Source organism: Lathyrus oleraceus, chromosome 3, assembly GCF_024323335.1.
Source record: "Lathyrus oleraceus cultivar Zhongwan6 chromosome 3, CAAS_Psat_ZW6_1.0, whole genome shotgun sequence".
Taxonomy (NCBI): Eukaryota; Viridiplantae; Streptophyta; class Magnoliopsida; order Fabales; family Fabaceae; genus Lathyrus; species Lathyrus oleraceus.
Window position 1 is genome coordinate 509322869 of NC_066581.1, and position 144179 is coordinate 509467047.

At 37.0% G+C, this 144179-nt stretch overlaps 5 protein-coding genes and 1 non-coding gene across 6 annotated transcripts; 4 read left to right on the forward strand and 2 right to left on the reverse strand.

Moving 5' to 3' along the window:
* Window positions 1–14699: 14699 nt before the first annotated feature.
* Window positions 14700–18431, reverse strand: LOC127128471 (inositol transporter 1). The gene is made up of 6 exons (XM_051057815.1): window positions 18117–18431; window positions 17966–18036; window positions 17253–17588; window positions 16764–16871; window positions 16482–16667; window positions 14700–15602 (listed from the first exon to the last, which is right to left on the reverse strand). Exons 1-6 carry the CDS (start codon window positions 18268–18270, stop codon window positions 14955–14957), a joined length of 1503 nt encoding a protein of 500 aa, XP_050913772.1. The 5' UTR covers window positions 18271–18431; the 3' UTR covers window positions 14700–14954.
* A 59855-nt stretch (window positions 18432–78286) lies between these two features.
* Window positions 78287–78393, forward strand: LOC127133126 (small nucleolar RNA R71). The gene has a single exon (XR_007807119.1). It is a non-coding gene; the product is annotated as a small nucleolar RNA R71 (small nucleolar RNA).
* Window positions 78394–81624: 3231 nt separating this feature from the next.
* LOC127128472 (pirin-like protein 2) lies at window positions 81625–83336 on the forward strand. The gene is made up of 7 exons (XM_051057816.1): window positions 81625–81783; window positions 81873–81922; window positions 82035–82073; window positions 82160–82188; window positions 82277–82339; window positions 82432–82532; window positions 82600–83336. The coding sequence occupies exons 1-7, from the start codon at window positions 81686–81688 to the stop codon at window positions 83072–83074; spliced, it is 855 nt and encodes a 284-aa protein (XP_050913773.1). The 5' UTR covers window positions 81625–81685; the 3' UTR covers window positions 83075–83336.
* Window positions 83337–98875: 15539 nt separating this feature from the next.
* LOC127128474 (ras-related protein RABA5e) lies at window positions 98876–101378 on the reverse strand. Its single transcript, XM_051057819.1, has 2 exons — window positions 100805–101378; window positions 98876–99529 (listed from the first exon to the last, which is right to left on the reverse strand). The coding sequence occupies exons 1-2, from the start codon at window positions 101139–101141 to the stop codon at window positions 99210–99212; spliced, it is 657 nt and encodes a 218-aa protein (XP_050913776.1). The 5' UTR covers window positions 101142–101378; the 3' UTR covers window positions 98876–99209.
* Window positions 101379–106371: 4993 nt separating this feature from the next.
* On the forward strand, window positions 106372–118912 carry LOC127128473 (signal peptide peptidase-like 2). Its single transcript, XM_051057817.1, has 14 exons — window positions 106372–106734; window positions 106954–107112; window positions 107224–107335; window positions 107646–107762; window positions 108749–108906; window positions 111035–111214; window positions 111597–111631; window positions 111768–111924; window positions 112407–112460; window positions 112577–112669; window positions 115513–115655; window positions 116608–116678; window positions 118303–118386; window positions 118493–118912. Exons 1-14 carry the CDS (start codon window positions 106597–106599, stop codon window positions 118594–118596), a joined length of 1605 nt encoding a protein of 534 aa, XP_050913774.1. The 5' UTR covers window positions 106372–106596; the 3' UTR covers window positions 118597–118912.
* Window positions 118913–119450: 538 nt separating this feature from the next.
* On the forward strand, window positions 119451–120878 carry LOC127128475 (olee1-like protein). The gene is made up of 2 exons (XM_051057820.1): window positions 119451–119849; window positions 120066–120878. Exons 1-2 carry the CDS (start codon window positions 119681–119683, stop codon window positions 120419–120421), a joined length of 525 nt encoding a protein of 174 aa, XP_050913777.1. The 5' UTR covers window positions 119451–119680; the 3' UTR covers window positions 120422–120878.
* Window positions 120879–144179: the final 23301 nt, after the last annotated feature.

The following is a 144179-nucleotide window of genomic DNA, read 5'->3' on the forward strand; positions in this document are numbered from 1 at the left end:
GGAATGAGTGAAGATCTCTACGGAGGGAAACTTGGAGTGTTTTAGTTCTAGGAATATTTTTTGTCAATATCGAGTTAAGATCTTAAAGATTTGGAAGCTTGGTGAGTTGGTTACAACAAAAGATAAGATCAAAATTCAGATATGTGTTGTTGAAGTGATTTGCTATTAGTTTTCAGTATTGTTTGTGATCATCTGTTGCATCAAAAACATTATGTAAATTTTGTGAATATAGTGTAAGAAACCAAAAAAAATCAATGACTTGCCATTTGAGATTGTATTAAGTGTTAGTGAGGAAGAATGCATTGAATCATTATAAATATGGTGAGCAACTTCTCTTTCCACATCTCTTTTAATTTTTGTGTATAGTTTTGTATGTTTAGGTTTATTGTTTTTCTTAGAATCACATGTGGCTAGGTCATTATCTTGCTTATAGAGATTTGTTGTATATGCGTAGGTCTGTGATAGATTCATTCATCTAAACGTTCTTTCTACTTATTATATCTCTATAAACCTGTAGTGTTAGATTAAATTTATGATTAACTAGATTCAATTCAAACATCTCGTGTGAATTGAGTTCATTTAATAGATACATCATTAGATAGAAGTTTCATCTATTATACTTCATTTTATTTTTTATCATCCGAATAATGTCGTGCATTCTGTCCAAAACACAATATTTCAAACTTCGACACTTTTTCTTTATTCAAACTCTAATTTTAGAAAACAAATTTTGAAAATAGTTTTTTGAAAACGCTCTATTCAACCCTCATTTTAGACCGTTTTACACTCATATTCTACCCAACATGGATGAGCGTTAAAATGATGAAATAAAAGTGTATCAAAATCAAGAGCTTGAGATGGAAGATAATTGATTAAGAAAATAACAGTCGACAAAACTTCAACCCAAAATTTTGATGGAATAAAAGCTTGAAGTAGTAGTGTTCTTGTGACATCAATCAAGTGACGGTTCTTTCATTCGGCAATTCCATTTTTTTGAGAAGTATAAGGACAATAGTGTTGAAAAGTAATGTTTTTTTACTACAAGTACTCTTTAGAATCGTGAGAGGTATACTCACTTGTTGAGTCAATGCACAAAATTTTATTGTTGGTTTAAAATTGGCTCTTTAAATAGGCCATACAAATTTTAAGCATAGTGAAAACCTCAACTTTAGAGTGTGGAAAATCTAACCAAGTTAATCGACTATAGTCATTAATAAATGTCAAAAAATATTCATACTTAGCATGAGATAAAACAAGAGACATACTCCTAATAACATCAAAACATTTGGTAACATGGTGAACATGAGAGGGAAAAAGGAAGAGTTTTTCTTTTACAAGGTTTATAAAGATCACAAGGTGCAAAGAGTTATACATGGCTATTTTGTTTTCCAACAATCCATTTTTCATTAAATGAGACAATATTGCATAATTTGGGTCACCTGATTTTCTATGTTAATTCTCATATTGACGAGGAACATTATTACATGCAAAAGAGACATTACTAAAATTAAAATAGATAGGAAGCAGTCTACCCACTTTAGGCCCCACCGCGATCACCTTCTTGACACTTGATCTTGCACATAACAACCAACAAAAGAGAAATTAGCATCACAATTGTTATCCACCAAATATCCAACTAAAATTAAATTTGTAACAAGTCAATGGGATACAAACACATTCTGGAATGGAGAAATTAAACTCCAATATCACTAATAGAAATATTATTACCATTTACAATTTGAACGTCTTGGGTGCCATGGTATGTGTGAACATTGTGCAAATTTTCAAGGGATTTAGTCATGTGATAGAAAGCTTCGGGATCAACAACCAAGTTGAGGGATAATATTGGAATTATCTTGGATGTCTGAGGCAAAAAGGGCATAAATTATTATTTGTGGCATGCTTCTTAGTGTCAAGGAATTAACAACAACACTATTAGAGGTAGAATAGACAAAGGTCTGACCAAAGGAAGCAGTAATGGCATGAAAAACATGAACTCATTTCTTTGCTGGTTAGGTCGAGCATTTTTTATGATGTGACCATGTTGCTTATAAAAGCTTCAGAATTTATCATTGCATTTGTGAGCAATGTGGCCAAACTACTTGCATGAGAAACGTTGAACTTGTTTAATATCACATGTTTTCCTTTAACTTTGGGTAGAATATGCCAAAGAAGTAACATCCATAATAGTATTGTCATTTGACATGGCCCTTGAGTTAATATATGTTTCTCCTTCTGAAGTAGTTCTCAATACATTCATCCAAATAATGAGGTGGAGATTAATTTATTAGTGTGATACATACAACTTCAAATTCTAGTCAAAGTTTCATTATAAAATGATCTTGCTTGCTGACTTTATAGACAATATGAACATCAATTAGCAAGGCCCAAGAAAGACTAGCAAGTAAAATAGTTGAATATCCACCCCACATGAAGTTGAACGTTGTGAGAACTTTCATGAAGGCTAGCACGTTGGTAGTCAAAGCTTTTGATGGTTCGAAGAGAATGGTGATTGGAGAAGTCGATCTACAAATAATGGTGAGGCCGCATACGTATATGGTTAGCTTTCAAGTGATGGACATTAACCCATATTACAGTTTTCTTATAGGACGACCTTAGATCCATGATGCAGGGGTCGCAACTTCCACCCTTCACTAACTATTGAAATTCATAGTGGATGATAAACTGATAATTATTGAGGGCGGGGAGGACATGTTTATCAGCCACCTCTCATCGGTCAGATATATTGAAGCGGATGAAGAAACTCTGGAAATACCTTTCCAGGTTTTGAAAGTTGCAGCGGTCAGTCAAAATCAAGGCGCTCCAAAGAATGAGAAGTTAGTTTTCTCATATGGGAAGATTTCAAATCTGATTAAGTGTGGAGATACATCGGGTTAGGGCAAGCTGTTAGAGATACCTGAGAAGAAGGATCGGTTCGGACTGGGTTACAAACCGGTCAATGAAGAGGTTCAAAAGACCAATCGGAAGAAGATTTGCACCATCCAAGAAACTTTTCACAATGCTGGATACATAAGTGAAAATCAGGTGGCTGTAATCAAGGAAGAAAATGAAGAGATATCCAACTTGGTGTGTCACTGCTTACCGGATGCTACTTTCAACAATTGGAAGTCCGTCGAGATTCCTGAGATGATTTCTAGTTCAAAGTAATTTATTGTTTTTTAAATAATAATAAATCATTTGCTCTGCCCAAGGAAAATGGATAAGCTTTGTAGGTCCTCCTTTTGTTTCAATGACTTATTTATCAATAAATTGCATTTTGTTTTCAATTAAGATCCTTTTTCTTTCATTTCGAGTTTTTTCAAAATGGCCGAATTCTTTCATAACACACTCGTTCCTAGCACTTCATTATAACAACAAATAATAAGAAAAATATTCCTCATGCAGATTCATAAATGAACCTATTGAAAATAAAACTGCTATAATCCCTTACAACTTTGAATTCACGATTAACCAAGCAGAAGAAGACGATGAGGACGATTACGAGCTTCCTGAAGAATTAGTAAGATTGTTGAGACAAGAGGAAAAAGTAATTCAACCTCATCAAGAACTAGTGGGTGTGATCAATCTGGGAACTGGAGAAAACAAGAAAGAGGTTAAGGTCAGTGCTTCCTTAAATGATGAAATCAAGAAAAGATTGGTCTAGCTACTATGTGAGTATGCATACGTGTTTGCTTGGTCATACAAAGATATGTCAGGACTAGACACAAACATGTCCCTCAAAATCAGAATGCCCACCAGTAAAGCAGGAACTGAGAAGAACTAGACTCGACATGTCCCTCAAAATCAGAGAGGAAGTCAGAAAGCAGTTCGATACAAGATTCTTAACTGTGGAAAAATATACATAGTGGGTTACTAACATCGTGTAAGTATCGAAGAAAGATGGTAAAGCCAAAATGTATGTAGACTACTGAGATTTGAATAGAGTCGGCCCTAAAGATGACTTTCATCTATCTCACATCGATGTGTTGGTGGATAACCCTGCTCAATATTCGGTCTTCTCATTCATGGACGGGTTCTCTAGTTATAACCAGATAAAAATGGCTCCCGCAGACATGGAGAAAACCATGTTTATCCCTGGGCCACTTTCTATTACAAGATAATGCATTTCGGATTGAAGAACGTTGGGGAAACGTACCAAAGAGCAATGGCGACTCTCTTCCATGATATGATTCACAAAGAGATAGAGGTCTACATCGACGATATGATTGCCAAATCACAATCTGAAAAAGATCACATAGCCAACCTACAAAAGATATTTGATCATCTGAGGAAATCCAAGTTACGTATGAATCCCACAAAGTGCACTTTTGGAGTTAGATCAGGAAAGTTATTTGTAGTCAGCTAGATAGGAATTGAAGTTGATATAGACAAAGTAAAGGCCATCCAAGATATGCCAACTCTGATGACAAAAAAAGAGGTTCGTGGATTTCTGGGGTGATTGAAATACATTTCTAGGTTCATCTCGCACTTAACGACCACATGTGAATCAATCTTCAAGTTACTAAGGAAGGATCAATCCATCGAATGGAATGAAAGATGTCAAAAGGCCTTCGATAGAATCAAGGAATATCTGCAAGAGTCACCTATCTTGGTGCCACCAGTTCCAGGAAGACCACTTATAATGTACTTAACAGTACTTGAAGGTTCTATGGGATGTGTACTGGGGAAACAAAATGAGACCGGAACAAAGGAATATGCAATTTACTACCTGAGTAAGAAATTCACCAATTGTGAATCCTGATATTCTCTCTTGGAGAAAACATGTTACGCTTTAGTTTGGGTTGCTCGACGCCTGAGACAGTACATGGTGTGCCATACTACTTTGATGATATCTAGGATGGATCATATCAAATATGTTTTTGAAAATCCGACCGTATCTGGAAGAATAACCTGATGGAAGATGTTATAAATTGAGTACGACACCCAATATGTCAGACAAAAATCTATCAAAGGAAGTGTGCTAGGGGATCATCTTGCTCATCAACCAATGGAATATTATCAACCTATACAGTTTGATTTCCCCGATGAAGATGTGATGGTCATAAAGGATTATGAGACCCTGGGTCCAGAGGAAGGATCTGAACCAGGATCGCGGTGGACGCTCGTGTTCGATGGTGCTTCAAATGCACTAGGGCATGGAATTGGAGCTGTCATAACTTCTCCAACGGATTTTCATATTCCCTTCACAGCTAGGTTATGTTCCACTTGCACTAATAACATGGCCGAATATGAAGCGTGTATCCTAGGAATCGACAAAGCCACTGACCTAAGAATCAAGATCGTAGAAGTATACGGAGACTCCATTCTCGTAATTAATCAAATCAAAGGAGAGTGGAAGGCTCATACTTCTAAGCTAATCTGGTACCGAGACCATGTCTAGAAATTGATCACCTATTTTGATGAGATTACCTTCCATCATATTCCTAGAAAGAAGAATCAAATGTCGGCCGCCTAAGCCATGTTATCCTCCATGTTTATAGTCAAGTGGGCTAATGAAGCACCTTCTATAACCATTCAACACTTGGACGAGTCGGGATATTGTGTAGCAGTTGAAGCATAAGTAGATGATAAACCTTGGTTTTATATATCAAAGAATTCCTCCAAAAATAAGAGTACCCTGCAAAGGCTTCAAGTGGAGATAAGAAAACTCTCAGAAGATTGGCCTCTAATTTCTTCCTCAACGATGACGTACTCTACAAGATAAATCACGACATGGTCTTGCTCAGATGCCTGGATGGACATGAAACATATATGCTTATTAAGGAAATTCGTGAGGGATCCTTTAGGACCCATGCCAATGGGCATACCATGGCCAATAAAATCCTCAGAGCAGGGTATTACTGGTTGACTATGGAAATCGATTGCTTCAAATATGTCAAGAAGTGTCACAAGTGCCAGATCTATGCGGATAAAGTACATGTCCACCTACTCCCTTGAATGTTTTGACTTCTCCGTGGCCTTTATCCATGTGGGGTATAGATATAATTGGAATGACCGAGCCAAAAGCCGCAAACAAACACTGATTCATCTTGGTTGCTATCGATTACTTCACTAAATGGGTATAAGCTGCTTCCTACGCCAATGTGACAAGACAAGTGAGCGTCTGGTTCATCAAGAAAGAGATCATTTATCGCTACGACATTCCCAATAAGATTATCATTGATAATATGTTGAATCTGAACAACAAAGTGATAGACGAGTTGTGCGAGAGTTTTAAAATTGAACACCATAACTCGTCACCTTACCGATCAAAGATGAACGACATAGTAGAAGCGGCTAACAAGAATATAAAAAGATTATCCAAAAGATGGTAAAAACATACAAATATTGGCACGGGATGCTCCATTTCACATTACATGGCTATAGAACTTCAGTTCGACTTCGACAGGAGCAACCCCTTTCTCTCTGGTATACGACACCAAGGTAGTACTCCCTATTGAAGTTAAGATCCCATCACTAAGAGTCCTAAAGGAGACTAAAGTGGAAGAGGCATAATGCATACAAAAAAGATTTAAATAACTAAACCTCATAGAAGAGAAGTGTATGGCGGCAGTGTGTCACAGGCAATTATATCAACGAAGGCTCAAGAAATCATTCGACAAATAGGTTCGTCCTCGTCTGTTTGAAGAAGGCGACTTAATGTTAAGGAAAATATTACCCATCCACAAAGATCCCCACGGAAAATGGTCCCCAAACTACGAAGGGCCATACATCATGAAGAAGGCCTTCTATGGAGGAGCCTTGATCCTTACAACCATGGATGGAGCAGAGTTACCACGACCAGTGAACTTCGACACAGTCAAAAAATACTATACCTAGAAAAAGAGGATAAAATCCCGCTAAGTAGAAATCCCTAAAAGGGAATCTTAGGCAAAAATTACAGCGTTCTAGTGGATTGAAAACTCGAAAGAGAAATCCAGACAAAAATTAGGGACTTATAGAAAAAATAAAACCCAATAAGTTTAAACCTAAAAGCGAAGCTTAGGCAAAAAAGGGTGTATCATCCCGGTGGACTAAGACTCGAAAAGAGCGGTCCACGCAAAAATTATGGATTCCAAAAGGCATATGACTGCAGCACTTGAGTCATACTACAACAGGAGCTCAAACGGAAGCAATCAATCCAATCATCGTCTTCAGAAGTGAAGTATTGTGACCTCGAAGATCTAGGGATAGTAGCATGTGTTGGACTCAATAGGAACCTGAATAATTTGTTTCATTGTCATTTTTTCCTTTATTAGTTTATAGTAGTCTCCTTTTAGGGAAATTACTTCTTTATGTACCATCGCCTATTTACGGGTCAAACCATCAATAAATAAAGTTTTTTCGAGCCTTATTTCCTTGTTTTTCAAACTTTTCCGCTTAATTACAAAGTGTAAATTATTTTTTAATAATGCATTGAAACATCAGGTATAATAAAAAGATTTCAAAAACATATTTCCCTTTGATTTCGAAACATCGAAGGGACCATAATTTTCCAACACTGCATCCCAAGCAAGAGACAAGGTTTCTAATCAACAGCCATAACTTAATCATCACGAAAGTTTCTTCCTTTAAAATTATATGGCATGTTTCCAGATATCAAGAGCATTCCATGGACATACTAGAGTCCCAAAGGTCAGAGAGTCGGAATGTTTCAAAAAAAATACCGGTTCCCACAATTTCACCCATTAATTCTACATATCATAAAAGAGGTCTTAGCCCAAATAATGCATCATGCATAAAAAACATGCAACGATTCAAGATAGGCATCCATACGAACATGCATACATAACATAGGATTCGTGACTGCTCTTAGAAGTCCAACCCCTAGTTATATATGTACAATTAGCAAGTAGGATTGCTTATTGACCTTCCTTAGTAAGTAACATCTCCACAAAGCCTTTTCAATAAAGGATTTCCTCACAAGCTCACTCATGGTGATTCTTCAAGAGAATCTACCCAGTAGCAGGCCATCATGAATGATCATTACCAATCGGTGAGCAGGTTTTCACCTCTCACATCCTTAACTTAGCAACATATCCTTCATGCGGGATAACTTTTGTCAACTATCTAAGGGTTACACCAAGGGTTTCACTAGGGTTTTATCAAGGGGTTTCATCATAGCATTATCAACAGGGCTTCACCAGGGTTCTATCAAGAGGTTTCAGCAAAGTGTTATCAAAAGGGTTCCATAGAGGATTTCACCAGGGTTTCATCAAGGGTTCCACCAGGGTTTCATTAAGGGCTCCATCCAAGGTTTCATTAAGGGTTCCACCAGGATGTCATCAAAGGGTTCCACCAGGGTTTCATCAAATGGTTCTACTAGGGTTTCATTAGCAACGACAATAGGATTGTTAAAATCCTACCTAAGTTCCGTCAAGAATGATTAGAGGATCAGCATAATTATACGCAGGTTTCACCAAGAGGGGTTGAAACCTATTAAAGATTTGGGTTCCACTAAAGTGTTACATGGAGTCCCCAAGGAGTGGTCCAGATGTTGGAGTTCCACTAAGGGTATCACCCAAGTTCCACTAGATTGGTTATGTGAATTTCACATAGGTCCCACAAAAAGTTGGTTCGGATACCAAATGAGTACCAGAGTCAAAGTCCTTACTAATCCCCTGGGAATCTATTAACTCTGTGGATAAAATTAGGGTCCCTCTCTATATTTAATCATATTCCACCATGAGAGGATGAAGACTCGTCGTCATCATCATCTCAGTGTAAAGGTGATTAAATAGGGGCAACTGTCGTACCCCAAATTTTGACCATTATTTTTCCTGCCATCTGACTTAGAATAGAGGGTATTAACCTATCGGCAGTCCCATATAGATCGTCTCGTCAACCCCCAATGACCTAATAAGTCAAAGGGGGGCCATTTTGACCTTTTTACCTTCTCTTGAGAGTTGATCTCATCCTAAAGGTTTTAGTTGTTGGTTTTGGACTTTTTAGGGTATCATTTAAATTTTTAATTTAATATATAGTTTTTAGTTTTAGCTTAATTAATTAGAATGAGATCATTAGAAAATTAAGATTAAAAGTTATTTTTGATTATTAACTTACTAGAAAAATATTTTTAAAAATTAATTAGAATATGTCGTTATTTAAATAGATATTTGGGTATTTATTATTAAGGTTATTATTTAACTTATTTAGAACATTATTATTTAATATTTAGTAATTAGAATTTAATTGGTATTCTTAATATTATTGATATTATAGAGGTATAGATTTTATGAGTATTAGTCAAATAACTATTGTTGATATTATTTTTTGGTTATTATTATTAGTAATCTAATATTTCGCTAGTAAGACATTATTTATTTTTTTATATGATTAATTATTAGATTAAATAATTTATAGTCATATTTTTAATTAGATATTCAAAATAACTTATTTTGTAGAATATTTAGATTATTATTGTTATTAAGTACTATCTATGTTCTTTTATATAAGAGACAATTTACTTTTTAGGTTTATTGAATAATCAATGTATTTGGTTAGTTTATAGACTAGATACATTAATTATTCAATGAATCCAAAAAGTGAATTATCTCTTATGTTAATTAGTATTATAAGTTATTAGTTAGTTTTTAATTATCCAGATTATGATATTTTCGAACCTGGTCAAACTTGGTGACCGAGTTAAGTCAACAAATCCAGAAGGGGCTCAGAAACCCTAAAACATGCAAGATTGGAAATAGAAAAGGATTAATAAAACATTTAATAGAAAATATTATCAAATCTTTCTAAAAACAAGTACATATGCATTGAGAAACAAGTTTACAAAGGAATTTGAACCCAATACATTACGTCAAGTTGTTACAATTACAAATCCTAAAAGCCTAAAAATAAAATAACAATCAAATCCTAAGTTTCCTAATACATCAATCTAATTAAAATTCTAAACCTAATTTTAAACCCTAAGAACAAATCAGAATAGGGGGACGAAAAAAAGAATTTTAAAACCTAAGTTATTGCTACGAACCCCCACCAAACACCAAAGCTCTTGTCATATTGATACTTAGGTTTTTTCATGGAAACCCTAAGTCTCTTAAGCTCAACCTCCAAGCTTCACCTGCAAAAGAAGAAGAAGAAGAAAGGGAGACCAGAGGAAGAAAACAGAGGAACCAAATCAAGAAAAAATCAAGGAAGGGAAGGAATGCAGCTTAAGTGGACACGGTCAGAGAGGTAAGTGTCTTCTTTTGCATTCTTTGAAACCATGTGAACATACATGTCACTCTGTTTGATTGTTGTTGTTTAGGGTTTCGATTTCTGTTTATGATTTGGTTTGGGGCTTCTGAATTTTTTTGTTTGATTTGTTATTTTGATTCTTGGTTGAGGTTGGTTACGATCTAGGATTTATGGGTTGTTTGATGTGATTTTGGGTAGGTTTACGATGGTTCTGGGTTTAGGGTTGAAGGTAGGAGATAAAGATTCATCTTCATCATGACGAACATGACGAATATCTGGGATTCTAGGATAAAGAAGAGCGGTTAGGGTTCTTGATAGGGGTTAGGTTTCATCTAGTTTTAGGTTAGGGTTCGTGTTGTAAGGTTAGGGTTCTTCTGGGTGTGTTAGGGTTCATCCAAAAGTTGTTAGGATTCTTTAAGGTTGAAGGGTTTCTCGGGAAAATGATGAATGTTTGAAGTTCCCGATTGAAGATAAACGGGAAACATGGGGGTCAGGGTGGTTATGATGGTGGCTCTTGGGTTAAGAGGGTGGTCAAAGGTGGTGGTCAGAAGAAGAGAGGAAGGAAGGGTTTTAGAAAGCGTGAGAGAAAGGAGAGAATAAAATAGGGGAAAAGAAATGGATAACACAAGAAATGAAATTTATATCCCCTGGTCGCTGCCTGATGAGAGCCACGTGGAGCTCACTCAGCTTTGGAATTGTTGACTCTGACCAGTCCCTTTGTACACACGCCCACCATATGCCATGTTGGCTTTCAATATAAGTCATTCATGTCGTCTACCTTGGGCCATACAATATACCTATTTAATTATGGAAAGTTCTTGGAGATAAAGGTATTGAGTAGCTCACCAAACTCTGTAACAAGATTATGAGGTCAAAGCATATGTCAGATGAATGGAGGAGAAATACTTTAGTCATAATCTAAGATATGCATTAAGGGGTATCGATTATTGTGCAGACACTAGGTGGAGAGAATGGATAATTTCCCATTACAATAGGTTTGTACCAAGGTTCAACCCTAAGTTCCAACATTTTCACTTTAATTTTGGATGTACTTGTAGAGGACGTCCAAGAGATAGCACTGAAATGCATATATTTTTTTGTAGATGATATAGTCCTACTTGGAGAGTAGAATGATGATTTAAATGAGATATTAGAGACAGGCTTTAGAAACACAAGGTTTTTGCCTAAGAAGAAGTAAGACTGAATATATGGAATGTAAGTTCAAAAGAAGAAGTGTTTCTAACTTACAGGTGAAAGTTGGAGACCATATCATCCCATGAGTTACAAGGTTTAAATATCTTGGATCTGTAATACTAAACGATGAAGAAATAGAAGAAGATGTAAACCATCAAATTCAAGCTGGATGGTTGAAATGGAGGAGGGCTTCAAAAAATTTATGTGACTGAAAAGTACCACTCAAGTTGAAGGGGAAATTTATTGGACTATGGTAAGACATGTAATGTTGTATAGGATAGAATATTGGACGCTTGAGAATCAACACAAGACTCAAGTAAGTGTATCAAAGATAAGGATGTTATGTTGTATGTGTGGTAAGACTAGACAAAATAAGACTATAAATGATAATATTTATAAAAAAAGTGTTGAGGTAGCACCTACTATGGTGAAAAATAGACTTCGGTGGTTTGTGCATGTACAGAAAAGACCTGCAAATTATGTGGTAAGGAGAGTAAATCAGATGGAGAGGAGTCAAATAACTAGAGTTAATGGAAAACCTAGAAAAAATATAAGAGAAAAGAAATTATTAAAAAAGATTTTGAGATTAATAATTTGAATAAAAACATAGTTCTGGATAGAGTATTACAACATAAGTTGATCCATATAGTCAATCTCACTTAATGGGATAAGACTTAATCGTTATTGTAAAACGAATACACAAGAAAGTTCTCTTTTTCCACGAGAAAAAATAATATAAATACTACAAACAACAAGAACCATAATTGTGTCGATTGATCACGAGATTAAGCTGGACCAAGAACTATGAAGAATAAAAAATGAATTCTAAACTAGAAACCTAAGACCATAAACACTCTAACTATAGCAAGACGAAGTGACTGAAAAAAGATGGCACCCTACTAGTATGGGTGTGCAAATAAACCAGTTTTATGATTAAACCCATTTCCATATCCAAAACCATATTTAAAAAATTAAATTTATGTTAAATTGGTTTAAACCAATCCATTTAAATATATTTGGATTATATGAATTTTACAACCAGTTACACAGTCGTTATCCAAATCATATTCTTCGCCAAACACAGTGATCAAAGGATAACTTCATACTAAACTAAATAGATTTCCCTTGAGAAATGGAAAGGAAAAAGAAGAAGCTAAAGGGAATTTTATATTAAAAACAAATTAGTATTTTATGTTTATCCTTTAATGGATGTTGCACCGGCAAGGGAAGTTAATTGTGTTGGTGTAAGCCCTAGAGGCCAATACTTTTGGTACTTGTATCGAATTATTTATTAATAATAAAACACTTTTTCTTTATTATGTTTGTTTAATAAAGTCCCTAGAATAGCTAGTTTGTTTAATGTATCAAGTGTGACTTGATCATGAGATCACATTAAACATAAGGACACTATTCTTAAAGTATCCGTAGTCGAGCTTTATTGTGAAGTGGGATAACATTAAAGCATTAAGACTATTGTGTATATAGACTGATGATCACATCTCATGGATCATGGATAAGGAGTTATCAAGTCTTAAACATAGGTATGAATATTAAGAGTAATATTTATACTGGATTGATCCGCTATAAGAATACTATATAGAATGTTATGCAAAGTGTCATAAGTTATTCTCATGGTGATAATGGTGTATACCACCATTCGACCTGAAACCACTATGGACCCTAGATGTAGAGTCGAGTGCTTTATTGTTGATCAAACGTTGTCCGTAACTGGATAACCATAAAGACAGTTGATGGATACTCCACGAAGCATGCTGAGGGACATGAGTGACCTAGATGGAATTTGTCCATCCTGCATAACAGGATAAATGTCTATGGGCCCAATATTGAAATGGAAAAGGATGACACGGTCTATGCCTTGTGTTCAATATAGACATAAGGGCAAAAGAGTAATTATACACATAAGTATTATCACATAAGAATTTGTCAAATCACATAACATTTTCGTGTCTTTGGTAGCACTGATGTGTTGCTAGATACCGCTCACTGTTTATTATGTTAAATACGTGAGTTAATATAATTGTCAATGTCGCGAAAACCTACAGGGTTACACACAAATGACGGATTGATGAGAGATAGAGTAACTAAGGAACACCGTAAGGTACGGTGCACTTAAGTGAATTGTAGAATATCGTAAGGTACGGTGTACTTAAGTAGAATATGAAATATGGTAAGGTACCATGCGCTTAAGTGATTTTGGGCATATTATAAGATATGTGTCACATACACTTAAGTGGGCTTTTTAGCTTGAAGCCCACACAAGTGGTTCTATAAATAGAACCCTTGTGCAGAAGCATTCATTGCGGTTGCATTTTCGTTTTCTCTTTCTTTCTCTCACACTCAAAGCCTTCATTCATAGCAGCTAGCACTGAGATTAAAGGAATCCGTTTGTGTGGACTGAGTAGAGGCGTTGTCGTCGTTCAACGTTCGTGATCGCTCCGTAGATCTACATCAAAGGTTTCAATCGTCACAAGAGATAAATATTCTATCACTGATCATGCCGGTTCGTAAGGATCACTAAAGGAGAAAATTTTATTTTCCGCTGCGTTTTGGATCGCCGTTCTCCTTCAAATTGAACATACAACGACGACGACTGAACCTCTTTCAAATAGTCTTATTATTGTTTTGGTTAGTGTTGGAAACCAGATTTTATATTTTTAACCGGTTTTAAAATTGGTTTGACTTTTATATAACCGGTTTTGATTATTTGTTTTTAAATCCAAACCATTTTAACGGTTTCTATGTGGATGTGGATTGGATAACAATAAATCCAAACCATTAACTACTGGTGTGCAAGGAACAAAAAGAGTGACTCTGTTTTTTTTAAACAAGACCATAGGACACTGCTAAAAAAGAAAAAGATTATGGTTCAAGAGCTCTTTATACCATGTCAGTATGAATTCAAAGTTGATACCTTCTCTCATTCCCTATTCTTCACTAAATAATATGATCTCAATAACTATAAATAATTACAATAATATTTTAATTTGAACTCCAATTATATATAGTTCCTAATTTTAGGAAACTAATAATATCATATTCTCTTGTTGACAATTGACGTAACTTTAATACTATAGTACATTAACACTCGTTTGATATGTCATCTTCATTTATTTTATTTTCTCAGTTTTTAACTTGTCATGTTATTATAAGAGTTACATATATGCTTATTCATCATGAAATCATTCAAAGAATGGATAGTAATACATACATTACATAAAGCAATAGTTCACAACTGCTAAAAAAACACAATAGTTACAAACTTAAAAATATTTAATAGTTCACAACAAACAAAAACAAAAAAAATAATGTCATATTTGATATCAAAATTTTAATGTACACAAATCTGACATACCAATACATACATATACACATACATAAATATAACAATATATCAAACCAAGATGCATGTGCATATGGAATGAAGCAAATACTTAAATAAATGACCCTCTCTCCAGTCACTGTTATAACTAATGCATCTGATCTATATAGATCAAATACATTAATAGTGATAGGAGGGAATACAAGACATTTAATCATGTGAATACTTATGATTGACTTCCATGTTCAAGAAGGCTTTGTGTGATTGGGTTCTTGCCCCAAGCTCTCTCCTTCCATATTAACTCTACTTCATCAAATGTCAATCCTTGGGTTTCTGGAACATACAGAAATACAAACAAAAATGCCACCACAGCTATACCAGCAATAATCAAGAACGTTGGACCAACACCGATGCCGTCAGCAATTGAAAGAAAGCTCTCCGACACAATCAAGTTTGAAATCCAACACACGGTAGCTGCCATGCCCCCGCATATACCTCGATATTCTTCAGGATATATCTCAGAGTTCACAGTCCATGGCACCGGTCCCATTCCGGGCGAGAAAAAACCAATATAAAGGCCTAGAGCGATAACTGCGAGCCATCCATACACTACATTTGAAGATGATGACTGCTTATAAAATGCTAGGGACAAAAGTATAAGGGAAGCAATTACTCCTCCCAAACTGAAAAGGGCAAGTTTTTTCCGCCCTGTATTGTCAATAAGGTAAATGCCGAGAACTGTTCCGACAGCGTTCATGCCAGCAACAACGAGGGACAGAAGAAGAGCCAACTTATTGGCCTCGAAGCCAGCCATTTGAACAATTGTTGGACTGTAGTACATGACCGTGTTTATACCTGTAAACTGCTGAAAAGCCTGCACAACCATAGGATCGAAGTCATTTATATTCAAATAAAAAGCTTAATTCTGAAATGCATTCAACACTTAGTAACGAACAAAGTATGGTGAAACAAGAAAGCTAAGGGCTAGACTCGAATCTCGATTCAAAGCTGAAATGAAAAGACATAAGACAGAATTTTACTGTGATGGCGTTTATTTAATAAGGACAAAATGAAATTAAGCGACAAGTAGTGAAAATATTCATCAAATCTTAACAGACAAGATGCAGTAACGTGAATATAACTATGTCATAATGTGACACTCCCTATTATGCATCAACTTGAAAACCAGTTTATCTATAAATATCTCTAAATGATTTGACCTATAATTTATCTTGGTCTCCACTTTTGGCTGTTAAACTATACTGCATCTATTCAACTCTCTTTACCGATACTTCTCTGAGCCTTTTCCGCACATGTTCAAATCACTAAAAAATGAGATTCTATCATACTAAATGATACATTTACTATTCAATACAATTTCAGCTCCTAAAATTAAATGTTTCCAGCATTGTGGTTTTAATATTAAAGCTATTTTAACACAAGGTTATGTTCACTTTTTAAAGCTTATTACATATACAATCATTTATAATGATGTAATTAAGCCATTCTCCTTGAACATGGAGATTTCAAGTACATGCTTCTGTTTTAGAATGGTTTTAATATTAAAGCTATTTCAAGTACAAGCCTGTGATTTCTCATAAGTGGCACATTGATTCTGCAATGACTCATATTCATGTACATACATGTGTTTAATAAAGTAGAATGTTGACAGCAAAAAGCAACAGAGCTCATTAACTACGATCAAATTATATTCAACAAAAAAAGTTTCGTTGCGAACATTTTATTTTATTACCATTAGTCCTCCTCCAACAAGGAAAGCCAGTCTGGTTTCTTTTGATCTGAAAACATGCCAGAATTTGATAGTACTCCTTCTTTGGCGCTCTTGTTCGGATTGAGCAGTTAGGAAGTCAATTTCATCCTCTAAGCGAGACAAGTCATAGATCTTAGAAATTACATCGACAGCTTCGTTTTTCCTATTCTGAACACCAAGATAATAAAATTTTAAAATGACATTATATACAAGTTGCTTCTGAAGTACATTAGGATTCAATTATTGAGAAGAGCAAATTTGTACCTTTAAAAATAGCCATCTTGGGGATTCGGGGAGGAAGAGCATGAGAACAAACTGAATAATTGCAGGCACAGCTGAAATACCAAGCATCCATCGCCATGTCCCGGGAACCTGTTCAATTTAAGACACGTTAACTTTCTAACAACATTTTCAATTTCATATTTTTACACTGTATCTGAATGGTTGAAAATACATTTGGTTATTGATTTTTCCTTTTAATTGCAATAGAGAGAAGATGGAAGCTATCTCAAGAGAATGCATTTCTGGATACACCAAACACAATGTTTTGAAAATTTTACAAAATTTCCAAATATATTTGATCTAATGTTCTGTTTTATCGGTACAAAAAGAATCAAGAAACAATAAAAGTAAACGGTCACTAAGAATATGAAATGTGGTGAATGAAACCAAACTAAAAAGCAAGCATGTGGATGGAAAATGCACACATATCCATCTACAGAGAAGAAGAGTGTTGAAGACTAATGCACTAACCTCAGTGAAAGCAAGATTAACAAGATAGGAAATAAACTGTCCACCAGTAATCATGAGAACATTGGTGCTGACTAATGAACCTCTAATTTCAGAAGGTGCTGCCTCTGCAATATAGACAGGAGCAGTAACAGAAGCTATGCCAACACCCAAACCAACGAGAAGACGTCCGACAATGAGAACATAAGGATCAGGTGCGGCGGCCATGAGAATTGCTCCAAGAATGAAGATAACGTCAGCTAAGAGTGTGGCCATCTTTCTTCCATAAGTGTCGTTAATCCAACCACCAAATGCTGCACCAACAATTGCACCAGCAATTGCCATGCTAACAATTGTTTCCTGAGATTGAGAAACACATAATTGAGAATCAGAAAACAGAATGACTTATGATCTATTTTGATTGGCCTATCTACTAGCAATAAACACTTGCCAGACTATTTTCGGTGAAATAAAAGTAATTCTAAATAAAAGTAAGTTGAAGGTAAGGTGATTTATGTTTGAATAAATTTAATGTAAAAGCTAGTGTAACATTAAATTTCAATTTAAAAATCATTCAAACTCAAAAGCTATAAATTCTAACTTGAAATAGAATCAATTCTGGAGACAAAATCAATTCTACTTCTACTTTAGAAGAATCAAAACCTAAAAATCATTACAAAATCAATTCTACACCTCTATAATTTGTTTTTCCCTCTTCCAAAAGCCTAGTATGGTACCTGTAGAAAACTACTGTTTCTGACTTCTTCAAAATCATCTTTAATATACAAAAGAGCTCCAGATATAACACCTGTGAGAGAAAATGTAGACTATGATTACGAGTATGAATCGAAGGTTAATTGAAGTTAAAATCATGAAATGAAACTTAACCGGTATCGTAACCGAAGAGAAGACCACCGATTCCGGCGACGGCGGCAAGACCGAGAATGTAAGGATTCTTGAAAAAGGACATCTTACGGTCAGGATGCATATCCAAGTAACCTGAACTTCCCGGCGTGGACTGCATCGCTAACGGTACCGTCATCGGTAACTAACTCCGATTCCGATTCAGACTGTAACTGAATCTGAGTAACAGAATAATGATTCGAAGTTTACAATGGATTGAATAGAGCGCTAAAGTGCAAAATTCAGAGATATAAAAACCTTTATATTATTTATTTATACAGAGAGAGAGAAAACTGAAAATAAAATGGCCGGTAGTGAGGAGCCAGGTGGCAATTGTACAACCAATGATCCACGTGTCTTCAAATTCTTGATCTCTATCTACGAAATACTAATTTCTTTCTTTATCTCTTTTATTTTTTTCTCACGTCTTTATCGTGCTACCCCATCTTCATTTGTTTCTTTTCTTTGCCTTTCCTCATCTTTTGTGCTTATATTTTAATTATTTATATTTTATTACTTCCCTCAGTGTTTTTATTATATAAAATATTTATTTTTAATATATTAAATAATAAATATCTTTGAACTATGAATTAGAGTAACTAAAACGAGTTTTTTCTCAAGTTCTCTAGCTGGCAAACAGCTTTTCCATTTTGTGAGCCATTGGAGTTGGCCACAATTGCCAACGTTGCATTACCACCACACCAACATAAAAAAAAAATGGTAAAAATTTAAACTGTGGGCCATTTAAAGTTAAAATAACGTTGAAAATAAACAAAATATCTATTATTATTAATACCTACCAATTTTAATTATTTGTCCTAATTAAAATCAATATAATGAAATTTTTTATGTCTTTGGATATACTTTCGTATATATAATTATCATTATGACTCATTTAATTAAACACAAATACTTTCACACAATTAATTGTAATAATTATATTCACTCTCATTCTTTTTAGGTGTTATTTTTTTAAGAAAAAAAATATTATTTTTTAATTGTTATTTGTAAAGTTTAAGATAGTATATTTTACATTTTTGTCAAAATTATCCATCCTTAGATAATTATTAGAGAAAAAAAAAGTAAAATAAATCTAATAAATAATTAAATATATTATAAGTAAAATGAGAATTATTATTTGAAAAATAATTATAATGATTAGCTTTTCAAATATTTATCGGAGAATCTCCTAATAAATACAAATATACGTGTTTTTATATTTTTTTTAATAGTTTATTATTTTTCTTTACAACAACCTTTTCATTTATCGAGTGTAATAAATGATCATCGATAATGAGTGAGTATCTTGAAATCACTTTCTCTTACTAAAACTTTTTCCTCTCCAATAAACCCTACAATACACTTATAAACCTCTTTATTATTCCTCTCCAATAAACCTCCTCATTCTTCATGTTTGAATCTAAATAAAAATGCAGAAGAGAAGTGAGATATTTACGGTTGCGGATATAAAGCAAGTAGCGACGGCACACGGTGGTTCAAAGTGTGGTGTAATTTACAAAGTGTGTGATGCTCGCGTCGGGGAAGGTTTGTCGGCATTGCGAAATGTTCGTTGATTTGAGGAGTGGTGGAGATGTGATTTGAAAGTGGTTCGAGTGGGAAAGAGAGCGTTACGACATTTGTCGCAGTGGTCCGACGAGTTGCACTTCATTTTCATTTCTTATTTATTTATGATTTTTTTTGCTTTGATTTTTTCATTTTGCTATGGCTATTGAATGATGTTGTTGTTGTAGTATTTTGAAGTGGTGTTAATATTAAGGTTGAAGATGATTTGTTGAAGGAGAAGAGTTGTTTGATGATGTTGTTGGAAGATATTGGTTGTGGTTAATGTGTGATATGGATGCAAAGGTAACAATCTATTTTAGGTTCCAATCAAAGACAAGTTACACTTTGTGTTATTGCTAATGATATAGGTGAATATCATACCCCAAAATTTGCCCTATCTTTTTTCATTCTTCATCTGGCTCATGGCTCATTTCATCTACATACTCACATCCTAGCTACTCACTTGCAATATTTTAAATAAACATCATTGATTCGTGGGTCTTGTTAATTATGATATAAAACATTGGATTATGGAGGACTCATGAGCTAGGGTTTCATGATACACTTGTAATTCAAGTTTATAGTTCATTGTGATACATCATGGTCTATGACATTTGGATCATATTGTTTGTATCTTGGCATTATGATTGGAGGTCACTTTCAAGTTTGAACTTTGGTCAACAAAAGTCAACCATGGAAGGTTGACTTTTTGTTGACCATTCTCTATTAAGATTTTGCATATTAGTTTGTTTGGCTAGTTGTTTTAGATTCAAGGCTTAACATGGCAAGTTCACTTCCAGGATTAAGATTCAAATTCAAATACATTTTAAGCTTTCAAATTGTAATTTAAAGGGAAAGAACATGTCTTGGAAGACAAGTCATATATTACAAATCAAAGATCATTCTCATTACAAATCATTAAAACATTTTATTATAAAAGTGTCTAAATCAAATCTACATAGAATTTCACATATTTGACCTAGAGTTGATTTTGGTCAAACAGTTGATCAAAGTCAAAACGACTATCCTAATTCTACTTGTCTCCACATCTTCATGAATCCTCCATAGGTAAGCCTCCAAATCTAAAAAAACCTCTTCATGCACCTCCAAATCTAAAAAAACCTCTTCATGCACCTTAAGGCCATGCCATGTGAGCCATGCCATTATGATGCTATCCATGCCAACCCATGCAATTATACATCTTATTCCTGCAAGCAATTTTTAAAATATATGTATGTCAATTAAATCTATAAAAATATATATTTACTAACCTCATAAAATAAGAAAAATACTTGCATAAAAATAAACATAACAAGTAATTTTACAAACAACTAATAATAATTTTTTTATTAACTAGAAATAAAATTTCCCCTCTCATTTATCATCTAAATTTAAAATAAGTGTAATTTTTTTTCTTTCTAAGACTAGGCAAATGCTGCCACATGATAATGTCTTTTAAAAAAATAGTTTTATTATAATTTTGATATTATTATTATTATTATTATTATTATTATTATTATTATTATTATTATTATTATTATTATTATTATTATTATTATTATATATCTTATTTCAAAATCTGGATTTTCAATTTGTTTTTTAAATATTAATTCCCTTATAATTTATTTGAGCCATTTTTTTCCTGATAGATACTAAAACCGCGTATATGGTGCCCGCAAGTTTAGAGGTTAATTCTTCGAATTGAATAGGATTTTAATAGATGACAAAATTCTTCTTCAAAAGTATTTAATATTGTTGCGTGTTTAGAATTGAATTTGAATTTAGAATCTTTGATTAAATTAAAAAAATCTCTAACACCTCATTCAATTGCTCTTTGATTATTTGAAGTAGTGTTTAACACGACGTCATAATAATCTCAGTGCAATGTGATTAAATTTTTTTAATTATAAAAATAATTTTTTTTCAAGAATAATACAAAAATAATTACAATTTCAAAGTATTTAATAATATAACCATTTTTTTTAACAAAATGAATCAAGACGACATTTGTTATGACACCTACATGGATCAATTTGTACTCATGCGCCACTGTAATTGGCACATGCATGTAAAATGAAGGAGTATGTGTCAAACGCCAATTGCAATGACGCATGCATGTAAAATGTAGGAGCATGTGTCACTGCAATTGGCGCATGCATGTGGCTACACTTTATTTTTTATATGCATGCGTCAATTGCAGCATGCTCCTACATTTTACATGCATGCGCCAACTGCAGTGACACATGCTCTTACATTTGACATGTTTTTACATGCATGCGCCACTTGTAGTGACGCATGCTCTTATATTTTATATGCATGCGTCAATTGCAGCAATGTATACTTTAACATTTTATATGCAATGACACATGCTCTAGTTTAGTAAATAAATTAAAAATATTTTTAATATATAATTTGAAAAAATTGATTATTTCAAAAAAATAATCTTAAATTAACCTTAAATTGAGAGAGTTTAAATTCGAAAAATATATAAATCCTAATTCTAAAATGGGAAAAAATAAATACAAGAGGATCAAATTGTAATTAAGCTAAAAGTGTTATTGTTCAGTACTTTCCCCATGCGTGTATTCACAACGATTATAGACTTCATTTGAACCAATCAAGGATTGACAATTTAATCCAACGGTTACCATTTCATCACAGACTCATTCCTTCTCCTTTTCAAATCTTCATCCCCAATTCTCATCCAAAACCCTAATTTCATCATCATCTATACCCTTCCCTTCGCCACAGAAATGAAAGTCAACATCTTGCGTATCCTTTTTCATTATTCTTCACTTCCATTTTCATTTTTTTCTTTATAACACTTTATTGCATTTTACCTGTTTGTGCTATTGCTTCTCAGAGTTTTCATGTTTTCAAATGTTCATGCTTTAACTTTTAATCTTATTTTTCTGTCAATATATAAGATTTGTTTATTTGCAGAAAGAAATCATGTTTTTCTTGACTTAGCTCTCTCTTTTTTGGATATTTGCTGTTACAGAGTAAGTTGTCTTCTTTATCTGTAACTAGTTTGTTATACATTCATCAATGGATGGATTTGTTATGTTTAATTTGTTGAAACATTGTAATATGTTGTTTTTACATTGTCTGATGAAGGATTAAGATTAAAGTTTAGATACTGAAAGTTCTACACTTGCATCCCAATCATGTGATTTTGAAAATAGATTTGAAGATGTTTTAGGGATTGATATAACCAACTTGTATAACAATGACATGACATATGATTGGAACCTGGTTCTAAATTGCGGTTGCGGATGTGGTTGCAGTTGTGGGTATTGTGATTGTGGTTGTTGCAATGCGCATTGTGGCGTGAATTTTGATTGAGAAAAGTTTGGAATACACTGTTAAAAACACTTAATGTTAATATTTTTCAGAAGTAAATTGAGTTTTGGATTCTAAATTTTGAGTTTTGACGAAAATACTTAAAGAAACTTGGACGAAGTTGTCTTATGTGGTTCCTAATGTAGAAGGACATGTGATTTCAAATCACATCACAATTGCGGTCCGATGATATTGCCGAGACTACCACATTAGCGCAATTGTGGTTGTGGTCTGCAATTTAAAACCATGGATTGGATATTAAATGTGTACTTTTAATCAAAATTTGAGTGACTCTGGCTGTGTGTTGCACTTTTAATCAAAATTTGAGTTGTGCCTAGTGAAATCAAAATAATTTTTATTTCAAATTTTCAGCCTACCTAATATGTACCTAGTAGTTGTAAATTGTTGATAATTTTTCTAATTCTCTGATCTCAAATGAAGATGGCATGCTGTTGCTTCGTGGACTTGGGATGCACAGGATGAAACCTGTGGGATTTGTAGGATGGCCTTTGATGGATGTTGTCCTGATTGTAAACTTCCTGGAGATGACTGTCCACTTAGTAAGCTTACTTCTAATATCATCTTGGAACTTTCATAGTTGTCATTATATTTGCGTACAATTGTCTTTGGTTAATCACTTAATCTGATAATCTTTTTATACTGTGAGTTCCATGCTACTCAGAAAGTAGTAAAGCTCAACTGCATAGCTGATAATTGTTTGTGCTTTTGTTTTTCTCACTAGTGTGGAAACAGATACGTTAGTATCCGTCTATCTGTTTTTTTCTATTGTGTTTAATTGTGAAATGTCATTGAAATATGTTGGAATGAGAATGACATGCACTTTTTACTGTGATGACTTCAACAAAGAATGTGCTGAATATCTCGGAACATAGAATGCTAAGAAACTTGAAGGATTTCCATGATATATTGAGAAGAATGGAAGGGAGAATAGTTTATATGCTAACAAGAGAGAGGTCAAGATCTAGGACCAGTTCATGTGATGCGAACAATATAAATTCTGAATTAACCAAACACCATGAACAAGAGTTTTTGGTTCTGGCATGGCATACGAGGTGACTATTTATAAAGCTTTATGCTCAAGGAGTTGGAAACAATTCCTGCATAGTTGAGAATTTTTCAAGGGAGCAATAAGATGACAATTCTATTCTGAGCCATAAAATCACCTTGATATTGCATCAATATGTGGATAATTTATGTTTCTATGTTTCCAGATTTGCGTTCATTAAATCCCCGACAGATCAAATAACACGATTCTTTCATTATTCGTATTAGCGGTCTAACTCTTTTCTATTACTTGCAGTTTGGGGTGCATGCAATCACGCATTTCATCTGCACTGTATCTTGAAATGGGTGAATTCTCAAACATCACAAGCACATTGCCCGATGTGTCGTCGAGAATGGCAGTTTAAGGTTGAGAGCACATAGAGTAATGTAATTTTGGTTTTCAGGGCAAATTATAGTGTCTTTGAGGGTATTGTAATTTTCGTAAGCATCTGTTGAGACTAACTTTAACTTTATGAAGTAACTAAGATCTATTTTAGTGTCTATTGTTTCCAAGGGGTTGAATTGAGTTTCTAAAATGGCACACATGTTTGTTTTCTCCACAAAGGATGAATACCAAAAATTTGAGTCTTTCCTTGAATTTTGCATTTCTTGATGTAGTATGTAAAGAATGATAATAGTGTTAATATTTATACACATAAATGATTAAAACAGAAACCCCCTATGTTAGCTTAGCTATGCACTATCCGAATAAAAGAGAGAGTTGAGTTAGGCAGTTGACCGATAACTAAAACTCTGTTAAATCTATTGAATTGTGTTGAATCTATTGAATCTATATGACATGGATCATAAGTAAATCTCATTTAGTGGAATAATGCTTAGTGTATGTTTAGTTTGGCTTTTGAAAGAGTAATTATATTGTGATTTCAAGGATCATACGCAATCTCATAATTATAGATGTGTAAAATTGATTCTTGAGTGATTTTGAGATGTTCGATTTTTTTTACGGTAGAATTGATTTTTATAATTAATTATATTTGAGGCTAGAGTTTGTAGCATCTAAGTGTAAATGGGATTTCTATATTAAAATTTATTATTAAACTCACTTTTATAAAAAATGTATTTAAATATATCAATTTTACTAAATTCAATTATGTTAAAATCAATTATACCAAATTTAATTCTATCAAAATCAATTTTGTCTATAGAAGATAAAAGACTGAAATAATATCTTCAAGTCTAAAGAAGAAAGTTTTGCCAAAACTATGAATTAGATGAAGCTAACTAATCAAATAAGATCTTTTTGGTACAAAAGTGATAAGTGATTAATGAATTAAAATAATTTTTTTAATAAAATATAAATTAGAATTATTAAAAATAAAATAAAATATTTATTTACAAATATGACATAAAATTTAATTTTTATTTAAAGGAAAGGAACTAAAATCTATTTTTTTTAATAGTCTAAAAGACTCATTTGTTTTAACTTTACAACAATATATATTTTTCTTTATTTTTTTAAAAATAATTTTTATAAATTAAAAAACTAACTTTAACATCAAGTAACATAAATATATTTATATAAAGAGTTAAAATCCTTTGACACCATATGTTAAACTTAACATACTTATACTTCAATAACTATTTATAAAAATTAAATTAATTCAATCTAACCATTGAATTATCTAATAACTATTTATAAAAATTAAATTAAATCAATCTAACCATTGAGTAATCTAATACTATCAAGTAGATCATGTATATAAAATTTCAAACATTTAAAACAAATTCTAGTAGTTGATTATATATATTTTAAATAATATATTATATTTGAAATAAATTGATGTGGTGAATATCAAATAATTTATCAAATTCTATAAAATTTTAAAGATTTGAATTACGGGATGATATCCCTCGAATCAACCGTCATATTAATTAAATTCATTACTTACAAAAGAGTTATTGAGAGGTGTAAGCACGTTAAGATTAATTAAATTCATTATTTATGCATAGTTATTTGATAAGTGCTAAATTACGTAAAATATGTTCCGATATGGAATTATAATTGGTGTACATTAATAGTGAAGGATCCTAAATCAATGGTGTTGATCTCCGATGCGGTGGTGCAGGATGGATATGTAAGATTAACACTTAAACGTCCAAGTCAGTTAGAATTTAAGATGGGTGTATCGAGAAAATGGAGATCAGAAAAGTGTACATTGAATTTCACGCTAGTTAGCTTTTATATGACTGATTATTCGGGTTGGACTCGCATCAGGTTGGGCCTTAGCTCTGGGTTGACCCAAAACAATTACCTTTAAGACTTGTTGGTCGAAGATTAGCTGGAGAAGTCTTTGAAGTCGTGATCGGCATCTGGGAATGATGTTTGCCCTTGGATAGAAGTGGAGACGCCTTGGATCAGTTCCAAAAGTAATGGGGAACAAGCACATTAAATGCCTTATTATCATTGAAATATTTCGCTGATCTTTTCTGATGTGTGGTTTTATATGACAAGTTAGGGCATGACGCTTTCCTATAGTGCACTTGAGTTTGTTTACGTTCCTTAGGGAGAATTCAATCGTAGATCTTGTACCCTCTTGCTTCCGCTGATCTAGTTTGTTGCTTGTCTTCATAATATATAAGGGTTTTCGAGTGTTGAGGGAACTTTTTGCAATTATTAAGAGTAAAATTCTATTTGTTAGCGTATTTTTGCAACCATGAGTATTTTCTAGAGTGATTGTCTTCCCCTAACCAAACTTCTATTCTTTCCCCCAACTTTACTTTCTTGCCAACTTTTGCTTTACCAGTTACCCTCTATACCTCAAATTTTTCCTTATCTTCAACATTTCCTTCATCTTAGCCAATATGAGTGGCAATCTCATTAGTTTGTCTAGCAGTTATGGGAGTGATGAATCTCATGTAGTTAGATCGAGGGTATCTTTTGGTTCAAACTCTCTCCCCCTTTATCACGAGCCCATAGATCATATATATAACCAATGATTCTGATTTGAATGCCAACTCCTTTTCAGTGGACTTATGCTAAGGGTTACATAACACGGTTCTATAAGGTGTCACACCCTATCATGACACCAGATGCTCATGGAAGATCACCTAGACCAACTAACCAGGAGGTACTTGAGGCTCAGGATGACATCGAGGATGTGACGACGGTCTATCAGTGTGTTGTGGAGATGGGTAGAGCAGACATATAGGAAGGATCCTTTGAGGATTACAGTCTCCAATTGATCATCGTGGAGAACATGATTATAGAATGTCATGCGGGGGTGGGGGGTGGGGGGTGGGGGGGGGGGGGGGTGTTAGACATATCCAATAGGTTATGTTTGGATGTATTTTTTGTTGTTGTATTTTTAGACAAATGTTATATACGCTATTGACTTTTAATTAACGCATGACTATTTAATTTTGATTTGAGTTTGCTTTAAAATAACTTTGCTTAAAAAAATAGAATGTTGGGACAATGTTTCTACCTTAAAATCATTCAGCGGACATTTTAGAGATGCATATTCGAATATACCCAAATAATATACGAAGATGTATCTCAAAACAATTTTATTTGAAATAAAATGGATCTCAGAATAATACTTTATGGTATAATTTTAAATATATTCGAAGTTGCATTTTCAAATGCTTAAAAAACATATTTAAATTTTCAAAAGCGTGAAATGCTCACTTAAACGGAAACAAGATTCCCCAAAAATTAAACCATTTATATATGTGGTAGGGTTTTAAATTAAACTAGAGAATCACTTTCATTTAATCTATTTGGGTGTAACCGAAAATTATCAGGGTATAGATATATAAAAACAATAATTAAAACTTTTTTTTGGACAATCAATCATTAAACTATATATATTATTTGAGAAGAAAAAAAGGAAGAGTAAATCCTTATGCGGCGAAGAAGATGCAGCACAGAAATATGAGGTGCGTTGGTTTTTGTCAAAATTGATTCTCTTCTTCTCTGTTTTTACCATTTTACACATACTACCTATCTGCAATTCATTATTCACTACATAACCAAACCTTGTTTTCCCTATTAAACCCTAAACTCGTGACTGCTGATTTTCTGTAAAACCTAATACCTTCAATTTGAATCAATTTTTAGGGCTTAAATACATTATTCACCTTGCTGTGCGTGTAATATTCATTGTCAATTCTATATACTACAAGACTAACTGAATGCGAGGAAAACAACCACGATGACATATTCTCCATAATTATAAAGTGGAAACTGGCACATGGAACTTTTTTTAACAAATACAAAACGTTAGAATAAAGGTATGACTATGTCTTAGATGTCAATCTGCTCCTTAAACATTTATGTATGTGTTAAGGGGTAATGATGGTATTAAAGAATTTTGAGAGAGGTACATAAATCATGGTGCTTGATATATCTTCTTCTTCACCTTGTTATTGTCAATGCACATGGGTGAGAGAGATAATGAAAAGTAATTGGATTGAATTGTTAAAATTGAATTACAGTATATATACAAATATGTTATCTGTAACTCAAGTAACTAATCATAATAAATCAAATAACTTACTAAGGAAGGAATTAACTAACTTGGATTATATCATAACATACCCGTTGTAATCTAAGTTGTTAAACACAAGCGCATCAATATGAACTATTTCTAATTTCTTTCTCAAAGTTAGGAATCTGTCGATCTTTAGTTGTTTGGTGAAAATGTCGGTCAACTATGCTTCACTCGACAAATACTTCACTTTGAGTTCACCTTGATTTACCTTCTCCATTAGGAAGTGAAATCTGGCTTTAATGTGCTTACTCCTTCCATGCAGTATTGTATTTTTTGCAAGATTGAGGGCTAACTTATTCTCAATCTGGAACACCAAATATTTCTTACTTCGACCTCTATCTCATCCAACACAGATCTGATCCAGATTACTTTACAAACAACATAAGATCCTACTATATACTCAACCTTACACGATGATAATTCCACCACAGGTTGCTTTCTCGAGCACCATGATATTGGGGCACCAAATACTTGAAAAAAATAACTAGTTATGCTTCTTCAATCTTTCTTATATCCACATCAATCAACATCTGAATAACAATTAATCACAACTTCTTTGCTTTTAGAATCTCATGGAAACATGATTCCACAATTTATTGATCCTTTTAAGTATCTCAGGATTCTTCTTGCAGTCTTCTTGTGTGACATATTCGTTTCATCCTATATTTGCTTATCAATCCGACTGAGAAACCTTTATCAGGTCTACTATTGCACACATACCTCAGAGATCCTACAATTTGTTTGGACAAAGTGATGTTGACCTGGTCCTCCTCTCCATGCTTCTCTTGTTTCATAGTAGGTTTGACAGGCGAGGATCCAAGATTCGAACCATCCATCCTGAATCTCTTGAGTATTTCTTTGACATACTTCCTTTATGCAACACCATACCTTTCTTGATAATTTGATAATTTGGCATTTCAAATTTTCCCCTCATCAGCTCCTTGAACTTCAACAAGTTCTCCATGTTATTTCCAGTTACTAGCTAGTCATCGACATATAAGCAAATGATATTTATATCTTCTGTCATGACCTGTACATAGACACCATACTCAGACCTGCATTTGATGAATCCTAATTCGACTTAATATGAGTCGATTTTCTTGTTCCATGCCTTAGGTTCCTATTTGAGACCATAAAAGGGCTTTGTGCAACTTGTACACTTTCCTTGTTTCCTCCTGTATCACAAACCCAGGAGGTTGTGTGACATACACAACTTCATCTATGGGACCATTCAAAAATGCTGATTTCACATCTAAGTGAAGTGTTGGCCAATCTTGCTTGCATGCTACGACTACCACCAATCTGATAGTCTCCAATCTTACTACTGATGCATATACTTCAGAGTAGTCAAGTCCTGTTATCTGAAGAAATCCCCAAGCTACTAGTCTTGCCTTATGTCTTGTAATTGACCAATCAAGGTCGCGCTTCATCTTGAACACACACTTCACTTCGATGACTTTTGTGTGTGTTGGCACTTCGAAATAGCTCCCATGTATTGTTTCTTTCATTCACTTGTAACACTTCGACCATAGTCACCTTCCAGTGTAATGTTCTTACAAGTAAAGCAAAATGAACAAAATCTCTATCTGATGTGACTTCATCATCATCATCCACTTCACGATCTTGAAGCATTGCTGGGAGAACTCTTGTTCTTTGAGGTCTTTGGCTTGTGCTAGTCACACCCTCTCTATTGTCTGCTTCGACTTCGACTGTGACTGGAATGCCAATAACTGGAATTTCTTTGTGCTCACTACTTTCTTCATCAACGCCATAACTCATCAATGACTTGTTAGTAGCATCACATGAATTTCAATCCCAAACAGAATTCTCATTAATCACAATGTCTCGACTCATCACGATCTTATCATTAATTGGATTGAATAACTTGTATGCTCAAGTCTTATGATATCCTACCAGAATCATAGGTTCACTATAATCATCAAGTTTCCGTCTCCTAGCATCAAAAACATGCTTGTAGAAAATAGAATCAAACACCTTAAGATGACTCACTGATGGTCGTTTGCCACTACATACTTCTTCAAGAACCTTGTTCTTCAGTTTCTTGGTAGGGCACCTGTTTAGAATATAAACAACAATAGTAATTGTTTCACCCCATAAGGATTTTGGAAAGTTCTTTTGTTTTAACATGCATCTTGCCATTTTAAATATGGTCCAGTTTCTTCTTTCTTTTATTTCTTTATGTTAGCGCATGTAAGAAACAGTTACCTTATGATCAATACTATGTTCTGCACAAAACTCTTTAAATATATTGGATGTGTATTCACCACCTTCATCTGTTCGCAAAAACCTTGATATTCTTTTCACTTTGATTTTCGACATGCATTTTGAATCTCTTAAAGATTGAAAATACCTTGTCTTTTCGCCCGATCACATAGATCCAAAGCTTTCAACTGTACTCATCGACAAATGAGACAAAATACCTGTTTCCACCAATGGTATAATCCTCAAACAGGCTACATACATATGAATGTACTACTTCTAGTACGCAGGAGGATCTCGTTGGCATAGTCGAGACGAAAGACTTTATGGATTGCTTCCTTACTAAGAAACCTTCACAGAGTTTGTCGGGCATCACAAAACTCGAATACCAGTTACCATATCTTGAGTAATCAGTTGATTGAGTGACTTAAAGTTTAAATGGCCAAATTCAAATGCCACAACCAACTATACTTGTGGTGGACAATTGTCTTTAGGTATTATACCTCAGTTGAACTGGTCATGGTCTTAAATGTCCCATTCTTCAACAACAGAGATTTTAAGACTAAATTATTCGAAGTGTCGAACAATTTTAAGGCTCCATTTTTCATAACTACTGAGAAATCTTTTTTGACCAATTGTACAACATTTATCAAATTGCACTTCATGCCAAGTACATAAAGTACATATTTGATCATAGCTTTTGCTCCATTACTCCTTTGAATGACTATGTTGTCAGTATCTTCTTCTTGCAATGAGCTATTATATGCAAGTCTGACCTTGCTTTTCTTCGGCTCATTGAAATTTTCCAACCACACTCTTCGACCTGTCATGTGATTCGAGCAGCCTGTGTCGAGGAACCAGATCTTGGAGTCGACATACTCATCTGCAACTATAGCCATAAACATCATACCATCATAATTATCTGAATCTTGATGTGCAAGATTTTCTCCTTTATCATCCTTACCTTTTGTCACTCATTTGTCTTTCTTGTACAAAAAATTCTTGTGCCCGTGTCGTGTCTGTAATATTTCCAATAATGAGTTCTGTTGGATGATCTTTCTGAATTTTGAGATAAGGACCTTTGTTGACTTGATGGTTGTCTGGTTCAACGCCTCCTAGTTCACTTGCCGACTCAATAGCTCCCTCATTTTCAGAAGTGTCAATCTGCTTAAATGATGTCCCGACATCTTCATCAACATCAGTCCCTTTTTTCTGTTATATTATCATCCACTACAACGTTGATGGTTTCCATCATGACTTTGCATATGGAATTAAAAACTCTATAGGCTCTGTTGTTTGTAGAGTACCCCAGAAATATTCCTTCATCACTCTTGGGATCCATCTTTCTTATTTGTTCACGATCTGTTAAAATGTAGCATTTACTTCAAAATACATGAAAGTATTTGACAATAGGGTTTCTTCATTTCCATAGTTCATAAAGAGTAGTTGAAGTACCAGTTCTTAGAGTGACTCTACTATGAATATAACATTCAATATTCATTACTTCAGACCAAAAATGGTAGGGTAGTTGTTTGGCATGAAGCACAACTCTAACTGATTCTTGTAGAGTCTTGTTCTTGCGTTCAACAACTCCGTTTTGCTGAGGGATGATGGGAGAAGAGAACTCATGACCAATACCTTCAGAGGAGTAAAATTCAGTAAATTTCCTATTTTCAAATTCCTTCCCATGGTCACTTCTAATCCTGATAATTCCACATTCCTCCTCTCTTAGTAGCATTTGACATAAATCTTTGAAAACATCAAAGACATCTGATTTTTCCTTGATAAAGTTCACCCAAGTGAATATTGAAAAATCATCAACAACTACATGCATACCTTTTTCCACCAAGGCTCTCGACCTGCATATGCCCTATTAAGTCCATATGAATAAGTTCCAGAACTTTTGAAGTAGTCGGGTGTTGTAACTTAGGATGTGACATCTTGGGTTGCTTCCCAATTTGGCACTCACTACAGACTTTACCTTCTTCAATCTTGAGATTAGGTATATGATCGGTCACCATTTTACTTGATTTTCATCATGTTTTCGGTCCAAATTCATCAATGAGGTAACACTTTATTTTGAGTTTTAGTGTTTGATTTCTAAGTGTTTCATATTTGAGTAGTTGTATGCTTATTATGCTTTTGGTGTTAATTTAAGTTTTAAGATGCGTTTGATGTCGTTTCCGTGGTATTGTGCATGTTTCAGAGGTAGTTGAAGAGTCGGAAGTGCCAAGGCAATAATGGAAAAGGATGGAAAAGTTAAAGAAAAAAACAACAAAATCCTGAAGTCCAACACGGCCTGTGTCTCCTGACACGGCCCGTGCTGCAAGAATCAGCTCGCCCCATAGAAAAACCAGGGGGCTGACACGGCCGACCGTGTTGCCTGGCACGGCCCGTGTCAGCAAGTCTGAAGGAAAAATTAAAATTAAAATAATTGAAGAGCCAACACGGTCGGCCGTGTTGCCTGGCACGGCCCGTGTTGGCAGGTGCGCTGAATTTTCTGGTTTGATGTTTTCACCCATGTAAGTGATCCCAGAGGGAATTTTTGATTTTTTGGCTTGACTGTAATGTGTACTGCAATATTTAGACCTAATGAAAAGAAGGATTGAGGGGGGAGAAAAAAGAATCTTACGAAGAGAAGTAGAGCAATCAAGGTTTTTGGAGAACGGAGATCATCAAGCGCGGAAGCAATTGAAGATCGAAGTTATCCAATCTCTTGTAATGTTTAACCTTAAATTTGTACTTTCTTTGAATATTATGACGAGCTAAACCCCTCAATGCTAAGGGGGTGTCCCTGAATTGTAGTTGTAATGAACCTTCTTCCTACAATTTTATGAAAATTTATGTTTTTATGAATTCAATTTGTTATACACGGTCCTAATGCTTGCCTTATTGGAGAATTAGGTATTGATATGAGGGTAAAGGAGGTCGGACAAATCCCTTTATCGCTATGTGTATAATAACATCGCTAATTTCTCTTAGGAATAAGGATCTAATAGTGATGATGTGAAATTCTTGATATTCATATATGTGATTAATATTCTTTTGAATGGCTAAGGAATTAGGATTTAAAATTGAATATTAATAGTTTCTGGCTAAGGAATTAGGGGAAACTACTCTTGAGAATAATATTGAATCATTCTAACATAGATATTATAAAATAAGGATTAAGTTTATATCAAAGCAATTCATACACCCCGGACCTAGCATGCTTAACTGTATTGTGTTACAAATTCTCTACTTTTCCTTTATATTTTACAGAGCAATTTATTCTTAACTCAACCAACCAAAGGTTCTTTTGTTTAATTGAATCGTTATCAACACCGATAGTTCCTACGCAGTCCTTGAGATCAATACTCAGGATAATTCCTTTTCATTACTACATCGGTAAAAATAGTACACTTGCTATTTTCACGATCAAGTTTTTGGCCTGGCAAGTGTACTATTTTTATCGATGTAGTAATGAAAAGAAATTATCCTGAGTATCGATCTCAAGGACTGCATAGGAACTATCGGTGTTGATAACGAATCAATTAAACAAAAGAACCTTTGGTTGGTTGAGTTAAGAATAAATTGCTCTGTAAAATATAAAGAAAAAGTAGAGAATTTGTAACACAATACAGTTAAGCATGCTAGGTCCGGGGTGTATGAATTGCTTTGAAATAAACTTAATCCTTATTTTATAATCTCTATGTTAGAATGATTCAATATTATTCTCAAGAGTAGTTTCCCCTAATTCCTTAGCCAGAAACTATTAATATTCAATTTTAAATCCTAATTCCTTAGCCATTCAAAAGTATATTAATCACATATATGAATATCAAGAATTTCACATCATCACTATTAGATCCTTATTCCTAAGAGAAATTAGCAATGTTATTATACACATAGCGATAAAGGGATTTGTCCGGCCTCCTTTACCCTCATATCAATACCTAATTTTCCAATAAGGCAAGCATTAGGACCGTGTATAATAAATTGAATTCATAAAAACATAAAATTGTAGGAAGAAGGTTCATTACAACTGCAATTCAGGGACGCCCCCTAGCATTGGGGGGTTTAGCTCGTCATAATATTCACAGAAAGTACAAATTTAAGCTTAAACATTACAAGAGATTGGATAGCTTCGATCTTCAATTGCTTCCGCGCTTGATGATCTCCGTTCTCCAAAAACCTTGATTCCTCTACTTCTCTTCGTAGGATCCTTTTTTCTCCCCCCTTCAATCCTTCTTTTCATTAGGTCTAAATAGTGCAGTACACATTACAACCAAGCTAAAAAGTTAAAAATGCCCTCTGGGATCACTTACATGAGTGAAAACAACAAACCAGAAAATTCAGCGCACCTGCCAACACGGGTCGTGCCAGGCAACATGGCCGGCCGTGTTGGCTCTTCAATTATTTTAATTTTAATTTTTCCTTCAGACTTGCTGACACGAGTCGTGCCAGGCAACACGGCCGGCCGTGTCAGCCCCCTGGTTTTTCTATGGGCTAAGCTGATTCTTGCAGCACGGGCCGTGTCAGGAGACACAGGCCGTGTTGGACTTCAGGATTTTGTTGTTTTTTTCTTTAACTTTTCCATCCTCTTCCATTGTTGCCTTGGCACTTCCGACTCTTCAACTACCTCTGAAACATGCACAATACCACGGAAACGACATCAAACGAATCTAAAAACTTAAATTATCACCAAAAGCATAATAAGCATACAACTACTCAAATATGAAACACTTAAAACTCAAAATAAAGTGTTACCACATTGATGAATTTGGACCGAAAACATGATAAAAATCAAGTAAAATGGTGACCGATCACAACCCCAAACTTATCTCATTGCTTGTCCTCAAGTGATGCAAGAGACAACAAACAGATGTCACCCCATAATTCCTTTTCACCACTATACAGCCGATGTTATTCGCACCGAGTTTCCTACCTTCTTGTTCAAGATTTTGGCCACCCGATCCGATTATCCGCTACACCACACAATACAGTACCTCTTTACCTGCAAGCTTTTCATACTTCTCACACAATCTCTCAGGGTTAGCACTCAAGATTCAGCATATGCAATATCGACTCTTAGTTTTGAATAAATTCTACTTCTATTGCACAGACATATTTCACACACTTTAGGAGGACTTAGGGTTGTAACGGGGCTTAGGACAGGTGGGATAAATAACAAAACGGATACACAAGGGTTTTTGGGCTCGACATTCATGCTATTTTTCTTGTACGTATGCTTATTTTGATATAAAGGGGTTCGACATCGACTATTTAACTTTACTTAACTGATTGAGTATTTCAAATGTAATCAAGTCGTTTAATTGGGACAAGTGCGTTTTTATGAGTTCTATTTTTCTTTTCTCTTTTTTTTGCGGAGCATTCAAAAAGCCTCCAATTTATTTTTTTATTTTTTTTCTCTTTTCTTGTAACAATTTTTCGCACACTTGTCGCTTTTGTATTAGATTCACCACCCCAAACTTAGAATTGAACACAGTTTCAAAATCCACAACATTTATGTCGAGCAAGGGTAAAAGAGATTATTATTTTTTTTTCTTTTTCTGGCCATAGGGTAACATAAGCGGCTTAAAAACAAACAAAATGGCTAAAGGCTCAACAGGGGTTTGCAACGGATAAAACGTAACAAGGGTGGCTGGAAAGGCTCAAGGTTAACAACAAAAATATGCCTCAATATGTGTCATAATGCAGTGCTATGTCAGTAGAATGTATGCTAAATCAGAGTGATAGAGTCATACCTGGATTACCTCTCATGATGATATCTTTGTATTTGGCTTTTTGTAGTCTCACCATGTGGGGTAAACTCGTAGGTTCCAAAGCACTCTCTGTGTAATGTAGCTTCTTTTTAGTTCGGGTGTACCATAATTCTATCTCAATCCAGCTTTCATCACACTGCGTCCAACAATAGTTTTTCTTCGGCTGCATAAATTTCCAAGGTGCCTCGGGAGAGTACGTTCGGGTTGTGTCTTTCATCCACTAAACATCATCCCATCACTACTCCGGTTTTTATCCATCAATCTGTAACCCAACACACAAACAATTGAAAATAAAAGAAATCAAAGTTAACTTCAAAAATTGAAAAACCAAAACGGAAAATAACTAAAATTGAAACAATGAAACAATGAAAAGAACCCCCCCCCCTCACACACACACACACACACACACACACACACTTGAACTAAACATTGACCCCAATGTTTAAGCCCAAATGCAAGAGGGACTTACAGTGCCTATTGCGGTGGAGGAAGGTGCTGTGGAAATTGCAACATCATCTGCTGCATCATCCTTTGAATATCATCAATGGCAGCCCCTTGACGGAGTTGCTCTGTCACGATCCGATCAATCTCCGCCCCCTGGCGAACCTGCTCGACACGGAACTGATCCATGTCCATGGGTGTCCATCCAGCAGAGAAGGATCTCATACCTCGGTGGTGAGAGGTGTAAGGGTGAGGAACACCCATCTCCCTTGCCGGTACATCTTCCTCCATCGTTTCACCTGCACGAAAATCATCTTCTCCCGCCTCTTCGGGGTTAACAGAAGTATACAACCAATTCTCATTATTATCGATATTTGTTTTATCAGTGTTCGGTGATCGGAACAGCCTGCGTGACCGACTTACCAACACATAACCATGACGACTCTATTCGAGCATTCCCTGCGTGCACAGGGCATTGAGATAAAGTTTACTCAACGCTTGCATCGGGGTCTCTCCATCCAAAACCGGCCTACACCCACACCATTCAGCAATTTGTATGATCATACCGCCCACCGAAATGGCACCTGAGCTGGCACGCCCCATGGTACCCAAATGGTCGGCGGCGAATGCCGCCACATTCACGGGTTCCTCATTAACCATGGCATGCATCAAATATAACTCTCTTTTTGCCGCTACCCCTGTACTATCACCTCGTTCGAACAAGGTGAACGCCAACCCTTTTTGCGCATATCGGAAACACGGGTTTTGAATCCATGATGCCTTTGCACTCTGGGGTTCATACTGCGGTAAACCTGTAATCGAAGACCAAAAGGGACCTGTAGAAAACTCATTTGGCACTGCCCCTGGTCCTACCAATGGTAACCGAAGGCATTGCCCAAGCTGAATAACCGACATAGAATAATCTTCATTATAAAACCGGAAACTCATAATACCAAAATATTCATAAACATGACCAGTCCAATTCTTTTCCAATTTAAATTTTACAGTGCTTAGGAACTCTAGAGTGATGCGCTCATAGGAAGGCACATCAGCATGCATAAATTCAAAAATACCTAAATTATGAAACATTTGAGATACATCATCTAGAATTCCTAAAGCACTCATAGTATAATCACAAACATACTTAGTAGGTACAAGCTTCCTTTTAAGGTGAGTTTTGTACCTTTCAACATGGTCATCATCCTCAAAAATAATTTCGTGTGCATTTGGCATCCGCCGAGCCCTTTGTCTCGGCCTTGAGGGCTCGACCATCGCCTTTCCTCGCTCGGCTCTTTTGGGGGGGCATAATAGTCACCTGAAAAGTTAGCGGGAAAAACAGTGGGGATAGAGAAAAAGATTACCGTCACGGCGTAGAGTGCGAGAAACGGCCCAACTTTCGTGAAGGGACCTTGAAAAAAGATGGTTGGATGATGATGAAAGTTGAGGTTTAAAGGGAAGGTGGTTATAGAGTTTGGGGGATTTGAGAGGAAAATAGGGTTGGAGAAGATGAATTGGTTGAAAAGTAAGTGGGGGAGTGGTAAAAAAGAGTAAAAACGTGTGGGGCCCACTCCAACCTTTTTTAAAAAGTAAAAAAATTTCTGAGTTACGCACTGTAACACGGCCCGTGCTAGCCCACACAGCCGGTCGTGTTGCGCCTCTGGAAAATGTATGAGGACTTTGGCACATGAACAACCCGGGTCGTGCTGCCGCGCACGGGTGGCCGTGTTGTCTTGTTGTCATTAATTATAAATTTTTTTTCTTTTCATGCGTACGGCTGAATTCCTCAGTTGCTACCCCATTTGAATTTTCCACCTTCACTAGTAACACACTGCGACTACCTACAAACATTCACGCTCAAAAACAGAAAACACAGAAATGATTAGAAATAAAATGAAAACCCGTGGGTTGCCTCCCACGAAGCGCTTCGGTTAACGTCGCATGGCTCGACGGTTATTCATCTCACCCTGTGAGACGAACAACCTGTATTTGGCCACTCTCTTGCCCTTGGTAATACGGCTTTAACCTCTGACCATTGACTTTGAAGGTATCCCCGTTCGCTTGATTCTTTAATTCAATCGCTCCATGAGGGAAAACTTTGTGAACAACAAACGGTCCTGACCATTTGGATCTCAGCTTCCCAGGGAATAACTTTAATCGAGAATTATACAAAAGGACCAGTTGTCCTTCATAAAACTCTTTTCTCACTATCCTTTTATCATGCCATTTCTTCGTTTGGTCTTTATAGACCTTAGCATTCTCATAGGCACGATTCCGAAACTCTTCTAATTCGTGGAGTTGGAGGATCCGAGAACTTCATGCCTTGGATAAATCCATATTCATAAATTTTGAAGCCCAGAATGCCTTGTGTTCCAATTCAAGAGGTAAATGACACGCCTTGCCATAAATTAATTGGTACGACGACATACCAATTGGCATTTTGAAAGTTGTTCGGTAAGCAAGTTGGGCAAGCAAGTTGGATGATGCACTTTGGGCTTATCGAACAGCTTTCAAAACGCCAATTGGTATGTCGCTGTACCAATTAGTTTATGGCAAGGCGTGTCATTTACCTCTTGAATTGGAACACAAGGCATTCTGGGCTTCAAAATTTCTGAATATGGATTTATCAAAGGCAGGAAGTTCTCGGTTCCTTCAACTCCACGAATTAGAAGAGTTTCGGAATCGTGCCTATGAGAATGCTAAGGTCTATAAAGACCAAACGAAGAAATGGCATGATAAAAGGATAGTGAGAAAAGAGTTTTATGAAGGACAACTGGTCCTTTTGTATAATTCTCGATTAAAGTTATTCCCTGGGAAGCTGAGATCCAAATGGTCAGGACCGTTTGTTGTTCACAAAGTTTTCCCTCATGGAGCGATTGAATTAAAGAATCAAGCAAACAGGGATACCTTCAAAGTCAATGGTCAGAGGTTAAAGTCGTATTACCAAGGGCAAGAGAGTGGCCAAATACAGGTTGTTCGTCTCACAGGGTGAGATGAACAACCGTCGAGCCATGCGACGTTAAACGAAGCGCTTCGTGGAAGGCAACCCACGGGTTTTCATTTTATTTCTAATCATTTCTGTTTTTGAGCGTGAATGTTTGTAGGTAGTCGCAGTGTGTTACTAGAGAAGGTAAAAAATTCAAATGGGGTAGCAACTGAGGAATTCAGCCGTACGCATGAAAAGAAAAAAATATATATAATTAATGACAACACGGACACCCGTGCGCGGCAACACGGCCCGTGTTGTTCATGTGCCAAAGTCCTCATACATTTTCCAGAGGCGCAACACGGCCGACCGTGTGGGCTAGCATGGGTCGTGTTGTAGTGCGTAACTCAGAAAAAAAAATTTACTTTTTAAAAAAGGTTGGAGTGAGGCCCACACGTTTTTACTCATTTTTACCACTCCCCCACTCACTTTTCAGCCAATTCATCTTCTCCAACCCTATTTTCCTCTCAAATCCCCCAAACTCCATAACCACCTTCCCTTTAAACCCCAACTTTCATCATCATCCAACCATCTTTTTTCAAGGTCCCTTCACGAAAGTTGGGCCGTTTCTCGCACTCTACGTCGTGACGGTAATCTTTTTCTCTATCCCCACTGTTTTTTTCCGCTAACTTTTCAGGTGACCATTATGCCCCCCAAAAGAGCCGAGCGAGGAAAGGCGGTGGTCGAGCCCTCAAGGCCGAGACAAAGGGCTCGGCGGATGCCAAATGCACACGGAATTATTTTTGAGGATGATGACCATGTTGAAAGGTACAAAACTCACCTTAAAAGGAAGCTTGTATCTACTAGGTATGTTTGTGATTATACTATAAGTGCTTTAGGAATTCTAGATGATGTATCTCAAATGTTTCACAATTTAGGTATTTTTGAATTTATGCATGCTGATGTGCCTTCCTATGAGCGCATCACTCTAGAGTTCCTAAGCACTGTAAAATTTAAATTGGAAAAGAATTGGATTGGTCATGTTTATGAATATTTTGGTATTATGAGTTTCCGATTTTATAATGAAGATTATTCTATGTCGGTTATTCAGCTTGGGCAATGCCTCTGATTACCATTGGTAGGACCAGGGGCAGTGCCAAATGAGTTTTCTGCAGGTCCCTTTTGGTCTTCGATTACAGGTTTACCGCAGTATGAACCCCGGAGTGCAAAGGCATCATGGATTCAAAACCCGTGTTTCCGATATGCGCAAAAAGGGTTGGCGTTCACCTTGTTCGGACGAGGTGATAGTACAGGGGTAGCGGAAAAAAGAGAGTTATATTTTATGCATGCCATGGTTAATGAGGAACCCGTGAATGTGGCGGCATTCGCCGCCGACCATTTGGGTACCATGGGGCGTGCCATCTCAGGTGCCATTTCGGTGGGCGGTATGATCACACAAATTGCTGAATGGTGTGGGTTTTGGACGGAGAGACCCCGATGCAAGCGTTGAGTAAACTTGACCTCAATGCCCTGTGCACGCAGGGAATGCTCGAACAGAGTCGTCATGGTTATGTGTTGGTAAGTCGGACACGCAGGCTATTCCGATTACCGAACACTGATAAAACAAATGTCGATAATAATGAGAATTGGTTGTATACTTCTGCTAACCCCGAAGAGGCAGGAGAAGGTGATTTTCGTGCAGGTGAAACGATGGAGGAAGATGTACCGGCAAGGGAGAGGGGTGTTCCTCATCCTTACACCTCTCACCATCGAGGTATGGGATCCTCCTCTGCTGGATGGACACCCATGGACATGGATCACTTCCGTGTCGAGCAGGTTCGCCAGAGGGCGGAGATTGATCAGATCGTGACAGAGCAGCTCCGTCAGGGGGCTGCCATTGATGATATTCAAAGGATGATGCAGCAGATGATGTTGCAATTTCCACAGCACCCTCCTCCACCGCAGTAGGCACTGTAAGTCCCTCTTGCATTTGGGCTTAAACATTGGGGTCAATGTTTAGTTCAAGTGTGTGTGTGTGTGTGGGAGGGGGGGGGGGGGGTTCTTTACATTGTTTTAGTTTTTGTTTCATTGTTTCAGTTTTAGTTATTTTCCGTTTTGGTTTTTCAATTTTTGAAGTTAACTTTGATTTCTTTTATTTTCAATTGTTTGTGTGTTGGGTTACAGATTGATGGATAAAAATCGGAGCAGTGATGGGATGATATTTAGTGGATGAAAGACACAACCCGAACGTACTCTCCCGAGGCACCTTGGAAATTTATGCAGCCGAAGAAAAACTATTGTTGGACGCAGTGTGATGAAAGCTGGATTGAGATAGAATTATGGTACACCCGAACCAAAAAGAAGCTACATTACACAGAGAATGCTTTGGAACCTGCGAGTTTACCCCACATGGTGAGACTACAAAAAGCCAAATACAAAGATATCATCATGAGAGTTAATCCAGGTATGACTCTATCACTCTGATTTTGCGTACGTTCTACTGACATAGCACTGCATTATGACACACACTGAGGCACATTTTTGTTGTTAACCTTGAGCCTTTCTAGCCACCCTTGTTACGTTTTATCCATTGCAAACCCATGTTGAGCCTTTAGCCATTTTGTTTGTTTTTAAACAGCTTATGTTACCCTATGGCCAGAAAAAGAATATATATATATATATATATATATATATATATATATATATATATATATATATATATATATATATATATATATATATATATATATATATATATATATATATATATATATAATCTCTTTTACCCTTGCTCGGCATAAATGTTGTGGATTTTGAAACTGTGTTGAATTCTAAGTTTGGGGTGGTGAATCTAATAGAAAAGGGACAAGTGTGCGAAAAATTGTTACATGGAAAGAGAAAAGAAAAAAAAGAAAAATAAATTGGAGGCTTTTTGAATGCTCCGAAAAAAAAATAGAACTCATAAAAACGCACTTGTCCCAATTAAACGACTTGATTACATTTGAATTACTCAATCAGTTGAGTAAAGTTAAATAGTCGATGTCGAACCCCTTTATATCAAAATAAGCACAGGTACAAGAAAAATAGCATGAATGCCGAGCCCAAAAACCCTTGTGTATCCGTTTTGTTGTTTATCCCACTTGTCCTAATCCCCATTACAACCCTAAGTCCTCCTAAAGTGTGTGAAATATGTTTGTGCAATAGAAGTAGAATTTATTCAAAACTAAGAGTCGATATTACATATGCTGAATCTTGAGTGCTAACCCTGAGAGATTGTGTGAGAAGTATGAAAAGCTTGCAGGTAAAGTGGTAGTGTATTGTATGGTGTAGCGGATAATCGGATCGGGTGGCCGAAATCTTGACCAAGAAGGTAGGAAACTCGGTGCGAATAACATCGATTGTATAGTGGTGAAAAGGAATTCTGGAGTGACCTCTGTTTTGTTGTCTCTTGCATCACTTGAGGACAAGCAATAAGATAAGTTTGGGGTTGTGATCGGTCACCATTTTACTTGATTTTCATCATGTTTTCGGTCCAAATTCATCAATGTGGTAACACTTTATTTTGAGTTTTAAGTGTTTCATATTTCAATAGTTGTATGCTTATTATGCTTTTGGTGTTAATTTAAGTTTTTAGATGCGTTTGATGTCGTTTCCGTGGTATTGTGCATGTTCCAGAGGTAGTTGAAGAGTCGGAAGTGCCAAGGCAACAATGGAAGAGGATGGAAAAGTTAAAAAAAAACAACAAAATCCTGAAGTCCAACACGGCCCGTGTCTCCTGACACGGCTCGTGCTGCAAGAATCAGCTCGCCCCATAGAAAAACCAGGGGGCTGACACGGCCGACCGTGTTGCCTGACACGGCCGGCCGTGTTGCCTGGCACGGCCCGTGTCAGCAAGTCTGAAGGAAGATTAAAAATTAATATAATTGAAGAGCCAACACGGCCGGCCGTGTTGCCTTGCATGACCCGTGTTGGCAGGTGCGCTGAATTTTCTGGTTTGTTGTTTTCACTTATGTAAGTGATCCCATAGGGCATTTTTGACTTTTTGGCTTGGCTGTAATGTGTACTGCACTATTTAGACCTAATGAAAAGAAGGATTGAAGGGGGGAGAAAAAAGGATCCTACGAAGAGAAGTAGAGCAATCAAGGTTTTTGGAGAACAGAGATCATCAAGCGCGGAAGCAATTGAAGATCGAAGCTATCCAATCTCTTGTAATGTTTAACCTTAAATTTGTACTTTCTTTGAATATTATGACGAGCTAAACCCCCCAATGCTATGGGGGTGTCCCTGAATTGCAGTTGTAATGAACCTTCTTCCTACAACTTTATGAAAATTTATGTTTTTATGAATTCAATTTGTTATACACGGTCCTAATGCTTGCCTTATTGGAAAATTAGGTATTGATATGAGGGTGAAGGAGGTCAGACAAATCCCTTTATCGCTATGTGTATAATAACATCACTAATTTCTCTTAGGAATAAGGATCTAATAGTGATGATGTGAAATTCTTGATATCCATATATGTGATTAATACTCTTTTGAATGGCTAAGGAATTAGGATTTAAAATTGAATATTAATAGTTTCTGGCTAAGAAATTAGGGGAAACTACTCTTGAGAATAATATTGAATCATTCTAACATAGATATTATAAAATAAGGATTAAGTTTATTTCAAAGCAATTCATACACCCCGGACCTAGCATGCTTAACTGTATTGTGTTACAAATTCTCTACTTTTCCTTTATATTTTACAGAGCAATTTATTCTTAACTCAACCAACCAAAGGTTCTTTTGTTTAATTGAATCGTTATCAACACCGATAGTTCCTACGCAGTCCTTGAGATCGATACTCAGGATAATTTCTTTTCATTACTACATCGGTAAAAATAGTACACTTGCTATTTTCACGATCAATATACCTCTGATGACTTCTTTTGATACAATTTTTTTCATGCCTTTCATATGTAGATGTCCAAGTTTTTGGTGCCACGGGTTGACTTCATCTTCTTTGGATATCAAGCATGTGAAAGAACAGTTAATTTCTTGATATGTCCACAAGTAACAGTTGTTCTTAGACATGACTTCCCTCATCAGAACTTCATTTTTCTCATTAGTGACCAAACACTCGGATTTTGTGAAATTAACTTTAAGACCCTCATCACATAGTTGACTGATACTAATCAAATTAGCAGTCATACCTTTTACCAACATGACATTATCAAGACTCGGGGGTCTTGTACATGCTAGTCTTCCAACTTCTTTAATTTCACCTTTAGCCCCATCTCCAAAAGTGACATAATCGGTCGAGTATGACTTGATGTTCTCTAAGAACTTCTTGACACCTGTCATGTGTCTAGAACATCCACTGTCAAAATACCAGTCTTCTCAAGCTGAAGCTCTATGAGAGGTGTGAGCTATGAGACTATTATTGATAGGCTTGTGTATCCACTCCTTTCTAGTGTTAGTTACCTTTTTATTAGCCTTAGGTTGTGTTGGATACCAGGGATAGCCATACAGTTTGAAGTAGAAAGGCTTTATATGACCATATTTTCCAAAGTAATGACATCTCCAGCGCAATAACTTACCTCCAATTTAAGATCTATGATGTCTGGCACGATGTTGAGTCAAATGTTTAGACATTACAGGCTCAGGCTCCATTTTAGGAAGAACAAAGTTGGTCATAGAGCTTTCTCCTTGTTTGTCCAGAGATTGATAATTAAAGCCAATCCCCCTCAGATCTCCAACCACTTTTCCAACTTCCAAAACTTCATCTAACATATTAGATCCCTTGTTCAAAAATTTAACAATCTTTGTCATGTTATCAAGTTGGGAAGTCAAGAGTATCACCTCATCTTGAAGATCAGAGATGGTAGATTGATATCTTTCTTTTTCAGCCCGCATGCTAAGATATAATTTTCTTCTATTTTTCTACCAACTGACACACTTCTACACTTATAATGCACAATTCTCTGTAAGAGGCAGCCAGTTCCTCATAGGATACTTCTTCATCACATGAATCTTCATCAAATTCATATCTTTCAGTTAAAGCAGTTACATGTTTAGCAGCTTCATCCTCAGGTTCACTTTCAGGGTTATCATCATCAGACCAAGAGACAGACAACCCCTTTTTTTGTTTCTTGAGATATGTATGACATTTTGCTCTAATGTGTCAAAATCCTTCACACCCATGACACTAAATGCCTTTACCTTGATTGGATCTCTCTCCAGTTCTTGTTCTTTTCTGAAAGTCAGATATTAGCAGGAGTCCCAACCGATCAAGTGAATTACGCACAAGGAAATCCTTATTCGAATACCTACAACCTAGGTTGGAAAAACCATCCTAACTTTTCGTATAAGAATAACAACGCCCTGTATGCACCTGGCCAAGCACCCGCTGTTCCGCCTGGATATCAAAAGCCAGCTAATAATGCTCCTAACATGCCTAGGAAGTCAAACCTTGAACTAATGATGGAAAGCTTCATAGCTACCCAAGCTCAGACAAACAAAGACTTCTTGAACCAAAACATACATACTAACGAGCAACTTAAACAACTAGCGAGCAAAGTAGACGCCTTCGCCACCCACAACAAAATGCTTGAAACGCAGATTTCACAAGTGGCTCAACAACAAGCATCTACTGCCGCTCCCGCTGGAACATTTCCTGGACAACTGCAACCTAATCCAAAAGGACATGCAAATGCCGTTATACTGAGGAGTGCAAAAGAAATAGACGGACCCGTAGATCCAAGACTCCAAAATCCTGCCATGTACCAAAAACTAGACAAAACCACAACTGAGGAGGTAAGTGAACCGAAGGAGAAGGAAGATAATACCCGAGAGGCCGAAGAGAAAGAAAAACCTTATGTGCCTTCACCACCTTATAAACCACCTATTCCGTATCCTCAAAGACTCACAAATTCTAAAACTGCAGGGCAATTTAGGAAATTTGTTGAACTTCTGAAGCAACTAAACATTACAATTCTCTTTATAGAAGCCATCAGACAAATGCCCTCATATGCCAAATTTCTTAAGGAGATCCTATCCAACAAGAAAAAGATCGAGGATAACGAAACAGTTACACTTACTGCTGAGTGTAACACAATAATCCAAAATAACATGCCTCCCAAACTAAAAGACCTGTGTAGTTTCTCCATACCCTGTGTCATTGGAAAATTCGTCATAGACAAAGCTCTATGCGACCTAAGAGCCAGCATTAGTGTAATGCCCTTAACCATTTGTAAAAGGCTCAATATGGGAGAACTAAGACCAACCAAGATGTATGTTCAATTAGCTGACCGCTCAATCAAATATCTTATCGGTATACTAGAGAATGTCCTAGTACGTGTAGGACAATTCTACATTCCTACAACTTCATAATCATGGACATCAAATAAGATGCCAGTACACCTATTATATTAGGAAGGTCATTCTTAGCTACCGCCGGAGCCATAATAAACGTAAAGAGAGGTAAGCTAACATTCGAAGTTGGAGAGGAAAAGGTTGAATTCATCTTGACACAATTCTTACAAGCGCCAGCTATAGACGATACTTGTTATCTACTTAATGTCATAGACGAGTGCGTAAGAGAGATAGAGATGCAAGAAACCACATACTCTGATATAATGAAAATCCAAATCCCTCCAATCTTTGAAGACGATAATTGGCATGAACCATACCAAAGTGACAGTCTAAGCGAATGCTTAGCACTTACGCCCAACCACATGCCATGCCCAAAGAAACCAGACTTGGAATTAAAAGCACTACCAAAGAACCTAAGATATGAATTCCTAGACACTGAACTCAAAAGACCAGTAATAGTCAACGCTGACTTGGGACAGATGGAAACTGAAAAGTTACTAGATGTCTTAAGAAAATATCCAACTGCGTTAGGATACAACATCGCCGACCTAAAAGAGATAAGTCCTTCTATCTGTATGCATCGCATTATGCTGGAGGAAGATTGTAAAACCTCTAGAGAACACAAGAGAAGGATCAACCCAATCTTAAGTACGGTAGTCAAGGATGAAGTAAAGAAGTTACTAGATGCTGAAATCATATACCCGATCTCCAATAGTCAATGGGTTAGCCCCGTTCATGTAGTACCCAAGAAAGGGGGTGTTACAGTTGCTAAGAATGAGAAGGGTGAATCTATAGCACAAAGAGTTGTGACTCGGAAGTAGAATGTGCATCAATTAATGAAAGGCAGAGGAAAATGATCCTTCCGAGTGGCTTTATTCAGTTTCCATATGTCCCAAGTCAGCTTTGACTATTACTGGTCTTTTGAGTTCAGTGTCTAGGAATTCGTATCTTAGGTTCTTTGGTAGTGATTTTAATTCCAAGTCTGGTTTCTTTGGGCATGGCATGTGGTTGGGCGTAAATGCTAAGCATTCGCTTAGACTGTCATTTTGGTATGGTTCATGCCAATTATCGTCTTCAAAGATTGGAGGGATTTGGATTTTCATTATATCAGAGTATGTGGTTTCTTGCATCTCAATCTCTCTTACGCACTCGCCTATGACATCAAGTAGATAACATGTATCGTCTATAGCTGGCGCTTATAGGAATTGTGTCGAGATGAATTCAACCTTTTCCTCTCCAACTTCGAATGTTAACTTACCTCTCTTTACATTTATTATGGCTCCGGCGGTAGCTAAGAATAGCCTTCCTAATATAATAGGTGTACTGGCATCTTCTTTGATGTCCATGATTATGAAGCTGTAGGAATGTAGAATTGTCCTACACGTACTGGGACATTCTCTAGTATACCGACAAGATATTTGATTGAGCAGTCAGCTAATTGAACATACATCTTGGTTGGTCTTAGTTCTCCCATATTGAGCCTTTTATAGATGGTTAAGGGCATTACACTAATGCTGACTCCTAGGTCGCATAGAGCTTTGTCTATGACGAATTTTCCAATGACACAGGGTATGGAGAAACTACCTGGGTCTTTTAGTTTGGGAGGCATGTTATTTTGGATTATTGTGTTACACTCAGCAGTAAGTGTAACTGTTTCGTTATCCTCGATCTTTTTCTTATTGGATAGGATCTCCTTAAGAAATTTGGCATATGAGGGCATTTGTGTGATGGCTTCTGTAAAGGGAATTGTAATGTTTAGTTGCTTCAGAAGTTCAACAAATTTCCTAAATTGCCCTGCAGTTTTAGAATTTGCGAGTCTTTGAGGATACAGAATAGGTGGTTTATAAGGTGGTGGAGGCACATAAGGTTTTTCTTTCTCTTCGGCCTCTCGGGTATTATCTTCCTTCTCCTTCGGTTCACTTACCTCCTCAGTTGTGGTTTTGTCTGGTTTTTGGTACATAGCAGAATTTTGGAGTCTTGGATCTACGGGTCCGTCTATTTCTTTTGCACTCCTCAGTATAACGGCATTTGCACGTCCTTTTGGATTAGGTTGCGGCTGTCCAGGAAATGTTCCAGCGGGAGCGGCAGTAGATGCTTGTTGTTGAGCCACTTGTGAAATCTGCGTTTCAAGCATTTTGTTATGGGTGGCGAAGGCGTCTACTTTGCTCGCTAGTTGTTAAAGTTGCTCGCTAGTATGTATGTTTTGGTTCAAGAAGTCTTTGTTTGTCTGAGCTTGGGTAGCTATGAAGTTTTCCATCATTAGTTCAAGATTTGACTTCCTAGGCATGTTAGGAGCATTATTAACTGGCTTTTGATATCCAGGCGGAACAGCGGGTGCTTGGCCAGGTGCATACAGGGCGTTGTTATTCTTATACGAAAAGTTAGGATGGTTTTTCCAACCTGGGTTGTAGGTATTCGAATAAGGATTTCCTTATGCGTAATTCACTTGATCGGTTGGGACTCCTGCTAATATCTGACATTCTGGTGTAGTGTGTCCAAGGGTTCCACATAACTCATAGTTTGGAGTCACAGCAGCCACGGTGGCTGCGGGTGGTATGGTCAAGTTGTCTAACTTTTGAACAAGGGCATCTACCTTAGCATGGACATGGTCAAGGCTACTGATTTCGTACATTCCACTTTTTGTTTGGGACTTTTCTACTGAAGTTCTTTCACCTCCCCATTGGTGTAGCACCTCAAATTTGCACCTATCATTGCACATACCATTTCATATTAAGTCATAGCATATCATGATCCATTGCATAGCATTTGCATTGTCCCCAGTTGCCTCAAGAGCAAGCAAGCAAGAATTAGGTCAAACTGATCAGGAGATCAGTCAACCAATCAAGCAAGGGTGTTTCTCAAGGAATCAAGGCCCTAGGGTTTGTCCAACAAGTTCACATGACTTGGAGGTCCATCTGAAGTGTTCAAGTCAAGGGTTGGATGTTCAGAAGCCATCAGTGCATGCACAGCCAGGCAAAAACCCTAGACAGTCAACAATCAGTCAAAGCAGTGGATGATGGCCATTCTTGTGGAATTTGGGCACCATGATCAAAAATCAAGAGTCCATACAACTTGGGACATCATTGGAAGTCAAGGTCTCAAGGAATTAGGGTTTGAAATTCATCAGAAGTGGTTCAATCATCCAAAACCCTAGAAAAGTCAAACTTGGTCAACTGTGTTTGATTCTTTGGTTTTGATGGATGGAAATGGTTTGAGAGAGCTTATTCATGTCCCAATAGGCCTCATGTGTCATGGCAATCAACCTCATTGAAGAATTTGAAGCAAATCAGAAAATTTCCAAAAATAGAAACTGGACCTGTAATTTCAACTGCCAAAAATAGAAACTTCTTGATCCTCAACTTGCATCATGATACAAGCTTCAAATGGGTTTTTGCCCAACATGAAAGTTGAAGATCTTGTTCTCCCATTTTTAAAAAGTCCAAGAACATCAAAATCCCATGTGTGGTTGTCAAGATATGATCAATCCAATTTCAAAAATTTGTGAACTTCAAAGAGCCATATCTCATGAACCATAAAGCCAAATTTGGTGGGGTTTTTTCCTACAAACCACATTTTTCATCCTTTTTCCAAAAATATAAATTTCACCCTCCAAAACCTTGCCAATCAAAATGGCATTTTTTGACCTTTTCCATTTAAAAATCAAGTTTGACCAAACTTTGACTTTTTGATTCTTTGATTTTTTTTTACACTTTGGCCAATTGGAAATGCTTGGAAACATCATTTGTGATTTGTCTAGAGCTTAAAATCATGTTCATTCCACCATCATACTACAATTTTAGACCAAAGGCACAAACTTGGAAATTTTGCAATTTGGTTTCATTAAGTAAAATAAATTAACCATTCATTGTGCAGACTAAAAACAGATGGATTAAGGGTCAGTAGCAGCTTGGCTAAGGCCCATTTTCGTGCAAGAAACCACACCTCCACTCCCTTATGCCAACACTTAGCAATTTGCATTTTTGTTCATTAAGTTAAACTTGGTTTAGCATTTCATTAGTGGAGCTTAAACAGACAATATAAAGTGAATTTTATGCCATTTTCCAAACCCTAGTAGCAGCTGAAACCACACAAAAAACTTCCACTCTCACATCTTGCATTTTGGCTCAAAGGTGAATTTCTGCACAAACCATTCAAAGAACTCGAGTAACCTTCATTCCTTCATCATTCAAGCACCATTTGGAGTCTTGTTGCAGCCTCATTTACTAGCTGGAACCATCTCTCTCGTTCTGTTTTCTTCAAGAATCAACCATGGCAGTTAGAGCATTGAAGAATTCCAAGCAAGATTGAGCCATACAACCTCAAGGACCCTTCATTACCAAGCGTTATCCTCTTCTGTTTCAGCTTAAAATCACCAAAACGACACTGTACCATCGAGTTTCTTCAATTCAAGTAAGTTTTTCAACTTCCTTATTTGTCCAAATCATGCCATGTCTAATGAAGATCTTTGAATGCTGGTTCCATTAAACTATGCCTTGCTTGAAATGATTAAGAGACGTGTGAGAAATCTGCATTTACATCTTCATGTTCAAACTTGTTTCCATTGATTTCTTTTGTGTAAGCTTGCTTTAATGTGTTTGATTACTGGATATGCGATGCTTATTGTTGGTAGATGCTATTGCCATGTTTAATTTGGATTTCTGGGTGATTCGATTTTGCTCATGTTTGAATGATGGTGATGATGCTCTGCTGTTTGAACCTTCATATCTGCCCAGAATTCCCATGTTCGTGTTTGTTTTGTTGTTAGCTAATGTTGCTTAGTAACGATGTTGTTACATGGCCATGCTGTATGCTTGATGCTGCTGAATTTTATGTTGGATGATTGCATGATGATGATGTTCATGATGCCCAGCTGCATAAACCCTTGTGATAAACCCTAGTTGCCCAGAAATCTCGATTACTATTGGCTGTTGTTGCTTGTTTTACTGTTTCATTGAAGGCCAACCAATCAGGTTATTTCGTGTGGCCATTCAAAACGCGGGCGTTTTGATTAGTAATGCCCTGAATTACAATTATGCCATGCTGACTTCCTTGTTTGACCACTAGTTCATGTCATTTGTTCATGCTTACTCCAATTTATTCCTCATCTTGCACAATTCATTTCTCTTTCAATTTTCATCCAAAAATCATGAGATTTTTTCCATAATGTTCATGAATGTGTCTAGTATTTAACTGTGTTTTTTAATTAATTTTTCATTGGCTGGATTTTAATTGATAATTGGTTTCTTGACTTGTATGCCAAATTGATACATTGTGCCAAAACAATTGTGAAATACTCATGTTGCATCCTTTGACCTTGAAATTTTTTGTGGTAAAACTAGACACACTCACCTTCATTTTGATATAAAGTTTGTGGACTTCCCATTTGTGGTTTGCTGGATATGAATTTTTGAAGTTAGAGGTTACATTTGGTGTCACACCATGAATGTGCATTTTCCCAATTTTGGTTGACCTGCTTCCTTGCATCCAAATGACCCCAAATTTTGCATGATCCCTCCCTTACATGTCTAGTTCATGTGTGATTTTTCCTGGAATTAATTGTGCTGTTTTCCATTTATTTGATAATTTTCTTCCCTGCCTAGTCAAATGTTGACTTTTTGTGATACACATTGCCATATCCTTTAGGAAATTCTTATACCATATTGTATGATCATGAAATTTCATATGTGATAACTAGACATATTGAGCTTTGCATTGGTGTTAATCTCATTCATTTCTCATCTGTTTTCAATTTGATATGATTTTTTGAAGTTGACCCATGTTTGTTGACTTTCATTGTGCTTACTTGAAATTATGTTGACTTCATGATTTTCATTAACTGCCTTCCTCTCATCCAAATGCCATGAAATTTGACATGCTTGCCATGCTAGATGTTAGGATTGAATGTGATTTATTTGATGATTTTTGAGATTGTTTGGGTTGACTTTTGATGCAAGTCATTCTGTTGACTTTTTTGTGCTTTCATTTGCCTTACTTTGACTTCAAATGTTCATGAAATGATAATAATGCATGATTTGAATGTGGGCCCAATTGTGATAGCTTCTTAAATGTTTGACCTTGACTTTGGTTGACTTTTCTTTGCTGTTTTGACTTTTTCTTTCATCCTTGACCCTAGGCTAGTCCTAGTGGTCTTTTGAGCTTACAATTGAGTTCCTGTTTCAGGTTGAACATCAAGTGGCCATTGAGATCACTTTCATTTGTTTGAGCTTGCTTGTTTACATATGAGCTAACCTTTGTTTTGTAGGTTTGACTCATGTGTTTGAGTCTTGTGCCATGCACTTTGGTCCTTCTGTGGTTGACTGTTTGCCAATTTCTTTTGATTTAAACTTTTGAACTGTTTGCTGATTGTTTTGACTCTTTCAGGTACCCTTAGTTGCTTAAGTTCTCTGAACTTGCTTTGCTTTGCTTTTTAGCAACTTGCTTGAGGTATAATCTCTTTTACTTCATGTAGTCTGGAGACCCGGCCCGTTATTTGGCCGGGCAAATTGTCTGAAGTCCTCCTTAAGAGGCCATGCTTGTGTGTGTTTAAAATTGTCCCAAGCAGGAAAAGTCCTTCAAGTAAGGCAATTGGTGGAAGGTAGGGATATGCAATCTATCCCCCACTACTCTTGTTGTGTCATCCCTCTGCTCACACTGCTGTGTGTTGATGCATTGGGATACAAACCCAAGATCTTGTACAAAGTGTACAGTGTCAGAGTCTTCGAGTATAGAAGGGTTCCCACTTTCTGGACCCATGCTCATTTGTCTATTAGCTCTCCCTGGCCAGGGATAAGAGCTGTGAGGTCTCATCCTCACTTCATCCTTTCATCTGCTTCACCTTAGCCTCTCAATGGCAAGGTTAAGAGCACACTTACCCTATTCCAGTTGGCCCTAGTGCCTAACCCTTGTGTGAGCCTCTTGTATGCATATAGAGCGTGCTTCTTGTGATTGTGATTGCCTGTTTGCTTTGCCTCTTTAGGTGTAGCTTAGACTTGCCCTTGTGCAAGGTAGGTTGTGCTTGACTTGCTTCCTGTGCAAGTCAAGTCTGTGTGGCTTACTCCCTGTGTGAGCCATGCTTAGAGCTGTTCGGCCGAACTACGGCAACTCTGATTCTCATGTCCAGGTGAGATACGTAGGCACGAGACGCGATGTCTTGCCGAGTTTGACTAACGACTAACAGCTAATCCTTGCTTGCTTTCGCCCTCGTTGCGATCCTTTCTCTCGCCCTCGTTGCGATCGAGACTTTCCCTTTCTCTTGCCCTAGTTGCAATCGAGGTCCTTTATCCCTCCGTGGCCGAACTACGACAACTCTGATTCTCATGTCCAGATGAGATACGTAGGCACGAGACGCGATGTCTTGCCGAGTTTGACTAACCACTAACACTAATTCTTTTCTCTCGCCCTCGTTGCGATCGAGACCTCCCTTTTCTCTTGCCCTAGTTGCAATCGAGACCCTTGCTTCCTGTGCAAGCCTTGTCTAGGATAGGTTGGCCCATGTGCCATTTAGCTAGAAACCTTAACTTAGGGTTGATTTTGCATGACAACATCTAGGCTCGAGTCGTAGTCTCCATAGAGTTGTGTCTCCCTCTGTTATCTGGTTAGGCTAGATCCTTGTCCCTGCGTAGGGGAACTACATCGCCCTGATCTTCATACCAGATGAAGTATGTAGGCAGGAGATTGAGCTGATCTCTCCGGGCGCCTTTTCTTTTCTTTTGTGTGAGTTGTTTGACAGTTGCTAGGCTCGAGTGCTTGACTCCTTAGCAATTTGTCGCCCTTTTTCTTTTCCAACCCTTTGTGTCTTAACCACCCCTGTGTGTGTTCTGGTTGGAGTCCGACATAAGTCCAGCGATTGGCAGTTGGTTTTCTTTGCGTGTGTTTAGGTTCGGATGCTGACATAAGTCCAGTGATTGGCATTCAGGCTCCACGTTTGCCTTTGCCTGTGTTTGTTTGTGTGCGTGTCAGCCGAGCTACGAATGCTCTGATTCTTCTTCGTCCAAGAAGATACGTATGCATAGGATGCGACATCCTAGCGAGCATGTGTCGTCACCCCAGTCCGAACTACTTCGACTCTGATGTCTATGCCTGATAGACTAAGTAGGCCCAGGATGCGACATCCTGCCGAGTCAGTTTCAGTCAGTCTCTTTTGTCTCTTTCAGCCAGTGTGTGTGTGTTTGAGCAGTGTTTTAGCAACCAATATTCCTTCCTTTTGTGCGTGGATCCCGTAGAGTACTACGGATGCGTAGGGGGCCTAATACCTTCCCTTCGCATAACTGACTCCCGAACCCATCCTCTTTGGTCGCGAGACCATGTTCTTTCCTAGGTTTACTTCGAGCGTTTCCTTTCCCTCTTTTGGGATAAATAACGCACGGTGGCGGCTCTGTTGTTTCTTTCTTTTCCCGCCGGTTTTTCGCGTGATGCGACAGCTGGCGACTCTGCTGGGGACATAGAGAAGTTGACCTATGCTGGTCCATCTTCCCTGAGCGAGTCTCTCCTAGCGTTCTCTAGGATTAGGGTTTTGGTTGCTTTCTGCTTATTGTATTTTATTGCATTCATTGTATATATGTACATTTATTTGTTTGCATTGATTGTGCGCATTGATGTTTGCATTCATATTCATTATTCATTACTGGCTGGCTGTCTGTTTTTCTCTGTGTGGGGGGGGAGTCAGTTGAGGTAAAAGGTCCAATACCCAGACCATGAGTGAAAATCTAGGATGATTAGGAATAGAGTGATTCATGGGAAGCGGGTGGTATGGCGCCACTTAGCGGAACATTGATATCACGAGCAGTTCAGACCCTGGTGGGATATTATCGGTGCATACATCGGGTGTGCACAGGATGATATTCTGCGAAAGGTTATTTATGCTGCGTTTCTCTCAGCTTTACCCTGGCCTAGACTACACCCGTGAGTGGGGAAGGGTTCATTTTAACAGGTACAGTTGGTGACTCCTGGTACTGATGGTGACTACGAGTTATATTTCTGGACGCCGAAGGTTTGACCCTGGTTTTGATCAGAGGGTTCCGTTTATTTCGGATCCCTGGGCTGAATTTGAGGGTACTCGCTCAGATGGCGACTCAGTTCTCCAGACATGGGTTCAGATGCCAGTTGATCAGATTGACTTTGGGTTTCAGATGTTTGTGATCAGAGTTCAAGCCGAAGCTTCGACCCTGTGCCTTGAGACGCACAACCTGACCAGTCATGTTCACATCATTTGCATCATAGCATGTTTATTTTCAAAAAAATAATAATGCATGAAAAAAGAAAAAAAGTTAACTCGCATACGCATATCCTTTATCAGGATCATTCATGACAAAATAATACCCATATCATGCATAGCATGCACATATCATCCTTGCATTACATACATGCTTGGGAGAGACTTCTCACTTTGGTTCCTGACTGAGACAGGATTGTTGATCGTCGTCCGCACCGCTACTCAACCAGATTGAATCAACAGAGGATTATGGACCAGGTTCAAGCAGAATTGGCCGAGATGAGGGCAAACATGGCCCAGTTCATAACAACGATGCAAGGGGTTGTTCAGGGGCAAGAGGAGCTGCGTGCCTTAGCCCAGAGACTGGAAGCCGTGATTCCACCAGTCCACCATGCTTCACCAGTGGATGTACCCGTTCATGAGAATGCTGCTACCGCTATTCTCGTCAATGATTTTGCCGTGAGTGATGAATTGAGGAGGATCAGCATCAGTGAACAGCCTCTTGCTGCAGAGACTGTTAATATCAGAGCAACCCACGCTCCGGTTCGCCATCCTGGCTCTTCAAGTTCTTCCGGTTCTAAGAAGACATACTCTGGGGCGCCCAGAAGGGGAGAGGATGAAACAAATGCTGTGCACTGTCGAAGGAGTGCAAACAGGGGACCATATCGTCAGGTCGCCGCTGTGACTATTCTAGCCACTCAACCCCCAACAGCAGAGAAGACCAACTCAGCAGCATCAGCGTCCACAACGTCATCCTCAGCAGCAGGCTTACCAGCCTCCCATTGACAATCAAGCTGGTACAAGTAATGAGAGGAAGAAGATCATTTTTGATCCAATCCCCACGTCCTACGCCGAACTGTATCCCTCTCTGTTAGAGCGGAACTTGATTACTCCTAGAGACCCGCCGCCTATGCCCGTCAACCCTCGGTGGTGGTATAGGCCTGAACAGCATTGTGTGTATCATTCGGGTGCTCCTGGTCATGATGTGGACAGTTGCTTCCAGTTGAAGATGAAGGTTCAAGACCTTGTGAGGTCAGGTATTCTGATCTTGGAGGATTTAGGTCCCCGTGTTAATCAAGCCTGAAGACAACAAATCCCGGGCTGGCGCCGACTTTTCTTTAGAAGGGTTGTTCAGAAAACAGAAGCTGCTGATGCAAGAAATACTGACAGTTGTCATCCCCGGTGGGATCTATCACAATTGGGTCACTGTGGGCTTTCCTACAGTCTGTTCATAAGTCTTTGTAATAATCACTTTGTTTAAAAACCCTTCTCCCATGCCAAAAGGAGAAGTGATGACATTGTTGGCAACATTTTGTGCAATGATATTTTCATTCAAATAAATTCATGTTAAAACATTTGTTTTTCCAATTGTTTTCCCTTTTCGCTTTTTGCATGAAATTGGTGATCACAAAAAACCTTTAAAAAAACAAGAATAAAAGCAATCTTTTCATCTGCATAACAATTGTCTTGTTTGATTTTCAAAAAGCTTTTCATATCAAAATCATTATGCAGGTTGTTTCTCAAACCCATTGAACATAATGATCGGACGTCATCTCCCAATTTTGAATTCCCTGTATTCGAAGCGGAAGAAGATGATGTTGAAGGGATTCCTGACGAGATTTCCCAACTTCTTGAGCGAGAAAAGAAGATCACTCAGCTGCATCTCGAGAATCAGCAGAACAGCCAACTGGGGCATTTATCAAAAAAAGAGAAAAAGAAAAAAAAAAGAGGAGGGTGCAGAAATCAGAAGAAATCAAAAGAAATCAAAAGAAAGCAAAATCAAAAGCAAAATCAAAAGGAAAAAAAACAAAAGAAGATAGCACCCTCAAAGTCCCAAGTTGACTGATGCTGAATTCGATCGAAAAGAAGAGATCAACTGCCATGTGTCATGGTCAAGTTATATCAGCAGAGAGTGAAGAATGCATTCGACAAGAAGATCAAGCCTCGTGTGTTCCGAGGGACCCTGTGCTCAAGAAAGTCTTGTCTTTCGTGCCCGATTCTAGGGGCAAGTGAACTCCAAGCTATGAACGTGCATATGTTGTCAAAAGAGCCTCTTCAGGCAGTGTTCGACACTTACAACAATGGATGGAAGTTCACTCGTCCTGGGAACTCTGATGCAGTCAAGAAATACTTCGCCTAAAACAAAAAAGCAAAAAGCTCGATAAGTCGAACACCCCAAAGGGCGACTTAGGCAAAAAGGAGCGTCTCGGTGGATTGAAAACCCGAAAGGGCGATCCAGGCAAAAGTTAGAGACATTGAAAAAAGAATTTGCATCCCGCTAGATTGAACACCTCACACTGGGGCAATCTAGGCAAAAATTAGGGATTTGGCAAGTAACTGCATCTTGACAAGACTGTGCTGTATATCTATCATCCGTCAGGGATTCTCGATTCGTTGTCGACTGAAGCTTTGAATACATCGAAAATTCAGAATGGTAGAGGAAAGGTCATTATGTTCAATGTAGCCCTCTCCAATATATATCACCGATTTCAAACTTGTACAGATCCATGGAGTCTCGCCCTTTGCAGACTACCATTCCATCACACCAATTTGAGCTTTTATCCAACTGTTTGCACTCTTATTTGTTTCAACTCAACAAACGTTTTGCATGTTTTAATTGATAAAGTATCATTGTTTTCAAAATAAACAAATTTTTCAAAATTTTTGTTCTTAAACAAAGTGAACGTTCACGATGATGGAAGGATACTTAGGAGACCCGCAGTGCTCTCCCGAGGGTGGTATGATTACCAACAGGTAAGACAATTGTTCGTATCTCGAGCATGACTGTATCTTTGTCCTGCAGAACCTCGTATGGTTTCTCCTCAGCAAGGTTGCCCGATGCAGTGTTGTTTGAAGTTGTTCATCTTCACGTTCCCGGCAGTACAGATTCTTACTCCAAATCCCTGTTAGCTCTATTGTGGGGCATCCCCAGTAGAGTGCTGCTTGAGCCCTACCGTGGGGCATTCCCAGCAAGGTTGCTGTTGAAATACTTTTGTGGGGCAGTTCCCCCAAGCAGAGTGTTTACTGAAGACTTCAACTTTCCTCTCTCCAACAGGGTAGTCTTCCTCTCTCCCCCAACGTGGGTGTTTTTCTTTGAAGATTCAGTATTCGGTGGATTGACATCCCAGTACTATGTCATGCCCTCAGATGGATCCTCAGCGGAGTTGTTGGCATGATGAGCTTTACCAATGCTTATGTATCCTCATCAGAGATCTGGCTGCTTCTCGGTATCTCAGACTTTCATCACGAGTTGTTGTGGCGCATACGCCTGTATGTTGTAACTCTGTTCTCCGGTTGTGACCGACGATCCTTCCGGAAGCCTCTTGTGGCTCTTCCTCCCCTGCAGGATGAGGACTTTGGTTTTCTCTCCGGACGGTTGATTCCCGGACCTGTGTGCTGAGCATGTCTGTTTGTCAGCGTTCATCATACATTCATCATGCATAATGCATACATGCATAATCATAGCATTTGGATACTCATGTTGCAGCTGTTGCCGTGTATCTGTTGATGTTTGCCTCCTGCTATTTGTTGATACAGATCTCTCCAGTAGATTTTCTCCTAGCAAAGTTGGGTGTGTCTGATCTCTCCATGTAGAGCCAACCCCTTAAGCAGAAAGTGTCTATCCTTTCCTGCCATTTCCCCACTGAGATGCATCCTCGTGGATGACGGTTGCTTCCGTTCCCTCCCTACACGGGATGGGTTGTCCCTATTGAGTTCTTTCCTCATTAGGATGAGTCTTGTTTCAGTCTGCCTTTTTGGATCGATCCTAAATTGGCTTCCTGTTGGCTGTCTCTTGTACTTCCCTGGGGCATAAATGAATAGTCGCTCACTAACCGGCACTCATTCATCTTATCCTCAGCGGAATTTGCGGGCCTCTACCTACAAACCGGTAGTTGTAAGTCCTATCTTTGTGGTTTTCTACCCACAAGCTGGTAGTTGTAAAATCCCACATTCATCCCCTTGGTGGAGTTAACCCTTTGTGCTCATCCCGATGATGACTGGTTACTTTTCCATTGGCCTCTACCTACAAACCGGTAGTTGTAAGTCCTATCTTTATGGTTTTCTACCCACAAGCTGGTAGTTGTAAAATCCCACTTTCATCCCCTGGCGGATATTGTTTGTTGGCCTCTACCTACTAACCGGTAGCTGTAAGTCCTATCTTTGTGGTTTTCTACCCACTAGCCGGTAGTTGTAAAATCCCACTTTCATCCCCTGGCGGATATTGTTTGTCGGCCTCTACCTACGAACCGGTAGTTGTAAGTCCTATCGTCGTGGTTTTCTACCCACTAGCTGGTAGTTGTAAAATCCCACTTTCATCCCCTTGTTGGAGTTGACCGTTTGTGCTCATCCCGATGATGACTGGTTACTTTTCCGTGGTTTTCTGCCTACAAACCGGTAGATGTAATCCCCTCTTTGCAGTTATCAGTATTCGGTCTGTGATATTGATATTCTTTCCCCTCTGGATACTTGCCTTAATCAAGCAGTATTGTCCCCATTGGGTCTTTCCCTTCCTTTTGGATATTTGCTCCGAGTTAGCAACTTTATCCTCTTTTGATTGGTCATCTTTTGCATACCTGGTCCTGGTACCCTGATGCCTTTCTTTTCGGTCGTTTATCCATTTAACAACCTACAACCCGGTTATGGATAATCTTCCATGCGAGTGTATTATCTACGTTCTGACGGCTATAGATGATATATCTCATGCACTTTTTGGTCAATCTTTCGATTGTTATCTCCAGCAGAGTAAGATTCGTATTCCTTGTGGAATCGAATGTTCATCCTCTAACAAGACTGCTTTTTTAGCCCTCTTCAGGATGTGGAGTGTTTTGGAACACAAACCAATTCACGCTTTGGTCGGTCACCCGTTTCATACCTACAACCCGGTATCCATGGTGTACCTTCCTGTTTGCTCGCTGTCGTGACCTTGATCCCCGAGTGGAGCGGGTTTCATGAAATATTTCTCCAACAGAGTTCATCCCACCAGAGGATTGGACGAGTGTCCATAACAGACGGATATCCACATCCCCAGCTGAGTTTGATTATACTTGTGAACATTGTGGGTCGTCCCCGCGGAGTAACAGTTATTCCCTAAAGCTTAGTCTATCTTGTATTGGAGGTTTGTACGAGCCCTACCCCCAGAGAGTTGCCGGGTTTAGCTTCCCCAGCAGAGTTTTTTTATTTCCCCAAGCGGAATTTTTGTGGATTGATTGGGCTATTCCCCAGCAGTTTACCGTTGCTTTCCCCTAGCAGAGTTGCTTTTACTCCCCAGCGAGTTGCCTTGTCTTCCCCTAGTGGATTCGTATGGTTGGTTCCCCAGCAGTTGCCTTGTCCTACTCCCCCAGCGGATTTGTATTGAAGATTCCTCAACACAGTCGTCCTGTGTATTTCTCCCGCAGAGTTCTTATCATATTGCATTGCATATAGTAATCATTGCATCCTCAAACTGCGTAGCATTTCCATCCCATATGGAGCATTACGCCATAGAAAAATTCAAACATATGCATTCATGCGTTCGAAACCACATCAGGCAGTATCCCCGGCAGAGGCGGATCATCTTTATTCAACGTCAGCACAGCAAATCAGCTACAGTTGCTTCGACAGCATTCAGAATTGATTATCCCCACAGAGGTTTATTTCCTCACCCGATGGTGACAGAGTTTTATTTCCTCACCCGATGGTGACAGAAAGTTTGTTTCTCCCCAGTGAGACCCCCAGCAAGTGATCAGCCTTGCTTGGGCATATCTAAGATGTCGTTCTCGTGATACCAGTAAGTGTCATTTCAGCACCCGCGTGTGTCTGGTCTTTCTTTTTGGTGTCGGTAAACGCCATTGTTTCGGTGTCGGTAAACATCGAGTCCCACCCAGTCATCGGTAAATGTCTGGTCATTCTTTTTGATGTCGGTAAACATCATCCTTCGATGTCGGTAAACATCGAGTCTCACCCAGTCATCGGTAAATGTCTGGTCATTCTTTTTGGTGTCGGTAAACGCCATTGCTTCGGTGTCGGTAAACATCGAGTCCCACCCAGTCATCGGTAAATGTCTGGTCATTCTTTTTGGTGTCGGTAAACGCCATTGCTTCGGTGTCGGTAAACATCGAGTTCCACCCAGTCATCGGTAAATGTCTGGTCATTTTTGATGTCGGTAAACATCATCTTTCGATGTCGGTAAACATCGAGTTCCACCCAGTCATCGGTAAATGTCTGGTCAGTCTTTTTGATGTCGGTAAACATCGAGTTTCATCCCAGTCATCGGTAAATGTCTGGTCATTCTTTTTGATGTCGGTAAACATCATCTTTCGATGTCGGTAAACATCGAGTCTCATCCCAGTCATCGGTAAATGTCTGGTCATTCTTTGTTCTCTCGTCAATAAAATCAAAATCCCCAGAAGTCGTCGGTAAACGTCTTGTCTGGTATCACCACAAAGATTTTGTTCCTCCCCAAGCGGAGATGCCATCGGTAAATGGCCCATTTTTCTTCGATGTCGGTAAATATCGAATTCCCAGTTGCAGCAGCCATCGGTAAATGGCCCTGATATCGGTAAATATCAGGTTTGCTTTGAAGCCACCATCGGTAAATGGTCTTGCTTCCTTCCTACATCAAATTATTTTCCAGCAACCATCGGTAAATGGTCTTGCTGAAGTTGATATCGGTAAATATCAAGTTTTAACCATCGGTAAATGGTTCTGTTTTTCTCAATTTGTTTTCCCAGCAGCCATCGGTAAATGGTCTGGCTGAAGTTGATATCGGTAAATATCAAGTTTTTAACCATCGGTAAATGGTTCTGTTTTTCTCAAGATGTTTTCCCAGCAGCCATCGGTAAATGGTCTGGCTGAAGTTGATATCGGTAAATATCAAAGTTTTAACCATCGGTAAATGGTTTTGTTTTTCAGAAGTTGGTTTTCTCCAGCCGCCATCGGTAAATGGTCTCGCTGAAGTTGATATCGGTAAATATCAAGTTTCCAGTTCTCCAACCATCGGTAAATGGTTTTGCTTTTCTGAAGCTGTCATGCAGATTGTCATCGGTAAATGACGTGGTTCCTTTGTGTTATATCCAGTCGGTGCAAATTTCTACGGTTCTTTTGTATTCAATCCCTGTTTACCCTGAAAGTCTGACAGCCACTGCTATCATCCATTCGGGTTCCCAGCTGATTGAATAGGGGCAGCTGTAGCACCTCAAATTTGCACCTATCATTGCACATACCATTTCATATTAAGTCATAGCATATCATGATCCATTGCATAGCATTTGCATTGTCCCCAGTTGCCTCAAGAGCAAGCAAGCAAGAATTAGGTCAAACTGATCAGGAGATCAGTCAACCAATCAAGCAAGGGTGTTTCTCAAGGAATCAAGGCCCTAGGGTTTGTCCAACAAGTTCACATGACTTGGAGGTCCATCTGAAGTGTTCAAGTCAAGGGTTGGATGTTCAGAAGCCATCAGTGCATGCACAGCCAGGCAAAAACCCTAGACAGTCAACAATCAGTCAAAGCAGTGGATGATGGCCATTCTTGTGGAATTTGGGCACCATGATCAAAAATCAAGAGTCCATACAACTTGGGACATCATTGGAAGTCAAGGTCTCAAGGAATTAGGGTTTGAAATTCATCAGAAGTGGTTCAATCATCCAAAACCCTAGAAAAGTCAAACTTGGTCAACTGTGTTTGATTCTTTGGTTTTGATGGATGGAAATGGTTTGAGAGAGCTTATTCATGTCCCAATAGGCCTCATGTGTCATGGCAATCAACCTCATTGAAGAATTTGAAGCAAATCAGAAAATTTCCAAAAATAGAAACTGGACCTGTAATTTCAACTGCCAAAAATAGAAACTTCTTGATCCTCAACTTGCATCATGATACAAGCTTCAAATGGGTTTTTGCCCAACATGAAAGTTGAAGATCTTGTTCTCCCATTTTTAAAAAGTCTAAGAACATCAAAATCCCATGTGTGGTTGTCAAGATATGATCAATCCAATTTCAAAAATTTGTGAACTTCAAAGAGCCATATCTCATGAACCATAAAGCCAAATTTGGTGGGGTTTTTTCCTACAAACCACATTTTTCATCCTCTTTCCAAAAATATAAATTTCACCCTCCAAAACCTTGCCAATCAAAATGGCATTTTTTGACCTTTTCCATTTAAAAATCAAGTTTGACCAAACTTTGACTTTTTGATTCTTTGATTTTTTTTTACACTTTGGCCAATTGGAAATGCTTGGAAACATCATTTGTGATTTGTCTAGAGCTTAAAATCATGTTCATTCCACCATCATACTACAATTTTAGACCAAAGGCACAAACTTGGAAATTTTGCAATTTGGTTTCATTAAGTAAAATAAATTAACCATTCATTGTGCAGACTAAAAACAGATGGATTAAGGGTCAGTAGCAGCTTGGCTAAGGCCCATTTTCGTGCAAGAAACCACACCTCCACTCCCTTATGCCAACACTTAGCAATTTGCATTTTTGTTCATTAAGTTAAACTTGGTTTAGCATTTCATTAGTGGAGCTTAAACAGACAATATAAAGTGAATTTTATGCCATTTTCCAAACCCTAGTAGCAGCTGAAACCACACAAAAAACTTCCACTCTCACATCTTGCATTTTGGCTCAAAGGTGAATTTCTGCACAAACCATTCAAAGAACTCGAGTAACCTTCATTCCTTCATCATTCAAGCACCATTTGGAGTCTTGTTGCAGCCTCATTTACTAGCTGGAACCATCTCTCTCGTTCTGTTTTCTTCAAGAATCAACCATGGCAGTTAGAGCATTGAAGAATTCCAAGCAAGATTGAGCCATACAACCTCAAGGACCCTTCATTACCAAGCGTTATCCTCTTCTGTTTCAGCTTAAAATCACCAAAACGACACTGTACCATCGAGTTTCTTCAATTCAAGTAAGTTTTTCAACTTCCTTATTTGTCCAAATCATGCCATGTCTAATGAAGATCTTTGAATGCTGGTTCCATTAAACTATGCCTTGCTTGAAATGATTAAGAGACGTGTGAGAAATCTGCATTTACATCTTCATGTTCAAACTTGTTTCCATTGATTTCTTTTGTGTAAGCTTGCTTTAATGTGTTTGATTACTGGATATGCGATGCTTATTGTTGGTAGATGCTATTGCCATGTTTAATTTGGATTTCTGGGTGATTCGATTTTGCTCATGTTTGAATGATGGTGATGATGCTCTGCTGTTTGAACCTTCATATCTGCCCAGAATTCCCATGTTCGTGTTTGTTTTGTTGTTAGCTAATGTTGCTTAGTAACGATGTTGTTACATGGCCATGCTGTATGCTTGATGCTGCTGAATTTTATGTTGGATGATTGCATGATGATGATGTTCATGATGCCCAGCTGCATAAACCCTTGTGATAAACCCTAGTTGCCCAGAAATCTCGATTACTATTGGCTGTTGTTGCTTGTTTTACTGTTTCATTGAAGGCCAACCAATCAGGTTATTTCGTGTGGCCATTCAAAACGCGGGCGTTTTGATTAGTAATGCCCTGAATTACAATTATGCCATGCTGACTTCCTTGTTTGACCACTAGTTCATGTCATTTGTTCATGCTTACTCCAATTTATTCCTCATCTTGCACAATTCATTTCTCTTTCAATTTTCATCCAAAAATCATGAGATTTTTTCCATAATGTTCATGAATGTGTCTAGTATTTAACTGTGTTTTTTAATTAATTTTTCATTGGCTGGATTTTAATTGATAATTGGTTTCTTGACTTGTATGCCAAATTGATACATTGTGCCAAAACAATTGTGAAATACTCATGTTGCATCCTTTGACCTTGAAATTTTTTGTGGTAAAACTAGACACACTCACCTTCATTTTGATATAAAGTTTATGGACTTCCCATTTGTGGTTTGCTGGATATGAATTTTTGAAGTTAGAGGTTACATTTGGTGTCACACCATGAATGTGCATTTTCCCAATTTTGGTTGACCTGCTTCCTTGCATCCAAATGACCCCAAATTTTGCATGATCCCTCCCTTACATGTCTAGTTCATGTGTGATTTTTCCTGGAATTAATTGTGCTGTTTTCCATTTATTTGATAATTTTCTTCCCTGCCTAGTCAAATGTTGACTTTTTGTGATACACATTGCCATATCCTTTAGGAAATTCTTATACCATATTGTATGATCATGAAATTTCATATGTGATAACTAGACATATTGAGCTTTGCATTGGTGTTAATCTCATTCATTTCTCATCTGTTTTCAATTTGATATGATTTTTTGAAGTTGACCCATGTTTGTTGACTTTCATTGTGCTTACTTGAAATTATGTTGACTTCATGATTTTCATTAACTGCCTTCCTCTCATCCAAATGCCATGAAATTTGACATGCTTGCCATGCTAGATGTTAGGATTGAATGTGATTTATTTGATGATTTTTGAGATTGTTTGGGTTGACTTTTGATGCAAGTCATTCTGTTGACTTTTTTGTGCTTTCATTTGCCTTACTTTGACTTCAAATGTTCATGAAATGATAATAATGCATGATTTGAATGTGGGCCCAATTGTGATAGCTTCTTAAATGTTTGACCTTGACTTTGGTTGACTTTTCTTTGCTGTTTTGACTTTTTCTTTCATCCTTGACCCTAGGCTAGTCCTAGTGGTCTTTTGAGCTTACAATTGAGTTCCTGTTTCAGGTTGAACATCAAGTGGCCATTGAGATCACTTTCATTTGTTTGAGCTTGCTTGTTTACATATGAGCTAACCTTTGTTTTGTAGGTTTGACTCATGTGTTTGAGTCTTGTGCCATGCACTTTGGTCCTTCTGTGGTTGACTGTTTGCCAATTTCTTTTGATTTAAACTTTTGAACTGTTTGCTGATTGTTTTGACTCTTTCAGGTACCCTTAGTTGCTTAAGTTCTCTGAACTTGCTTTGCTTTGCTTTTTAGCAACTTGCTTGAGGTATAATCTCTTTTACTTCATGTAGTCTGGAGACCCGGCCCGTTATTTGGCCGGGCAAATTGTCTGAAGTCCTCCTTAAGAGGCCATGCTTGTGTGTGTTTAAAATTGTCCCAAGCAGGAAAAGTCCTTCAAGTAAGGCAATTGGTGGAAGGTAGGGATATGCAATCTATCCCCCACTACTCTTGTTGTGTCATCCCTCTGCTCACACTGCTGTGTGTTGATGCATTGGGATACAAACCCAAGATCTTGTACAAAGTGTACAGTGTCAGAGTCTTCGAGTATAGAAGGGTTCCCACTTTCTGGACCCATGCTCATTTGTCTATTAGCTCTCCCTGGCCAGGGATAAGAGCTGTGAGGTCTCATCCTCACTTTGTAACACCCCAATTAAACTAAGCTAATTATTTAATTTAAATTAATATTTTATTTATTAATTTAATTGAATAATTGGAAGTTTGGATTATTATTATTTTATTATTATTTTGGAATAATAATTATTGGAATAATATATAAGTTGGAATAATAAAAAGTCCCAATTTTTGGAAAAAGGTTTTCACGTGAAAGGGGAAAAGAGGCAGAAAGGGCAAAAAGAGAACCAGAGAACGAAGGTTGAAGGAAGGAGAAGCTTGGAGCTCAGAGGCTGCCGGATTAACTCAGGTAAGGGGGGTTTATCATCGATTAACGGGTATTATGGGATGATATGTACTGGGTAGTGATAGACCATTGTTTTTACCTCTGATTGGATGATATATATTGAATTTGTGAACTTTCGAGATGAACGAAAATTGGGATTATAATTGACGAAATTCGCAGGAATTAGAGGTAGAAAGGTTAGAAATTTGTGAAATCGAAAGAGTATGATTCGTGTTAGATGATATGAATGAATTGCGTGTGAAATTGGATTGTAGAAGGTTGAATTGGGTAGATCTCGTAGCAGAGAAAGCCATTGCAGATCTGAGAGCTCTGGTCTCTGGTCATACGCGTATGGCACTAGGCAATACGCGTATGAGATGTTGGTACGCGTATGGGGGGAAGCCTTACGCGTATGGGTGGAAAAGATGGCATTTTGAACGTGAATTGGCCTCTGTTGGTACGCATAATGGGAAGTTGTTACGCGTAGCGTACGCGTATGGGATAGGTGGTACGCGTATGAGTTGGGCGAGGAAATGCGCAATACGCGTAAGAGAGTAGGCATTACGCGTATGGAGTTGGCCAGGTTTGGGCAATACGCGTATGGCATGGACAGTACGCGTATGGGCAGAGTTGGGATTTTCCTGAACTGTTGTTGTGCAGTTTTTGGTTGTTTAGGCTGAGTGATGTACTTAGCTGAGATATGATGTTGTAGGGATCATTTCCCGTTGTTTTGAGTGGTATAGGTATTAGTAGAGCGGGCTAATACTGTGGTTGATTATGTGGCATGATATGATGTGCTTTTGTGATTAATTATGTTGATAATGTGTGATGGTATACATGATGATGTGAATGTATACGTTTGTGAATAGACTGTATTATGGCTTAGAGTGTGAGCATGTGTCTATTCTTGATTATTGTTGATGTTGCATTGCTAGGTGATTAGCATGCATGTTGTGGCCCATTTGGGGTGGTAGCTAATTCCCATGGTGAGGAATTAGTGAGTATATCATTTGATTGTTGTTGTTGATGTTTGCATGCTAGGTGATTAGCGTGCATTTCATGGCCCATTTGGGGTGGTAGCTAATTCCCATGGTGAGGAATTAGTGAGTGAGTCACTATGTCTCAAATGAGTGGGACTAGTGAGCTTGGTAGCCGTGCCTGGATTTGGACGGTGAGGTTGAACTATATGTTCACAAATAGTCGGTACCGCATGCATAGAGTCCCATTGCATAATGAATGTATGACATATAATATGAATGGATGTATTCCAGTATTATATGTGTATTGTGTGTTGTGTTATTGATGTTGAATATGGCTGAGAATCTACTGTTGAGTATGATATTTGAACGAATATTGTTGTTGCTGACTGCGTAGTCTGATTAGGGTGAATTAATGTGTTAATTACTTGGCATTACATATTGTTCTATAATGCTTATTATATTGATTGAGGAACTCACCCTTACGCCTATTTTTCAGGTAACGAGAAATGAGTTGAGTAGAAGCTAATGCTTGGAGTCTAGAGTAGTTTCTTATGGGTCATGCTCTGATAGATGTAACATCGGGAGGGGATGTTTTAATTAATTTGATTCCTGTTGTTGAATGATTGACATGTATTGTGTTACATGTTTTACATTGATGTTGAATTGATTCCGCTGCGATTTATGCAAAGAATCTTATTTTGATTAAAGAAATGAGCATGACAGGATATTTTGATAATTGTTGTGAAATGATTGTGTGACACCCTTCGGGGCATAATTACTCTGATGAATATATATGTGTATTTTAATTATAATAATTTGGGGTATTTAGAAGGGTGTTACATTAGTGGTATCAGAGCATAGTCGGTCGTGTCGAGTCGTAGTTATTCTGTTTCCCCTGTACGGGATAGGTGTTGTGTAACCCTATCAGTACTTATTTGTTTTAGTTTGTTGGGTTTTCAGAATAGAATGGCTGGAAGAGGTAGGGATGATGCTGCAATTGCTGAGGCTCTGGGTATGCTAGCTGGAGTACTTGGAGGAAATCCGAATGTTATGGGAATGGGAGCTGCTCGTCAGTTGAGTGAGTTCCAGAAGAACAATCCTCCAATGTTCAAGGGAGCATACGATCCAGATGGTGCTCAGAAGTGGTTGAAGGAGATAGAGAGGATCTTCAGAGTAACTGAGTGTGCTGATAACCAGAAGGTCAGGTTCGGTACACATATGCTGTCAGAAGAAGCTGATGATTGGTGGGTTGCTACCCGCACTGAGTTGGAAGCTGCTGGAGATGCTGAGATTACTTGGGCTGTATTCAGAGAGAGATTTCTGAGGAAGTATTTTCCCGAAGATGTCAGAGGAAAGAAAGAGATAGAGTTCTTGGAATTGAAGCAGGGTAACCGGTCTGTTACGGAGTATGCTGCTAAGTTCACAGAGTTGTCTAAGTATTATACTCCCTATGCTGAGGCTGCTGGGGAATTTTCCAAGTGTGTGAAGTTTGAGAACGGGTTGCGTCCCGAGATCAAGCAGGCGATTGGATATCAGAGGATTAGAGTGTTTTCTGATTTGGTTGACTGTTGCAGGATTTTCGAACAGGATTCCAAGGCAAGGGCTGAGAGCTATCAGCAGAGAGTTGATAGGAGAGGCAAGAATCAGATGGATCGTGGAAAACCGTATGCAGCTGGCAAAGGTTTTCAGAGGCAGAGTGGGACGAAGAGGACTAGTGGGGGAGATTCTAGTGCTCCTGTTAAGTGTTACAGATGTGGTCAGGCTGGACATCGTATCCATGAGTGTACCAGTAATGAGAAGAAGTGTTTCAAATGTGGAAAAGGTGGTCATTTGGCTGCAGATTGCCGGTTGAAGACTGTGACTTGCTTCAATTGTGGAGAGGTGGGTCATATCAGTCCGCAGTGTCCTAAACCAAAGAAAGAGAATCAGTCAGGAGGCAAGGTTTTCGCTTTATCAGGTTCTGAGACTTTTGCAGATGATCGTTTGATCCGAGGTACGTGTTATATTAATGGCTTTCCTCTTATAGCTATTATTGACACAGGTGCTACTCATTCTTTTATATCTGTGGATTGTGCTGTGAAGCTTAAGTTAGAGATGTCTGAGATGCGTGGAAGTATGGTGATTGATACTCCTGCAAAGGGTTCAGTGACTACTACTTCGGTTTGTTTGAGTTGTCCTTTGAATATTTTTGGTAGAGATTTTGGGATGGACCTTGTGTGTCTTCCATTAGTGCAGATTGATGTTATCTTGGGTATGAACTGGTTGGTGTTTAACCGGGTTTCTATCAACTGTTTTGATAAGACTGTGATATTTCCTGAGATTGAGGAAGGAAAGAGTTTGTTTCTATCAGCAAGGCAAGTGAATGAGGAAGTAGCTGATGGGGCAGAGTTGTTTATGCTGTTAGCAACTTTGGAGGCTAAAGATAAACTGGTGATTTGCGATCTAGCTGTGGTGTGTGATTTTCCTGATGTGTTTCCGGAAGAGGTGAATGAATTGCCGCCAGAGCGTGAAGTTGAGTTCTCGATTGATTTGGTTCCTGGTACTAGACCGATATCGATGGCTCCGTACCGTATGTCTGCTGTTGAGTTAACTGAATTGAAGAGTCAGTTGGAAGATTTGTTGGATAAGAAGTTTATTCGTCCGAGTGTGTCACCGTGGGGTGCACCAGTGTTGTTGGTTAAGAAGAAAGAAGGTACTATGAGGTTGTGTGTGGACTACAGGCAACTGAATAAAGTGACGATCAAGAATCGGTATCCTTTGCCGAGGATTGATGATTTGATGGATCAGTTGGTTGGTGCGAGTGTGTTCAGCAAGATAGACTTGAGATCTGGGTATCATCAGATACGTGTGAAAACTGAAGATATTCAGAAGACTGCTTTCAGAACAAGGTATGGACATTATGAGTATTCTGTGATGCCTTTTGGTGTGACTAATGCACCTGGAGTATTTATGGAGTATATGAATAGGATTTTTCATCCGTACCTAGATCAGTTTGTTGTGGTGTTTATTGATGACATTTTGGTGTATTCGAAATCTGGAGAAGAGCATGCTGAGCATTTGAGAGTGGTTTTAGAAGTTCTCCGAGAAAAGAAGTTATTTGCTAAACTGTCGAAGTGTGAATTTTGGTTAGAAGAAGTTAGTTTTCTTGGCCATGTGATTTCCAGAGGTGGTGTTGCTGTTGATCCTTCTAAGATAGAAGCGGTGTCTAAGTGGGAAGCTCCGAAGTCTGTTGCTGAGATTCGAAGTTTTCTTGGTTTGGCGGGTTATTATAGGAAGTTCATTGAGGGATTTTCTAAGTTGGCGTTACCGTTGACAATGTTGACTAGAAAGGGGCAAGCGTTTGTTTGGGATTCAAAATGTGAAGAAGGTTTCCAAGAGTTAAAGAGAAGGTTAACTACTGCTCCTATTCTGATATTACCGAGTTCGTCGGAATTATTTGAGGTTTATTGTGATGCTTCATTGTTGGGTTTAGGTGGTGTGTTGATGCAGAATAAGCAGGTTATAGCTTATGCTTCGAGACAGCTAAGGGTTCATGAGAGGAACTATCCGACACACGATTTAGAGTTGGCAGCTGTGGTATTTGTTCTGAAGTTGTGGAGGCATTATTTGTATGGATCAAGATTTGAGGTTTTCAGTGACCATAAGAGTTTAAAGTATTTGTTTGATCAGAAAGAGCTGAATATGAGACAGAGGAGATGGTTAGAATTTCTGAAAGATTATGATTTTGGTTTGAATTACCATCCGGGTAAAGCAAACGTGGTGGCTGATGCATTGAGTCGGAAATCATTGCATATGTCTATGTTAATGGTTAAGGAATTGGATTTAATTGAACAGTTTAGAGACTTGAGTTTGGTGTGTGAGAGTACTCACAATAGTGTTAAATTGGGAATGCTGAAGTTAACAAGTGGTATTCTGGATGAGATCAGAGAGGGTCAGAAATCCGATATGCTTTTGGTTGATAAGTTGACTTTGGTGAACTCAGGTCAGGGTGGTGAATTCCGAGTTGATGAGAATGGTGTTTTGAGATTTGGTAGTCGGGTGTGTATTCCGGATGTTACTGAGCTTAAGAAGAGTATTCTTGAAGAAGGACATCGTAGTGGTTTGAGTATTCATCCTGGAGCTACGAAGATGTATCATGATTTGAAAAGGTTATTTTGGTGGCCGGGAATGAAAAGAGAAATTGCAAGTTTTGTTTATTCCTGTTTGACTTGTCAGAAGTCGAAGATTGAGCATCAGAAGCCGTCTGGGCTAATGCAACCGTTGGCTATTCCTGAGTGGAAGTGGGATAGTATCAGTATGGATTTTGTTTCTGGGTTGCCGAGGACAAATAAGAATTTTGAAGCCATTTGGGTGATTGTTGACAGATTGACAAAGTCGGCTCATTTCATTCCGATCAGAATGGATTATCCGTTAGAGAGGTTAGCTGAGTTGTATATTGAGAAGATTGTAAGTTTGCATGGTATTCCGTCGAGTATTGTTTCGGACAGAGATCCTAGATTTACATCGAAGTTTTGGGAAGGGTTGCAGAGAGCTTTGGGAACTAAGCTGAGATTGAGTTCTGCATATCATCCGCAGACTGATGGTCAGACTGAGAGGACGATTCAGTCATTAGAGGATCTTTTGAGAGCTTGTGTTTTGGAAAAAAGAGGTGCTTGGGATTGTTATTTGCCTTTGATTGAGTTCACCTACAACAATAGTTTTCATTCGAGCATCGGTATGGCACCGTTTGAAGCTTTGTATGGTAGGAGATGTCGGACACCTTTATGTTGGTATGAGTCCGGTGAGGGTGCTGTGGTTGGACCGGAAATTGTTCAACAAACTACAGAAAAGATTAAGATGATTCAGGAGAAGATGAGAATTGCTCAGAGTCGTCAGAAGAGTTATCATGATAAGAGGAGGAAGTCACTTGAGTTCCAAGAGGGAGATCATGTGTTTCTTCGTGTTACTCCGATAACTGGTGTTGGTCGAGCTTTGAAGTCGAAGAAGTTGACATCTCGATTTATTGGTCCCTATCAGATTTTGGAGAGGATAGGAGAGGTAGCCTATCGTATCGCCTTACCACCGTCGCTTGCGAATTTGCATGATGTTTTTCATGTGTCTCAGTTGAGGAGATACATTCATGATCCGTCGCATGTTGTCCAAGTAGATGATGTACAGGTGAGAGATAACCTGACTGTTGAAACATCACCTATGAGGATTGAGGATCGAGAGTTGAAGCAGTTGCGGGGTAAAGAGATTGCCTTGGTGAAGGTAGCTTGGGGAGGACCAGCAGGTGGCAATGTGACTTGGGAACTGGAGAGCCAGATGAAGGAGGCTTATCCGGAGTTGTTCGATTGAGGTATGTTTTCGAGGACGAAAACTCTTTTAGTAGGGGAGAGTTGTAACACCCCAATTAAACTAAGCTAATTATTTAATTTAAATTAATATTTTATTTATTAATTTAATTGAATAATTGGAAGTTTGGATTATTATTATTTTATTATTATTTTGGAATAATAATTATTGGAATAATATATAAGTTGGAATAATAAAAAGTCCCAATTTTTGGAAAAAGGTTTTCACGTGAAAGGGGAAAAGAGGCAGAAAGGGCAAAAAGAGAACCAGAGAACGAAGGTTGAAGGAAGGAGAAGCTTGGAGCTCAGAGGCTGCCGGATTAACTCAGGTAAGGGGGGTTTATCATCGATTAACGGGTATTATGGGATGATATGTACTGGGTAGTGATAGACCATTGTTTTTACCTCTGATTGGATGATATATATTGAATTTGTGAACTTTCGAGATGAACGAAAATTGGGATTATAATTGACGAAATTCGCAGGAATTAGAGGTAGAAAGGTTAGAAATTTGTGAAATCGAAAGAGTATGATTCGTGTTAGATGATATGAATGAATTGCGTGTGAAATTGGATTGTAGAAGGTTGAATTGGGTAGATCTCGTAGCAGAGAAAGCCATTGCAGATCTGAGAGCTCTGGTCTCTGGTCATACGCGTATGGCACTAGGCAATACGCGTATGAGATGTTGGTACGCGTATGGGGGGAAGCCTTACGCGTATGGGTGGAAAAGATGGCATTTTGAACGTGAATTGGCCTCTGTTGGTACGCATAATGGGAAGTTGTTACGCGTAGCGTACGCGTATGGGATAGGTGGTACGCGTATGAGTTGGGCGAGGAAATGCGCAATACGCGTAAGAGAGTAGGCATTACGCGTATGGAGTTGGCCAGGTTTGGGCAATACGCGTATGGCATGGACAGTACGCGTATGGGCAGAGTTGGGATTTTCCTGAACTGTTGTTGTGCAGTTTTTGGTTGTTTAGGCTGAGTGATGTACTTAGCTGAGATATGATGTTGTAGGGATCATTTCCCGTTGTTTTGAGTGGTATAGGTATTAGTAGAGCGGGCTAATACTGTGGTTGATTATGTGGCATGATATGATGTGCTTTTGTGATTAATTATGTTGATAATGTGTGATGGTATACATGATGATGTGAATGTATACGTTTGTGAATAGACTGTATTATGGCTTAGAGTGTGAGCATGTGTCTATTCTTGATTATTGTTGATGTTGCATTGCTAGGTGATTAGCATGCATGTTGTGGCCCATTTGGGGTGGTAGCTAATTCCCATGGTGAGGAATTAGTGAGTATATCATTTGATTGTTGTTGTTGATGTTTGCATGCTAGGTGATTAGCGTGCATTTCATGGCCCATTTGGGGTGGTAGCTAATTCCCATGGTGAGGAATTAGTGAGTGAGTCACTATGTCTCAAATGAGTGGGACTAGTGAGCTTGGTAGCCGTGCCTGGATTTGGACGGTGAGGTTGAACTATATGTTCACAAATAGTCGGTACCGCATGCATAGAGTCCCATTGCATAATGAATGTATGGCATATAATATGAATGGATGTATTCCAGTATTATATGTGTATTGTGTGTTGTGTTATTGATGTTGAATATGGCTGAGAATCTACTGTTGAGTATGATATTTGAACGAATATTGCTGTTGCTGACTGCGTAGTCTGATTAGGGTGAATTAATGTGTTAATTACTTGGCATTACATATTGTTCTATAATGCTTATTATATTGATTGAGGAACTCACCCTTACGCCTATTTTTCAGGTAACGAGAAATGAGTTGAGTAGAAGCTAATGCTTGGAGTCTAGAGTAGTTTCTTATGGGTCATGCTCTGATAGATGTAACATCGGGAGGGGATGTTTTAATTAATTTGATTCCTGTTGTTGAATGATTGACATGTATTGTGTTACATGTTTTACATTGATGTTGAATTGATTCCGCTGCGATTTATGCAAAGAATCTTATTTTGATTAAAGAAATGAGCATGACAGGATATTTTGATAATTGTTGTGAAATGATTGTGTGACACCCTTCGGGGCATAATTACTCTGATGAATATATATGTGTATTTTAATTATAATAATTTGGGGTATTTAGAAGGGTGTTACACACTTCATCCTTTCATCTGCTTCACCTTAGCCTCTCAATGGCAAGGTTAAGAGCACACTTACCCTATTCCAGTTGGCCCTAGTGCGTAACCCTTGTGTGAGCCTCTTGTATGCATATAGAGCGTGCTTCTTGTGATTGTGATTGCCTGTTTGCTTTGCCTCTTTAGGTGTAGCTTAGACTTGCCCTTGTGCAAGGTAGGTTGTGCTTGACTTGCTTCCTGTGCAAGTCAAGTCTGTGTGGCTTACTCCCTGTGTGAGCCATGCTTAGAGCTGTTCGGCCGAACTACGGCAACTCTGATTCTCATGTCCAGGTGAGATACGTAGGCACGAGACGCGATGTCTTGCCGAGTTTGACTAACGACTAACAGCTAATCCTTGCTTGCTTTCGCCCTCGTTGCGATCCTTTCTCTCGCCCTCGTTGCGATCGAGACTTTCCCTTTCTCTTGCCCTAGTTGCAATCGAGGTCCTTTATCCCTCCGTGGCCGAACTACGGCAACTCTGATTCTCATGTCCAGATGAGATACGTAGGCACGAGACGCGATGTCTTGCCGAGTTTGACTAACCACTAACACTAATTCTTTTCTCTCGCCCTCGTTGCGATCGAGACCTCCCTTTTCTCTTGCCCTAGTTGCAATCGAGACCCTTGCTTCCTGTGCAAGCCTTGTCTAGGATAGGTTGGCCCATGTGCCATTTAGCTAGAAACCTTAACTTAGGGTTGATTTTGCATGACAACATCTAGGCTCGAGTCGTAGTCTCCCTAGAGTTGTGTCTCCCTCTGTTATCTGGTTAGGCTAGATCCTTGTCCCTGCGTAGGGGAACTACATCGCCCTGATCTTCATACCAGATGAAGTATGTAGGCAGGAGATTGAGCTGATCTCTCCGGGCGCCTTTTCTTTTCTTTTGTGTGAGTTGTTTGACAGTTGCTAGGCTCGAGTGCTTGACTCCTTAGCAATTTGTCGCCCTTTTTCTTTTCCAACCCTTTGTGTCTTAACCACCCCTGTGTGTGTTCTGGTTGGAGTCCGACATAAGTCCAGCGATTGGCAGTTGGTTTTCTTTGCGTGTGTTTAGGTTCGGATGCTGACATAAGTCCAGTGATTGGCATTCAGGCTCCACGTTTGCCTTTGCCTGTGTTTGTTTGTGTGCGTGTCAGCCGAGCTACGAATGCTCTGATTCTTCTTCGTCCAAGAAGATACGTATGCATAGGATGCGACATCCTAGCGAGCATGTGTCGTCACCCCAGTCCGAACTACTTCGACTCTGATGTCTATGCCTGATAGACTAAGTAGGCCCAGGATGCGACATCCTGCCGAGTCAGTTTCAGTCAGTCTCTTTTGTCTCTTTCAGCCAGTGTGTGTGTGTTTGAGCAGTGTTTTAGCAACCAATATTCCTTCCTTTTGTGCGTGGATCCCGTAGAGTACTACGGATGCGTAGGGGGCCTAATACCTTCCCTTCGCATAACTGACTCCCGAACCCATCCTCTTTGGTCGCGAGACCATGTTCTTTCCTAGGTTTACTTCGAGCGTTTCCTTTCCCTCTTTTGGGATAAATAACGCACGGTGGCGGCTCTGTTGTTTCTTTCTTTTCCCGCCGGTTTTTCGCGTGATGCGACAATTGGCAATGGTTTTGGGCCATGTTTTCAATGAGTTGATAGGTTTTGTTGTATGGCTTGTCCATAAGTGCACCGCCTACGACAGCATCTACTGTCAGTCTTGTGTTATACAGAAGCCCATTGTAAAATGTGTGAATGATCACCCAGTCTTCGAGACCGTGATGTGGACATATCCTCATCATGTCTTTGTATCTCTCCCACGCATCGTAAAGAGATTCTACATCTTTCTGTCGAAATCCGTTGATTTGAGCTCTCAGCATAGCAGTTTTGCTCGGCGGAAAATATCGGGATAAGAAAACGTTCTTCAGTTCTTCCCATGTTGTAACTAAGTTGGATGGCAAGGATTGCAACCAAGCCCAAGCTTTGTCTCTTAGTGAGAAAGGAAAGAGGCGTAGTCTTATCGCATCTTGAGATACATCATTCGCCTTCACAGTGTCTGCGTACTGCACAAACTTGGTCAAATGTTCATTAGGGTCGTCCGTAGGATTTTTAGCAAATTGATGTTGTTGGACGACTGATAGTAATGAGGGTTTCAGCTCGAAAGGGGCAGCAATGCTGCTGTGAGGCTCTTGTTGGGACGGGGTAGCGTAGAACTTAAGAGGACGATTCAATGGTCCTACTGCAGCCATGGTTGATTTTTCGACTGGTTCAACAGTAGGAAAGAAGATATCGGGAATATTGTACCTTTGTTGGTACTCTAATATTCGGCGTCTTATATATAAGAAACGCTCTAATTCAGCGATTGGCGGTGCTAAGTTATCACCTTGTGAGCGAGTACTTGGCATACAATCGGGGGAAATAAGGGAAAGGAGATTAGTTTTTTTTCTTAGTCTATACCGTGCAACGAGAGAATCGCACTATTTGACTAAATCAGATCCCCCGCAACGGCGCCAAAAACTTGATACGTCTCGTGACTGTATATAGAATATAGTCTATCGGGTACTTGACTGCAAGTGCACAGTCCAGTCGTTTTAGTTTTAAAAGATATCGAACCTACAGGGACCGATGGTCAAACTAATGCTACTGACATTATTATGTTTAGCTAAGGGAATGATTTTTAGAAGTTTGGTTGAAGAAAATTAAATCTAAGGGAAGTTGAGTTTTAAGAAAATATTAATAGGAGGATATCAGTATGCAACGCATTAATTGTCAGGGATTCAATAAGTCATCGGTATATAATTTAAATATCAAATATCTTTTAGTAGAAAATACTTATTTAAAAGGCTTTATCTCACACTCTCATGATTGTTGATTCGGACTATACCTGTAAGTCAGAATGTACGCTCTCGCTGTCCCATTTGAAGTTACAAATACTTTTTGAAAATAGATAAGTTCTAATTGCTTTTAAAGTGCTCTCGTTGTTTTTAAAATCAATGCCTAGTTTTTACTATCCAGTTCGACCCTCACGCTCTCGCGATTGTCGGTTCTCACCTTAGTTAATTTCCCACTCCCGTGGAAAAATCGTATTAAATAGCTTCTCACTCTTGTGACAAAGTTAATTAAATTTAAATTAAAAACCACAGGCAAAAAGATTGTTTGAGACAAGAAGTTTTTCACCGATTATTATTAAATCCCGTCTAATTAAATTGTTACATACCGATACTGGTAGTTTAGCCAGACATGTTAAACAACGCAACCACATACGAACATAAACAGATCAACAATAATATAGACATGATTACAATAATAATAAAGCAATAACAATTGAATAAAAATCTGGAAATTGGATTAATAGAATACACCGAATCTTGAAGTACTTGAGCAGTCCTCCACAGGTCGGTAGGATGCTGCCTCTTCGAAGTAATTGTTTAAACTAAATTAAATAAATTGCAGTAGTTCCCCAGTGTTGGAAACTACTACTTTGGCTAAATGAAAAACGGAAAGGGAAAGGGAAAATGGAAACTCTAAACGGAACGGTAACTAAATTGCGGTAGAGGAAACAATGTTGCTGAAGAAAAATAATACTAGAAAGCAGAATTGCTGTAGAAAATAAAATGCAGAGAAAAATTAAGCGTCCCCGTAGGTTTCCAACTTCTGTCTTTTTATATCCGTCATTAGGTCATGGCAGTTGAGAGAAACAAGGATGACTTGGTTGAGTGAAGAATTCACGGGAAAGTGGTTGTGGAACGAGGATTTAGGCATGTTGGCTCACTTCTGTTGACTGTTTCAAGGCGCTGATTTTGGTCGCGTGACGTTCGTGATGGGCCTGTGACGGTCGTCACAGGCTGGGCGTGTCGGTCGTTACATGCTTTATGACGGTCGTCACATCCACAATTTTTGTGTCCCCTGTCTTTCTGTTTCTCTGCTGCTTTCTCTTCTGTTTCTTCTTCTTTTCCTTCCTTTTCTATACTTTGCTCATTTAAGATGGGGATTGAAATACCTGTAAAAATAACTCGAACACTTGCGGAATAATCGGAATATAAATGAAAGTGTTACGATTTTTTAGTGTAAATCAAGGCAAATATACGATGTATTTTCCCGTTATCATATATGTGATTGATACGTCTCGTGACTGTATATAGAATATCTTTGGGTGGAAACATAGAATATCTTTGGGTAGAAACGAATGATTCAGTTGCTCAGAATATTCACATTTACTCATATAATTAATTTATTTTTACATTTGTAATTATCATATTGTAATATTTAATATTATATTTCAATTTTAATTTATTTTCAATGTCTAATTAAATTAAATTTTATTAAAATTATGATTTTTTTCATTATTAAATTTATTGTTTTTAATTAATTTTTTAATTTAATTTAATTTTGTATTAATTATCATATTTTAAAATTAAAAAAAAAAGGTGGCAACCCTGGAGATGACATGTGTTCTTTAATTAAAAAAATATCAAAAGTAGTATATTGGAAACATTATTTTTAAAAAAATTTAATATATAAAACAAATTATACCCGAAAGATTTAAAATAATATTCTAAAAATAATTATGTAAACTAATTTTTTAGTTAAATTAGAAAAATTCAAAATTTTGCCACTAAATATATACAATGCTATAAAAAATATTTTATAAAAAAACAACGAACTCGTTATTATAATAAAAAATATAAATTAATTAAAAAAACAATTTCCCAAAAGGTTAAATTAATCTAAAGAGAAATTTCTTAAATAGACTAATTTAAGAAAAATTCAAATAGTAGAAATTTTGGTGTAAAAGCAAAACTTTATATATGTAAAAAGTAGATTTCCATATTCCATACTAATAAATATGGCAGGATATATAAATGCATTCATATTGATATAACATGAAAAACATATTTGATACACCTTATAATAATAATAATTTAAAATAAAGTTGATAAAAAAGAAATTAACATCATGATGACAAGATATTGATGTCATTAGAATGAGAAAGTGGGTCCCACTCACCACAGAAAAATGTCAAATGTGAGACCCAACCAACTGAAACGCAAAAACAAGTTGTTTTCTGCGCGTTCACCGCCACATTTTTAACAGTATATATACACATGTCTCTTTATTCTTCTGTTTAAACCAAATCAATTTCAAGATTCGTCTCTTTCTATTCATACATCCATGTCTGCTTTCAACACCCCTAGGTTGGTTCTTAACAAGTTCTTGGCTAAATCTCAACGTGAAGGTCAAGGTGCTATTGTTAGAAGAGGCATTGGAAGGTATATACATTTTTATATTATATATATCTATATACTATTTCTCTTCTCTCTTTTTTTTTCATTCATTTCATATGTATATATATTCTCAGAGCTGAGTTGAAGAACTTTGATCCTTTTCTATTGCTTGATCATTTCTCAGGTACAATATTATATTCAAATTCATCTCTTTGTTTTATACTAAGGCTTTGTTTGTTTCTTTTGTTTTGTTGTGTTAATTAAGATCTGTTTTGTTTTTTTGTTTGACTTTCTAGTGTCTCCTCCCGGAGGATTTCCTGATCATCCACACAGAGGTTTTTTTTTTTTATATATATATATTATTTTTATTTTATTTTTATATTTGTTTAATAATATTTTGATTTGCATATCTTATTTATAGGTTTTGAGACAGTCACCTACGTGCTAGAGGTATGTGTAAATATGTCTGTATATAATTATATATATAAATGTCATGTGTGTCTGATGTCTGATGTGTTGTTTTCGATATTATTTTTAGGGAGGGATTACTCATGAAGATAATGCTGGTCACAAGGGTACAATAAGAAGTGGTGATATTCAGGTACATATACAAAAACATAGCAATAGGATTCAAATAATGAAATTGTATAGTTCTAATCTTATATATATAACTTTTCTTCATTTTTTGTGTAGTGGATGACTGCAGGTAGGGGAATTATTCACTCTGAAATGCCGGCGGAACAAAACAACAATGGATTGCAACTTTGGATCAACTTAGCGGCCAACGAAAAAATGTAATTTGATCATTTTTAATAGAAATGTCATTTTAACGTATTACTAATTTATTTATTTTTTATTTAGGATTGCGCCAAACTATCAAGAAATTCTAAGTGAGGACATTCCATCCGGCGAAAAAGATGGTGTTGAAGTGCGAGTAATAGCCGGAGAATCCATGGGAATAAAGTCACCGGTCTACACAAGAACACCAACCATGTACCTAGATTTCACCATGAATCCCGGAGCTCAGATGAATCAAACCATTCCCGAATCATGGAATTCTTTGGCATACATAATTGAAGGTGAAGGTGTTTTTGGATCACCAAATTCATCACCAATTTTGGCTCATAATGTCATTGTTTTCACACAAGGGGATGGAGTTAGTGTTTGGAACAAGAACTCTTCGAAGCCTTTGAGGTTTTTGCTGATTGGAGGACAACCTTTGAATGAACCTGTGGCTCAATATGGTCCTTTTGTCATGAATACTCAATCTGAGATTGAGAAAACTATTGAAGATTATCATCATGGTAGAAATGGCTTTGAGATTAAGCTAAATTAAATACCTCAATAGTTAGTTTTATATTACTTAGCTCGATTTAGCTAAGCATTATTTCATTTTAGGATTTAATTTATATACTTCGTCAGCGTAAAAAAATTACATTTTCAATTTTCAATCGATCACAGTCGTTTGATTTTTAAAATCTCACTTGTGATTGATTTACGGTTATGCTGGTTACGTGACGGAGTATCAAAATTAAACTCTTTTATTATATTTATATGAAATAAAAATAAAAAGAATAAGAAGGTTTTGTTTTCTATCATTTTCAATGTGGTTTGTCCCATAATAAGCATAGCTATCAAGGTAGTAGGAGGTGAAAAGATATCTATGGTTATTTATTTGTTTTTTTATGTACTTTAAAAGTTTCTAGAAGATTTAAATTGGTGCATGTGGAGTGCAACTATAATTTGTCTCTAAAGTCATCATGGGTCAGCTTATTATCAACTTTTTCTTTGTTTCATGACCACTTTCTCTCCTAATAATTAGCTCATTTTCAATGGATTATTTCTATTCTTCTAATTTTTGTTTATTTTGGATAATTGCAATTGAAAATAGAAAATAATTTTTTTACATAATAATCCTTTTATTACTTTCAAAATTTATTAAATAATAATATCTTATTGATTATTGATTATTCAACAAAGTAAAATTTTTATTGACAAATTGATTCTATGATCATTTAGATTAAAAATTTTGTTTTTTTTCCATCTATTTTATAGTTACAAATAGATTGAAAATTTTGTTTATTATCATTGATTTGACCCATTTAAAGGGTAAGTTTAATATTAATAAAAATTGAAATTTTAAAGATTTTATTGGTAAGAAAAAAGTTTATGGTAATGGATGTGAATGGAGAAGTGTGAGAGGGATGGGTGGGTGTGAATAACGCCCCACCATCTTAGAGTTTTAAGATTTTGTTATCAAAATTGTTGAGTTGAATCCAACTATGGCTTATTTTGACAAATTTAAGCACATTGTTTACTAGAACTTTTTATGTATGGAGTATAAAAATGGTTATTTAATTTTCACAATATCATAAGGATGAGTAGTGAATACAAATTTTCCCTTGTTTTATGGTAAAGTGGGCAATCTATGTGATGATAAACATTGATCTTGTGGTGAAGTCTTCTATAGTGGGATTAAAGGATGTGGTTTGTTTTGGGGATGAACAAATATGCTCTCTCTCAATTCCCTTTTGGAGATGTTGACTTAGTTTCCACCTTCTTTCTTGGTTCATGGTGTGATCCTTAAATATATGCCACTATATAATAAAACCGCATTTTAAACTTAGAATAATTGAATATATATATATATATATATATATATATATATATATATATATATATATATATATATATATATATATATATATATATATATATATTGTTAATATAATCAAGTTAGTTAGCCCAAACTCAAAATTTAATTAGAGTTAAACATGTATATAAAGAGAAATAGTTTGTAATTCAATTGTGTACTATTATGCTCATTCAATAATAATAATAATCATATTTTATCTATTCTTTTTTCTCTCTTTTTCGACAAAAAGCACTCTCTCACACAAATCTCATGCACTAACAAATTGATATCTAGAGTTTCGGTTTTCTTGATCGTGTTTTCAAGAATCACACATTGGTGGTCGTGTTTCCGGGATTGTGAATCGTTAATTGGTTGTTGCAAAGATGAACGACAATAATGGTGGTATTCCAAACTCTCTTCCGGTTCTTGATGGCAAGAATTGGATTTAGTGGAATAAACAAATACAATCGTTGTTTGGATTCCATGAAACCCTTGAAGTGGTTACTAACGACGTTCTTGTGCTTGCTGCAAATGCAACTGATGCTCAGAGAGTCAGCCACAAGAATGCTAAGAAGAAAGATTGCAAGGCGTTGTTCTGCATTCAATCGATGGTGGACTCGGTGAATTTTGATCGGATTTCTCATGCTGAATCAGCAAAGGAGACATGGGATGTTCTGGTGAAGTATTACGAAGGCAGTGAGAAGGTTAAAGGCGTCATGCTGCAGGCGCTTCGATTGTAGTACAAATTACTACAAATGGAAGAAGACAACAAAATTGCAAGTTATGTTGCTAAGGTGCAAAATCTTGTTCATCTCACGAAAGGTTGTGGTGAAACCATAATTGATAAGATGATAGTTGAGAAGGTAATATGTACGTTAATCTCTCACTTTGATCACGTTATCGTTGCTATTCAAGAATCCAACAATCTTGAAACACTGAAGTTAGAAGATTTGACTGGTTCATTGGAGGCGCATGATTTGAGAATTATTGAAAGAAAGGGTGTTCAAGATTTCTCTCTACTTCATGAACAAGTCATGTTTGAATGCTTTCTTAGCCCGCTTTGCTTTGCAGCATTCCTCACACATCTGACTTGGTTCTTTCACTTGAGGCAAGCCATACAACATCTTCTTCTGGTTAAGCATACTTAGACCTCTGAAGTTTAGGTGCCCATATTTATGATGCCATAACCAGTTCTTGTCTTCGACAAAAGTTAAAGAAAGACACTGATGATCAACCATGTTGATCTCAATCTTGGAGGTTTTATTATCTACCAATGGTGCTTCCAAGATCATCCTTCCTTCACCATTATACACCTTCATCAGATTTTATTTCAACTTCATGTTATACCCTTTGGCAAGTAATTTACTTATGCTTATCAAGTTACTTGTCATCGAAGGTACATACAATACGCCAATTATGCTGGTCCTCTGGCCATTTCTTCTCACCACAACTACGTTTCCTCTTCCCTATGATGTGACATGCCTTTCATCTGCAAACTTGATCACTTTCTTTACTGATTCATCTAACTTGGTAAACCAGTTTTTGTTACCATTCATGTGGTTGTTATATCCTGAATCCAGATATCACATATTGGCTTGTTCATTATTCGACTTAGTATTTGCCATGAGTAGCTTATCATCAGAGTCATTATCTCTAGCATGTGCATATTATACTTTGTCATCATCTTTTGCTCTTGACTCCTTCCTTCTTCAACAATCTCGAGCATAAGGACCAAATGCTTGACAGTTGTAACATTACACCTCCTTCATGTCAACTTTCTTCCCCGAATACTTGTTGCCCATGACTTTCTTGGTTGAATTAGAGTAATTATTTAAATTCTTGCTTGACTTATCATCATTAGCAAGATTATTTCTCTACTTTGTCTTTTCTTTTTCAGACTTATTAATGAAACTTGCTTGTAGCGATTGTTCTGCCACTTTCTCCATTTCTGAGTTCCTTTGCTTCAGCCTCATCTCATGAGTCTCTAAAGAAGCTTGAAGTTCTTCTAACTTCACCTCAATTAGGTTCTTGGACTCTTCAATAGACACTACAATGTAATCAACTCAATTCACCACACGTTTTCATCTGGTTTCATGAGTAACAGTAATCTTGAGAATAAATCATAAATCATGTAACACCTGTAACACCCTTCTAAATACCCCAAAATATTTAATTTAATATAATAACCTATCAATCAGAGTAATTATGCCCCGAAGGGTGTCACACAATCATTTCACAACATTTATCAAAACATCCTGTCATGCTCATTTATTTATCAAATAAAACAGTTGCATAATACGCAGCGGAATAGAATTCAACATCAGCATGAGACATGTAACACCATACATGTAAACTAATTCGACAATTTCCAACAATACAACGAAAAGGTTCCCTCCCGATGTTACATCTACCAGAGCATGACCCATAGGACACTACTATAGACTCCAAGCGTTAGCTTCTATTCAATTCATTTCTCGTTACCTGAAAAATGGGTTGTAAGGGTGAGTTCCTCAATCAATATAATAAGCATTATAGAACAACATGTAATGCTAAGTAAATCACACATCAATTCACCCTAACCAGACTACGCATCCAGCAACGGCAATATCCGTCTAAACATCATATTCAACAATAATATATATCATATGTATAATCCTCAAACCATATTCAACACCAACAACACAACACAACGATTTACTCACTAATTCCTCACAATGGGAATTAGCTACCGCCCCACAGGCTATGCCATGCATTCATTATGCAATGAGACTCCATGAAATGCGGTACCGACTCTTCTCGAACATATAGTTCAAGCTCACCGATCCCTCCAGATACGGCTACTGAGCTCACTAGTCCCACTCATTGAGATCTAATGCCTCACTCACTAATTCCTCACCATGGGAATTAGCTACAGCCCCAAAGGCTAGACTATGCACACTACTCATCTAGTATGCAAACATCAACAACAAATCCACAATGGTTCACTCACTAATTCCTCACTATGGGAATTAGCTACAGCCCCGAAGGCTATGCCATGCATGCTAATCATCTAGCAATGCAACACCAACAACAATTCATAACGGACACAAGCTCATACTCTAAGCCATACCACAGTCCATTCACACATGCATGCATAATATATATATTCACAGCATCATGCACATCATTATACATCATCAATATTTCATCACATAAGCATGTCAGACTATGCCAAACAACAACCACAATATTAGTACATTCCACTAATCCATGTACTGCTCAAAACAGCGGGAATTAATCCCTATTTCACCATAGGCCAACATAGACCAACCCTCAGATAGGTACACAACATTTAAATAACAATTTTTCCATTCTGCTACAGCGTTAACCGGTTAACGCCCTGGGTTAACCGGTTAACGCAGCACAACACGCCTTCTGTCTCAATTTTTAACAGTGTTAACCGGTTAACGCCCTGGGTTAACCGGTTAACGCAGCACAAACAGCCAAATATCAGAAATGACAACAGTGTTAACCGGTTAACACCCTGGGTTAACCGGTTAACGCAGACAAAACAGCACATATTCATAATCCAACACAGTGTTAACCGGTTAACACCCTGGGTTAACCGGTTAACGCAAGACAGAAGCTGTTCCTGCGCTAACTCAAGGCAGAATGCAGAATTCTCCGCATTTTCCGCCATTGGAGGACTTCCGGACCTCCGAATCCGATTCCGTAAAAAGCTATACGATCGGAAAATTACAACAGACTCAATTACCGATTTAATTTCAACTTCTCACACGGTTCATCCAACAAATTTTCAGCATTCACAATTCCCAATTAGGGTCAAATTAACAGCTTATTACTACCCATCACATATTCTCCCATAATACCCATTAATCGAGATAAACCCCCCTTACCTTGACAATCCGGCAGAATCTTTGAGCTTCAAGCTTTCGTTCTCCAACCTTTGCTCTTCAGCTCCTCTTCTCTGCCCTTTTTCCTTTTTCTCTCACGATGCTTCTCTGTTCTGTTTTCACGTGAAATGCTTTTCCAAATGAGAACTTTTCCTTATTCCAACATATATATATTTTCCCAAAATAATAATAATCCAAAAATAATAATAATAAAATTTCTAATTATTCAATTAAATTAATAATTACATTATTAACTCAATTTAAATAATTATTTTATTATTATCGGGGTGTTACAACTCTCCCCCACTAAAAGAGTTTTCGTCCTCGAAAACATACCTCAAGCGAACAACTCTGGATAAGACTCCTTCATCTTACTCTCCAGTTCCCAAGTCACGTTGCCACCTGCTGGTCCTCCCCAAGCTACCTTCACCAAGGCAATCTCTTTACCCCGCAACTGCTTCAACTCTCGATCCTCTATCCTCATAGGTGATGTTTCAACAGTCAGGTTATCTCTCACCTGTACATCATCTACTTGGACTATATGCGACGGATCATGAATGTATCTCCTCAACTGAGACACATGAAAAACCTCATGCAAATTCGCAAGCGACGGCGGTAAAGCGATACGATAGGCTACCTCTCCTATCCTCTCCAAAATCTGATAAGGACCAATGAATCGAGGTGTCAACTTCTTCGACTTCAAGGCTCGACCAACACCAGTTATCGGAGTAACACGAAGAAACACATGGTCTCCCTCTTGGAACTCAAGTGACTTCCTCCTCTTGTCATGATAACTCTTCTGACGACTCTGAGCAATTCTCATCTTATCCTGAATCATCTTAATCTTTTCCGTAGTTTGTTGAACAATCTCCGGTCCAACCACAGCACTCTCACCGGACTCATACCAACATAAAGGTGTCCGACATCTCCTACCATACAAAGCTTCAAACGGTGCCATACCAATGCTCGAATGAAAACTATTGTTGTAGGTAAACTCAATCAAAGGCAAATAACAATCCCAAGCACCTCCTTTTTCCAAAACACAAGCTCTCAAAAGATCTTCTAATGACTGAATCGTCCTCTCAGTCTGACCATCAGTCTGCGGATGATATGCAGAACTCAATCTCAGCTTAGTTCCCAAAGCCCTCTGCAAACCTTCCCAGAACTTCGATGTAAATCTAGGATCTCTGTCCGAAACAATACTGGACGGAATACCATGCAAACTTACAATCTTCTCAATATACAACTCAGCTAATCTCTCTAACGGATAATCCATTCTAATCGGAATGAAATGAGCCGACTTCGTCAATCTATCAACAATCACCCAAATGGCTTCAAAATTCTTATTTGTCCTCGGCAAACCAGAAACAAAATCCATACTGATACTATCCCACTTCCACTCTGGAATAGCCAACGGTTGCATTAGCCCAGACGGCTTCTGATGCTCAATCTTCGACTTCTGACAAGTCAAACAGGAATACACAAAACTTGCAATTTCTCTTTTCATTCCCGGCCACCAAAATAACTTCTTCAAATCATGATACATCTTCGTAGCTCCAGGATGGATACTCAAACCACTACGATGTCCTTCTTCAAGAATACTCTTCTTAAGTTCTGTAACATTCGGAATACACACCCGATCACCAAATCTCAAAACACCATTCTCATCAACTCTGAATTCACCACCTTGGCCTTGATTCACTAAAGTCAGCTTATCAACCAAAAGCATATCAGATTTCTGACCCTCTCTGATCTCCTCCAGAATACCACTTGTTAATTTCAACATTCCCAATTTAACACTATTGTGAGTACTCTCACACACTAAACTCAAGTCTCTAAACTGCTCAATCAAATCCAATTCCCTAACCATTAACATAGACATATGTAATGATTTCCGACTCAATGCATCAGCCACTACATTTGCTTTACCCGGATGGTAATTCAAACCAAAGTCATAATCCTTCAGAAACTCTAACCATCTCCTTTGTCTCATATTCAGCTCTTTCTGATCAAACAAATACTTTAAACTCTTATGGTCACTGAAAACCTCAAATCTTGATCCATACAAATAATGCCTCCACAACTTCAGAACAAATACCACAGCTGCCAACTCTAAATCGTGAGTAGGATAGTTCCTCTCATGAACCCTCAGCTGTCTCGAAGCATAAGCTACAACCTGCTTATTCTGCATCAACACACCACCTAAACCCAACAATGAAGCATCACAATAAACCTCAAATAATTCCGACGAACTCGGTAATATCAAAATAGGAGCAGTAGTCAACCTTCTCTTTAACTCTTGGAAACCTTCTTCACATTTTGAATCCCAAACAAACGCTTGCCCCTTTCTAGTCAACATCGTCAATGGTAACGCCAACTTAGAAAATCCCTCAATGAACTTCCTATAATAACCAGCCAAACCAAGGAAACTTCGAATTTCAGCAACAGACTTCGGAGCTTCCCACTTAGATACCGCTTCTATCTTAGAAGGATCAACAGCAACACCACCTCTTGAAATCACATGACCAAGAAAACTAACCTCTTCTAACCAAAATTCACACTTTGACAGTTTAGCAAATAACTGCTTTTCTCGCAGCACTCCTAAAACCACTCTCAAATGCTCAGCATGCTCTTCTTCAGATTTCGAATACACCAAAATGTCATCAATAAACACCACGACAAACTGATCTAAGTACGGATGGAAAATCCTATTCATGTACTCCATAAATACTCCAGGCGCATTAGTCACACCAAAAGGCATTACAGAATACTCATAATGTCCATACCTCGTTCTGAAAGCAGTCTTCTGAATATCCTCAGTTTTCACACGTATCTGATGATACCCAGATCTCAAATCTATCTTGCTGAACACACTCGCACCAACCAATTGATCCATCAAATCATCAATCCTCGGCAAAGGATACCGATTCTTGATCGTCACTTTATTCAGTTGCCTGTAGTCCACACACAACCTCATAGTACCTTCCTTCTTCTTAACCAACAACACTGGTGCACCCCACGGTGACACACTTGGACGAATAAACTTCTTATCCAACAAATCTTCCAACTGACTCTTCAATTCAGCTAACTCCACAGCCGACATACGGTACGGAGCCATCGATATCGGTCTAGTACCAGGTACCAATTCAATCGAGAACTCAACTTCACGTTCTGGCGGTAACTCATTCACTTCTTCCGGAAACACATCAGGAAAGTCACACACCACTGCTAGATCACGAATCACCAGTTTATCTTTAGCCTCTAAAGTTGCCAACAGCATAAACAACTCTGCCCCATCTGCCACTTCCTCATTCACCTGCCTGGCTGATAGAAACAGACTCTTTTCTTCCTCCATATCAGGAAAGACCACAGTCTTATCAAAACAATTGATATAGACTCGGTTAAACACCAACCAGTTCATACCCAAGATAACGTCAATCTGCACTAATGGAAGACACACAAGGTCTATCCCAAAATCTCTACCAAAAATATTCAAAGGACAACTCAAACAAACCGAAGTAGTAGTCACTGAACCCTTTGCAGGAGTATCAATCACCATACTTCCACGCATCTCAGATATCTCTAACTTAAGCTTCACAGCACAATCCACAGATATAAAAGAATGAGTAGCACCTGTGTCAATAATAGCTATAAGAGGAAAGCCATTAATATAACACGTACCTCTGATCAAACGATCATCTGCCGAAGTCTCAGAACCTGATAGAGCAAAAACCTTGCCTCCCGACTGATTCTCCTTCTTCGGCTTAGGACACTGGGGACTGATATGACCCAACTTTCCACAGTTGAAACAAGTTACAGTCTTCAATCGGCACTCTGCAGCCAAGTGACCACCTTTCCCACACTTGAAACACTTCATCTCAGCACTGGTACACTCGTGAACACGATGTCCAGCCCGACCACATCTATAACACTTAACAGGAGCACTAGAGTCTCCCCCACTAGGCCTCTTCGTCCCACTCTGCTTCTAAAAACCTTTGCCAGCTGCATACGGTTTTCCACGATCCATCTGATTCTTACCCTTCCTATCAACCCTCTGCTGATAGCTCTCTGCTCTAGCCTTGGAATCCTGTTCAAAAATTCTGCAACAGTCAACCAAATCAGAAAACACTCTAATCCTCTGATATCCAATCGCCTGCTTGATCTCGGGACGCAACCCGTTCTCAAACTTCACACACTTCGAAAATTCTCCAGCAGCCTCATTATAGGGAGTATAGTACTTTGACAGCTCTGTGAACTTCGCAGCATACTCAGTAACAGTCCTGTTACCCTGTTTCAATTCCAAGAATTCTATTTCTTTCTTCCCTCTGACATCCTCTGGAAAATACTTCCTCAGAAATCTCTCCCTGAACACAGCCCAAGTAATCTCAGCATTCCCAGCAGATTCCAACTCAGTGCGGGTAGCAACCCACCAATCATCAGCTTCTTCTGACAGCATATGTGTACCGAACCTGACCTTCTGGTTATCAGCACACTCAGTTACTCTGAAGATTCTCTCAATCTCCTTCAACCACTTCTGAGCACCATCTGGATCGTATGCTCCTTTGAACATTGGAGGATTGTTCTTCTGGAACTCACTCAGTTGACGAGCAGCTCCCATTCCCATAACATTCTGATTTCCTCCAAGCACTCCAGCTAGCATACCCAGAGCCTCAGCAATTGCAGCATCATCTCTACCTCTTCCAGCCATCTCTATTCTGAAAACCCAACAAACCAAAACAATAAGTACTGATAGGGTTACACAACACCTATCCCGTACAGGGGAAACAGAATAATTACGACTCGACACGACCGACTATGCTCTGATACCACTAATGTAACACCCTTCTAAATACCCCAAAATATTTAATTTAATATAATAACCTATCAATCAGAGTAATTATGCCCCGAAGGGTGTCACACAATCATTTCACAACATTTATCAAAACATCCTGTCATGCTCATTTATTTATCAAATAAAATAGTTGCATAATACGCAGCGGAATAGAATTCAACATCAGCATGAGACATGTAACACCATACATGTAAACTAATTCGACAATTTCCAACAATACAACGAAAAGGTTCCCTCCCGATGTTACATCTACCAGAGCATGACCCATAGGACACTACTATAGACTCCAAGCGTTAGCTTCTATTCAATTCATTTCTCGTTACCTGAAAAATGGGTTGTAAGGGTGAGTTCCTCAATCAATATAATAAGCATTATAGAACAACATGTAATGCTAAGTAAATCACACATCAATTCACCCTAACCAGACTACGCATCCAGCAACGGCAATATCCGTCTAAACATCATATTCAACAATAATATATATCATATGTATAATCCTCAAACCATATTCAACACCAACAACACAACACAACGATTTACTCACTAATTCCTCACAATGGGAATTAGCTACCGCCCCACAGGCTATGCCATGCATTCATTATGCAATGAGACTCCATGAAATGCGGTACCGACTCTTCTCGAACATATAGTTCAAGCTCACCGATCCCTCCAGATACGGCTACTGAGCTCACTAGTCCCACTCATTGAGATCTAATGCCTCACTCACTAATTCCTCACCATGGGAATTAGCTACAGCCCCAAAGGCTAGACTATGCACACTACTCATCTAGTATGCAAACATCAACAACAAATCCACAATGGTTCACTCACTAATTCCTCACTATGGGAATTAGCTACAGCCCCGAAGGCTATGCCATGCATGCTAATCATCTAGCAATGCAACACCAACAACAATTCATAACGGACACAAGCTCATACTCTAAGCCATACCACAGTCCATTCACACATGCATGCATAATATATATATTCACAGCATCATGCACATCATTATACATCATCAATATTTCATCACATAAGCATGTCAGACTATGCCAAACAACAACCACAATATTAGTACATTCCACTAATCCATGTACTGCTCAAAACAGCGGGAATTAATCCCTATTTCACCATAGGCCAACATAGACCAACCCTCAGATAGGTACACAACATTTAAATAACAATTTTTCCATTCTGCTACAGCGTTAACCGGTTAACGCCCTGGGTTAACCGGTTAACGCAGCACAACACGCCTTCTGTCTCAATTTTTAACAGTGTTAACCGGTTAACGCCCTGGGTTAACCGGTTAACGCAGCACAAACAGCCAAATATCAGAAATGACAACAGTGTTAACCGGTTAACACCCTGGGTTAACCGGTTAACGCAGACAAAACAGCACATATTCATAATCCAACACAGTGTTAACCGGTTAACACCCTGGGTTAACCGGTTAACGCAAGACAGAAGCTGTTCCTGCGCTAACTCAAGGCAGAATGCAGAATTCTCCGCATTTTCCGCCATTGGAGGACTTCCGGACCTCCGAATCCGATTCCGTAAAAAGCTATACGATCGGAAAATTACAACAGACTCAATTACCGATTTAATTTCAACTTCTCACACGGTTCATCCAACAAATTTTCAGCATTCACAATTCCCAATTAGGGTCAAATTAACAGCTTATTACTACCCATCACATATTCTCCCATAATACCCATTAATCGAGATAAACCCCCCTTACCTTGACAATCCGGCAGAATCTTTGAGCTTCAAGCTTTCGTTCTCCAACCTTTGCTCTTCAGCTCCTCTTCTCTGCCCTTTTTCCTTTTTCTCTCACGATGCTTCTCTGTTCTGTTTTCACGTGAAATGCTTTTCCAAATGAGAACTTTTCCTTATTCCAACATATATATATTTTCCCAAAATAATAATAATCCAAAAATAATAATAATAAAATTTCTAATTATTCAATTAAATTAATAATTACATTATTAACTCAATTTAAATAATTATTTTATTATTATCGGGGTGTTACAACACCCATATATAATACATGTCTAGAATACATATTATACATAGTGTAAAACTGGTACTGAAATAGATAAGCGCCTAGCAGCACAGTCTACATATACAAATACATGCCCAAAATAAATACAACATGACACAAAATGTACACATAAGTGCCCAAAATAAAACTACTGATCTAGATCATTAGACAGTGATCCCAAAAATATATACACAGCGGAAAGAAAAGCCATCAATCATTAGGTAAACAAGATATCACTCGATCTTGCCCTTACCCTTTTCCTGCTCAGAACCACCTAAAAAAATAATCAACAACATGGGGTGAGATGATAATCTCAGTAGGTTCCCTATCTTATGGGTCCACTCGGCTCTACAGGGTTTTTTAATCAATATTCAACTCATATCCAACTCAAGTCAATAAGGTAACGAGGACTTGAGTGATAGGGAAACTATCTCGCAATTGTATGGCAACATGCATCTGAGTTCTCGCAACTCAAACAAGATCATTATTCAGATCACGAAACATCAATTCCCGAACGGACTTACGTCTAAGTCGGGCCCGGTTCATGCATGTTCATATGATTCGACTTTCACGGTGGATATCAGGTTCCCCTATAGGACTTAAACCCACTATTAAGAACCATCACTCGTATGGGACTCAACCCACTTTAAGTCTCTTTCACCATATGGGCCACATCCCACTTAGGTGTCCACCTCTCCCCCATGTTCGCCATGGTTGGGGCTCAAACCCAATTGAGGATCGAATCATTGGTCCCACATCCCAATGCTTACACGTCTAAGCATACCAATAGAGATGTGTACCATCACAGAAAATACACATTCTGAATACATGATCGGTTCCACAATCATCGGTTTCATGAACCATAATAAAATTCCTCAATCATAGGTGACTTCATTCACCATAATACACAACAATAACATGGCATGTTCCATACAATGCGTCTCGTTCTCAATCATGGCAACAATTCGTCCACGACCTCCACATAAGCGTCGTACGAATGAATACCGTATTCTCGTATTATCTAGATTATGAACCTCACTCATGACCTAATTTCAATCCTAGGTTAACTCACTAGATTCATCATGTAATTTTCACCATTAACATGTATTCAACATAAGCATGGCATCACAATTGATTAATGGATGGAAGAACGCATTTAGAAACACTTAAGAAATGGATTTTGAAGTTTTTAGCTTAAGTCAATCGATTGGTTGGGAAAACCCAATCGATTGGTTCCTCTCACATTTCTGTTTTTCAAAGTTTGCTGAGTGTCAATTGATTGATCCTGAGTGTCAATCGATTGGTCCTGCTAAAAATTTCCATTATTCACATACAACAAGTTTGTGCAATCGATTGACATGCAATGTCAATCGATTGGTTTTGTAAATATTTCATTTTTCTGCAAAACCAAAGGTTGTCAATCGATTGATGACAGGGACCAATCGATTGGTCCACTCACATTTTCATTTTTCCACTTCACACACACCATTTTCCTCTGTCATTTCATTTCTAACACACCATCCATTTCTTCTTCCAACAAAACTCATCATATTACATGTTCATATGCACATGTATAACACAACATCATAAACACAATCATAACAAATCATGCAATCACAACAATCATGAAGAGCATATCAAACACATGTTCATAAAAACAACAACATCAAGAGAAATATTCATCACATAGCATGTATTATTCATGATTTATCTATGATTCTACAACCCTAATCTTCTAGAACATAGGGTTTCTAACTAGAACCCAACTCAAGAAACTGAAGAGGAGAAGTTATGGAAGATGAGAAGAGGATGAGGATGATGGTGTTGGTTCCAAGTTTTCCTTCTTCTTCTTCTCCACTAGCCTTGCTTTTCCTTCTTCTCTTAAGTTTCCTCTTTCTTTCTATGCCTTCTGATACATAGAAACAAAATGGCTTATGGTAGGTAACAATAAGGTAGTAACATGTGGACCACAAGCCTTGTAGCATATGTGTGGTTAGAAAGTGGTGGAGCAAATATCTTAAGTGGCACCAACCACAATATTTGTTCTACCAGAGCTATTGACCCATTATTAGTGTTACCAAAATGTCCTAATTAATATTAATTAAGTCAACCTGAACTCACTATTTACTCTATTTATCTCAATCGGCAACTTTTATAGCACATAGGAACTCAATTGACCTCAATTAATATAAATTTAGGTGTTTAAGGAAATACGGGGTATTACAAATCAATTCATCTTCTTTCATTTGTGTTATCTTAAACTGTTTTCTCAACGTCTGCAACTTCACCCTCTTCAGTTTTTCATCTTCGTCGTACAAGTTCCTCAACTTATCCCACGCTCCTTGGGACGTTTCTTCTTCAATAATATTTTCTGACACGTTTGGATCCACATATTGATGAATCAAGAACAAAGCTTTTCCATATTTCTTTCTTTGTTCCTTGTCTGCAGCCTTCTGAACATCATTTGCATTCGTTTCCAATGCAGATACTCCATCACTCACGATTTCAACCACGTCTTAAAATATGAAGATGACTTTCATTTGCACAACCCGCCATGTAGTTCTCACCTTTGAAAATCGGTAAATTAGCTAGAAGTTGTGTTGATGTTGTTCCGTTTACCATTATAAATTCTCTCTAAATCGCAATCGAGCATGTTGATACTAATTTGTTGAAACTAATGAAACAATTAAGGTTTCAAGTAAAATGAGAGAGAGATGTAATTTTGTAAAAGAATGTTTATTAATTTAAATTTACATATTTACAATATAACATGTCAATATATAAGCCACCAATGTCTAAGTCTAAAAGAATACAAAATTACACTTCGATTTAACAAGAGTTATATGTTATATTCGATTCTATCGAACTAATATGACTCTATAGTTACTTTAACTATGTTACACAACCTTGTCGAACACAATATTAATGAAATCATAAATTACATCTTCTTCTAACACAGCTAATTACAAATCAGAACACCACATAATGATTCAATGAACCAAATATAAATAACAACACCACCAAAAACAAGAAAGCTTTATCCCTCTAAGAAAATTGGTCAGCTATGTAAGAATGTCAACAAAATACAACATCACATTATTCAATCTCGCCAGAGAATCTCAAAAATTAAAAGAGGAATGTGGCCATTTTTTTTCTAGGTTTAGTTTGTCGAAGAAGATAATGAATCTGGCTGAGAAAAAGATGAATACAGTTTTCTTTAATTTTGATTTAAAAAATATATAAATTTATGAATTTGATTTGTTGAAGAATATGATAAATTTGGGTTTCAAATCTTAGTTTTTGATGGTGTGTGAACGCGTAGGTGATGACAGAAGTAAGATGCTTATCAATTTTTCAGCTTTTAATTAATTTTATTAATTGTTTAAAATTAATTAATTCTACTTATTGTTTAAAATTAATTAATTTCATTAATTATTAGTAAATATTAAAAAAAATCAATTAAAACGCTGATGTAGAGTCACAAATATGACATAGATCCAAATCACCTCTGCCACATCATAGTCACATCCTATAAAGGAACAAAAATTTGACTTTTAAAACGGAGACTAATATATTATTAAATGTAAATTTAAGCTAAAACTAGGTATAAGCTATAAACTTTAGCCTAAAAACTGGTACACAAAAGACACTTTTTTATAGGTGTAGTTGAGGAGTCTATCTAGACACGAGTATCCGTCAAAATCAAAAGAAACTCGTGAACAAAAGGCAACTTCTGGTTGACCAAGTAAAGAAACAAATATCTCACTACATACAAATATCTACCAAACCTTCAACGTAACATTGGCAAACAATAGACAAATGACAAAACTTCTTTAACTGAAATTACAATTTCTCTGTACGCCAAAATTATACAATTAAAACCCTTTACTTAATATTTGAAGATATATATAAAACTTTTCTTGCTATATATATAGATGTGTCTTTTGTAGTTGTAACTTGTAATCCAAAAACTATTCAGATGATACTCCATGGAAGAAGAAGAAGGCAACCCAATTGAATTTTAATTAAATCAAACCAACAAAACAAAATTCAGGAACAGCATGAAAAATAGCTACTGTTTTTCTTGGATGTAGGGTTACCATCGTTAACAAGACTAACCCTGTCGACGGATAATTCAGCTTTGTAAGAGTCTGAGTTGAGGACCTTCCTGCTAACATTGTTGTATATTTCTCTAATAACCATCTCAAAAGCTGTTTTCACATTTGTAGAATCCAAAGCAGAGGTTTCCATGAAAAACAAACCTTCTGATTCTGCAAGGCTTTTACCTTCTTCAATGCTTACATCTCTTATATTATCCAAATCGCATTTGTTTCCCACCAGCATCATTGCCACCGTTGTATCGCAATGAGCTGCATCACAGTTATCAAACACGTGAAAACAATACTTCAACATTCTAGCTATAAACATATGATCAAACAGTTTTAATTTACCATTTGCAGCCGCAATTACAGTCACAACATCATGACAATAACAATTACAAGGGCAATATAAATCTAGTTTTTATAGGTCTTCACAACATCATAGCAACAACAATTACAACTGCAATATAAGTATAGTTTTTATAAGTCTTCACAACATCATGCCAACACACAACCTATACATTTAGACAATATATAGGTTTACACAACATCATGATAACAGAAATCACGACCGCATTGGTCATATTTGCTCATATTTTGCCGCAAGATCAAAGTTTCCGGCGTAACAGTAATTGTGACCAAGGTAGTTAAAATCGAGATTTTATGCAAATCGTGAAGGGGGAGTAAAATTGTAATTCATGAAATCGTAACACTAATCGTACGATTATACAAAATTCTAAAACGTATGCATATAAATTCATATAAAATAGCATTAGTAAGACAAAGAAAACCTCAAATCACTTGAAATACTTGTGTAAATTTAAACTCATAAGCATAGCTCACAAGTAAGATAATTAAAACCTTAAATCACATTTCAAATACTTATATAAACTTAAATTCATTCATAAACATAATCGCATGGATGTTTCAAAGATCGTAAGATTATAAGATTCAACAACTAATTGGATGGATTCTACCCGATTCCACCAAAATAGGATTATGAATATACTCTCAATCGCAACAGCTTAGGAATTTACAATTCAAATCGGAACTTTGACTACCATGATTGTGACCGCAATTTCAAACTATGTAATCAAATATATACTAGCTAACACAGTTTTCGAAATTTTCTTTTAATAGATACATATAGTTTAATCTTTATCATTATCTCTTTCCATTTAATTTCTTTCCTTCCTTTACCGTATGAGATTAACAGATTCATGCGCAATTAAGATGATATAACTAGAACTATCAATTTGACGTAGCATAATCAAAATAACATAACCTAGCATAATTAATGCAAGATTTAAAAAAAACACTATAACCTAACTAACAATACACAGGTAGTAGTGTATTACATTGCAACTAACCGAATTAAATAGCAAATTTCTCACAATAAAAGAAATTAACAGACAAATTAAGCAATATACTGAAAAAAATAAAAGCAAAAACTACAGATCCAAAACGAAATGCATGAAATAACAGTGAGTGAAGTACGAGATCAGATCTAGAAGTAGAAGTAGTGAAAGAAGTTAAGATACTGACTCTTGAGTTCATCGAGCCATCTACCGACGCTATCAAAGGTAGTTCTCCGGCTAATATCATAGACAACGAGAGCACCGACGGCGCCTCTGTAGTACGCGGAAGTAACAGCGCGAAACCGTTCTTGACCGGCGGTATCCCAAATCTGAGCCTTAACTTCTTTAGAATCAATTTCTAAGCTCTGAGTTTGAAATTCAACTCCGATTGTAGCTTTGGAGTGAAGATTGAACTCGTTACGAGCGTATCGTGAGAGTAGGTTAGATTTTCCGACGGCGGAGTCGCCGATAATGACGACTTTGAAGAGATACTCTTCGCCTCCTTCGTCTTCTGAACTTGACATTGTGTAACTGAAAGTGTGTGTGTGTGAGTGAATGAGCTTTTTGGAAGAGAAATTTTGAGAGTTTTTGGGTGAGGCGGTGTGTGTGTTTTTGCTTCGCTGTGATTTAAATGATGGAGAGAGAATTATTGCGGACCGCGCACAACCTGGAGTGGACAAGCTGCGTTTCTAGTGCTAATGCTACCTGCTTTTTTTTGGAGGATAAATATAGTGCTACCTACTTTTATGCATTGCATTCATTTCCCATTTACCCCAATTTTTTACAATGTTTCTACAACTGTACTTCTCTTTGTTATCTTGCATAATTTTGAATTCATCTTTATATACGTTGAATATGATTTGTTTGTACACATCTGATTCAAGTGTAGAGTAATTATAATTGCAAACTCAGCATGTTGTTATGACACGTGAGCATAGAACATAATTTTTTTCAATCACAACAATTTTTTTTTAAGTTCATCATAAACTTACTAGCAAGTCTCTCCTATAGTGGATTATGGTTTGGGATGGATCTAATTGGTTTACAGGTGAAGTGATGAACTAAGATCTAATAGTAAATTTTAATAATTGATTCAATATTGTGATGGTTTTGATGTTCTGGTATGAAAGTTAGATGCATTTAGGATTAGAATAGTGTGTAATTGAATATAAAATTTTGGTTGGATTTTTATATTAGTATTATAAGATTTAAATCTCTTAACTTTTTTGTAGGGATATCTATCTCAGAGGATATATGTTCTCAAATCTCAACATGTCTTAATATGATGGTCGTGATAGCTTTGTAAAGCATTTGTACTACTTGTCATTTGGATCGCCTTCCTCGTTCGACTTTTATGGGATGGACATAAGATCATGTCTTAATATGACGGTCATGATAGCTTCGTGGAGCATTTGCACTCTTTGTCATTTGGACTGCCTTCCTCGTTTGACCTTTATGGGATGGACATGAGACCAGTTTAAAACATGTTGATAACTTCTTTCATTGAGAATCACTTATGTCGATCAAATTGGTGAATTAAATGTTTGTTGGCTTTTGAATTTGTTTTTTAATGTCCTTTGTTATATTTTCTAAGTATTTGTGGTAAGATCTTATCATTGTTTATACTTGACAGCTCATTCTTACAAACAATTCACCAGATCTAAAATATGTTGTTTTAAGAAACATTATGATTGGAAGATTTTGTGATCCTTTTAGTAATGAATTAATGGACTCGACAAAGTTGATATTTATGTGACCCCAACAACTTATCAATGCATTACCTAAATAAATTGAATGAAAAATAACCGTTAAAGGATGATATAAAATATGTAAGTGAAATGTACATTTTAATAAATATATATTTATCCATATTAATAGTTAATTTCATAGTTGTAACAACTCGTATAATATATATCTAGAATAATATCGTATAAGTGTTAATTCTTTGTGTTGATCCAACATAACTGCCTAATGACATCATTATATACACATTCCAACTAAATACATCTTTGACACATGTTATACAATAAAGCCTAAAAATAAAAATCTAAGAACTATGTATAATAACTCTATTATACATAAATCCACAGCGGAAGATCACAATAATCAACATCCATTGAAACATCAATGCATAACTCTTCTTGTAGATATATAACTTGCATACAACATCTAAAAAGCAACAACAATATTGGGGTGAGATAATAATCTCAATGAGTTCCCATATCCTATGGGTCCACTCGGCTCTACAAGGGTTTTCTAATCAAATCCTAACTCAAGTCTTCATCTTTCGTTACTTGTGTATCATCCACACAAGATAACTAAGACTTAAGTGTCTAAGAGATATTCGGAATGTATGGAAACATGTCACTGAGCTCTCATAACTTAACAATCACTATTCAGATTCACGAAACATTGATCCTCGCTCGGGCCTACGTCTAGGTCAAGCTCAATTCACCCATGCCCGAATGATTCGACTTTTGCGGTGGATATCAGATCCTCTATGAGACTCAAACTTAGTTCAAGCAACCGTCAATCGTATGCGACTCTAACCCGCTTCGAATATCTTTCACTATATGGGACTCTAACCCACTTAGGTGTCCACCTTTCCCCCATGTCCTCCATGGTTGGGACTCAAACCCATTTGGGACACAAATCATTGGTGTCACATCCTATTTCCTACTTTCCATAAGCATTTCAAAAGGGGATGTGCACCCTCAAAGGAAAACTATCTAAATATGTGATTAGGTCTCAACAACAATAGGACTTTCTAAGCAAAGCTCCTCACCAATAATCATACCAGTTCTCATGGTATTCATTAAATACTAGGTGATCATATCCACCCATTCACATATTATACCCATGTGTTCCATACAATGCATATTGATTCGTTAATCAGGCGAATACTAGTCTGCGATACACACCGAGGTACCGTTGCGTCCAAGCATCACAGTATACTCATTCGTGCATACACACAAACATCATAATCAATCAATATATATATATATATATATATATATATATATATATATATATATATATATATATATATATATATATATATATATATATATATATATATATATATATATATATATATATATATATATATAGCATACATTAAAGCCCACAAGATGATATAACATGCTATAAGGTCCATGGGCAAAGTTATTAGTCTACCCGCCTCAATCTAACTTATTCCACTTTCAAGTCTTAAAAAAACATCCGCCAGATCATCCTATGGTAGGGACTCACCGGACTTAAAGGGAAAGATTAAGTGGAATAGGTCATAGAGACATCTCTCTATATCATATTCATACACGTTAGCTTCCTAACGCATCTGTTCTCGCATCAATTAGAGCTAGCATTTCCATTTTATGGTGGAAACGGGAAAAAAAGTCATAAACATACATACTAGTTTATCATCAACACCCTATAAATCATTGGAATAAAATCATGCTTTTACTTCACCATTTAATAGATCATTGAAAGAGCTTTCCAAGCATTCGACTGTGCGTTAAATAAAGTTACGAAACTCAAGTTACGTCACAAATAGTGCAGAGGGAAGAACACACAGACCAGTCAGCCGTGCTGAGCACCAAGAAGTCGTGTCGAGCGCCATCAGTGCTGGAAAATTTCCCAGAAAATGACCGAAGGTGTGCTGAGCGTGCCTAGGTTGGACTAAGCGAACGTAGTAGTACTTCCAACATTCAGAAATAATGAAACTCTATTTTCTTCACACAAATCACTTCCAACCCATACCACATCAACTATAATAATGTATTAACATACCCAACCATCTCATACCATTAATTTCATCATTTCTCAACTCTAAGAAACAACAAAATCATAGTTCACCATTTTATTTGTAACATGAACATAAAATTAATCCAACAACAACATCCATAGAACACAAGAATTACATGAAAAACACATCATCCATGAAAGCAAAACAATGACATAGAATCAAGCACAACAAAAACATAGAATCAAGAACAACAATAATTTATCATGGAATCACACAAAACCCTAATTCTCAATCATGAAATCTCCCTCCAAACTAATGTTATCTATGGAACTCACCTTAATCCAAAGAGATGATGAGAAATTTAAAATGGGGTCGATAATGATTTTATGAACTTTCCTCTTCTTCTTACATGAGTTTCTTCTTCTTCTTCCTTCCCATTTTTCTCCTCTTTCTTCTTTCTCTACTCTTCTTTTCCTTTTTCTCTTTTTCCTTTTCTCTCATTCTCCTTACTGATACTTCTCTTCCTTTCTTATCTACCTTTTTTTTTAATTTTTCTTTCTTATCCACTTATCCTTCTTTCTTTTTCCACCATATATATATATATATATATATATATATATATATATATATATATATATATATATATATATATATATATATATATATATATATATATATATATATATATATATATATATATATATATATATATATATATATATATATATATATATATATATATATATATATATATATATATATATATATATATATATATATATATATATATATATATATATATATATATTTGTCCCAACCGACAACATTTAGAGCATTAAGGATATATGGGGTATTACATCCCCCTTCCTTAAATTGAAATTCGTCCCCGAATTTCCTCCGTCCAACAAATAGACACTTCCTGCATCACCTTCCCAGGTCAACATTGGACTTTGCTTCAGTTCAATCCTCTGACCTACTCAAACATCTGACTTGTCTTCATTGAAAAATTTCTCTCTTTCATGAACTCTCGAAACTTCATGACTTTAACTATACTCTTATTTCAATATTAGATTAACTTCTAATCTTGTCCCCCCTTAATTCATCTGACATATCACTCGAAATCACTTGGTTAAAACTCCCTCCGAAAACCACGACTTCCTTATCTTGATTTGGATAATCAGTACTTATTAAATCCCCATGAGATAACTTATTGATTCCTTAACTACATCTAATATGACTACTCTTCTCTCACAATTCCTTCAACAATTAAGACAAACTTCGTAATCCATCAATTGATATCCTTATCAATTTCACTTAACCTAGTACTATACATTACGAGCTCATACCCTGATGATTCACTTCTCTCGTACTATTTCAATAAGATACACATTTGGCACGAGGTTGTCTCACTTTCATTCCTACGATTAACTATCCCTCTAAACCTCCATTAACTTCATTGAACTCTTCCATTCATCACCTTCCATTGTGCTACTCTAATTCCAACCGTCGAACACCTAAGATTCATAAGACCTATTGGTTAGCTAACAATTTTCATAGAAAATCACACTTATCCTCCAGGATATCCACCATCCAGAACGGTACTAAATTTTTTATTTTCTTTTGATTATTCAAGCCATTTGAACCATTATCTTTCGAAAAGTTTAGATATAATTTAACTTTAATATCAAATCTGCTTGAATTTTATTTATAAAATATAATTTATGTGATGCAGAAAGTGCATTCAAGTATTATTATTTGTATAATAATATAATTTTTCTATAATATTTGGTTAAAAACAAAATTACTCTAAAAACATTTTATAAAAATATGATCATCATCGAAAATCTTTTTTTCCTATTTTCTTTTCAAATACAGTAATTTGAAACTGATTTATTAAGATATTTAAAAACCGTAAAATAAATGAAACTGGTACTTAGTTTTCCTTTCCTAAAACCAAAAAACCTAGTTCCCAACAAAAAAAAAAGTTACACATAATTAGTTTTACAATGAGTCACACGCCGAGTTGTAATAATACGGTGGTTAATTAATTAGTCGAGAGTTAAACCGAGAGAAGAGTGAAGAAGAAGAATAGCAGTGGCAGTAACTAACAACTCTTTCCACTTTTTTCATTTCATTCTTTTCCATGTAAGAGAGACAAGAGAACAAAACAGTAGCAGATTGATTATAAACACAAAGAAGAAAAGCATCACATCACGACGTAACTACCAACAACAATGGCGTCTCCTCCTTCTTCCTCCTCCCGCTTTCTGTTATTGCTCATGCTGTTTCTGACTGCATCTGCCTCCGATGATGTGATGCGCGATGACGAAAGAGCTCCAAAATCCGAATCATGCAATAACCCCTTCCAATTGGTAACTACTTCTAAATTCCTATTCCTATTCCTATTTCAATTCAATTTTTACTTTTACCTAATCTGTTGGATCTTGACTTTATTATCATAATTTACAAAACTGATACTTGAGATTATGTTTAATTTATTCATTGTATTCAAATCTTTATCAGTGTGTTGTTGGATGTGTCAATGTGTGTTTCCGGTGTCCGTGTATAATTTTAATTTGATTTAATTGCAGGTTAAGGTGGAAAATTGGGCTGATGGTGAGAAAAGTCTTACTCATAGCGGTATGAGTGCAAGGTTTGGTTCTTCGTTGCCGGAAAAGGCGGAAAATAGTGTTAGGACTCCAGCTATTTTTTCAAATCCTAGTGATTGTTGTTCTCCTTTAACTTCAAAGGTTTTTTTTTCTGTTTTATTTGTATATTTTCTTTTGTTTTTTTGTTTCAGTTATCAATTTGGATTAGCTTAATAACTGGTCTGAGTGTGTTATGTGTTCCTGATTTTGTAGTTATTTGACTCTGTTGCTCTATGTATTCGCGGTGGTTGTGATTTTCAAGTTAAAGCTACATTTTCACAGGCAGGAGGTGCTACTGGTGTATTGATCATTAATAATGAAGATGGTTCGTTTCAATGCTTCTTACATTATGTTTTATTCCTTCATTGTTTACTCCCTCTTTTGGTATAAAAAGTAACAAAACTTACTTGGTTGTCTTAATCTTTGTAAAAAAGGAAGGGAGAGAGTAATTGTAGTATAATGGTGTGTTTGTTCTGGCGGTGGGAGGGAAATTAGCATTATGATTGACTAATTGAAATGTTACTTTCATTGCAACTAATGACCTACTCACAGCTCTTTTATTTGCTATGTATAGTCAATAAATTTAATGTTGTAATATTTTTTCTGATATCTAACTATTTATTTGTTTTTCTCAGATCTTGCTGAGATGGTTTGCTCCAATAGCACTGAGGCAAATATTACAATTCCTGTTGTGATGATAACAAAATCAGCAGGAGAAGCTCTCAATGCATCTTTGGCATCTGGAAAGAGAGGTGAGTGCTTCAATTTTTAGAGCTTCTATTTCTAATATTAATTACTATTATTGTCTATGACAAAGATTTAAGGATTTTATATCTATTAAACATTGTCATATGCATATTCAATGCAAATCCTTTTTGGCTCTAGTAGACATGCCTATGAGTCCTATGATGGCACTTAAATTATTGACACCTATGTGCGGCAATATTTTTTTCTCCTTGCTTGTAGTAGTTGTTGAAGAGTTTATTCCCCCACCCCTAGTTGGCTTAGGACTTATTAAAGAGAAAATTACAAATCTCTTTTCTTTTGAAGCAGTGTGATAATTGGGGATAAGATCTTTTGAGCCTTCAAATAAGAAAAACGGATCAAATAGAAGATAGTATAACAGAATAGTAAGACTTACAAAAACAAAGTAGAAAAGCCATTGAGAAAGACTTTACTCTAAATGGTTGTCGAACTGGTTTTATTAAAACTTATGGTTTTTGATTGAAGCCAACGGTGAATATTAATCCTTGCACAAAACCTACCAAGTTGGATAAGGCCTTGGTTTACTACTGTTGTACAAAACGAGGTGTAGCAGGGAGCTTATATTTATTTTTTGACAATGAGATCTTGTATTACTTTGTAGCAATTGTCTAGAGTTTTATATTAAGCGTTGGATTGGAATTTGGATATATTGTGTGGTCATCTTGAATTCACTTGTAACTTTAATTAATTAGGAATAGCAGGGTATCATGGATTGAAATTTCAAACTGATCTAGCACAAGAGAAAAATAGGTAATTTACATCACCATGTTGTTTTAAAGCATTGACCGGAAATTCCACCATGTCTCCTCTCATGCAAACACATAAATGGACCTTAGCATTTTCATGCATCCTGTGAACAAGCGAGATGGGAAAAATATGGCCAGCTTTATCAATAAAATGCATATTTATCTTAGATGTCAGGTTTATTTTCCACATGGTAGGCATATGGTTAATTTGGCATTGTATATTGCAGTGGAAGTATTGTTATATGCACCTCCTCGACCGCTTGTAGACTTCTCAGTTGCATTTTTGTGGTTGATGTCTGTTGGAACACTTGTATGTGCTTCACTATGGTCAGATCTAACTACTCCTGAGAAGTCCGGTGAACGCTATAATGAATTGTTTCCCAAGGTTTTTCCTTGTAACCCTTTGTCCGCCTTAAAGTTTATGATTTGTACTTAAATGCCTGTTGATGATGCCTTGAGTAAGCACTTTTTGGAAGCGGGGACATGCTTTTGTCAATGCTGAGATGGAAAATGTCTTAGACACATTGGCATTGGCACATCTATTACCTACATTTCCTTTATGATTATCTTTGAATTTCTTTCTTACAACCACTTTTAATTTCACTAACTATTGTTAGAATATTATAAAATATATGGTAATATCTTTTATATTAACTTCGAGTATCTTAGAATATCTCTTAATATCAGATTTGGTATTAGTTATTGTCATCATGGTTTGTTTTTGATTTAGAATTATATCCCTATAAATAGAGATTAGTATTGACTCTTTGTATCAAATCAATAGTCATTATTATTGCTATTTTTCACTCATCTTTTACACTTCTGGTCCTCCTTGAATTGTCTCACCACTAATCCATTGCGGAGTTCCCAAACGATTGGAAATATCTGTTAAGAGAGTCCCACATCGGACAATATATGGCTTGAACATGTGTTTATAAGTGGGGGCAGTCCTCACTCTACCAACCGGTTTTGTAGGGTTGAGTTAGGCTCAAACTACACATTCTTAACATGGTATCAGAGCCTCGTTTAAGATCCAGTGGGCCACCTACTATGGTTTCCGCTATCGGACCACCCACCATTTATTTCCACGCTCCAGATGTCCAGTCCTGGGTGAGGGGGTGTGTTAAGAGAGTCCCACATCGAAGTGGGGGCAGTCCTCACTCTACCAACCGGTTTTGTAGGGTTGAGTTAGGCCCAAACTACACATTCTTAACAATATCATAATAGTTTTCTGGCTTCCGAGCAAAGTTCGAAATTAGTTATTTGTCTTTGGATTCTGCCACCGTCAAGGTTACCCCTAGTTTATTTTTCAGTTTGGAAGTGTCCAACCGTTAGTCCCAAAGTAGTTCCTGGGTTGTTCCTGTTTATAAGTGGGGGCAGTCCTCACTCTACCAACCGGTTTTGTAGGGTTGAGTTAGGCCCAAACTACACATTCTTAACAATATCATAATAGTTTTCTGGCTTCCGAGCAAGGTTCGAAATTAGTTATTTGTCTTTGGATTCTGCCACCGTCAAGGTTACCCCTAGTTTATTTTTCAGTTTGGAAGTGTCCAACCGTTAGTCCCAAAGTAGTTCCTGGGTTGTTCCTGTTTCCTTCAGAGAAACTTCAACTGTCGTGTCTGCAACACTACGACCCCACCATCAGATTCTCCTGAGTTAATTTGGTCAGTCCATGAAGCTTCTCCGTCAACCCCTATCTCATGCGCATTTCTCCTGCCTTCAGTCCAGAAGGTGCATAAAGGCCACTGGCCACCGGCCACCATTCAGACCTCTTATAAGGTTGTCACAAGTCCTGGTAGACTCACCTCCCCTTTCTGGTTCTGATGGGACCACTTACAGTCTGTGGGTCCTGCGTTGAGGGCATGTTCCAATGTCTCTTAGTTGTTTCATAGGTTGATGCCGTGGCCGCATCAAATGGCCTTATGACGAGGTTATTTTTTATCTCTGCATTGGTTTTTTGTCCAGTTCTGGATGTGTCAGTTTTCCGATTCTGGTGCATTGGTAAAGGCCTATCGTGTATTTTCTCTCTCCATTGACCGATCATTGCTTTTTTGCTGCTACTTTCGGGTCCATTTTATAAAATATTTTCCCTCTCCTATTGCGTATTTTCTCTCTCCATTAACTATTTTTAGAATATTATAAAATATTTGGTAATGTCTTTTCTATTAATTTAGAGTATATTAGAATATCTCTTAATATCAACTGATATTAGTTATTATTATCATGATTTGCTTTTGATTTAAAATTGATTCTATGTATCCCTATAAATAAGGATTAGTATTGAGTCTTTGTATCAAGTCAATAGTCATCATAAATGATATTTTTCTCTCATCTATTAACATAATCACAAATTCAACAATTCTTTGTCCGCCTTAAAGTTTATGATATGTACTGAAATGCCTGCTGCTGATGCCTTGAGTAAGCAATTTTTGGATGTGGGGACATGCTTTTGTCAATGCTGAGATGGAAAATGCATAGCTTTTTACATATATGTCTTTGTAATCTTTTGCTAGGAATCGCGAAATGCTGCAGCAGCAAGAGGTGGTTATGATAAGCAAGTTCTTAAGATTAATTCAAAGGCTGCTGTCGTATTTGTCATAGCAGCATCTACCTTTCTTGTTCTGCTGTTCTTCTTCATGTCAGCATGGTTTATGTGGGTGCTCATTATACTTTTCTGCATTTCTGGTGTTCAGGTAAAGTAATTCATTCTTTCCATGGATTTTACTCCCATTATTGCAAATTGAGAAAAGATCATATTTCATAAGTATGCATGAAGGGGGAGGGTATTAGTTCCCTATCATGCATGATTTAAATTTCTGTCTATATACTGACTTTTTATTAGGCTATTAGCAGTTCCAAGTATTTGACATTTACTAATATATACCAAAATAACCTTGTTGATTTCATACATAAGTTGCATGAAGGAAATAATAGGAGAGTAAGAGAGTGGCAGTGTCTGTGTGAAAGACATTAAAACCAAAGATATCAATATCATCACTCTTCATTATCATCAACATGCACAATCAAAATCTTTAATTTCCTCTTCAATTAATATAAATTTGAATTCATTTTCAGGGGATGCACAATTGTATTACAAGCCTCACTTTAAGGTATGACCAATCTCTGTCTTTCTCTCTGTCTCTCTCTCTCTGGACAGAAAAGGAAATCAATGTTCTCTCTGCATGCCTTGCATTCTGTTAATTTTGTCAATCCTTTATTTTTTCTTACCAATTTTGATCTGAACAGGAAATGGCAAAACTGTGGTCAGAAGACTGTGAATGTACCTCTATTTGGAGAGATTTCTATTTTCTCGCTGTTAGTGTTTTTATTTTGTGTGGCATTCGCTGTTTTCTGGGCTGCTACTCGACATGAATCTTATTCGTGGATTGGCCAAGACATTCTTGTAAGTTTCATATTTTAGTACCTTCATGACAGGTCTTTCTGTAAGTTTCATATTCAATTCCCTTTCTTGAAAATTGTTTGTGAATACTGTCTGTCATTTGAAGTTGAGAGGAAGCTAGAAGCTTTGTATGATAAACTAGATTAGAAGTTTGCAATGGTTTTTGTAGTAGATTGTCCACCTGATTACTTGAGCGCGGTTCATTAGTTTATAAACTGGAAATCTTTTGACCATTATTTCCTTTTCCCTACACATATTCTTCAAGTTTATTATTGTCGAATCATTAAATATTGTCTGTGTATGAGTCTACATACATGGGCCAAATACAACATTGGGATCTTGGTTGGTTCCTATTGAGCTTCTGAAGCATTGCACTGGAAGTTGGTTTACTATCTTGTATGTTTGAGACCGTTAACCAATGATTAACTGTGTGTTTGATCTTTGACTGATAGCTGTTCACTTAATGTATTTTTTGTTCTTAACAGGGAATCTGTTTGATGATAACAGTTTTGCAATTGGCTCAATTACCCAATATTAAGGTACCTAAATGGATTCCAAACATCTACAATTAATTAACCATTCTTCCCTTTCTTAATTTGGTCTGTATGTCATAAATTACTATTATTGTCATTTTCTTATCCATCTAATTTAATAGGTTGCGACTGTACTCCTATCTTCTGCCTTTGCCTACGACATCTTTTGGGTGTTCATATCTCCGTTGATATTCCATGAAAGTGTCATGATTGCAGTAAGTATTCACCTGTACAAGTAATACTTTAGCTATTCACTTTTATCTTCTTAGTGCAGTTTGCATCTTCAAAGGAAATTTCGGTAGAAAGTGAGGAGAAACTAGAAAATGTAGTCAGAGGACAAAGTATCCTTTTAGCAGTGTTATAATATAAGAAAGTATCCCTGTTACTTTTTTAATTGTCACTTTTTTGAAGAATTTTGTTCCTATTTATTCGTTGTTTTCAAAGTTCAATGCAACATTAATTATTGTTTTTTCAATAATACTCTTACAGTTTGGGTTAAGCCTACCTCAACCTTACAAAACCGGCTTGTAAAATAAGGATTGCCCGCAACTTATAAACATGTTCAAGCCATCTCTCATCTAATGTGAGACTCTAAACAAATACTCCCTCTGTCCCACAATGAGGGATCCGTTTGCAAAATAAAAGTATCCCAAAATGGAAGACCCATTTCAATTTACAATGCAAATTAATTCTTTTTTTTCTCCAATTCTACCCTTTAATCCTACCCTTTAATCATTACAACTTTCATCACTCCCAATACTTGATAATTGGTAAAAACATCATTCTCTCTCTTTCATTTATACACTTTTCTTAATATGTGTGAAATAGTCAACTAGGTCATTTATTGTGGGACGGAGGACGGAGGGAGTAACTTTAACTATTTATTGCTGAAATACAAAATGGAATGACATAATAAATAAGTTTAGGGTATTATAGAAAAATGACCAAAAGTTCATCAAAATTAACAACATTTATTAATTATTTTGGTTCGTGTAAATCTTAAAATGACAACTAAAAAGGAACAGCAAAAGCATACTAGAACATCTCAATAATATGTTAGAGTATTGTAGTTTATTGCGTGAGACTAGTTTCTAATTTTAGAGTATCATAGATTTTCTCATAAGACTAATTTCCATATTTCTTAGATATTACCGTGAGTTGTTTCCTGATTTCCATATTTAATTAGGATTAAGAGTCTTGTATCCCTATAACAGGGATTGGTGTTTAATCTTTTGTGTCAAGTCTTTATCAACCATGTTTCACCATAATTATATTTCTTCTTATTACTCTCCTTTTATCCAAACCTATTACTTCAACACATAGCAAGAAAGGAAATCCTTATTCAAAGACATTTGGCTGATTAATATATACTCTTACATAATTGACAACTTGGAACAAACAAGTTTTGGGGTGGAACTTTTATGGATGTTTTGAAATTTTGGAGTATCAGGATTTAGTCTTCAGCTCCAGCGCAAGCATAATAAATAGAACATGCTTTTTGGGAGCAAGAAGACAGGGGGAATATGAAATTTGTCAAAAATCATTAGTCGATTAGTTGATAGTATTACAATTTGGGTTGAGCTCAGCTCAACTCTTACAAAGCAGGTTTATAAAGTATAAACTCCGATACCACTTATTGGAGATTGGAGAGTCCCATGGAGAACAGACAACACACCTCCACCAAAATCCTTAAGGCTTTGAGTATATAGGTCATCTCTTTTATATATCCAACATTGAACTCATTCTTAGTCGATGTGAGACTAATCACTCATGCTTGAACCTATATTGTATCAGAGTCAGGTTTGGCTTGGTGGGGGAGGAGGAGTAAGATCATGGTATTGAATCCTTGTAATGGAAGACATCCAGACCGTGTAGTTAGGAGGCGTGTTCCATTACTAGTAATTGCGGAGCCAGTTTAAGATGTGGAAAATTCACACTTGAGGGGAGATTGCTTAAGATGTGGAAAATTCACATTTGATGGGAGATTGCAAGATGTGGAAAATTTACACTTGAGGGGAGATTGCTAGGTTCAAGTGTGAATGATTAGTTGCACATTGACTGAATGAACTCAATATTGATATATAAGAGAGTTGAGGTGACCCATTTTCTCTCAACTTCGAGTCTTTTTGGTGTAGATGTGGTGTCTGATCTCTTGTCGGTTTTGGAGCATTGGTTCGTTGTTGCTTCTGGCGTTCCCCCAGACTCCCCAACAAGAAATGGTAAAGAGTGAGCAATGGAAACGCCAAATGCTAGAGGAGGGTTGTGAATTGTGATGGCCATGTTTTGGATCACAACGGACGGTAAGCACAGTTGTTAAGAACCTTGTTCTTGGCCAAACAAGGTGGATAACTGGAGCAATGATTAAGTTATGATGAGGGAATATAATGGGGCAACACAAAAGTTTGATCAAAGAGCCAATGTGGTGAGAGGGGAAATGGAAACCCACTCTATATTACCCAAAAGCCCTTGTTTTGGAGACGCTCGATCACAAGAGTACATACAATATTTTGTTTTGCCAAGAAAAGAAGAAAGAGAAGGGAAGTGTATTAGAAAATACAGAAAAAGGGGTTTGTGTTACTGAAAAGAGTTAAGCATTTCTCCTGCCCTGTTACAGTGAAGAAAAGGAGGATCTAGCGAGAACCTGTGTTCTGTGTGATGCTCAAGTGTAGCTTCTTATACTGTAGATCATTTATAATTTAAGTGTCTAGCGAGAATCTGTGTTCTGTGTGAATGCTCAAATGTAGCTTCTTATACTGTAGATTAGTTATAACTTGAGTGTCTAGCGAGAACCTGTGTTCTGTGTGAATGCTCAAGTGTAGCTTCTTATACTGTAGATTATTTATAACTTAAGTGTCTAGCAAGAACCTGTGTTCTGTGTGAATGCACATACTTACAGTTAAAGAGTTAAATAATGAATAAAGCAACTGCTCTTTTATTCTTATCAAATGTACCTTTTGTTTTCTTTCTCTAATATAATTATGTTTAATTAAAAAGGAAGAGAAAATTGTGCTGTCTTATATATTTGTCCCAATCATACATGATGAGTCTTCTTTTGCAGGTTGCTCGAGGTGACAAGGCTGGTGGTGAAGCGATTCCCATGCTTTTGAAATTTCCTCGTCTTTTTGATGCATGGGGTGGTTACGACATGATTGGATTTGGAGATATTATCTTTCCTGGTTTGCTTGTTTCCTTTGCTCATAGGTACCAAATTCCTTATTTTCTAAATGTCGAATGCAAGATTTACGAAGTTTAAGATCTACATATAGCTCAGTCGAAAAAGATGTACACATAGCCTTCAGTGAATAGTGTATATTTTCCTACCATATTTTGTAGTGATAGGTACCGAATTCCTTATTTTTGTTTGATTTTTTCTTTATTTAATGAGTGACGTGTTGCCTTTTCTTCTCTATTCATTCCATCATTATTAATGGGAATGATGAAGACGGTGGTGGGATTGGTGGTACTGGACGTGGCTTGATGAGGCTTTGGGGTCTTGTTGTTTGTCATCATACTTCTGCTAGGTGTATTCCTTTTCCTCTTAGGCATGCTTATGAGTTTCTAATGCAGACTTTCGGGCTTCAGTTGAATATGGAGCTTCAGTTGGTCGTGCAGTCGTTGGAGAAACGGGTTTTGAAGACACAGACTCTGTTGTGTGATATGTTAATTAGGGATTCTCCTACTGGGATTGTTACTCAGAGTCCTAGTATTATGGACTTGGTTAAGTGTGATGGGGCTGCTTTGCATTATCAAGGAAACATGTCACTAATTAAATAAAGAAAAAATAAAAAAAAGCCACCTAGACAGGCCTTGTCAGCAAAACTGAAGATTCAACGATGCCTATGTGCAGATTGATTATATTGCTTCTGCTTTATGGCATGAATTTTGATAACTTATGCTAAACATCCAGTCAGAATATCACACCACCACCATTGCTTTTAAAAAAAAAATCACATCATTTGCACACAAATAAAACTTAATCAAATTTTATAACTTCCCCAAGCCTTCTGTCATGTGGATAATGTTCCATACATAGCCAAGATGATTTGATGTGACTAAACTTCTTTCTTAATTTTTGCTCCAGGAAGCTTTTATTTATGTACTTCTGATATGATGCTTCGTTTTAACATATTTATTCTGTTTTCTGGTTGTCTAGTTTTGATAAAGATAATAAGAAGGGAGCATTAAATGGATATTTTCTTTGGATGGTAATTGGCTATGGCATTGGTAAGTTCTTTTGTTCTGTTTTAGTATTGATTAATTTATAATTTTCTTCTCCATCAGAACTGCTGCTTATTTTTTACCTCATGTACATTAAGGCCAAGTATTTCTTGACTTTATTCATGCATTGGCTGATTAGAGTTGGTAGTAAAAATTGTATTCTTACTTTGGATTGAGTTAAACTCAATTCGACAAAACCGGCTTGTAAAATTAAAGACTTCTCCCACTCGAATTATAAATACTATTTCAAGCCATATCTTTTCAAGTGCGGGACTTTGAACGATACATTAAGAATATGATTATGGATGAAAAATATCCAGCCTTTGTTGAGATTATCATATCATAACCTTATTTAACCTTTCCTTTGTTGAGATTATCATACCATAACCTCATTTAACCTTTTTGTTTGATTCATTGGCTCTTACATTTTCTGCCTAATCCCTTTCTAAGCCACCAAAAAGACTTTTCATTAAACCATACTTGATTTATATTTTCTCAAGTGTTGCAGCTTTTGTTTAATTGTTAAACAAGGGCGTATTAGAAATTTGATTGAGCCTAATTTAACCTTACAAATCTGGTGGCTTGTAAGGTGGGGTTTTCCCTCCACTTATAAATATATTTTCTGGGCATATCTCATTGGATGTGAGACTCTTAATACGCCCCCTCACGTCCAACACTATTGGGCTTGTTGCGTGGATATAAAATGTGGATGGTCTCATAGTGGAAAACTGATAGCATGCGGGCCAATGGATCTTAGATAAACTTTGATACCATATTAAAAATTTGGTTGAGCCTAATTCAACCTTACAAAACCAGTTTGTAAGATGAAAATTGCCTCCACTTATTAACATATTTTCAAGTCTATTTCATTTGATATGAGCCTATTAACTGGGTGAACCCTGAAAGACCTATAACTAGTTGTGGGTGTGTGAGTGGAGAAATAAGGGTTACAAGCTGCAGACGCGAATATGCCTAGAGAGGGGGTTAGTTAACACTAGTGGGCACAGGTGTTACCACAGCTTCACTTAGAAATTTTAATTTTGTACCTATCACCCTATTCATAGCACAGGTGTGACCACAGCTTCACTTAGAAATTTTGCACCTATCACCCTCTTCATAAATTACTCCACCTACTTAATTATGTTCTTTGCTTCCAATATTCATTAAATGAAGTTTCAGTTTCCGTCAAACCTTTTATTTTTCTGTGTGTAATGGAGTGCTAATTCAAATTTACACCAAGTGTAGTTTAGATCAGCATGAATGAGATGCCAACCAAACATCCAAGCAACTCATGATCATCTGTTTATTTTTGTTTGATTGATAAAGCACAAGTAGCTCTACTTTCTCAAGCATGGTTATTGATTTTCTTATGGGTAATGCTAACTTGTGCCCCTAGAGAGTTTGTATTAGAAAAAACAATTAAAAAATTAATTATATATCTTTATTAAAATCAATCCACAATTTTCAAGATAACATTTCTTCATTTAGTTTCTTAACTTATGTCTTAGGGCACAAGTTTGCATTACCCTTCTCTTATAAATCATTTCAACTTTCTCGTTATTTAAACTTGTAATATAGATTAGTATCATTATTCTCTTATATCATGAGGGAGTGTCTTTTAACATTTCAGGCCTCGTTTTCACATATTTGGGGCTATATCTGATGGACGGAAATGGACAACCTGCACTCCTCTACCTTGTTCCATGCACTCTAGGTAACTAGTTCTTGGTGGAAATTATATCTGAAGTTATTTGCATTACCATTGTTTTAGTTTTATCTCTCTCATGTCGGGTCATTATTTAATTTGATAAAATCAACAGGCGTCATTATCATACTTGGACTTATAAGAGGCGAGCTGAAGAGCCTTTGGAATTATGGCACAGACTCGTCCCTGTCCACAGAGCCTTCATATTCAGAAGTTTAAGTTGTTAACTATAGTACATTCTTTGAGAGTTGAAGAAGTTGAAATGATTGCAGCTCAATGGTCCAAAATAAATGCAGTGGTTAACACAAACACCAGGTGTACAGGCTCCATAACTATCTTTGTACTCGATCATCGTAGTTCTCTTGTAAAAAGAAGGAAAAACAGAAGGAGAACTCAGACAACTCATTGTTTTATTTGACAAGCGTTTTATTTATTATTTATCAACTCGTCGTGCAACTAAAATTTGATCATTATTGATGCATGCACCTTTACAAGTATAAAAGTGATACAGCACAAGTGTCTTGTTAAGTTTTTACTATACCCCTTAACTATCTAAATCAAATGCTTTTTGTTAAAGAAAGCTGTATGACTTTATAAGTTTTTTTTTTAATTTTTGCTAAACAGGTTGTTTGATTTCCGATATTATCATCTTTGCGATATTATCATTTAAGTTGTTAGAAACAATGTTTTAAAGAATTTGAACCGGTTAGCAACGACTTACAGAATTTTCAACAAATTTACGGTGATATCAAACATGTACTATAACTGCGCAGAGTCCCCAAATACAAGGTTTGCTCCGCTGATCCACCAAGTGCAATCAATCATGAAATGTACTTTTATGAACAAGATTTGCTTTGCATTACCTGACCTGACCTTGGAAATGGCACAAAACATGAAACTGAAATTGCACTAAAACTTGTGGCTGTAATGAGTAAGACTTTGATCTGTCTATCTATATATTTTGTTACAAAATCACCTCTCCTTTTTTTGCCACAAGCCACCAATACTTTCTCTTCACATGTCTTTGTTTGTAGTGAATATTATATATAATATATTTACAAACAATATTGGGTGGTTGGTCCACCATTGAACACTCACGGGTTCATTCCATCTATAATGTCTTAATACCATCAATTAAGTATTGCACTTAGCATTGTCACATAGCTTCCCATCTAAGATTATCTAGCTAAAAATATTGTAACCAATCTAAATTAAACTAAAAATATCTTTAAAATCGATTCAAACTGATATATACATACACTAGCAGCTAATTTTGTAGAAGCGTTTGTTTCCAATATTCCACATGGATCCAATTGGTTTTTTCCTTCTTCTGACATCTCTGTTACTCAGTTACCCCTTTGTTCTCATTGCTCAAAATCCGTCTAATACAACAACTATCAGTGTTGTAGGAGTTGTTTATTGTGATACATGCTCAACTGGAACTTTCTCCAAACACAGTTACTTCTTGTCAGGTAAGTACTAACTACCTTGTTCATCTCTTCTGGCATATGTCTAGTATCTGATACGTTTCAATGTCTCGAATATCTGACACCGACAAAATAACAAAGACACGTAACTACCATGAATCACTTTTATTTATTTTTAATCATTACTAATGTCTACGTGTCAGTGTCAGTGTTCGCTATGTGTATCTATATTTCATTCTTGATGTCTATGATATACATCAGGTGTTGAGGTTCATATAGAGTGCAGATTTAGAGCGAGCTCACCAAGAAGCAACGAACAGATAAGCTTCTCAGGGAACCGAACAACAGACAGAAATGGAGCATACAAGTTAGATATACCATCAGTTGATGGAGATAACTGTAAAAGTTCTATGGATGGTGGTAATTCAGAGATTGTAACTCTATGTGAAGCAAGTTTGATAGGAACCTCTTCATCTTCTTATTCTTGCAATGTTCCTTTCTTAAAGAGCACAAGAAGTAGTGAAATATTAAAACGGGATAATAACCTATGTGTATACAGCTTGGGAAGTCTAAGTTACAAGCCACCTATAATCAATACTCCCTTATGCTCAAATTAGCTTCTTTCCAGAGGTATTGTCTAAATGAGTGTGTATTTATAAATTACGTGTCGGTCGTAACTTCAATTTGAAGTAATGTGAGATTTTTTAGTGTGCCAAAGCAAAATTTGTCAAAGTTCATTTTAGCACCTCCCTTTATTTCTTTCCATGAATGTCTTCCATTCAAGTTAGGGATAGAAGGCCACCTTCATTCACCCCCTTTTATTTTAGGGGACTCCCTACAGAGCCAAAAACCACACATTCTCATCTCTAAACTATCCTTTCTTCATTTTTTTTTTACTTTTCAGATAATTATTTAATATTTATATATGGAAATACCTAGTTAGCTAGCAATTGTGTAAAATATACGTCCCATTTTATAAATTTTATTTATCATTTCTATTATGTAATGTAAGTGTAATTCATGTATTTATTTTATATGTGAATGTTAATAAAACAACACCCTTTTGTATGTTGATATGAATGTGACATACTACAATTTCATCTTCCTATATTTGAAGAAGTAAAAACAAATGTACAATAATTTGATATGGTGGTTTGTTTTTGGAACACCTTTTTTCTTTTAAATTTGTTTATATATATTGTTTGTTTGTTTGTTTTGTCTTATATCATATGCCTAGTTTGAAATATGTATACTATATAAAGAAAACGATTGTAGCAGTTTTAATATATTATAATATGTTTTAAGATTTAAATTTCATCTTTTGTTTATTATTTGTTGATCATAGATATAGTTACAACTTAATTTTTTTGCCTAGTAACTTAATTGTAAGATTTTTATGTGAGTAAGTAAAATGTAGCCGATTATATTACAAATACTTTTATAAAGAACGAAAACATTGATAAATGATAGTTAATATTGTAAATAGTAAATAATTCAAGACAAATAAATATTTCAATTTTTTTTTTTGAAATAAAAGAAGTAAATGATATAAATCAAATGCATCTTTTTGTTGTTTATATTTTGTATTCATAATATTTTAGTAATAGTAATAACGGTTGGTTTATATACTAACCAAGTTCTACTATAATTAACTTTCTCTACTTGTAAAATCTGTAACTAACGGTTGGTTTATATACTAACCAAGTTCTACTGGACTAAACGCAACTAAAATTAAACTAAAACTAAACATAAAAATGCAAATTTAAATGAAATGCAAATGAACTTGTAAATGAACTACATCTAACACCATCCCTTAATTCATATTCAAGTTTAAAAATCAACTACACCAAGTCCATCCTTCAAATTGTTGAAGTGTTCAGTTTTGATTGCCTTGATCAACACATCTGCAAGTTGCTTCTGAGTGCTGACATGAACAACCTCAAGTACTCAATTCTGAATCTGATTGCATAGAAAATTATACTTGGTATCAATGTGCTTGCTTCTTCCATGCAACACTGAATTCTTAGCAAGACTTATGGCAGATTTATTGTCAATCATCAATCTGTCCAGTTTTCTCACCTCGAACCTTAATTTCTACAGCAAATTCATCAGCCAAACAGTCTGACAAGTTGACAAAGTACCAATTACATATTCAACTTCACATGTTGACAATGAAACCATTGGTTGCTTCTTGGAACACCAAGAAATGAGGGTTCCCAGATACATAAACATGTATCATGTAATGCTTCTTCTGTCTACTCTATCTCCACACCAGTCAGAGTATGAATAATATATTAACTCAGCAACATCTGGCAGTCTAGATGGAAACAAAAATTCCATGCCTTAGAGTTCCTTTTACATGTCTCAGAATCCTGACTGCAGCTTGGTAACGTGACCATTTTGGTTTACTCGTAAACCTACTCACCATTCCAACTGCATAACATATGTCAGGGTTGATGTTACATAAATATCTTAGACAACCAACCAACTGTTTGAAGGTTGTAGTATCTACATCCTCACCATCATCATTAGAGTCTAGCTTATGATTTATCTCAGTAGGTGTGGCGGTTGACTTACAATTCAACAACTCAAACCTCTTCAGCAACTCAAGTTCATACTTCAGTTGGTGCATAATAATTCCCTTTTCAGAATGAAAAATCTACACCCCTAGAAAATATACTATATTGTCAAGGCCACACATATCAAATGCATTCATCAACACCTTCTTCAACTTGTTTATCTCAGAAGTACAACTCTCTGTCAGAAGTATGCCATCTACATAAAGACAAACCAAAATCACATCGCCATCAAAAGTATACTGCACATACACACCATATTCCATTTCACATTTCTTAAACCCAAGATGCTTGAAAAGAGAATCAATCTTCTAATTCCAAGCTCTTGGCGCTTGTTTTAGCCCGTACAAGACATGAGAATTTATTGACTTTACATTTAAATGTACCAGAGGCTAATTCCTATTTGCAGCTATAGCAATAACCAACCTTATGGTTTCATATCTAGCTACAGGTACAAACACTTCAAATTAGTCTAAACCAAACTTTTGTAGGAATCCTCTAGCTTCTAACCTTGCTTTATGCTTAGCAACTGAACCATCTAGCTTCAACTTTATCTTGAAAACTCATCTCACGTTGATGGCTTTCTTGTTATGAGGTAGAACGATCAATTCCCATGTCTTGTTTCTTTCAATGGCCTCAAGATCTTCCTTCATGGAATTCACCCATACCTTATTCTTAAGAGCCTCATTGATGCTAACAAGTTCAAAGTCCACCATCACAACACTCTGTATGACTTCTCATTCAAAATCAATCTCACTATCTTGCAGCAACTCAACGTCTGCAAGTTTCCTTGGTATGTTTCTAACTCTTTGCGGCCTTTGGAAACCTTTAGAAGCAGGACCACCTTCAGAAGTTCCACCTTCGTAAGTTCCACCTTCACCTTCAGAAATTCCACCTTTAGAGGCTGGATCACTTCAGAGTCAGATCAACCATCAGAGTTAGACTCACCTTCAGAGTCAGAGTCATCTTCAGAGTTAGAGTCATCTTCATATTCAACCTCTTAATATGAACTACTTCCTTTAACTTCTTTATTGGACATCTATTGAGCATATATTCTGAAGTAGCAATTACTTCACCTTACAATTGCTTAGGCATATTCTTCTCCTTCAACATGCTCCTTGTAATGTCAACCAGAGTTCTATTTATCCTTTCAACAAGACCATTATGCGTTGGAGTGTATGGAGTAGTCATCTAATGCTCAATACCATGTTCCTCACAAAACTTCTTGAACTCTATTGAGTTGAACTTACCTCCACCATCAGTTATGAGGATCTTCAACCTTTGTCCACTTTTATTTTTCAACCTTCACTTTGAACTTCTGGAACTCAACAAACACCCCATGTTTGAACTAAATGGGTGCTACCCATGTCATTATTGTGAACTCATCCACAAATGACACAAATTACTAGTTCCCTCAAAGTTAAGGTACCTCAAATGGACCATATACATCATAATTCACCACACCTAAAACATGAGTTGCTCTTGGAGGCATTTCTGATGAGAATGGAAATCTTGGTTGCTTTCCTTTCATGCATACATCACATGATTTCTCTGGTGTCGCAATCTTAGGAATTCCATGTACCATATTCTTTGAACTCAGATGTCCTAAGCTTATGTAGTTCAAATGTCCCAATCTCTTGTGCCACAACTCACTTTCCCTTTCAATACTTCTTGCAATAAGGCATTGAGTTTCTGCTATTGCAACATTCACTTTGAATGTTCTGTTTCTTCCCAGTTCAGACTGCATTATCAGCTTATGATTATAGTCATACAACTTCAAGAGATTGTTCTTCATGGTAACTGAAAATCCCTTTTCAGTCAGCTGACCTACACTCATCAAATTTCTATTCATGACAAGACATACCATTCATACTTGATCAATACAATTTTGCCATTGGTCAACTCGACTCTGACATTTCCCATTCCTTTAGCATTTAGATACTCATCATCATCACATCTGATCTTGGTCCTCTTACCAGAGTCAAAATCAACCGGCCATTGCTTGTTTCCAGTTAGGTGATTTGAGAAGTCAATGTCCATATACCACTAGTCTACCATTGATCCATCTACATTCTCATATGCCATCAATAACACATGCTCATCATCAAAATACTTTCTAGCTATGTTGGCTTCTTCACCCTTACTAACCTTGTTTGATTAACAATTATCAACAAAATGGCCAAACTTATTGCAACTGTAGCACTAAACTTTTCTCTTGTCAAACTTCTCATTTCCCTTCTGAATATTATGACATTTCTGACTAGAATGAGAGATTTGTGACTTCTTAACACCACCACCATACTTCTTCTTGTTCTATAACCATTGCTTTTGGTTCTTCTTGCCATAAGAAGCTTTCAGAGCCAATTTTAATCTTGTTTAGAGTTTCTTTCAGTTAAACGTAACTCTTGTGCCTCTAAACTACTATGAAGCTTTTCAATTCTCACGGTGATGGTATCTTTAAAGTGTTATATGGCTACAATTATGTAATCAAATAGAGGAGCAAGTGGTCTCAATACCTTTTCAACGATTACTTGTTCAGAGAGCGTTTCTCCACAAGGCTTCATCTCATTAGTGACCATAATCACTATGGAGATGTAATCAGGTACCTTCTCATTGTTCTTCATGCTGAGATTCTCATATTGCTTACGTAGGGACTGATGCTTGATCTTATTCACTGATGCGTCACCATCATAGCACCGTACCAGTGTATCACGTGTTGCCTTCATCCTCGTCGAATCAAATTTTTTCTCAAACACCTTCGTATCCACACACTGATGGATATAGAACAATGCTTATGATAATTCTTCCTCGTTTCTTGTTGCGCAATTCTTTAAGCTTCTGTTGCATTTTCTGTAACCAACGTGTAACCGTCATTGACGAGATTAAAAACATCTTGAGCTCCAAACAACACATGCATATGAATTGACCATTTATTCCATTTATTTCCGTCGAATACTGGAAGCTTAGTATTCAAGATACCGTTTTCGCTGTTCACCTTCGTTCTTGTGAAAATTACTCAGTTCTCACTACACTCGTGTTTCCCGAACCCTGAGAATCAAGATCTGTGATTCTCTTCAATTTTGAACTTTAATTCAACGCGAATTTCTGAACCAAAATCAATGACACACTTCACTACACTTGTGTTTCCTTGTGAATCAAACTGGAGCTCTGGATACCAACTGTTGGAGTTCAACTACGAACCTCCATTAACAATGCACAAGAAGATAAAAAAGATGAAGGTCAGTTGTAGAGAGAGAGAGAGAGAGAGAATGTAATTGTAACTAACTTTCTCCACTTGAAAAATCTAAAATCTGTTAAATTTGTAACTAACTATTGGTTTATATACTAACCAAGTCCTACTGCACTAAATTCAACTGAAATTAAACTCAAACTAAATACAAATGCTTAATCAAATAAAATGCAAATGAACTTGTAAATGAATAACACCTAACAATCTTGACAAGTAGATATGTGATTCATCATAATATTTTTCCTCAAACTTTTTAAAAACTAGAAAATTAGTAATTTATAAACATAAACTCCCACTGTTGTTCTTGTATTTCATTGATTTCAAATATAGTAATTCTCTAAATACAATTAATTATTATTCTAAAAGCAACCATTAGAATGTTTATCTTCAAAGAAATTTGAAACCCACATGTTAGTGTTAAAAAGAAGTTGTACTTCATACTATAATCAATAATGGACCAAACATTAGAAGAAGATTTTGAAATTGTAGATGGTAAGTTTTAGTTTTTCTTCTTCTAGGTTTAAAGGTTGAATATGAACTTGTAAAATCACACGGTTAGTGTTTGCAATATAGTCTTAACTAAAAAAGATCAATTTATTACAATTATTAAATTTGAAGTACATACCATGTCTACAAAATGTTGTACTAAGTGCTACATCTCAACCAAATACAACCACAATATTTAAACCTCCAAGATAATGGGAGAAAAAAATAATTTAATTTGTTCAAGGAGGTTGGAACTTCAAGAATAGGGACAAGGTCCAATATGCAAGCAAGGAAGCCAATAACTTACCTTTTCACTTGTTTTAAAATCTTTACTTTTTAAGAGTGTGTTATGTAAATGATATGACATTACTTAGAACTTCTTGAAATTTACGCCTTTATTGCGACACTCCCCTAGTTGTCACCCAATTGTAGTCTTTTCTTTGCCTTCATTGCAGCCTTCAACACCTATATTGTGTGGTGGATCTAAAGGGGTGAATCCCCCTTAGATATATGACATGTGTATTATTTATAAAATTTGGGTACCCTTACCTTAAAATCCTATTTTGTAAGGTTGAGTTAGGCCTAATCACACATTCTAAGATGATATCAGAGTCTATCCTAGATCCGATGTTGGACTTCTTGAATTGTCCACGCTTCATGCTTATTGAGGCTCAAACATGAGGGTGTGTGTTGAAATTTCCTCATTCAATATGGTCTGCCCCTAGTCGCCTATTTGTGGCATTTGGATCGCCTTAATTGCAACATTCAACATCTATATTGTGTTATATTTAAAGGGGTGAATTTAGTCCCATATTTCCTAGACATATGACTTGTGTAGTGTTTGTAAAGCTTGGACAACCCTCACCTTAAAAACTAATTTTATAAGGTTGAGTTAGACCCAACCCATACATTCTAAAAGAATTTTTACATTGTCATATTTCGAGCTTTTGAATTATGTGACAATGTTATGATATTTTTGGATGGTTTTGATGTAATTAAATTACTTCAAGAATGATTATAAATTAATATTGTTAGCTACGTTGAATAGTCATATTACATTACAAAACTTGAACAAAACACATTTACTCGATCAATATGTATATTTGAACACATAACATTACAATTTAAATCTACTTGCCTATAATGACACAACTTATAGCTAAGAACAAGTAAGTAAAAACAATAAATTTCGAAACACATTTTGCCGACTTTTCTTCATTCACAATCTTCAAAATTTCCATTTTCAATTTAGAGATTTTAGTATATTTCTTCGCATAATCCCAATAATGAATATTTGTCACCTATTCTTGAATAATATTGTCTACATGCTCCATTAAGTTGCTTATGGGGCAAGTCACCCTGCCATAAGTACTATATTTCCTACGACTATGCAATTATGTTTTGCCAAATGACAAACATAAAAGGTTCACCATCTGTATTTTATAGTATCCTATCTTCACTTGCTGATAATATGGACCATATTTTTGGATTACAGCTCCCCTACTGTTATCCAATTCTATTTACATAAATGATACTTTTTTCTTATGAGGTTTCAAATTCGACATGTCTGCAACTGTGTTATTGTGTTCTTGATGCTGTGGACTGTTATTGGGTAGCTTGAAACATCCTATCCATACTCCACCGAAAGTATTCAACCTTCATAACATGGAACAAACCTATTCTCAAAATTCTCCATAGTTGCCACTCATGCGTCAATTGGGAATGTAAATCCAGTTGTACTTCTGTCCACAACAAACACAACAACGCTTCAACGAATGAGACAACACACATCTACGACTATTGTGTAAGAATTGCTAAGTCATAAACTATATCTTTTTGTGAAAAGCTTTTCTTTGCCCTTATTTCCAATACTCATACAAGACTGAAGCAGTGACACTTTTTCATGAAAAAATCTAATTCAAACGTTTTTTTTTGTTATACCATTAAACATTGCATTGATTTATCATAATACACTTTCAAAATGGTGTGATACACATATAAATATTGCATGTTTCATATTTCAAAATTTCACCTCTTTTATTTTAATTAAAACTCATTCCTCTCTCATTTTCAAAACAAGTGTCTTGTGATACAAACTTTGTTTATTGAATTTGTGAAAGTTCCAACACTATAAATCTTTGAGCATTTGTATAACATTTTGTGAATTGCTTACTTGATAGAGAAAACCAATTCTAGGAATGGATACATTGTTATCCAATTTCAAGCTCTTGTAAAAATTCAGATTATTGTGAATACCTTACTGTCCAGGATTGTTGGAAGCAAGAGAGTGAAAAAGAGATGATTGTTCTCTTGTTTCACTTTGTAAAGATCATAAGGGGATTGTCCTTATTGATTGGTTTAGGAAATTGTGTGTGGCTAGGATATGCTTGTACAAAGTTCTAAACAGATAATGAAATCTCTTACCACGTAAGGGGACTAAAGTACTATCAGATTGTGAGGGGAACCAGGACACATCGCCATGTTTTTTACATTTCATCACTTTACCGCTTTCTAAATCATCACTAAACCAAAAAGTTAGAAGCAATTTTTTAAATAATCAAAAATCGTTCAAAGTACCTAATTCACCCCTCTTAGGCGCAATCTCTACTTACAAATGTGACTCTTAAAAGACTCCACCTCCGTGGCCATTTCCATTAAAGTTTGGTCAATAATGTGACTATAATATGGTCAATATTGTATTCAATTTTTTCTATTAACCATTTGTATGACATGATTGCCTCTTATTTATATATGTAAGGACTATAACTGACATCTATTACCATTCTTTTTAATACATTAGCAAAACAATCAGAAGATGACTCAAGCTGCGATAATGACGACATGTCCCCACCATTCTCAACAATAGAAGAAAAAAAGTGTAACACTCTAGGTACCTATAACTTGATACACTCATGCCTTATAACTTTATCTGCCATTGTCTGTTCAATGAATTTTATTTATTATATCCAAATTATTATGATTTGGGTGATGCAATGATTAAGTGTAGATACTGTAAGGCGTTGATGTGATATCAATAGAGAATGGACAAACATAAATATTTGGAAAATTCCAAGTACCAATTATGTTATGGTAATGGAAAAGTTGAACTACCTTTCTTGAAACATCCTCCAAATTTATTATCCCATTTGCTATTTGATCATGATTCCAAAGATAGTAAGAATTTCCAATCACAACTAAGAACATACAACATGATATTTGCGTTCACTTTACCTGGGTATAAATTGGACAACAAATTCAATAATGGAAGGGGTCCACCTACAATAAGAATCCAAGATCAAACTTGCCACCACATTGGGAGTTTATTGCCACCTGAAGGCAAACCACCAAAGTTTGCACAATTTTATATTTATGACATAGAAATGAAATTTCAAATAGAATGGAAGGAGTACGGTATGTTTATATATTCTTGGCATCCAATATCATGGTTTACATATATATACTTACTTATTCTTTGTATTTTAGGAACAAAAAAAACATCAATCCTACCATTGTACAAAATCTATCAGATATGTTGTACACTCATAACACACATGCAAAATGTTTTCTCATGGTAAAACAGAGACTAAACCAAAGCAATGTACACAACTTGAAACTTAGGCTTATTGCAAATAGATATACAGATGGAAGAGTTTACAACCAACCAACTGTTTTTAAGGTTGCTACTTTAATAGTTGGTAATTTTGACACGATTGATGAAATAGACATTATTATGCAGAGATAAGGGGAACACTAAAACATATTGATGAATTTCATGCAAGTTATTTGGATTACCAATATCCTTTGATATTTCCATATGGAGAAAATGGTTATACACCAAATGTCGCTCACCAGATCTAGATATGTTTGACGATAACCCAAGAAACAGACTTGCTATTCGAGAGTGGGTGGCTTTTCAAATACAAACAAATGGTAAATCTCTTTCGTCGTCTAGGAGATTGTTTCAACAATTTTTGGTTGATGGTTACACCATGCTAGAGGGAGAATATTTGAAATGGCTTCGTAACAATCAATCCAAATTTCGAGTTTCAAAGTATCAGAGTCTTAATGAAGAAGGATACCAGAGTCAAACACCCGGGTCAAGCACGGGAAAACGAGTCATCTTACCTTCATCATTTGTTGGTAGTCAGAGATTTATGGATCAACTATACTATGATGGCATGGAGATTTATAGGAAAGTCGGCTTTCCAGACCTTTTAATTACTTTCACCTACAATCTAAATTGACTTGAAATTCAACGAGCTTTCCTTCCTCTCAACTTGAAGCCACAAGATAAACCTGATATCATTGCTGGAGTTTTTAAGATGAAGTTCGATAATCTATTAGTACATGACTAAGAAAAGTGTCTTGGGCAAAGTTCTGGTGTGTAAGCTCACACTATTTGTTCTTACTAAATTGACTTATATCTACTACTTTTTAACATTTGATTTTTTACATTTTAATATATTTTATTCTTTTCAATACAGACATATACACCATATAATTCCAGAAAAGAGGTTTGCCGTATGTCCATCTCCTAATCTTCTTACATCCATCAAATAAATATCCGGCACTTGATGACATTGATAAAATCATTTATGCTGAGGTATCCGATCCTTTAAAACAACCAAAGTTGTATAGTCTTGTGAAGAACCACATGGTTCACGACCCTTCTGGAACGAAAAACCCGAAATGTCTGTGTATGACGAATGGAAAGTGTTCAAATTATTATCCAAATAAGTTCCAAGATATCACCATAGTTGATTAATGTGGATATCCGGTTTATAGAAGAAGGGATAACAGTTTTACAATTGAGAAAAATGGAATCATGTTTCATAACAGACATGTTGTGTCACACAACCCACATTTACTTATGAAATATGAGGCACACATTAACATGGAGTGGTGCAATCGAAGTACTTCTATTAAATATCTCTTAAAGTACATAAACAAGAGTTCTGATAGAACATCTGCTATTATTGTTCTAAGTGCACCTTGTGGTGAAGGAATAATGACGAAATCAAACAATATCTTTATTGTAGATATGTTTCACCAAGCAAAGCGTGTTGGAGAATTTTCTCATATTTTATCCATGGAAGAAAACCGGTCGTTGAAAGATTGTTTTTTTCACATGGAAGGCGAGAACTCAGTTTACTACAAGGACTTTGAACAAATTGGCAATGCCATTCTTAAGACGAGTGTAAATGAATCCATGTTTACATCTTGGTTTGTGACAAATAGATAATATGGTGAAGGCAAGCTATTGACGTATGGACAATTTGTGTTCAAGTTTGTTTATGTCAAAAAAATAAGAGGTTGGAAACCAAGGAAAAGAGGTTACACAATTGATCGCTTAATTTGGATTCTCTAACAACCGGGGAATTATACTATATGAGGATGTTGTTGACAGTAAAGAAGTGACCAATAAGTTATGATGATCTCAGGACTGTTGAGGGGTTTAAACATGCAACTTTCAGAGAAGCATGCTTTGCTATGAGATTTCGACAAGATGATAAATAATTCATTGAGGCTATACAAGAGGCTTACAATTGGGGTTCTGGTGTATTCCTGCGAAAACTTTTTGTTACAATGTTATTATCAGCTTCAATGAATCGGCTAGATAATGTATGACGTAACACTCGAATATAATCCTATTTGAACAAATGAATTTGCAATAGTACTCGGAGCTGTTAATTTTATTCATGGCAATACACTCGGGTAAGTTATTACTTATGCAACTGCCAGTAAAGTGCATGTTGCACAAGTTGCAACATATTACGATATTCTTGTATGTTTTCTATTATTTTTCAACGATATGCGTGTGTTAATTTCATAAAGTTCTATAGGCGTGTGGTTAGGTTAAGTTCATTGGCGTTTAAGATTATTTATGATATGGTTTGTCTTTAATAATATTGTAACATAAATGAATACTAATAAATATGTATAGTCTTCACTAGGCTGTTGTCATCATTGACTTCAAATCGTGCTCATAAAATATGTTAGGAAATGAAATTTTCACAACAATTACATTATTTATTTAACATCAGCATCACGCTTAAATATTTGAAAATAGCTTCTTGCTTGCATTTGTCAAATGATGAATTTTTCAAATAAGGAAATAATGAAGCTGTTGTCATGCAAACTGATATATAAATTTAAAATGTTTTCAATATACAATACTCACTAAATGTATATTTCGTAATAGATTTTTATCTCGGGCATATTATTTATCGTGGTAAAATTTATTAGTTTAAGTGTTTTTATTTATTTTCACGAAATATTTCACCATGATTAGATGTTTTAACTGTGGAGAAATGTGTATTAGATGTGTAATTAGATTTTTTTCATGTGGTTATTGATAATTTAGTATGTGATTATTGAGAATTCAGTAAGTGGTTACTGATAATTCAATAAGTAGTTATTGATAATTCATGCATAGTTACTGAAAGTTAAATATCTGATTATTGGTAATTATGTATGTGGTTAATGCTAGTTATGCATGTGATTAATGTTAGTTGTGCATGTGGTTACTAACTAGAAGTTAGTTAGTAGAATGATCATATATAAAGGATGTAACACATGCTTATAAAATTATAATACCCTTAATTCCATTCCAATAATACTCTCTCTCTCTCGAGATTAATTACTATGCATTGTCAGTGTAAAAAGATTTACACTATCGATTCATCACCATCGTCCGTTTGCATTACTTTATAGATTTTTAAAATAAAAGTCAAACTTATTTTAATATCCAACGTTTAGGATTAACTGACGGTGTAAAATCTCTTTACGCTGTCAGTATATTTCAATTAAATCCATATATATATATATATATATATATATATATATATATATATATATATATATATATATATATATATATATATAAAAGTTACCTAACAAATGTGGCACATTTCTTTTTTATTTATTTTAAAATCAAAATTAAATTACATTCACCACAATTAGACTTTTTAACTATGGGGAAATGTCTTTCTCAAGGACACAAATTGAATCTCGGCGCATACATTATATTTTTTTATTCATTTTAAGACACTTTTATATTGCAATCAATATTTTTAAAATCGGATCGATCATCGAACTTGTGAGGGTACTGGATAAATGATTCATTGGTCGAATCACTGAGTCACTAGTCAAACTACATGACTAAACCGAATTAAACCAGAAAACTTGGTTCAATAAACATGTCACTATAAAAATATTATGTAGTTATTAAACCGGTCGAACCAGATAACCCGGTCTCTAAAAAAACCATTGGCACCTAAATATTTTGAAAATATCACAATTTCACAAGTTCATTCTTTAAATTCAAAATCTAAACATAATCATCACACATAACCAAATAGTACAAAATACAAATCCAAATAAAATTTGAACAAAGTCTAGTTGTAACATAATCTAATTGCACAATTTATTACAAATAACCGTAATGTCTAATAAATTTTCTTCCAAATAGGGAAACTTGTTTTAATGTTGGACTCTTCATCATCATCAAAAGTATCCGCATCAAAATCAACTGCAACATCTTCCCCATCAATGATATCATTAATTTGAAATCATCCTCAACCTTAACCTCTACAAATATATCATTACTTTCGATACCTTTCTATAAGTTGATTGCTTGGATCTTTAGGATCACCTTGATTATTTTCCTCTATTTCAGTTAGTTAAAATTTTTGTTTGATTACAAAACAAAAAACAATATCATTACTTTAGTCCATGTTTTTTTCTTCCAAAATTGAGTTGTGTATCATCCTCAACCTCAACCTTACCAAATTTAATTGATCTAGAACAATATAAATTTAGAGAGTTTAGTAATTGACATATAGTAATAAATTAAAATAACATAATTGTTGTGAAATTGATGGCAGAATAACATAGTATGATCAGTTTCTTTATCACCAAGAAAACTACAAAGTAAAAAAAAAAAGAGAAGAAAGAGAAAGACAATTCAAAGTGGTTTAAAACCTTGGATTATTGATAAAATTACAAATTAGGGAACAATATTTACAATTGAATCTCAATCACACCACTCTCTCCCTTTGACCAGGATTATCATGGATTGAGGGATAAGTGATGACTAGTATGCTATTTATAAGAAAACTAAACCCTAGCTTTTAACTAACATACTAAACAATTGACCCAATTTAACATGCTAACTTAAACAACAATCTAACTTAGACATTTGCATGCTAGAACAAACTTTGACTACGACATGTACATTTTCGACTACTGTCGAACCATGAATCTATCCCTGTCGAGGTTAGAGTTCGATCAAAATACCACAAATCTCCACTTTGATACAAACTTTACACCAATAAGGGAATAACTAGCTTTCATCATGCGACTTTATCAACTGTATACATTGGAAGAACTTGTTACTTAGCAATGTCTTGGTGATCATATCAACAACATTGTCATCAGTCGAAACCTTCAGCACTTGGACTTTTCCACGCTCGATGATCTCTCTGACGGAATGCAGCCTCACATCAATGTGCTTGATTCGCTCACGATAGGCTGAGTTCTTCGACATGTGTATTGCACTTTGACTATCACATTTAATAGTACACCCTAACTTTTTATTTATCCCTAACTTTTTATTTATCCTAGGAGATTCTCATCTTCATCAAAATGCACTAACATATTTCTAAACTCAGATTCCATCATCATTTTCGAAACATCATCTCTTTCAACACACATGCGTGTTCGAACATCAACTCTTTCAACCGACGTATGTTTCCTCCCTTTGAATTCCATTAACGCCATTAAAGGAAGCTTGAAACGAAGGAAAGACAACCAAACTCAAACAAAGCTTCCTCAACTATTGTCATACCTTCTTCGTCACATTTTTGGCACATAACTCGCTTTATCAATTTACATAACTTAGAAATGTTAGTTTTTGTTGTTGTGAATTTCTTATTGCTTATAGATTATGTTGAGTGAAGTTATTCTGATTACGCTGATAAAAATAGAAGTAGGGTTTTCCTTTTTAGTGTTGTTGTTGACAAAATCCCATTTATACCATGCGTAGTAAATTTCACATGCACGAGTTAATTAAAATAAATTTTGTCGGTGTTGTGTCAAGTTAAATATTATGAGGCTATTCTTATGAAATTCTCTTAGAAAGTGTTGATGTTGTGTTAAATAAATGTAGCATATGTACCATGAATCTCACATTAGGTGCATTTGTTGATTTGTGTTAAGTAAAATGTTTATTGTCGTTCTTGTTTAAATAGAGATAAGCAATTCAACCAACACCTCTCCTACAACCTCCACATATTATACAACTACCTCTACTAAGACTAAAAGTACAAGAAATTATAGAGGTGCCACGATGATGACCAAGTTGACAAAATCCCCCCAAAGCGGTATTGTAACACCTCAAAATTTGCCCTCCTCTCTTGGGACTAGCATTATCATTGTACATATCATTTTTAGGTCATTAGGCATTGCATATTGCATATCATGTGGTTACATTGTGCAAGCTATCTTCCCAAGTCTTGATCAGAAGATGGGAAAGTCAAAGTGCAAGCCTAGGGTTTTATTGACTGATCATTGGCCATCTGAGGATTGGACTGTGAATTAGGGTTTTGTGATTCTCAATGGATATTGGTCTTCATCTTGATTACAATGATACATCATCATCATCATGGTTTGTTTTCATCAAGTGATTGAAGCAGATTCCTTGAGATTAGGGTTTTGACCACTGGTCAACCCTAATCAGTTGCATTGGGCCAATCTGGGCATAATCAGGAGATGGGGTTTATGATGGTTATGGGGTTCATTCTATGATTATATTGTGCTTATGGAGGCTGGGGTATCACCCTTGAGCCATTTCAGTTGAAGATTGGGGCTCAGATTGATCTATGCATTGCCTGATTCATCTATCAGATGAAAAGTCAACTAGGGTCAACTGTACATGATCTGATGGATTTGGAGGTGGAAATGAGTTGGATACACTTCATTCATGTTGGAACAAGTGTTATATGACATCTCAAAGCTCAAGAATGGAGAAAATCAAGTCAGAACAAAAACTGCCAAAAATAGAAAGTGACTTGTAATTGAAGTTTCCAAAAATGGAAAGTTTTTGACCTCAAAGCCACGTGTCCAAGGAAGCTTCAAATGAAAATTTGTCCAACATGAAAATTGTAGATCTTGTTCTCACCTTTCCAAAAAAGTCCAAGAACTTGAAAATCCCCTGTATGGTTGGGAAATTATGGCTCAGTGAATTTCAAAAATGACCCATAATCAGGAGGCCATAACTTCCACATGGATTGTCCAAATTGGAAGTTCTTTATATGCACAAACTCCATTTGACATGTATTTTCATGGTGCATAATTGGATTTTCTCAAAAATGGTCAATGCAAAAAGTCAAATTTCAACTGGACAGTTAAATGAACCAGGGGCAAAATTGTCCAACTTGTGAAATAATTGGAATTTTTGAGTGGGGATTTTTGCAACACTTCATAAATGGTATTTGAAACTTGTTGGAATCATCATAACATGGCTAGGCCTTGTGGTTTGGAAATTGGCTTTTGAAATGGACTTGAAAATGAACACATAAGCCATCACATAGTGAAAATGAAAAATACAACTCCAATGAGCATGCAACAAGTGGCAATAGCTCATGACAGGTGTTTAGAAGGTGTATGAGGTGGCAGTGAGCTGTCATGAGCTGGCACATGAAATGACCATTTTGCCCCTAGCTTGAAAATGACACTTTGTTAATCATTTGGCATTTTGTTAATTGGTGTGATTAAACATGGATTAAGCTTGAGTATATATTGTTAATCGTCATCAAATCATAACAGAATGCACACTTTCCAAAATCAGATCAAAACTCATCACATTCTCTCAAGAATCTCAAGAACACCAAAATCTTCAAATTCATCAAACTTCTTCAATTTTGCATCAATTTGCAAAATTCTTGTTGCATTGATCTTGTATCACCATATGCTCCATCTGTTTGTGCTTTTCAATATCCAAAACCGTGCCAAACGCGACTGTGCAAGGAAGCTTCATTCATGGTGAATTCGAATTGCAAGCACTAGGAACCACCGCAATTGGACCTGGACGCATCAATCAACTTCCTCAAGTTCATATTGCACCTGTTTGGAGCTGAATCACGCGAATTCCACCGATTTCACCACTGCCATAACAGGTATCTCCAAAATTCGAACATCACGATTTGATTAATGCTTATGTGCGTTCTATAGGTCATGCTATGTAGAGCATCGTGATGCTTTTAGATTTGCAAATGATGAACTGTAGGCTGAGAAATCTAGGTTTGAAGTTTCGATCCAAAACCCTAACATGATCGATTCGTGTGATATAGCAACTGTTAGGTTAATTCGAGTTCGTATTTGGATTGTGCATGTTCATACGGTTCTAACGAGTACTCATTTGCGCATTTTGGTGTTGGTTTGGAAATTCCATGTTCTTGCGTGTTCTGGTGATTTCTGATTGGAAACGACGATAAACTTGTGTTTGATCCAGATTTCCATTCGAATTTTTGAATTGGACGTTTACCGCCCCCGCCATAACTTAATTACCATTGTGCCATTGTCAAATTTCAATTAATTTAATTAATTCATAAAAAATTCATAACATGTTAAATAATTCATAAAAAATTATAGAAAATTCAGAAAAATATAGGAATTTTTTCTTTGACTTCCTTGTTGACTGTAGATGATTTTTGACCTATTGGTCAAAGTTGTGCATGGTAGAAATAATATTTGACCTAGGGTTCTTTCACATATGTGCATTTTTGGTACCTTGTGCTATTGTGATCATGAAATCCTCATATTCTAAAAGAAATGTCTGAAAATTTTTGTGATGATTGTTGACTGGTTGATGCTTATTTACATGTAGATTTCATGAATTTTTGATACCTGATCATTGAGATGTGAATTTTTGAACTTAGGTGTGACAATTTGTGTCACACCTTATTATGTCAATTTGCTGGATTTATTTGAGTGACCTATACTTGGTGAAATGATGTGAAATTTTGCATGATGGTTCATTAACATGTTAAGATGCTATGTGAATTTTTGTGGAATTTTATGTGGCATTTTCAAATTGATTGCTATTTTTCATCTCTGGTGGTTGAATTTACAAGTTCATGTGACATAGGTTGGTAGAATCAACGTGAAATGCTCATATGGTATTGAATGATCATGAAATTTTGTATGATAGTTATAGACACATGATGTGACATCCCTGTTTTAGTCTCACTCATTTCTTTACTGTTTTCATTGAGTTATGAATTTTTGAAGTGGAAGCATGTGTTGATGTTGTGATTTGGAGCATATAATTGTGTCTGTTTTTGTTGATTTTCATTGACATGGTTCCATTTGCCCAATTAAGCTGAAATTTGGTGTGCCATACCTGGATTAGGTCCTGTTTAGGTGTAAATTATTTGAGAATTTTTAGATTTGTTTTGATGTGGATTTGAATGCAATAGTTCTGTTTGCATGTTTGGTGTTTCATTTGAACTAATTTGCCTTGTTTTGTGCATAACATGAACATGATGGATGATATAAACATGAGACTAATGGTGTTTGCTCTTGTTTGACATTAATTTGACTTTGGTTGGTGAATACCTTGCTGTTTAGGAATTTTTCTTGCCTTTGGACCCTAGGCTTGGCCTAGTGGTCTAGTTGCTAACATTTGATTGATTTTTCAGGATGAGAGGTGCAATGTGTATGGAGAATGAATCAAGTTAAATGCAATTGATGTTGTTTGATGTTTGTACACTAACATAACATTGTTTTGCAGGTTGTGAAGTTTGGGATTAAGCTTTGAGCTTGCTTTGTTGTGCATTGATCTGTATAGATTAATTGGTTGATACTTGCTGTTTAGTTTTGTCTGTCTGAATACTAACTGTGTTTGACTGTTTCCAGGTACTTTTAGTTGCTCAGTTCCTTGTGAACTTTTGCTTTGCTTTGCTTAAGCAACTTCCATTGAGGTATAACTTCCTAACTTCATGTAGTCTGGAGACCCGGCTGTTACCGGGCCGGGCAAATAAATGTCTGAAGTCCTCCTTAAGAGGCGATGATTGTGATTGTTTAATTTTGTGCCTAAGCAGGTAAAGTCCTTAATCAAGGCAATTGGTGGAAGGTAGGGATAAGCAATCTATCCCCCACTATTCAGTTGAGTCTTCTCCTTGCTCCCATTACATGGTTGTAGCATTGAGATCACAAGCCCAAGATCTTGTGCAGTGCACATTGTGTTAGAGTCTCTGAGTATAGAAGGGTTCCCCCATTCTGGACCCATGCTCATTTGTCAGAAGCTCTCCCTGGTTAGGGATAAGAGCTGTGAGGTCTGATCCTCACTTCACCTCTCATCTGCTTCACCTTAGCCTCGTAATGGCAAGGTTAAGAGCAAACACAACCCGTACAGACGACTCGCTTCGGCAGTCAAACCTATTGTGTGAGCCACTTGTTTGGTTATAGTGCGTGCTGTGTGGATATCTGTTTGAGATGCTTGTTCTCATTTGATGTATGCTTGAATTATGCTGTATGCTTGTGTGCTTGCTTCTTTCCTGGATAGGAGTAGTTTGCTTATGCAAGTAGGATAGAAAACTGAACTTAGGGTAAACGATGCATGACAACACTAGGCTCGAGTCCAACTCCCTAGTAGTGTGTCTTTTCCCCGGTTTCTGGCTAGCAATTCAGTCCCTTTTAGGGGGAACTACATCGCCCTGATCCTTGTTCCAGACGAGGTATGTAGGCAGGTGGTCGTGCGAGACCACTCCGGGCAACCTTTTTCTTTTTGCGTGTGTTTACTTGTTATCTGATTGTGTGTTTGGTTTGGATGCCGACGTAAGCCCAGTGATTGGCTGTCGGGCTCCACGTTTTCCCTTTTGAGTGTGTTCTGGTTCGGATGCCGACATAATTCCATCCAGTGGTTGTCGGGCTCCATGTTTGCCACCCTTGCTTGTTTGTATGTTTTGTGTTGTTTGGCGTGCGTAAGCCGAACTACAGTGGCTCTGATTCTTGTTCCAGACAAGATATGTAGGCACAAGGTGCGATACCTTATCGAGCTCCCTTCTCTTAACCCCACCTGCGTTCCCCGTGTGTGTGTGTGATGTTTTAGCAACCTTTTCTTTATTCTAGGACGTGGATCCCGTCGAGTACGACGGACGTGAGGGGTGCTAATACCTTCCCCTTGCGTAACCGACTCCCTTACCCTGTCTCTTTGGTCGCAAGACCATTTCCTTTCCAGGTTTCTCTGAGCGTTTCCTTTCCCGCTCTTGGGATAAATAACGCGCAATGGCGGCTCTGTGTGTGTTTTGTTTTTAGCTCGCCGGTTGATTTTTCGCAGGATGCGACAGCTGGCGACTCTGCTGGGGACATGATGTAGACCTATGCTGGTCCATCGTCCCTAAGCGAGTCCTTCCTAGCGTTTTAGGATTAGTTTAGGTTGCTTGTTTTGTGTTATTTATTGCATTTATTATTCTAACCATTGTATATATTTGCATTAATGTCTGCATGCATCATACTATCATGTTGTTGCCGTCCTCTATGCAGGTGGTTCCTCTGTGTGGGGTGGGTGTTCTGAGTGGGGCTAAAACCCAGGCCCGAGTACACACCTAGGATTAGTGTGGGTCTCACGTTCCTCATTTGCTAAATCAGCATGATGTTGTAACGTGACATACCACAAGCCGGACGAGGTTCATTTGATAGTGCTTTCCATTGTGGAATATTTCACTTTGGTTGAGTTACTTCATCTGAACTATTGACTCTGGTGACCAATCATTTCCCGGATCTTTGGTTTAGACGATCTCAGGAGAGCTACAATGGCACACCCGAAAGGGTAAACCCATTGAGTATCTCCGCCCGATTGTCGAGACTATTATCCGCCTTAGGATAACCTGTTTAGAATTTACCTGTGAGGGGAGGGTGATTCTTTCAGATGCATGTTCAGATGGTGACTTTTTGTTCCGTGGGTGTTATTTATGAGTCAGATTTATGGCCATTTATTGCCGAGACGCCGGAGTGCTGTCCGTGGACATTTATCAGTGGGGATCCGTTTATTTCAGGATTCCCCGGGCCGAGATATTTATCAGTGGGGATCCGTTTATTTCAGGATTCCCTGGGCCGATTCAGATAATGGTGAGCGTCTGCTCAGAGACTGATGATGATGATGATGATGTATCCGTCTTCCGTTTATTTCGGAACCCGTGGGTCGGATTTGTGGTTATATTCTTCCTCAGATGGTTATGATCAGTTCAGAAACCAGGTTTCAGTGCAGATGATCAGACGGCTTGGAGGATGGCAATGCATTGCATTCATTCATCAGCATCATTACATTTTGCATTTACCTGCATCTAACACATGTTTATCCATATGCAGGGACATTTTTTTGATCGAGATCCTGGTTGAGAGACTTTCTGCTGAGATATGAGGACCGGTTTGAAAGACAACGTTGCCTACAGTTTCTTCAACCCAGAGATTGATGAGTTGAGAGATATGATAGCATTGATTACACCCGACCATGTGGGGATGTTCAGAGAGGCATACGGTAGTATCCTGAAGATGGTTTTCAGACTCAGTGACAACGACAGAAGTGCCATTCATACTCTTCTCCAGTTCTATGACCCGGGTCTGAGATGTTTTGTATTCCCGGATTATCTGTTGGGACCTCTGATGGAAGACTATGCTAGCATTCTGGGTATGCAGATCCGAGATCAGATTCCTTTCTGTGCTATTGAGAGAGAGCCAGATGTCCTTGGGATTTCCTGTGCTCTTTATTTGAGTCCGGAAATGGTCAAGGAAGGTTTGAAGGAGAAGGGAAAGTTACCCGGTTTTCATTTGAGTTTCTTGGAGGCTAATGCCAAGGAACATGCTGCTATGGGTAACTGGAAGACGGTGTGCGCATTGATTGCTGTGAGCATTTATGGGATTATCTTATTTCCTAATCAGAAGAATTTTGTGGACCATAATGCTATCAGACTGTTCATGCAGAGAAACCCTGTTCCTACACTGATTGGAGATGTTTACTACTCAGTGCATAACAGGAATGAGAAGAGACGTGGTGGTCTGATCAGGTGCTGCTCTCAATTGCTCTTCAAATGGTTTATAGGATATTTGCCTTCCCGAGGTGCCTTTGTTCAGATTGATCCCAGTGTCAAGTGGTCCTTCAGATTGATGGGTCTGCGGGCTGATGACATTGCTTGGACTCATAATGGCTTGGCTGGACAGGATTTCATATATAGCTGTGGGATATTCCCCAATGTGCCTTTCATAGGAGTTCAGGGTTGCATCAACTACAACCCGACGCTTCTCAGGAGGCAGATGGGGTTCGCCATGGAAGTTCCTCCTCTTGAGCGGGAGATTCAGGAGTCCTTTTACTTCTCAGCTGAGGGCGATCAGGCCAAGCTGGTGCAGGTGTCTGGGGCATGGCGCAACATCCAGAAAAAGGGCAAGGTTCCTTATGGTAAGGTCAACTGTCGGTATTTTCCTCTTTTTGAAGATTGGTTGCGGAAGAGGATTGAGCTCACATATCTACCGTTTCCTGGAGGTGACTCTGTGTGTCCTAGGATCGAGGGACCAAGTTCTTCTGTCAGCATGGAAGAATTCCTCGAGATGAAGAGGGCCAGAGATCAGTTACTTATGGAGAAGGCGGAGTTGGAGATGACTGTTGCTCGGTTTCAGGCAGCTAATCAAGAGATCAAAGTGAAGATGGAAGATCAAGACAAGCGACACGCCTTGGAAGCCAAACGCTTTGAGATGGATACGGCCTACTATGGGAAGATCAGCCAAGCTTTAGCATCATCCAACAGGGAGCACGACATCACCAAGGAGAAGCTGTCCAGAGCGTCACAGGTCATTGAGGATGAGAAGAGGAGACAGATCCTTGTCCGAGATCAGAGGGATGCTAGGGCCCGAGTTCTGGCTGCAGAGTGGAAAGCGGAGAAAGCAAAGATCAGGGCTGAGAAAGATCACTACATGGCTGAGAGAGATCACTACTTCAGGCAGATGAAGATTCATCAGAAGGAAGTGGGGAGATTGCAGCAGGAGAACACCGAACTCAGGTTCGCCGTAGAGTTCGCAAAGATGGTTGATGATACAGGGCCTTCCGTGGGACCTTCGTCAGGCTAGCTTTGTTATTTGTTGTGGACTACCGTCAGGCTTGTTGACGGAATTCACTTGTCTGTATTTCTTTCCTATTCTGGAGGATTGTATTTGATTTTATCTGATTGGATGTATGACTATGGCACTGTTTGTGCACTATTGGCTATGTGATGGTTATTTTTCATTCAGTGATTGATCTTCACGCTTTATTTGCTTTACCGTATGTACTCGCACAAGCACACACATGGTTGGGGGTATCATGCTAGATCACCTATCTCCGATCTGCACGATGAAATCAAACGCTGCAAATCAAAATATTGCTGCCGGGTTATTATATGTCTCCATGAAGCCAGGATCGAGAGACAAAGTGTTCCTCATGTGGATAGACACTGCATTCATGCATAATAACTTGTTTTCTGTTTTGCAGGTGTCAGTTTCTAACCTGTTTGATTGACACAGGAATGATGAATCCGTCCAACGCTGACGTTCTCGAGCTGAAAGAGAAGATGGGAGAGCTGATTGATGTCATGCGAGAGTTCGCCTTGGGGCAGAAAGTAATTGCCGAAAAGGTGGGGAGGATTGAAGATTGGCTGAAGACGGGGAACATGCAAGGAAACGTTTCATCGTCTGGACCGCAGAAATCATTTGGTGATGGTCAGCCTAAGAAGGAGGATGGCGCGAGTGTTGTGTCTGTGCATGCCCAGAGAGGACGCGGTAGGGGTCGGTACTACCAGCACACTGCTGCAGTAACCATCCCTGCTGGTAATCAGTTAATCCGACAGCAACCTCAGCCAACCCCACAGAAGATACAGGGAGCTGGGAGCCAAGTGAAAGGAAAAGGGGTTGATCGTCATTTTGACAAGCCACCCATGCCATATGCTGCTCTGTTTAAAAAGTTGATGGATCTTGGGATGGTTCAGCCAAGGATGTTAGCTCCAGTGAGATCAGATCAGAGGCCACCTAACTATA

Bases quoted from the DNA above. Each gene is read 5' to 3' on its own strand.
- LOC127128473 (XM_051057817.1), top strand. From the start codon at position 106,597: ATGGCGTCTCCTCCTTCTTCCTCCTCCCGCTTTCTGTTATTGCTCATG. The intron at 107,763-108,748 runs GTGAGTGCTTCA...TGTATATTGCAG, and splicing joins TTTGGCATCTGGAAAGAGAG to TGGAAGTATTGTTATATGCA. The intron at 118,387-118,492 runs GTAACTAGTTCT...TAAAATCAACAG, and splicing joins CCTTGTTCCATGCACTCTAG to GCGTCATTATCATACTTGGA.
- LOC127128471 (XM_051057815.1), bottom strand. From the start codon at position 18,270: ATGACGGTACCGTTAGCGATGCAGTCCACGCCGGGAAGTTCAGGTTAC. The intron at 17,589-17,965 runs GTACCATACTAG...TCTCAATCTCAG, and splicing joins GAAACAGTAGTTTTCTACAG to GAAACAATTGTTAGCATGGC. The intron at 16,872-17,252 runs GTTAGTGCATTA...TAAATTGAACAG, and splicing joins TTAATCTTGCTTTCACTGAG to GTTCCCGGGACATGGCGATG.
- LOC127128475 (XM_051057820.1), top strand. From the start codon at position 119,681: ATGGATCCAATTGGTTTTTTCCTTCTTCTGACATCTCTGTTACTCAGT. The intron at 119,850-120,065 runs GTAAGTACTAAC...GATATACATCAG, and splicing joins ACACAGTTACTTCTTGTCAG to GTGTTGAGGTTCATATAGAG.
- LOC127128472 (XM_051057816.1), top strand. From the start codon at position 81,686: ATGTCTGCTTTCAACACCCCTAGGTTGGTTCTTAACAAGTTCTTGGCT. The intron at 81,923-82,034 runs GTACAATATTAT...TTGACTTTCTAG, and splicing joins ATTGCTTGATCATTTCTCAG to TGTCTCCTCCCGGAGGATTT. The intron at 82,189-82,276 runs GTATGTGTAAAT...TATTATTTTTAG, and splicing joins CAGTCACCTACGTGCTAGAG to GGAGGGATTACTCATGAAGA.
- LOC127128474 (XM_051057819.1), bottom strand. From the start codon at position 101,141: ATGTCAAGTTCAGAAGACGAAGGAGGCGAAGAGTATCTCTTCAAAGTC. The intron at 99,530-100,804 runs GTCAGTATCTTA...ACTGTGATGCAG, and splicing joins ATGGCTCGATGAACTCAAGA to CTCATTGCGATACAACGGTG.